Source organism: Rhea pennata, chromosome 3 (genome assembly GCF_028389875.1).
Source record: "Rhea pennata isolate bPtePen1 chromosome 3, bPtePen1.pri, whole genome shotgun sequence".
NCBI classification, from domain to species: Eukaryota; Metazoa; Chordata; class Aves; order Rheiformes; family Rheidae; genus Rhea; species Rhea pennata.
Genome location: NC_084665.1, coordinates 47,284,154 through 47,421,941, shown reverse-complemented (window position 1 = coordinate 47,421,941; position 137,788 = coordinate 47,284,154). Strand labels below are relative to the sequence as shown.

The 137,788-nt window shown below is 41.3% G+C and overlaps 3 protein-coding genes across 6 annotated transcripts; 2 read left to right on the top strand and 1 right to left on the bottom strand.

Annotated features, from left to right (window-relative positions):
- The first annotated feature begins 47,523 nt into the window (after window positions 1-47,523).
- COG2 (component of oligomeric golgi complex 2) lies at window positions 47,524-82,705 on the top strand. Of its 2 annotated transcripts, XM_062573677.1 has the most exons (18): window positions 47,524-47,644; window positions 50,047-50,208; window positions 50,985-51,050; window positions 52,053-52,133; window positions 52,713-52,816; window positions 54,165-54,273; window positions 56,004-56,183; window positions 58,506-58,630; window positions 59,930-60,056; window positions 63,965-64,104; window positions 67,329-67,390; window positions 68,759-68,910; window positions 70,130-70,330; window positions 71,084-71,156; window positions 73,697-73,839; window positions 76,553-76,692; window positions 80,172-80,352; window positions 81,961-82,705. In XM_062573677.1, exons 1-18 carry the CDS (start codon window positions 47,573-47,575, stop codon window positions 82,060-82,062), a joined length of 2,220 nt encoding a protein of 739 aa, XP_062429661.1. In that variant the 5' UTR covers window positions 47,524-47,572; the 3' UTR covers window positions 82,063-82,705. The 2 variants fall into 2 exon arrangements, with proteins under 2 accessions (XP_062429661.1, XP_062429660.1); XM_062573676.1 differs by lacking the exons at window positions 59,930-60,056; window positions 63,965-64,104.
- Window positions 82,706-87,807: 5,102 nt separating this feature from the next.
- Window positions 87,808-95,219, bottom strand: AGT (angiotensinogen). Its single transcript, XM_062573675.1, has 4 exons — window positions 94,403-95,219; window positions 89,691-89,955; window positions 88,867-89,011; window positions 87,808-88,008 (listed from the first exon to the last, which is right to left on the bottom strand). Exons 1-4 carry the CDS (start codon window positions 95,196-95,198, stop codon window positions 87,808-87,810), a joined length of 1,407 nt encoding a protein of 468 aa, XP_062429659.1. The 5' UTR covers window positions 95,199-95,219.
- A 12,293-nt stretch (window positions 95,220-107,512) lies between these two features.
- CAPN9 (calpain 9) lies at window positions 107,513-137,142 on the top strand. 3 transcript variants are annotated; one of them, XM_062573672.1, is made up of 20 exons: window positions 107,513-107,725; window positions 114,604-114,673; window positions 115,127-115,245; window positions 115,675-115,808; window positions 116,385-116,553; window positions 118,192-118,275; window positions 118,712-118,797; window positions 120,614-120,691; window positions 124,814-124,974; window positions 125,676-125,833; window positions 126,403-126,611; window positions 127,339-127,375; window positions 128,820-128,900; window positions 129,424-129,481; window positions 130,091-130,155; window positions 132,341-132,409; window positions 133,786-133,864; window positions 134,825-134,941; window positions 136,165-136,223; window positions 137,010-137,142. In XM_062573672.1, the coding sequence occupies exons 1-20, from the start codon at window positions 107,513-107,515 to the stop codon at window positions 137,034-137,036; spliced, it is 2,073 nt and encodes a 690-aa protein (XP_062429656.1). In that variant the 3' UTR covers window positions 137,037-137,142. The 3 variants fall into 3 exon arrangements, with proteins under 3 accessions (XP_062429656.1, XP_062429657.1, XP_062429658.1); XM_062573673.1 differs by lacking the exon at window positions 120,614-120,691; XM_062573674.1 differs by lacking the exons at window positions 114,604-114,673; window positions 115,127-115,245.
- The last annotated feature ends 646 nt before the right edge of the window (window positions 137,143-137,788 follow it).

Genomic DNA, 137,788 nt, shown 5'->3' with positions numbered 1-137,788 from the left:
TGACACCCGTACTACTAAAGACATACCTGACCCTACTGTCACTAAAGACATACCTGAACTTGAAAATTTTTTTTTGCTGATGAGAATGAGCTTGGCCATCATGTGTCCAGTCTGGGATGGCATATAGAAAACCATAGATTAGTCTTTATAAATGCTGCCTGTTTTATATGCAGTCCACATGAAACAGAAAAGCATGATGCTCTGTCATGACCTTCTCATAGAATGGTTCTAAAGACTGGAAAAATACTTCAAAGATCTTGGCAGGTTCTTTATACTAGAGACTTTGAAAGAAATGTTTGATTTGTGAACGAACAAAACTTTCCATACTAGTAATGTGGAATTCACCCCAGCATCCAGGATCAATCAGAGTGCCCTTGAGACGTAAGGGGATTGAACTGTCTCTAAATCTTCTGTATTTCAGTAAAACAAAACAGCAGGTAAGACTTCTCTGAAGTCCAGGACAGAAAAGAAAGGCTCATCAGAGTGGACACACAGTAAAAATATCAAAGGGAACTAGAGGCCAGAACTTCACAGACTTCCCTGGCTGCTGGTTGCTGGGAAGACCTTCTTCCAGTTCTTGCATGCTTCGTTTCAAAAGCTGGCACCCCTTAGAGCTGGTTGAGCTGTTCTGCCAGGACTTCCACTCCTGGTGGCATGCCAGACCAGAGCTGTGGAGGGGACAGCTACACCAATGGGCAGACCATTGCAGTTACCAATCTAACATGACTCTTTAAAAATAGTGTTCTGCCATACACAAACAGACCCATTTTTTTGGTGGCTACAGCTAAGTTTCCCCTCTTTCAGGCTCTTCCAGCAGCTCTTCTGTATGGAAGGATTATCTCACTTCTCTGAGATAGTGCTATAGAGGCTGTGTGACTAAGGTTTTAGCTTGCCTTATCTGATTTAACACATAGCTCTTCATCTATTCCTCTCAGGTTAGCTGTGCAAACCACTAACTGGGTTACTCTACGCCAAAACAAGGGTTTTGGATTGTGCCATACATGAAGTCATTAGAAGTGATTGTGGAGAGGCAAAGATAAGAATTGCTGTTCTAAAAATGGTCACCATCAGGGTTGCTGAGTTTTTTGTTAACAGTCAGGAAAAAGAGTCACCAGTAGTTGGTTGCAATTGAAAGAGCAAATTATATAAACCTAATGGAACATTATAAACATAGTTGTATTTTCTCCTTAATCAGTTATATTTGTGCTTAGCTGCTAGAAAAGTCAGAGTAAACTGACTTTTGTATCCATGGCAACTTGTGGATCCACTTTTAATTTGCTCACACATAAAATGTTAGGAGTCTTTCTTTTCCTAACATTCTCTATTTTTATTGCAATAGTAATGGTGCCTTCAGTATGTTTCTTCTGATCATTACAACATTCAAGGTTAAGGCTATGATAGGACTGAGCCTCACATCTCCTGCAACAGATCATTGAATTTTTTAACACTTCTCTTGCAGCCCCCAGGACCTTCTGGCAGTGGCCAATCCCTTAAATTATCCTTCAGCTAAGTGCTAATATATTTTGAGGAGAATGCACACATCACATCATCCATAGCAGACCATGCAGAGCAGTTTCAGCACATGCAATCAAATGGTTCTTTGTATTCAGTTTGCACAATTTTGAATCTAATCCTGTTTCCACTTCCATCAAAGGTATAGTAATTCCATTCCTGTGGCCAGTACGATCTCCACTGGGCGTGGGATCAGGCCCTTATTCTGTTATTCAATCAGTTTGCAGAGGAAGACAACTTTGGTTTAATCTTTGACTGCTTTGGTGGCTCTGCAGCAATTATCCATGGACTAGGGACTGTCTGAAGAACTCTTGCTGAGACACTGAACCACTGAAATATGGTGAATCACAGGTTTGTAATTCTCCTCCCCTAGCCACCTCTCTAAGAGTGTTTAAAGATGGCTAGAAATATATCGAGTAGTCCTTGTGCTGCTATTCCATGTGTGTCTCCTTCAACTAACATTAGAACAGTGTACATACAGGAGGTAGTAATCTCTTTCTGAAAATACACGTTACAAGAAAAGGATTGTGAGCCCCAGGGTAACTGAGCTAGTCTATAAAACTTACATGTAATATACTGGATTTAATCAAACTTAGTATGATTAGAAAAGTGAGGCCTTGTGCCTGCAGAAGGAAGTCATGGATTTCTCACTTCTAAGTGAGAATTCTAAACTTAGTATTTAGATATCAAGCTCTTTGAGGAGGGGTCTTTACACTGTCAAATCTTGGTCCAGATCCAACAAAATATTGACATTTTTATCTCCTATTTAAGCTTCTTAACTTCCTATTGATTTAAGAGACTTTGTAGACCTAAGCTCTGGTCCATACTTGGCCCTTCTAGACCTCAAATACATTGAGATAGAATAATGTTTTATCAGTTTACAATCATATTCTTTCTTAATCCCCTGTTTTGCAGCTCCAGCCTAGAATTTGAATATCAGATTGTCTTCCATCTCAGTACCTTCTTTAAAGGAGTCTGTATAGTCAGAGTTGATTTGTTGATGAAGAATGAGGTAAAACAGATCCCAGTTTCCTTCCTCTGTTATTGTACTACCTCAGGTAAATAGGAAAGCTAGAGGAAAAGGTTTCATCAGGTCTGAAAGCAGTGATAATTTCGAGGAACAGAAAGCATAAACTTCGAGTTAGAAAGTGCTGGTTTTATCTGTTCACTTTTCTGACAACAAACATGCTGACAAGAGAGATGGAGCTAGCATGCAATTTCCTCCTAAACCCCAGAGAAGAAGCAGCGAGGGGCTGCCTTGTCCTAGGTGAAGATCATGGATCACGCTGTTTCTCAGCACATCATCACGTGATGTGTGATCTACCTTCAATTGACAGGGAAGACATCTGTAGAGCCACAACTAGTAATCTTACATTCCTCTCCATGCTCTGATACAAAGCATGGAGAATTTCCTGGCTGCATGGCCTGTGGGAAAAAAAGCTCTGTAGGGGTTCATCTGCTACTATACTGCCCTGCATAATATAGTTACTCCATGTAGGGAGTTGTGGACCTCTTTTTCCTCCTCCCTACAACTTTCCTATTTGAAGTAATATTGATAATAGTTGTTTTCCTTTTTTCTTTTAAACTCCTCCAGTAGTTACAGTGTATGAGATGCTGGCAGCCATAACAACGGTTGTTGAGATATTTCCTTTTCAGTCTTCAGTTTCCAGCTTCTTAAGAGTGTCTGAACACTATTTCGTGGATTGATATTTTACATTGCTAAAATATCATCTTAACTCAAAACTCAAGGAAAAGAACAAGTCATTATTTTCATGGGGGAATAGGACGAAAAACACATTTTTTTTTTCCAAAATATAAAAGGTGATTTTTTGGTAGTTCTAACACTGAAACAGCTTTGGGCTGAAACTTAAAATTTATCAAAGAAACTTAGGTCTTTCAGTGATAAATGTTTTTGGTTTTCTTGGCTTAAGAGCCTTTGAAAAATGTTTTGTGCATGCATGGTATATTTTTAGCAAAAACTCTGTTATGAACTGCTCTCACCCAAGCTCCAAAGGAGAAGATAAGATGTGTTGCTCATGCATGCATGGAAGATTAGCTGTTTCATCAATAATTTATGGAGGGTCCATAGAGTATGCTGCAATGGTCTGCAGGAAACCTGCCTCATTCTCCTTGCTCTCAGGTGTATGCGTGGAGCAGAAACTGTATTGAGCAGACCAGGGACACAGAACTGCTGTCTTTTAAAAATCAAACACTGAGTGCTCTAATGCTGCACTTATTTTTCACTGAAAACCACACAGTTTTGAAATGCACTTTTCAAAGGGCTGACCCAAGGCACACGCTTCATGATAATGTCTAGTCCGACAGAGCCAAGCCTCACAGAAGTGCTGTTAAAGGTAGCAGTCATTAAGCCGATGCTCTACCGCAGTCTGTGTCCCTCACAGTGTAAATCATGTTAAGCTTGTGATTAATGCAAGAATAGAACCTAGAAAGTACCTGAAAGTACTAGTTTCTGGGCTCTCTTTATTTAGATAGTTAATTCTATTAAAAACCACTAAAAGGTAGTTAAGTTTGCATGGTATCAGCCCAAAGCTAGTGGTAGAAACTTAGCCCCACGGAAGCTGCAACAGTCAGGTCTTTGATAAAATTATCACTCATTACTATTCAAATAGCACATTAAAACATACATGTATTTCTAACATCTACAACCCTGTATGCAGCAAATAAATGAAAAATTCAGGTCTTGTCCTATTTGTTCTTTTGCGTAGTAGAAATGAAAGAGCTTTTCTAAGGAAAACCATGCTACGGCAAGATATGAAGGTCCTTTTTATATTACAGCATCCTATAAAATAGGATGCTGCTGAAAAGTGACCCCAAACTTACTGTAACACTGTGAATATCTCTTATTGGAGGTTATAAGCATAGCCTGTCAGAAGATGGAAGAGCCGTAATACCCCTCATCAGTTCCTCAGTTTGTTCCTTCTTGCCACCTAGCAGCATTTGTCTACTAAAATGCTTTCTGGTTTTGAGCACTTTTTTTCTAAAATGCATTTTGAAGCCACCAGGGGATCTGCAACTATCCCATTTAGTAGTTGCAAGGATATACTGGTTAGCTTTATCTAAATGGGTTTCAAACGATTATAAATCTATACTAAACCTTCTCATAAGAGTAGGTATCTTTCTGTGCTAGTAACTTACCAGACAATTAAAATCTCATTGAATTGGGTAGACCAGCTAGGTCTTTTTAAAGCAGTACAGGTTAGCAAGGTAAGTTTAGATTGACAGTCTGTTGCATTTTATCAGGTATCAAATAGGTTAAATTATATTTTGATCAAAAGTAGCATTTTTAGGGGATTCAACTTTTCTCTGGAGGAAAGAAAAAGAGTCTGAAAAAGGCAAAAGATCTTATAGGGTGACATGGAATCACTTCCAGGATTTGAAACGGAATCACATCTGCCCCAGAAAAGGAAGAATGTTAGTGGTAACGTAAGGCAGATGGCTGTTCGTCACCATCAAATGTGGTGAGTTTACCTACTATTCAATTGATACAGCCATGGGAGAAGCCAGTTTCCAATCAGTTCCTGCAAAATAAAGTCTTTCAGAAGTCAAAATCTGGTCATAAAAGGGAGCAATATTGAAAATGCAGCAGGCAAGAGGGAAGAAGAGAAATTGAGAATATTTTTGTTAACAAAAATAATTGTTAATTTCAAAAATACCACCTGTTTGACATCTGTTACGCTGTAGGAGCTTTTTTTTTCCCCCAAGCTGAGGCTTAAAGTTCAGCCATCATAAAGTAAGTGGGCTTTGCTCTTGAGATTAATTAAACACCTGCAGCAGTGAAATGTAGAAATACTTCCTCAGCTCTCAGGATCTGGCCCATCAAATGCTTGTTTCAGCGCGTATTGATGACTGTTAACACACTTTGAATCTCTGTTCTGAGATGCACCACTGGAAGCTACCGATATTACTGGAGCTGTAATCTCTAAATAGCTTTCAATGTTGTTAGAAATAGGGTATTTCAAAGAATCTGGAAATAATTATTACGATCTACCATCAGAAATGGTTTATTTACATGCCAGTTTCTCTCGAAATATATACTCAGGATTCAAAACAGGACTGTTTCCAAAAAGCATTGTCAAGATAAAAATCAGACTTCTTGATGTCACAAGATGGAGGAAAAGAACAACAGAAAGGCATTTTTTAGAAATTCCCTGTATGTGATAATAACTTTAAGTTACAAAAATGAAAAAAATAATTCAAACAAGCTTTTATGTCAGATTTACATTCTTCCTTTACTTTTTTGCCTGTGTGTAGCTTAGATAATTTTATTAATGCCTGCTACTTTCATTCAGATATGCATGCCCCAACAAACTGCATTGCTTTTTCAGAGTTTGGTGACTTTGTTGTGTGTTGGGCTGACTGCATTTCTGGGGAAGCTTAACATTCTGTTTAGAAAGACTATTTCCACGGTCTTAAGAAAACACAGGAAAACATTCTTAGGTGCTCAAATCCTACTCAGATCCTTTTTGCAGGGACATCATGTGATCTGGTAGGCATCAAAGCAGCGTAGGGGGACCAGCTGGAGCTGACTCACAAGGCAGAACACAGTTCTTTCATGTATCACATATCACTGGTATTTGGTGGATCACTGAAAGATCCCACCACTGCGGAGAACTGCAGGCAATGCCCTGCTTATTGTATTATTTCCCTCCTAACAATACCAATTAAGTCCACCATATACATTATATAGTCACTCTTCATTATTGCACCTCCTTTTATGGAGTTGCTTGCTGCTCACTAGGAGTTCGTGGTAGCGCAGTCTAGTCCACTGACCTTGGAATATTTCCTAAAGACAATTCACCTGGCTTTGTGGGTGAAAACTTTTCTTAAATCTGGAGAGACTGCTTGTAGGGATCATTTCAGACTTTGTGCTCATTCAATCAGTGGTCCGTTTACTCAGGCACTCAATCTGTAGCTTGTTTGGAGTACCACCACTGTATTTCAGTCAGAGCATTGAGTAGACTATAATACTACAAAGTTAAGGCACGAGCAGCTTGGCCTTGGTTTGAGCAGACATTTTCTCTGACATCAGGGTACAGCCCTTTCTGCTGTCTGATTTCTCCAGAAAGGGACAAAGAAAACACATAATTTTTATGTTTTTTTTTTCCTGCAGGCAGGTGAGTACTACTTTGCTGAGAATGCTTTTTCTTAAAGCTGTGTGTGCTGAAAATAGCATACATGGAATTTTAGCAACTGCAGTAAACCTGACACAGCTTCACATCATGTCCTAGTCTGCTTACTTTCATGAGGCAAATAATAAAACACAGTGGATAAAGGCACTGAATCTTTGCTAAATTCTGGAATGATTGACATTTGCCAGCTACTTAAATATTAGTCCTTCAAGGTTGCTCTGTAATACAGAGATTCTAGTAGAAAGAAAAGATGAAGGAGAGAAACGTTTCTGAATTCCAGTTTAGTTATTGCAGTTTAAAATAGATATTATGTAAGATATCCTACCTTCATGCAGAAAAAACACTCATTTGTGCACTGCAGTGCCCACTTATTTTTCCTGATTTGGGTCACTTGCCTTTTCAAAGCTCCTTATGTGTAAGATTAGTCCTGGAGGAGGTTACACAGATAGCATATGGAAAGAAGGTAGTCTCTCATGGCGTACACCACATCTGCATCTTCCTCCCTAAACAACTGTTACCCTCTCCTCTGGGAAGACTGCTGTCACACATGAGAGCCTCCTTCATGATCTAAAGGCTGTGGACACAACAGTTCCCTGGATTTCCCTTACATGCAGGCCCAAATCAGTTTCCGTGATCTCCTTTGGCCCATCTCCAGTCTCATCAGGACCAGTGGGAGCTTTTGCTACTGATTTAACTCGGAGTAGATTCATGGACTTCATCATCCTTGTATGGATCCCCTGGCTGATTTTTGGTTAGAGGAGTCTTTTCTCATTGTTCCTCGCTGTTCTTTCCAAATGTTATTCCCCTCCATGCTCAAAATACAGAAAGTAAATTGCAAATTAATATCGCTGCCTGCTGTCTATTTGGATAGCAGTAAAGAAACAGCATGTTACATTTAACTGACTTTACTGGCATAAATATTTCATGTGTTTTCTTGATTTATAATCAGTATTCTTAAAAAAAAAAGTTACATGGCTTGATTTTTGTTGTGATCATCCTCATTAGTCAATTGCAATGACTGCAGTCTCTTCTGACTAGAATTCCTTACCCACGAAAGAGAGGAAATCATGCTGCTCATTAGACACAAGCTTCACAAGCTGTAAACCCTTCTCAGAGGTAAGGACTGAATTGCCACAGGGTCACAAATGTTGTGGCCATGCTGTCAGCCTCGTAATGTGGCTGTAGGCCCTTTAACTTCTCTCCCTTTTCCATCCCTGGGTAAATTTGCACCCACTCTTCCTGGAGCTTTATTTTCCTTACATACAACCTATGCCATTGCCTTCCAGACAGAAGGCAAAATCTGTTTTATGATTTCTCCCTCTTCTCAGTTACTGCTACTAAGTGTCTTTTCTGACACTCTATCTTTTCTTTTCCAAGGAAGACTTCTCAACCTCTTTTGCACGCTGGCCATCTACAACAGCAACACCTACTAGCAAAGTGGTACCTCAGGCAAATTCTGCCAGGATTATACACCTCTCCCAAAGACAATTAGTCTTAGCAGTACTTAAAGACTGGTATGTAAATTGCATTTCTCTGAAACCTTGAACTTAGTAAAATAGAAATTTGTTGCAGGCAACTGCAGTACAAGTCAATCCAATTTATTTAGTGTAGATTAATAATTTGATACAATTATTTTTCAAGGACACTTACTAGGGTTATTTTTGAATGTTCTGTCATTTCTCAGCCTTAAATGTACTGTATGATGAATGTAGCTGAACTTACACTTTTAAGTGAGCTTTGTTTCCTTTCAACTCCTTTTTCCAAGCAGGCAGCCTCCAAAGATGAGCAGAGGTCAAATCAGCAGCTGTTGGCTGTAATGCTGTCCCCTTTCTGATAGTTCAGTGAGCTCAAATCCCATAAATCTCCTTGATCTTAAAATTCACACAAAAACAGACCAAAAGCTAAAAGAAAAGCCTGAGCATTTAGCTATCTTGGAAATGTCTTTCCAAATATATATTCTACAACATTTATCTTGCAAAGCTAGTTAAATAGATCTGTTCAGCTCTGGTCACCTTTTGCCTGGTGGTTTAAATAAAGAGACATTGATTTCACTGAGAGAAAATAGTAAGTAAAGGCTACTGGTAAAATAGCTGGCCATATATCTGCACTACTTTAGAAACAAGGGCATTCATCTGAACTGATATAGTTGATGAAAATGTATTCATGTTTTAAGAAAAATCTGGCTATTCAATCCTCTTATAACCATTCTGTATTTATCATTTGCCATGTCAAAGAATGGTTGCTTGGTTGCTTGTTCATGAGGATATTTGTTTATGATAGGTACCAGGTGGGACCAATCAATAGGTTAGACCAGATGATTGGGGCTGTACCTGTCTGATTCAATAATATTTGGCCCTATTAGCTTCCATTTGGCTGTAAGATGTATGTTGATCATGTTTAGGAAGCTCCTTTTTCGTTTGTGCTTGTGTTAGCAGTTTTTCCACTCATCTATCTTGTGCACAGGAGCAGGAGAGGCACAGAAATGCAGACTCACCAGGTCAGGCCTGCACTCTGCTCAGCCACCAGCCCAGATTCAGTGATCGCTGACAAGATGCATCTTATCTGTGCTAATTTTTCTTTTACAAAGACTCTGCCATAGTCTTTCAGAAAGGCACTTCAGATACAGCAGAGAGCAGGCTGCTGGCTGGGTGAACTGCTCCAGAGTGACAGCTGGCTCCAAGGGACTGCATGTATGCCTGTCATGAAATTAAGAGATCGATGTTGTCACTGAGTGACAAGTATATGTCAGGTTGCTTGACTGCAAGTGTGAGATGCCATATGCATGTCCTGTCACACGACAGCAGATGGACCAGAGTTGTGGGCCCTGCATCAGAAGCATCCCACTCTAGCGTGAGCACGAAGCTTCCTTTCCATGAAGGCTCTCCTGGGGAAGATTTTCAGATGTCTTTAGCACTGCCTTAACTTTTTATGCATGGACTCAGATGCAAAAGTCTCGTTCTCTTGAAAAATGCTGAATGCCCATCCATCTCTTCTATTATTTCAGTTTTGCTATTGATCTCTACTTACACAAGACAGTATGAGAGATGTAGGCATGATATGATGAAGCTGAAATATACAGTGACATTTCCTTGTCCTTGAATGCATTCCCAGCAATCTGCAAATGTTAAAAAATGGATGACCCCTTCCAAAATCAATTTATGCGTCAGTTTGGAAGGCTATGACATGTACAGTACATATCATGAGTTTTTAGGATGACTCAATACCTGGGAATTCTTGTGAAATTGATGGAGGGTAGGAGAGGTTTATGGTAGAAAAGATGACCTGCTGGAGAGGGAGACCAAAGGCTCCCAGCAAGAGAGGAAAGAGAAGAAGATAAAAATGATCATGCTAAGACAGATTAATACTCTGTCTTGCCCATATCCCCTCTCTCTTTAAGGCCAGTAGCAGAAGCTTAGAGGAGAAGCCTAACAGGACAGTGCTCTACTGCAACCACTGTTTATCCCCTATCTGGAGCTCACTGAGTCATAGGAACTTCCAGATCTTGATGCTGTAACTCCATCTCTGTCTAACCACCCTGGTAGGCTTTACTTCCAGTCCCCTTTCTAATTGTTTTTTGAACAGACTAATACTTTTGGCTTTCACAACACCCCTCGCAACATGCTGTGGCAATGAATTTCACAGGTTAAGAGCAGTATGTAAAAGAGCATTTCTTTTGTTTTTAACCTGTTATCTGATCATTTCATTTGATGTCTTTCAGTTTTTGCATTATGAGAATTAGTGAATAATAATTCCCTATTCATTTTTCTCTGCATTCATGATTTGATAGTCTTTTGTACCTTTTCTAGCTTTACCATATCCTTTCAAAGACTGATTAACCGTGAGTATTCAACAAGTAAGAACATTGCAGATTTTTAGAATGACCTGTTGTTTTCTATTCTATTTTCTATCCTTTTCTTACTAGTTTTTAACCTGCTATTTTCCTTTTTCACTGATGCTGAATATTGAACTGAGATTTTCAGAAATTATCCTCAAAAAATCCAAGTTCACTTTCAAGAGTAATAATTGCTAATTTCACATAATAAGATGCAGAACTTTAGAGTATTTTTAATCTAATGTAGAAATAGAGACAGAAACATGGGAACAAGAATGCAACTCTATATGAAGATGAATGGTAAGGAATTTTTTTTCTCAGCCTATTTTCAGCAGGAACAGGTAGTTGTATGCAAGGAAATTAGAGAGAAACAAGTGGCAATGTTAGAGGTAAGAAATGACCCAAATGTAGACTATAATAAGCTTGTGTTTTGCATTTGGATGATATAAACATATTATCAATGAGGAATAGCAGCATTTGGTGTAATTCCTGATGAGGAGAGAAAATAATCAAAGATGCTGAAATTATGAGAATTATGGAATTCCAAAGTAGACAAATGAGGATAAAGAATGGGTTTGAGAAGAAGTGATGTAGCTATTCAACATCCAACTGCACTAGAGGCCACTTGTCAGATAGGGCCCATGTTCTGTTGAGAAAGATGAGGGAAGTAAGGGATGGGTGTCAGCAGCTGGCAGGGTAGACAGCCTCATTTCGGTTTTTGTATCGCTGCCTGTACTAAGCCCATTGTAACACTAAAGAAAAATGCAAAGCCAAAAGATTAGTCCCCAGTTCCCTTTCAATTTCTTAAATTGTGAAAAGGTGGCATGAATGAATGAAAAGAATGATTGTGATTAAAATTTTCCATGCTTTTACTGAGATAAGGTTCTTTACATGTAATCTAATGCTCTGTTAATGAATTACATATGAATTTGAAGCCTTTATTGCCTTAAGAGGCTTCCATCAGCTCTATCCTAGAATCTTTCATAGGAAAAATTCATGTGCTCCAAGCACAATTACTCTTTATTGCACCCATGGGATTTTGGTGCACATATGTTAGCCTTATCCTATCTGAACACTTTAATCATTTTAGTCTCTTGCAAGGAGATGACCATCAGTCAAAGTGATTTTTATTCCCTTCTGTTGACCCTATTAATGTCTAAATGGTTAAATTAACCTGTTTTTCTCCAGATTATTCTAGCTCAAAAGGTTACTCACTTGACTAGGAACAGAATGGAGAATAGACAGTTTCTCTGTGTTTACAGTTATAAATATGATTTTTTCCCATTTATTATTTTTTACTAACCAATTAATTTGCCTTCAGATTTGTCAGGGCTACTTTGAAATCTAAGAAAAATATGTTTCTACAAAGAAATCTATTTTTTCAACTATCTTGGCTTTATAAGAATTGTTTATTGTAAAATGTGGCAATTTCCAGAACGATCAGGTCATGTGTATGCAATAAATTACAAAAAAGACCATTGGAATTGTGATAAATTAGGGAATTGTGATAAAATGGGTAATTATAAAAGCAGACTTGACTGGGGGGAAAGAATCTAGTACTGAAGAAATCCAGATAGTAATAGCATCTTTAGAAACTGATTTGTTCCATTCCTTTAAAAACAGGTCAAAATCCAAAGAGGTAGGCTAGCCTCTTCCAGAAAAAAGCAAACACCACATTGTTACTCAGAAATGATCCAGACTTACAGCAGGTTTCATCGCAGTTTCAAGAGTACTTCCTGAAAGTTCTCTTTGTCACTGCTGCTAGTGGTTTGTCCCACTGCTTCACTAGAGGTTTCTTTCACAGCGATACCAAACCTTTCTTAGAAGCTGCTGGACACTAAAGCCAGAAAACTTGGAAGAGGAAAACCCATTGTGCTTTGCTGGCAATTCCCCCTCTTCCTGGCAAGAACAACGAAGATAGTTCAGTGCACCTTGTTCCTAAGCACTAGGGAAAGCTGGCAGTAGCAGTCCACATTGCTGACTGTGCCTGGGAGATTTTCCCCATTCTTCTGCAGTGCTGGGCTGAAAATGCCAACAGGTGGCCTGCGCTGGCATGTGTTCAGTTCTGCCAGTGCTGAAGTCACCCAAACCACATGAAAGAGATGTCCAGGCTAAAGCATCTAACAAGCCTGGGCATTTGTGCTTCCCTTTCACAGTGCCTGATCGCTCTGCCAGAGGTAGCATCTTTAGGCCCACGTACATATCCCTGTGAGCCTAATCTTGAAACCAGACTAGCTTCTGTGTTTAACTGATGTGATAGACAAACTCTTTGATATCTTGGAGCATTACACACATGCATAGTATTACAAATGGCAATGAAACAGCAGAAAAAATCTGCCTCCAACTCCTCCAGTGCCTGGGCATAGACACTATTTGCGTCCAGAAAAAGAAGTTTTCCATTCTGTTTTCCAGAAGTTTTCCATTCTTTCCATTTCATCCATTCTGTGAACTGATAGCCCATTCCTAATCTGAAAAGTCTTACCTGAAAAAAAACAGAAAGAAATGTCTTACAGCAGGAGAGACTCAAACATGCCGCTTAACTGAGACAGCCTACATTTACCACACTGTGTTCAATCTGAAACAAAACTGCTCCCAGAGATTTTGCAAATCCTATCCTAAGGAAAAAAGTGTATTATCCTTGCTCTTTATAAAGAGTTTATCTTTGCGCCTGATTCCTATCACCATCTAACTTTTGTTTACACTCTTAGCTGTTCAGAAATAGCCATAAATAAAGACAGAATACTATGAGGAGAGTCCTATAGGAACTGGGTCTGATCATTAATGTCCACCCCTATTTCCTTCCATGCCACCTTTGTTCTGTCCCTGCTCCTTCTAATTCCTGTCACTGCCAAGCAATGCTCTTCTTCCATAGCTGCTCATAAAGGTGCAAAGCAGGCAGCCAGGAGCTGCTCAGGATGTGTGGGAAGGTAAGAAAAGTATCGTTCCTCAGGCTTGCTAGCAGTGCTGACAGAATGAGTTATTTTTCAGGTAGAGACACACAAGGCAAGAAGTGGTGCCTCAGGAGAGTGATTGCACTTGACAACTCTTCCCAATGTCCTAAATACTGCACAGAGTTGGGCAAAGGCCTCGGCCTCTTTCATTTAAGATATCAGTAAGCAGGCTTGGTTTGTGAAGTGAGGAGGAAGCGGACAGAGGTAATGACGCACCAGCCCCTGCTCCCACCCCAGCCGGGGCAGCATTATACTCCTGTATTGTATGATTTGGTCTACATGTTAATAGGGTTTCAGTGCTCCCTGGAAAGTAGGTCTATTCCTACCTCTGTAACCCTGCCAAGCTGCACTGCCCTCCCTAAGCTACACACGTGGCTTCATGGCACTCACACTGCTCTGGAGACTTTGAGCTAACCCGGGAAAGCTACGTCCCTTCTGCTGATGCATAGCAGAGCTGCTGAGAGCCAATCAGCTGGTAATTAGTATTTGGCGAAAATGCCCCTAAATTGAGCATCCACCATGCTCTCAGTGGATAATTATACCCACAGTACAGTGTACAGCCACAGCTTGGGTGGTTCTTTCTTCACCCTGAGTCCATTTCCCCACTCCCTCTGCCTGCTGTTCTGGTCACAGACCATCACCCTGCCTCAATGTGCTGATCAAGGTGAAGTTTTAGCCAGCCGTGTAGCCGTGTGTGACTCCCATGGGATAAGAGCATGAAGTCAGCTGTTGAGAGTTAGTATGCAGACCCAGCAATTACCAGGTGGGAACCAAGTACTTGATTTAGCCAATATCCAGTATGTTATGCTTACCAGTATTACCCAGTTTTCTTCAGCAGCTCCCTGGTTCAGCCCCCTGCTCAGCTGGGACCCACCAAACCAGAGATGGTGAACAGCATGAGGAGCATGTACAAGAAGTAAATTATGGTGTGATTTGCCTGTTGAGAATATTCTCCTAACCGCTATCAGTCTGCTTCATCAAGCATGAATATTGATGTCCCATATAGGCACGTACATCTGTAAAAGATTGTGCTTAATCTAGGTGTTCCAGCTGTGTTTCTGGTGGGTTTGGTGCAATTCAGGTCACCTTGGTCCTGTAGATTCAATGCATCTTAAGAGAGCAGAGATTTAGCTGCAAAATGCACCTGATGTGTTCATTATTTTTCTTCTTTCACACATCTCTTAATGGTAATTTGATAGACTTTTAAAATTTGCAGAACACATTCTTGTTTCTCTGCTGCACTTAAGAAATGGAGATTTTTGCTCTAAAATTATTTTTTGGAAGAAGTAGAAACAGTTGTCTTTGATCAGAATCTAGCTGCTGTCTTGGGAAGGCACCATTCTGTGTGGAGCTGTGGAGCTGCAAGAGCATCAGGCACATAAGTAAGAATAAATAATGAATAATAATTACTCACAATTATTTTCAGTATTCATTTGTTTGCATGATATAAGTTGACCTCTCAACTATCTGTTATCAGATAGTGAACAGAGTGTTATTTAAAAATGCTTGCTGAAAACATAGCTAGTTAAAAAATGTCAGTATATCCATTTCCCCTGAAAATGCCAGATGTTTCACAGAAATGTGTCAATTTATGTCATGTTTTCAATGGGGAACAGTCAAGAATAGCTTTGTTTTGTTTTTCTTGATAATTTTATTCCAATTGCATTATTTTCATGCATATAATTTTGGCTCATTAAAATACTATTTTTAACACTATGCTACATAGAATGTTATATCTATTAGTACATGTGCTAAATCTGTTCATATTTTATAACATTTCAACATTATTGAAATAAATGTATCAGCAGAATAAGAATAGAGTATTTAAACATCTTAAAATGTTTATGTAGTTCTTAATTTAGAATTTTATTATTTTAATTAAATTTCATTTCAATACAAAATATAATCTCTTTCTCTATTTTTGAATTGTCTACCAACAGAAATTCAAGTTCTGGCTATTTTTTCTTTGTGCATCCTTTCTGTTGGTGTTGAGAAATCTTCGAGTAACTGCTTCCTCTGAATATGTCTCTACATTTAGGATCCTAATCTGCTGAGAAGTCTCTGGCAGACAAGCCCATTTTTAACAGAAGACACTTAGAATGGGAAAAGCTGTTTTATTATTATTTTTTAATTTATTGATTTCCAACCTCTCCAAAATTTGTTAATCCTTTGTTTTGGAGTCTGTCTCAGCCTCATCCCAATAATAATCACTTACACCTACAGTTGTCTCTCTACCTTATCAACATCAGCCATGTTCTCCATATACCAAAAGATGTCATATGCCACACACAAAAATACCAGATTTCTGGTCCCTGGAGTTACTTAGCCTTCTCAAACATTCCAATTTTTTTTATATATATTTCTTTCACTTTTACTGAATCCCCTTTCAGATTTGACTACAACTAGACCCCTTCTTTCCTATTCTTTTTTATGCCTATAGTTAAAAGGGAGAACTCCTTGCTTCTCTGCTCAACTCCAGGAGAGCATGAAGGCTGAAGCCTGCAAGAATGGAAGTTGAACTGCAACAAAATGGCTGTATGTGGTCACCTTACCTAACAGGGGCTCAGCTTTTTAATAATCCATTTTATGATTACAGAATTAAAGAGCAAGGAAAATCTGAAAAAAAAAAACAAATAAAAATGATGGAGACCAATTATCAAAATGAAACAGACTAATGTACTTAAAATGAATGATGCTTACTTTAAAATGATATTTTATTGAATCAAACATATTCTGACCTGTATTGGAAACTGAAGGAATTACAGTGATTATGCTGGGATAATGCCAGAAAGCAGCTTGGCTGCATGATTAAGCTTGAATGAATCAGCTTCAGCTATAAAATGCATGGCTAAATAGACAAGAACAGTAACAAATTATAGAAAGGAAAGCGAGGGAGTAGAGAGGACATTTTATCATTGCATTCTAAACATGCAAATATTGATCATCTGTCTTGCAGAGGACAGTCGAGGGAGGTGGGGAAATACCTGTATTCTCAGGAGACAAAATCAAAGCTTGGCACAAGGCCTCTGTGAAAGGATTGGATTTGATAGCATTTAAACACAGGTGGCAGCAGCCTGTGGATCAATACGTGTAATAAAATACTGGGGATGGACTGAGGTTCTTCAAGAAAACGCAGGTCCAGTTCATGTGTAGGGATGGCCTCATGTTGTGTCTCTTCATCATCTTTCTGTTTCTAACAGGGCAAATAGTTCAATGCAGGCATTGTTTGTTAAAGATGCTGATAATACAAATATACAAACATCTATAACATGAAATATAGAGCATGAGGTGCAAGTGTGAGATGGGCAATTACAAAGGGAAATCAATTCAGTTTTGGTTATGTCTTTCCTTCCTCTGTTATGCTCACAGAATTGCTCAGCTGTGACTAAAATTAGTTGTTAAGCCAAGCAGAAGTGAATACTATCTTGTGGTAGCAGAAAAGTAAGCCCATTCTACGTGTGTCTGTGTTTTAAGGCAAATATTAATCAGTAATCAAAGATGGAAGGCCATACGCTGGCTTCCTTTTGCTTCTATAGGACATATGCGTTTAAACAGGTACAGCCAAATGATGTTAATTAGTTCTTGGGGAAGTAAAATGTGACATTTACCACAGCATGAGCATGAGTGAGTGGAACTGTCCTGATGCTGCCTTGGAGCAGAAGGGGGTTGAATGACAGAAACTGACCTACTAGATGAGAAAGATGAGGGTGCTCTTCATCACAAAAAAAGAACTTGTTATTTATGAGTTAAACAGGTTATGTTTACTAGGAGGTCTTTTGGAGGTACTATGCAATATGACCACAGATACTAAAATTTAATAGTAGAATTTAAGACTGTTCTTGCAGCTTTCAACTGAAAAAATTTCCATGGTGTTAATTTTATTTGCAGGGTTGAGAACAGCCTATAGAATTCACACTGGAATTTCTAGACCTTTATTGTTTTTTTATGAGCTATAAGCCATTCTCTTCTGTTGAAGAATCTCTCAGGGGCTTAATTCACCATCTGTAATTTCCTTATGGTGCTGAACTTTAAGACATCAGTTTCTTTCACAATTTAATCAAGCTCTTTCAAAAAAGGAAAAAGTAGATACATTGCTCAGTGTTTTGAAATTGTTATCTCTGTCCAATTTATGTATTAGTTCTAGGTAGATTATCCCAGACATTTCTTAGGAAGAAAAAAAAATAAAGTTTCATTTTTCTCTGGACAAAGAGGAGAAATCCTGGGATTTGTTGGGCTTTTCCTGAGTAAACTAACAAAATAAGAAATAAATTTAATTCAAGTCAGTTGTTATGTTTCAAAAACTTTGAAATATTTCTATTCAGCTTTGACAATTATCTTACTCTAATTAACTACAAATTTTGTTTTAACATAGGGGAACCCTCCAAATACAATGACAATATGCTGAAATTAGAAAAATGTATGAATTATTCTGCAAAGTATAGAAAAAAAAAAGAAGAGCTGAAGTACTAGATCCATTTGGAAAGGAATTAGATCAGCTTTTTGAAAATACCAACAGTTTTCAGTGAAACCATTGCTATTTGTGAAGGTTTGTTCAGTTTTGTTTTTAAGTTAATCCAGTCTGGAGTGATCATGAATGCAGTAGTATTCTGTGACCATGTCAAATGCTAGACGTTAAGGTGGTTCACTTTTTTGATGCAAAATGCCTCTAGGTCCACAGTGATATGAAGAAAGACTAATCCTAGGAATCTAGTTTCTGAAGAGGAGAAAGGAAGTCAGGAATGACAATTGGAACTGATTCTTCCATTGACTCTGGTGGATCCAGGATTTCATCCTTGTTTTGTAAAACTGGAAAAAATACTTATTTTTTCTCTTCCTCGGGCAATATTTCGTGCAGGTGTGCTGTGGTTAATTTATGAACATTTATTAAATATTTAGAGTTCATTCAGCAGAGGGTTTGCTATAGTTCTCCAAATTAAGGCTACCGCAAGGCAAGATTATCTTCGTCAGGGACAGCGTTTAAAGAAAATAGTTCATTAATACTTTTTACCTCTTTAGCTTAAGACAAATACTTTCATTCTGCTTTCATCATTAAAGTACTGTTTTCATTCAATACTTTAGAAATACTTAGCTGTGGAGTTTTTGTCAAATTATGGGCTTTTAAATGTAAAAGATATAACATCTAAAACTCACTAACCAGAACTTTTCCTGACTCAGCCTTTTTGTTGATCTCTCTGGGAGGTACACTCTGCATACGGTAAGGTATTAAGTCAAAGCTATAATGGAAGTAGTAGTCTGTGTGATATTCTCTAATGCATTGCTCAAGAATGCATAAGCGAATGGAGCAATGCCCTCCTTGGGTTATGATGAAATTAATTGTGTTAGCTGAAGATGTGCCCCACTGTTTTGAAACACATGCTTGAAAACAGTGAGCTCTGCATTTCAGTTCGAATATTTGATTTCTTATCCTTATAATTTGCTATATTTGGCCACTGTCCTGCCTACATGCAAAATATCTATTAAAGCACCAAAGTTTAGAAATCTCCACCTCCCTTTGAGGTTCAACACAGAGAGGCAAAGCTAGTTTCACTTAAGTTTGATATTAGGCATCTGACGTCTCTGTCAAAAGGACCTGTCATATTGAATTATTTTTGACTGTGCTTTGCTCCATCCACCTCTCCCTTAACTCTATGTGTTTAAGGAGAGGAAAAAAGCTAGTTTACCAAGATTTCTAATTTCTTGCTCCCAAGCTATTCTGAGGACTGTAAGTTGGGGAAGAAACCAGTCATGTTGAGTTAAGAGATCTATGTTTTCTCATTTGGAGAGAACCAAGAAAAGATGTTCACATAATAAGCCCCTTTGAAAGAACACCCCCTGCAACAATGTTTAGCATCTGTCTGCAAAGATGCTGATACGGTGAATGGATGAAAGACCTTACAGCAATAGGTGTGTTTGTATTGCATAATTTAAAGCTATTTGTCAATACTTTCCTGCATGACAGAGATAATACTGGAAACAGTTAGGAGCAATGTTACACTTCTCTCCTGCACACACAAGCATCTTTGGCATTTCTGCTCCAAGGAAGTGTTCGGAGATCACTGTTGCAGTGATCAATGTGTTGACCCAATATTAATTACCCTTAGGATCACCGCAAGCACACTAAAAAAACAGTAGCAAAGCCTTACTGAGTACACTTAATGGTGATGCATGGGCAATACAACACTTGCTCTAGCCCTTGGTAGCTTGGAGATTGGCTGGAAATGCGTGTGCTTCCTGGCAGAGCTGTTAGTCCTGATCACCTGTCAGTGGTGATCCCAAAGTCTCTCCAAGCTAATTTGCCATTGAAAACTGGGTCAAAGCACTTCAGAGAAAATTGTCAGTCAGTTGTGTTTGTGGGTACAAAGCGAAATCTGGATCTGACAGTGAAAAGGGGAGAGTTTGCTGGCAGTGGGGGAGTAAGCTGTTTAGGCTGTCACATAAAAGCACTCCCAAAGGTCCCTCTGCCAGGCTCAATGACAGACACAGACTTATTTAGGGTGCTATTGGAGCCTTCTCCTCCTCCTCTATTCTCCATTAGCATGTCCCAGAGTGTCCAACAGAGCAGCAGCCACATTTTCCTCCCTGGAGTCAGATCAAGGTATTTTCCATCCCTCAGTGGCCTCCGTGAGGGTAGGGATATACCTAAGCTTTCAACAGATACCAGGAAAACACGTGACAAAAATCCCACTGAGAATAATTCAGAATTCTCTTAGTTATGTACAAAAGACAGATTATGAATGAGATAATCCCTGAAATCTGGATGCCTTTTTACCTTTGTTATATAGGTAACTTCTGCTCCTAGTTCCTTGTATTCTTAGGAGATGTCACTGAAAAAATCCTGCTATCATGATAAATAGTAAATAATATTGCTGAGTGCAGCAACTGAGGTGGGACCAAAGTGGCTTTTACAACCTTTCTTTCACCTTTCCCGTGTTGCTGATACGCCGTCAGTGAGCTCAGCTCCCAGCACAGTTCACACTAACTCACAGGGTGCCCTAAATTACTCCTCTGCTTCGGATCATCCCAGTTCTCCTGCAGGCGTCACTCCTTCCCAGGCCAGCCCCGGCAGAGGCATCTCTGGCCAACAGCAAACCTCTGGAGAGCACCGGGGGACGGGCACGGCTGCCTCCAGCCCGCTTCCCCCCACGAAAGGCCCCGTTCTGGGTTGTGGTGGCCGCAGCCAGCTCTGCCCAGAAAGTGAATCCAGCCCCCACGATGCCATTACTGGCCCTTTCGTCATGTTGCTATTAGTGTGACTGAGAGGAACAACTCAGATCAGGAAAAGGCATTAGCAAAGGTCGTTAATGAAAGGTTCTGGATATTTTTAGAAAATCACAGTAGTAGTGGAAGCACTTGAAATATTTATTAATGTGTGAAATTATGTATGTTTCTCTCAGTGTCCTATTTTTTTTTTTTTTTTTTTTTTTTTTTGCAAGATGACCAAGCAGGCCTGTGAGGAATCCAGCAGGGATCTCTTCAATCACAGAAAGTGCTTTTAGAAAACATTATGGTAATGCTCAACTGTTTGTCCCTGAAAAAAGGAAAAATCATTGTGAGGATAGCAAGAAACTAACATCGAAATAAGTGTTCTCTGCAGGAAAAGAGCTTCCTCACTCCATCTGCAAATGGTTTTAGAATTGCAAAATCAAGATGGCTTCAAGCAACAAGATTCAGACAGTGAATAGCCCACAGGTGTGGACCCAAGTAAAGTGCTAGTCAGGCAAGAAGCCAAAATGATTGTTTTCATCATCAGATTTCCTTTTGCTTGCCAAGGATGTTTATGACCCAAAAGAAAGCAGGCAAACATAGTTAAGGAATACAGATTTTGGCCAAGTTTTGATTGAGTTTTTGAAATGAAGGTCCAATATTCATTTGGAGGTCCTTTGTAGGTGCTAATGTGTCTGAATGACACAAAATTTGCTTCATACCTTTTAAGATAGCTGAAGCTAACTTTCAAATGTCCACACTGACAGCTCTCTCTGACATCTTTTGGAACCGTGACATGCTTTACAGACACTGCGGATTTCTGCCTACAAGCACAGGCAAGGAAAAATAAAGAAAATTCAGAGAATGAATTTAGAGGAGGGTCTTTCGATATAGAGTCTCAATGTCTATGTGGAATCTGCCTCAAGTAGGAGTGCTGCTACCAGAAAACTTTTGCATGTTCACATCTCCACCCGAGCACAAATGCCCACTTGAAGTGAGTCTGAGCACTGAGGAGGGTGCAGCAGTGGGGAGGTTGTTAGACCTACCCGATGAAAGGAAAAATGATGACAGCTTTCACATTTGTGGGAAAAATTTAGGCGATCAGCATAAATAGGCAAAAGAGCATTTGTCATTTGTGTGGGATGCCAGGCAAAAATTGCTGTGCGGGTGTATAGCCACGCTAATGTTTGTTGTGGTTCACGTCGCTTAAGTCAATAACTCTTCTGAGGATACATACCTGAAATGCCAGAGGCAAATCAGGGAAATAAAAAGCAGGTATCTAAACTTCTCTGGAAGCTAAAAAAAAGATAGCATAGTGCCTGCAAAATTATAATCTAAAAGAAATTGGCAGCCATTTCTGAGCAGAATTTTATTTACTGTGGAAAACCACCAGAATATAAGAATTTACTAGACAGGAAAAATAAGCATAGCATTTTGTTGTTATTGTTGCTTTTAGCAATCAATGTAATGATAAATCACTTACCCTCCCTGTATTAAAGACAAGCAAGGCAGCAAACTGAGACGTACCTATATGAATTATATAAGCGTGGGCTTTAGAAACTTCTTCTCAAACCTGCAGCATCCATTCTTCATGTAAGTAGGGGAACATGATGAGAAATGAAGCACAGTGTGAAATACCTCTTTTTTAAAATGTAAATGAAGGCACACACAGCCTAACGTGTATTGACCATTCGAGTAATTAAGGGAACTCTGAAGGGCTGAAAGTTGGAGGAAAGAAATGGTCTCAGGATTTTACCATGCAAATCTGGGTATTACATGGCAGTTTCCCACAACTGCAAGAGAAAGCATTACTGATAAGCAGAATGCATTCTAGATAAATAGCTGTAGTTTACACAAGCACTAAATGAAAAAGTAAGCTTTCCACGCACTGCCCAGAATCAGGTAGAAACAACAGAAGGTGATTTTGAAAACTTCATTTCAGACATTGTTTCCAAATCTGGATATGTAATTTATAAATGCCTTGTTCTTCTGTCCCCTTCTGTTTGAGAAGGAACAAAGACAGTGTTGATCATATTTCTTCTCAAAGTTACATGCAGTTACCTACAGAGATGCAGAAGTTCCAAGCTACTCTCTCATTCATTTAAGTGGGATTCCTTATGCAACTAAGCCTTCATCAGCATGAATAAAGATTAATAAAGCCTAGCCCAGGAAGATCTTCATGCTATTGTCAGATGGATCTTCTTCCTGTATACTTTATTAAAAATATAAGATATCTGAAATTGGAATGTTGCTGCCTTGATGAAATTAGATATACATGTAACATGGTAAGTGTGTGCCCCCAGACTGGAAGAATACCAATTTCAGAAGCAAATTTCTAGAGCAAATGTTCTTTTGTATGAATGCAAAATTTATTCTCATCTTTTGTTAATGCTTATCTTTTTAAATTATTATCATTATTAATGAAAATCCTTTCCAGAAAGTCACTTGCTGGAGTATTCATGGAAAGGAAACATAAGGAAACTACTACAATTACATCCAATTATTTTTAAAAGATGAAAATTTGCAGTGTTGTCATACCACAAATTTAGATATGTCATAATGCATGACGGAATTAAGGAGCTTTTTTGTGCAAAAGAAATTAGTCAGAAGGTACCTGGCTTTCAGATTAAAAGAGGAAGGGCTGGGAGACAGAACTGTCACACACACAAAGTGACGGTGAAAAGTCACTTTACTGTCACAAAGTGAAAGTAAAGCTCACAATTTCTCTGCAGGAGCTCGGGGAATGGGCTGTTACACTCCGCGGGCAGCGAAAATGTGAGAGGTTGCTCCTTTCTTTGGTTACCACCTTGTTTTTGTTCCTTAAGCCCAAAAGCAATTTCTGAGGTGTTGCTCCCGCTGTCCTTCTGCCCAGCGTGGTCGGGCCTCAGGGAGGCCTTGCCTCCGCGCGACCGCTGGCAGCAGCAGCGTAGCTCACCTGTCGAAATGGAGTTCAGCTGAAATTCATCTTCAAAATGCGTGTAACGTTCACTGAAGAATCACGCCTTCCACAGGATTTTCAAGGGCTGCAGAAGGCACACGCGTTCCTGTGAAAAATAGTACGTACCCGCTTGGATGGTTAATGGTTAATGGTTATGGAAATGATTAGGCAGCAAGAATGAAAAATCTCTCAGATGAATAATATCCCAAGCCCCAGATTATAGTAACGCCTTCTGAGGACCTGCCAGCAGCTGTACACACGAAGCTCTAACCCGACCAGTTTGCCTTTTACAGCGAGGAACGCGCGTGGCTGCTGAAGAAACTCCGCCTAAAAGCAGCTGCCGCGGGCACCGCTTCAGTCGGCGGTGAGGGCCCCTGCGGCTCTGCGCGCGGGTTCAGCAGGGTGCCCGCGGTACGGCAAGGCACGGAGCCGGGGGCTCTCCAGAGAGAGGACCTGCCCCTGCGCCCCCGCGACCAAACCGCAGCCCAGACGGGCGAAGGCAAGCCGTAAGCCTTCGCAAGCTAACGGGCAGCATGGCCACCTTCATTCCCTACAATGAAAAACCGGATTTCTCTCTCGCCCTGATAATACTGAGAATTTTTAGTACCTTTTCTTGTAGGCTTTCATTCCTTTTACTATTTTGCCTCTAGAGTTTTCTTCATTCCTTTTCTCTGAACATTGTTTTTCCTTTCCCCAGTCTCTCTCTTCTAGCATTTTTGCTTCTCTCTGCTCATTTTTTTGAAACACTTCTAAACTCACATCTATTTTTTCCTTTCGATAGTCCATTGGTTAATCAGTGCTTCAAACATTCTTTTTTTTATGCCAGTCTGTCTTTCTCATCCCCCACCTACTATGCACACACACACACACACATGCACACACACACACACGCACATGCAGAGCTGTTAATATTTTTCTATTTGCCTGGGAAGAGCAAATGAGTGGGCCACATGTATTTCCAGAACAGGCATCTTCAAATTGAACCATCTTGGAGCTGAGTTCCCAGGGAAAACTTATCAGCAAAAGCACTGGGGGAAAGGCAGAGAACGTGGTAAGGAGGCTCGTGAAGGTCTTGCTACCAAGAGAGTTTTGGACAAAGATTTTTCCAGACAAAAATGTTGCATGAAAATACAGCATCTTCAGCTGAAAGTATGTTAGGATTGAAAAATCTTGTTTCACTTGAAACCCAGTTTTCAATGACCCTGACTCCCCATGGAGAATTTGGGACTAGAGGCCAACCTCTTCCCTGAGCTTTGAGGATGCTTTGCTCAATCTCCAGTCAGTGACTGGGGCAGTGTCATGCACTGCTCCTCTGGTCCATCCTGCCAAGTCTTTGTTAGACACAGGTGACTTATCTTTGGAATATCTCTGGTTGTGTATGTCCTGCAGGACTGCTGACCACAGCCGCGGGCTGGGGTACCTGGGGGCTATGTCATCTGCATAAGTAAGTAATTTGGGGCAATTGGAGCAGACTAGCTGAGGCTCCTATCTGCAGAATATCTGGATAAGAAGGTTTACTTTGAACTACCTTTACTTGATGGACTCTTGGACTCAATGTTTCTACCTCATCTGTGGTTCAAAGCTTTTCCAAGGACCAATAATTGATGTGGACCTTTATGCTTCCCAGAAAGAGTGGGAGGGCATTTGGGGCATAGCTGGAGCAGAGCTTCCAGGTTAGTCTTCTTTGAAAGAAATCTAGTTTGTGTGCATAGACACTACTTGGTGAACCAAAGCAACAGGTGATAAGTGGCAAAAATCAGAAAATTCTCTTAAAGACCTCACTATTTCCTCAAATCGAAACGTTAAGTTAGAAATAGGCAATAAAGACAACTGCTGAGAGTCATGGCTGTATGTGTGTGTTTAACTTTTCAAGCTAATAACCTGGGACAATTCACAGTACTCTGAAGAGAGACACACATTGTACTATCTCTGACATGGAAATTTTATTTTTTCTTTGTTATCTGAAATTGAAATTAAAATCATCCAGAATGAAAGAGTTTTCAGCTGTGTGCATGGAAATAACAAAGTCACCACTAGCACAGCACAGTAATGTATCATACCGAGCTGAGCCTCTTTATACAGCAAAATCAGTTCTTCGATGGTGAATCAAGTGCATTTCTATGATGAAACATGAAAAGATTCTGCAAAGAAATGCTAGCCAATTTCCCAGTAATTCTATTGGTCACATAAAAACATACATGGAAGGAATTTTCTGTCAACTGAAACCTATATAATTTTATATGGCCCTGTCAGCCATTACTTTGTTACAATTAGACCATGAGGTATTTTTGTTTCCTTGCCATTTTACAATATATATATCAATACTGCAGAAGGAGCAGTTGGTGTGAATGGAAGTCTAGGGAATAACAATACATTTGAGCACAGTTTTATTACTGAGTATCACAGTTTTATTACTGAGTAGGACAATTAGGTGGCAGCAGGTTTCATGTACCCCTACAAAAATGGATGAGGCACAAAGCATATCCAAAAAGCCAAGGCTGAGGAACAAAAAGGCAACTCCAAATAGTTTCCAAAAACATTTTTCGATCTCTTCTCTCTCAAACTAATGAAACCTTTATAAATAACTGGGTCAGAGGGAAGCAATGGCATAAACAGGTAACAGGGTAGGTTGAATGAAAGACATCACCCATCTAGAACTGTATATCTTCAGCCATCACAGAGCTGCAGATGAGATGCAGTAGATGTGACTGTAATGGACTTTGTATGGAATCACAGAATGGTAAGGTTGGAAGTGCCCTCTGGAGATCATCTAGTCCATCCCTCAGCATAGCCCGCACAGCGATTGAACCCGTGACCTTGGCATTAGCAGCACCATGCACTAACCAACTGAGCTAAACCTGCCCCCAGAGTACTAGCCCATTGAAAATGGATTTTCTAGTGGGGTGGAAATGTGGTTTTTTTCCTTCCTAGTCAGTTTTTGGTATCCTACTAACACCCTTCATCACTAATAGGCTGATAAGACAGCCAGCTCTGGGCTCTGACTCCTCAGTATTCACTGTGGGACAAACTAACAAGATACCCACCTCCACTGTCTCTCTGAAGAGCTATACCTCCTCTGATTTTTTTGCCATCCAAAGGAGAACATTTGCAATCAGGCATTTTAATGCAAAGTGCCATCCATACGTACTAATTGTCTTAGTCACGAGAACTAGGCCAGGGGTGGAGCAGATGCCCACAGAAAATTATTATGATGGCCCCATCTGAATGACTAGAGCTTGCAAATAGAGAATTATACTGTACTCAGATGGGCCACAAGATCCTAATAAGTCTTTAGCAATACAGCTCTGATCTGGATTTAAATTGACAGTCAAAGAGCAATGAGACATAGAGCCTCTCCCTCGAGCCATTGAATCCTTTCTCTGTGAAATGATTTTAATATAATTCTTTGCATTCACATAGCAAGGCTTAATCTGAATTAGCTTTCTGAGCAAGATCTAACATGGGCTTATTGTTCAGTCTCTCCAACTTGTTTTCTCTCTGCCAGATCTAATTTTAGTTCTCCTTAATATTTTCTCCAGATGTTTTGTCATGACCTTCAGCAGCTCTAGATTCCCTCCGGCTGACCCAGATGCTTTGCCACTGGTAATCCGAATCCCCAGCTCTCAAAGGTCACCCCTGCTCCAAAGCGCCTTTCTAAGCTTTTAGTAAGCTCTCTCAGAGAAAGCTCTTAAAGGAATATAGTTGTCATGACACAGGAGAGAAGGAGCTCTTGTCATTAAAAACTGCTTATAAGATAGGTAAAAGAGGAGTGGAACAGTCAGTTCTCATAATGAAGGGAAATTACCAGCAAGGATCCCAAGGTTATGTGCTGAGTCTTGTGAAACTGTTACAGATGACAGGAAAAGGAGGTGAATGCCTAGGTAACGAAGTTTGCCGATGATAAAAAAAAGATTTAGTGTAATCAGTTCTACAGCTGACTGCAAAAAATGACTGAAGGATTTCACAATGCTGAATAGCTGCAAGATAAAATGGCAGGTGAAACATAAGGTTGATAAGAACATAATATCACATATAGGAAAAACACTTCTAAGTACACATACAAAAGCATAGGCTTTAAATTAGCTATTAACAATGGAAATAAAAAGGAGCATTGAGAATCACAAATAGAAACTACCATTAGATAAATCTATTGTGTGCCCACATTTTTTTGAGAACTGGGCAAGATATGGAGAAAGGAAACAAGACTTTTCAAAGCAGTGGGAATAGTCTACATCATTTTAATTTGGAAAAGAGATTATCAAGGGAAAATATGATTAAGATCTATAAAATTATAATAGTTTGGAAAAAGACAACAATTCTTCAGTATTTCTCATAATAAAAGAATAAAAGAGATTCAAAACAACATAACAGGCAGCAAATGTAAACAAAACAAAATGAAGTGCTTTTTCACACAGCAGGTGGTTAAGCCATGGAATTCCTCGCAACAGGAAGTATGAACAGTTAAGTATGAATGGGTTAACTGGACACATTCATTAATGCAGAAGTGCCTCAAACATACGGTCCAGTTACAAGTTCTAGTTCAAGAAAACTTCAGATCACCAACTGCCCAAAGCTGAGGCATCACGAAATGGAAGAAAGATTTTTTTAATATTTGCTCTTTTTCTGATGTTCTTCTTCTCAGTATCTACTATTAGCGGATCAGAGACACAATGCTGAGATAGAAGAGTCTTTGGTCTGACTCACCACGAGGTTCTTCTGCAATTATTATTAGGACTGTAGTGAAACCATCTACCAAAAGCACCCTTATGCATTTAGTGACGAGAAGTAAATACAACGACCAACTCAGACACCTTCAATATGCAATCAATGTGGGCTCCGAAGAGATTTATACAGAGGGAAATGATATTTGAAAGTGCAGGCAGTACATTTCCAGTGCAGAACTATCCAAATACAATTCTAGCCGAGGGGCATTCTTGTTCAGATCTTGCATTGCCCAGATCTTTGGACGCAGTGTTAACGTAAGCGCCTTTGTGAGCCGTCACGCTCAGGGGAATTTTATGAATCAATGTTCGCAATCAAATATTCTTCTGCATGAGGGAAGAGCTGATCATCATTTCAAACAAACTATAAATAAACTGAATTACATTAAATAAACAAGACACATGATTATTGTGACTGAGATTAGCTATTATGAGGAACAATAACAACTTCTCCAGGGTAAAAGAAAGAGCACATACATACACTAGTGGTTCTGCTAACAGGCCGGGCTTTGGGTCAGGCAGAGAAAACAGACAGCAATAGAAAGAAATACAAGCTACATACATTCCTTGTCAAGGGCAAGCTCTGAATGTGACAAGCCAGAACTAGCCTAAGAGATAGTTAAAAGCTGCTTACAGAACTATGGAGGTGAAGAAAAAGGAAGTTAGAAATGATCCAACAGGACACTATTTCAGGACAGGAAGTGGGAAGTGTTAGTCACAGCATTAGGCATGGAAGTCTTTCATCCAGTGAGAGCAGCTATCTGTGTATAAGCACTGGCTCTACTTTCCAAAGCTATCTGGTAGCAAATGCAATGAAAGATCCTGAAATGAGCCTTTGAATGGTGGGACATCATGTCAAATAAGAAGACAAACCTTCTCCTTTGCTACCAATTCATGATATGAAGTACTGCAAAGACTGGAAATTTCATCAACTACTGTCTTACTAAAATAATGTTCAATTCAGTTCCATCCGTCCAAACAATAAGAAGCCACAACTTTTCTAGAAGCAATGCCACCAAAAGCTTTTAAGATAGAAATTGCTGAGATTTCTGAGCTCCAATTAATAAAAATGTTTCCTAGAAAATTCAAAAGTAGGTGATATGTACATTCAGATAATCAAAGTAACAGATGAATGTTTTTGTCCTCTGTTTCAAAATTATTGATATCCCAAAGTTCAGAATCAAATCAAGATTTGAAGCCACAAGCTACAAAATTATTCAAAATCTGGTAACTCTTACCACTTCTACCAGTAACAGAAGTTTCAGTTCAGGCTGTATTTATAGAACAGCATTCTGAATCCACCTACGACTGATTTATCAGCTTCACTTAGATGATATTGTAGAATTGGCATTAATTACATATATAAGCAAAGTTTCACTGCTGCATGTCATATTTAAAATGTGGCTTTGACCAGGATATAAGAACTCAACAGAGGAATGTTTTATACATGATAAAAGGACAGAGAGAATGGTTTTTGACTTCCACTTGTTTCAGAAGCATTCCCTGAGAACGCAAAAGGAAAAAGAGAAATGGTTCAGCACCAACTTAGATTTATAAGTCATTGATTTTACTTGTGCTCAGGAGAAGTAATGCTTTGGTGAGTACATTTGCATCATGACTAATTTCCTCATTTTTTAGTAAAATTGACATAAACAAGTTTCTCTTCCAAATGCAGTGTTTCCTTTATACATTTATAATCCATGAACAATTCAGAAGAGTGAAGACCAGTCCCTAAAGCCTCTTTGGATCATTTCTGTTTTGTGTGCCTCAGACCAGTCCACTGGGTACTCACTGTTCCCTGAAAATGAGGTCTAGCTCTGTCATATGCAGCACATCTGAAGATGCTCTGCCAGGACAGGTCACTGACCACAGACTCCTGGGGCAGTAATTTTTGTTGTTTGCTTTCTGCAAAGGGAGCCAAAGCAAAGGGATGTGGGCAGCATTTACAGCAATAGAAAGGATGTAGTCTTTGCAGTGAATTGAGAGTGAATGTGGATGAGCAAGGGATGAATATGACCCTCAATGAAGGTGAGCATATGTGGGGTGGATGTGGAGAAAAGGGGTAGGGAGGCTTGTGGCAGAGTGACAATCTTGACACAATTTGTCTTTCTACATAGGAGAGATGGCATTTGAGCCATCAACAAGTCCAAAAGCAACACTGGAGCACTCAAGGAAGGATAAAGGAAATCTTCACCTTGTCAGGCTAAAGTGCAAAGGTGACTGCTTCCTCAACCAAGGCAGTGGCCTTTGCAGCTCCCAGTGTCAAGTAAAACTGCCTGTTGCAATGGTGAAAATACATACAGAGGTTTATCTTCTCCTTTTCAGTACTTACAGTGCTGCTCATCGTTTTTTTCTTTTTCAGTTTCAGAAAAATAGAGCTGACATACTGCACTTGCAGAGCTGAGAAGCTGTCACATCCCATCACAGAAAGAGAGGTGTCTTGAAATGGGTATGTCACTGAATGAGACTGAGGTTTCCAAGGCTGGGGATTTGCTATTTAGGTTCAAGAAGCAGGAAGCTTTTCTATTTGCTCATGTTAATAGCCACATAAATCATAATTCATTAAGGAGGCTTTTCTGGATAGTCCTGGCTTATGGGATATCATTCTGGAAGCTACTGTTCTGGATGGTGAATATCATGGACAGCCTCCCCAGGGTCTCTTTTCTATCACTGAGTATTTGGCTGGCATTAAAAAAGAAAAAAGAAAAAAAGAAATCTATTGGTGGCAGATACAAGGCAAGTTTCAGCTAAAGAGTTATATAATTAGAGTCAGCAGAAAGCACAGTCTTATCTGGGAAGTGTCAGGCAGCCTTATGTATAGGCAGTGATATGAACTCAGTCCCCCTCAAAGTATGTTCTTCCATATTTCTTATCCTTCCCCCCCCTCCTTTTCTCTCTATGTAACTTTGTTTTACATTGCTTGTATTAGTCTGGTATTAGTTTTCTGTAAAATCAATGGGGACACTAAATTAAAAAATACAGATTAAAAGGAAAAAGAGGGGTTTTGCCAACATAATATTAATGATTTGCCAAGACAGCTAAGCTTAGCATATGAAGACAGCTTTCTTCGGCTATCCAAAATAATTTCTATAGTAATCGGCTTCTTTCTTATACATTTGAAGGATGTATTCCCTACACAGTACTGTACAACTGACAATTTATGCTCCTTGTCAGAGTAAGGAAATTGTAAGAAAAATAGTTCTAAGCCACCCTGGGGAAAAAAATAACTATAATTTAGCTACTAGAACTTTCTTAAGCTATTTTATTAAAAATTAAGGAATGAGGATACTATACTATAACAAATCACTCAAATCAGTCAAACCTAGGGTTCTCCCCCTAGACTTGCAAAGTCATTGTGATTTTCAGTGAATGGAGAAATTATCTCCTCATATGACTGTATAATAACTTTCACAAAAAGATCTCTGGCTTTTGTGGAAGAGGTGCTTCTAGCAGCTGTGGTGTCCTGTAGTGCGATTACAGAGCCATAGCTCTGGATTTTGGCATGCCAGCTTTTGATTTGGTCCTACCTGTGTGCATTTACATGTAAGGCGATGCCCTCTGGCTTTGGGAAGGATGTGGAAATGGTGACGATGAGAATGGGGTTTCACTTCATAAACACTTTTCTCTGGTGGCTTTGTGAGGGATTAATAAAACATATTAATGCTGTGGCTGTGTACATTTTGGTGCAAGCAGAGCTCTCTGTCCAGCTAGTTGCCCATGTTGTCCCCAACCTTCCCACATCATGACTGCGAGGCCCTTGGTATGGGGCAGTCTTGTACAGTAGAGCTACCTGTGCACCTGTGTGCCTTACCATAGTAATGCTCCCACACACCTATTGCCGTGCTCACACCCTAGTGACTTGTCCTCCCTTGCAGATGGTTGGAAAAAAAGGAACTGTAAGGCAAGCAATGTACTCATACCCTTCCCTTTCTGTGAAAAAGAATGAAAGCCAAGCTTTTATCTAGGCCAAGAATATGCCCTGTAAGGACTGACAGTTAATCCCCAAAGTCTGTATCATGGGTTAAGAGACATTTTTTCCATCAGCAACACAGTTTATCACATAAAAGAGAACCAAAAATAGAAGTGGAACTGGGTAATTGCCTTCTGTAATAATAAAATTATTGTAATGCAATAAAAGGTACAGGTGTTAGAAAGTGCTGTCTTAGCAATAAAGGCACAAATAATCCCCACGGCTGTGCTTTCAAGCACTCCACATCCCATTATTTTACACAAGCCTTTATAAGAACACAGGAACTAGTACTGGATGATATATTAATACTAGGATAGTATCACAGCTTGCAACATTCACATGACCAAAAAACACCAGAAAACTGGGCAGTGACACTTCCAGTGTGTTTGTGATATGCCTCTTGTGCCTCACTTTGTGCCAGCTTTGCTGTGGTCCAGCTCTGCTGAACATCTGTCTGCATCCTGCCTCACAACCTTGCTAAGAGCTGCATGTACTTTAAAGTTTAGCTTAATGAGAGAAGTAAAGGTCTGAAGTGGGCCATGGCCTTCATCATCCACAGACTGACAGCGCTCTCGGTGGAGTTGCCTTGTAGTTGGAATCAGTGAGGAGTCTATGGTTTTGGTAGGGAGTGGGTGAAGGAAGAGATTGTGCACATAACAGCAATCCAGTACACATAACAGCAACCCAATCAACCTTTTCTAAGCAAGCAAAATTCTCCTAGTTCCTTTTCCTAAGATCCATTTCCTTTCACCCTTGCAGAAATCCTTGTGCCTTGCATTGACACCGTACAGCAGTATTCTCTAATGCTCTGTTGCTGGCAGAGTCCCTTAGAGTGACTTGAGTTCCTCCTAGCCTGTTGACCAGCTTCCCCATCGTGCTCTGTACAGCTTAATCACACTCGGCCAGATGCTAATGGAGATGCTAATGCACTAATTAACATTTATTGGTAGCTGAGTTTCCTGGGAATGCAATGGGAGCCACTCTTCACATATGTCACTAGGACAGCCTCTGTTCCCAGCTTAATCAGAGATTTCCACCTGTTGTTTTTTTCTCTTCACTTGGCAAAGCTTGATGAAATAGAAGGATAATGTGAATAAAGTTGGGAATAGATATACTGCACAGTCATTCTCACGTCACTGATCCCAAGAACATGCATCCATCAATGGGACAGGCAGTAGTGGGGAAGAGAAATGGAGGATCAGCCACCTGAATAGAGCCATGTATAGCTTGTAAATGATCCTAAGAGGCTAGGCTCAATCTCTGGGGTAGCACAGATTAGAATAATGATATGTTTCTCTTGAACACAGCAAGAATGAGGAATTAAATGTCTGATACATGAGATAAGATAAATTAACTGAGTGAAAAAGGACATCTTCAAAAACTGAGTCCAGGTTTTAGGTAAGACATAGCTTGTCCAAGAAAGCCAAAAATAATTGGATATTATCTTCAAGGATACGTTGATATTGCTGGAAAAAGTTTATTCATAAGTGAGCCTGGGTATTAAAAATAAAAGAGCTTTGGGTAATTTAGAAATGGGGAAACGTGCACAAAGCCAGTCAATGGGTTATACCTCTGCAAAGTGAAGAAACTGGGATCTGCCAAATTCCAATGTGGGATCTGTGCTTCTGAAGAAGATGCCAAATATGCCAAGCCCCAGGTCTTGCTTTGCTATTTTTGTTTACAACTGAAATGGAAAGCTTGCCCTTTTAAAAATATATTTTGTATCTGGTCTGGTATGTACAGAATCCATTTGGCTGTCTAGGCTGCTGTTGCAAGAAGGTAAAGTGAAAAATAGGAAGGGAACAGTGGGGAGAAATGAGAGTGAAAATTGGTGGGAAAAAAGAAAAGCGAAGGGGAAAAAGATAAAATGGAGGAATCTGTATCAGAAAGTATATGTAGGCAAGAGATTTACTATACAAAACAAGCAGGATAAGGCAACATAATGAAAGAAGAGAAGAAAATATTTCTATGGACATTTCACTCTGCTTTCTGATAACATCAGAGGGACAAGACATTAGCATTGCTAAAAATGCCCTTCGTTGTGGGATGGAAGTATGCTGGTGCATTTAGGGGAATAGTCAAAGGATGGCTATTTGGGTTTTGCATGGTTTGAACAAATGACGGTTTGATAAGAAATATGGGAGATACCCATCCAGCTACGTATTAGCTTTCAGGGCAGCGAAGACAGAAATAAAAGTGATAAGTTTTGGTGCAGTTGCTGCTTCTTTTGAGTGTCATGCCATTCTGATCCTGGTACAGGACCGCAATTTGTTAAAAATGTACTGCTGTCTTCTGTGCAGCAGTGTCCTATCAATCATTGCTGCAGGGTGAGAATTTCAAAATGCAGGTACAACAGCCACAAAGTTGCCGCATGACTTTGAAGAAAGGAGAGTCCCAAAGTACAGGTTTCCAAACAAGTGTTTTGTCAGTCTGAGGTGCAGACAACTCACATTTCCATACTTTTAAAGACAGTATGCATGAACTTCAGGTATCATTACTTTCAAATCAAGCCCAGAGAGCAGCAAAATGAGGAGGATCTGCAAAGAAGAAGACTGAATAAAACGAAAATAGTGAATAGTATTCTAAAACTTCAATATTACTAAGTAACACTGTTAAGCTTTTCTCTTTGACTGGGTATTTTCTGAATTCTTTCATTACTGGCATGAAATAGAGATAGTAAAGGAATTGAAAAAGCAGTATGACAGTGGGGATCAGTTCCTCACTCTATCACATATCCTAAGCACAGCCATAGAAAAGTATCATTATTTTTTCTGCGCCTCAGTTTCCCCATGAGTAATATGGGAATTCCAGTCACTAACTTTATGATTCCTCCATGGAAATGTGATGAGGCTTAAATAACATTAAGAGTTTTCAAATCCACTGAAAAAAAAATTAAAGTGTTGTTAAGACAATAACTGTGTTTCTACAGAAAACAGCAAAGATGGAGATAAATGATAAATGATAACACTCCTGAATGACCGGTGTGACTTTCCCAGGTACACTTCCTTCCAAATAGGTTGTGTGATTTTTTTGATTTCCCTTGAGTTAGTGTAGCTTCTCATCTGCACTATCGTAATTTTTTATCCAGACTCTTTTAGCTGAATAGCTAAAAGGATGAGGGGAGTGGGGGGAGCTGCACTGCTTCATCCCATAGCACAGAAGCCAATGATAGTCCAGCTGGTGGTGTCTGGGCAGCTGGTATCCCTTCATCTGCACTGGTAAATCTGTGTTTTCTCTCATTGCATTAAAGCTGCGGAGAGGTAGAAATAACTAGGACAAAGTTCTTAAGGCCAGCGTCTCTTAGCTTTTATTCCCTCGTTGCATAACACATTATGCGAGTGCCTGAAACATCAAGTTAAGACTTATCTTGAATTTAATGATGCAATTGCCCCATTCCATACCAAACTGCAGGAATCACTAATTACATCTCTTAGAGGCCAAGCTATTCAGCATACATCAAAAGAGAGGCTGGAAAAAATAATTATTGTTAACAAGTGAACTGAAACTATTTATGCAGCTTCCCCAGTGTGCAGAAGCTGCAAGCCATAATATGAATGAGATGGAGGATAATAAACAGCAAATGTTGTTAGAGCACGTGGAATTTCTTTGTCCTGTGGTAGAAAGAAATAAAAATAAAAATTTGAGAGGCCAATGCAAAAAATACCAGCACAGATTTCTGCCCTAGAGTCACAAAGACAAATTGGGATGCTGATGGGACACTTGCTCTCTGCCAAGACTTCTGAGCTTAAGGAACAAATTAAATTACTGCCATCAGCCATGCCAGTAAAGACCAGTTCAAAGTCCCTTCTCTGTCCCACTCTCTCCATTTCCAGCTGGTCCTGTCAGTTCAGATGTTGTGAAGAAAACTCTGCTCCTTCTCTGATGAGGAGTGAATATGTGCTGTAAAGATTGGCCTGAAATAAAACTAGGCCACCTCCCAAACCTAGATTCAAGCCTCTAAATTGTTCTAAAATAAACACATTTACCCTCCCCCATGTTGCAGAGCTCATCCTATGGCTGTCTTCATCCTTGCCACCTCTCCAACATCCTCTCTGTTTGCCTTCAGCATATCACCTCCACAGATCCTCCTTCCTCAGCTTCACCAAGGCTGGTGCCTTGCACCACCATAGGTCCCAGCTCAGCTCACTCTAGCTCTGCATAGAGTGCTGCAGAAGAGGTCTGGGGGCTACTGCCCACCGCAAGACACATCTGCTGCTCCAAGGCCATGGTCAGCTTGTGCCACAGTGCACATGAAGCTGTTTTCCCTTCAAGGGGAGAAAATCCTTGAATTACCCCAAAGCAAAAGCTTGCACATGAGCAGGTGTGCAGAGGGATGGCTTGGTGGACACAGGACTGGGCAGTGTGGCACGCACACAGCAGGATCCTCACAAGCACATATCACAGCAGTTGCTTGGAGAATTTATGCCTGGAGCTGTATCTAACTATAAGCTGAAGTGTTGGTCTTCTGTTTCACTAACGGGAACATCGTAATCATTGTTTGGGATAAGAACAGATTTTTTTGACATCTCAGGTTGTTAATTTGCTCTGAGGTATCTGAGTTCTTTTGAGAATCAGCTAGGGAGAGATTTCAGTAGAATATCTTTCATGGATTCAGTAAATACCCTTGTTGTTCTTAGATACAACCAAAGACAGCATGTGGGGCCAGCTGATCTGCCAAGAAGAGTTTCTGTAGCAACTGCTATCGAAAAATAATAATAATAAGAAGAACCCCAAATCTGCATTGGAAACATTTCTAACTTACAGATGGGAATACAGAAAACATAATTTTAGGTGAGTGATGTTTTAGACTGGCAGAGAGTTGGAACAGCAAAGTGGATCTGAAACCTCACCTACCACACTTTCTGAGGCAATGAAAGAAAATAGCAGTGAGTTATACTTGTAGCAAGGTGACGCAAAGCAATTTCACAGCTGAACTCACAACTTGCACAAAAAAAATCATAGTTAGGGCCTGTTAGCCAGATATAAATTTTAAACTCATATTTCCTACACTGCAAGCATTGTTCTTCTTTTGAACTTTCCTGTCCTTTCTGTGTGTGACACCTAGAGCCTGTGATCTGAGGGAATATTAGAGATGGGAAGCAGGTGTGATGATAGTTTCAGGATTTTCTGTCTACTCTAAATGTGCTTGAACCTTGAAAATTCTCCCAGGCTCTTTTCTGTCTTTTCAGATAATGTTGTTGTAGTTTATAAATGGATGGTAACATCCCCAGCTGGGAATCATGGTACTGTAGCCACGTGAAATACACTTATGAAACTTCAGAGGGGTACAACAAGCGATCAGGTGATGGTGATAGATCCAGAAATGCTGTATCTGGCCAAGTGGAATCAAACTGTGAGCAATGAGGTAAAAAGTAATTGAAGAGCACTGCCATGGAAGAGTTCTCTGCACTGTGAAGAATTTTAAAGCCATCAGGTCATAGGTGGGCTTCAAAATGCTTAGGGTATTAGAGCCTTGTTTTCACCACAAGCCTCTCTCGTCATTCAGACCGGAGCTATTCCTTCTCCTGAGTTCAATTCACTTTCTTCAATATTTGCAGATGTCCTGTTACTCTTCCAGGTGTGTCTCCTGTGGCTTCTTTCCTTCAAATCTCTCACACCAGTCTTAGGCATCTTAATGGCACCTTTCAATAGGCTGATTGAGCAGATTCAGAGCACTTTGCCTCCTTCATTCGCTTTCTTCCTCTCTCCCCTTAGCATTTCCTCAGCCAGGACACTGAATCTTCTGAGATGCTAAGCAGCTCTCTGCATGTTCTGGGGCTCCTTCAGTATTACAGTATTTAAAAGATAGTAACCCAGAGAGCACCCTAAAAAACACATCAGCCTGATTGTGTGCTGCGCCCAGTACCTGAGAGGTGTGAGGCTCTGGTTTCTGCATGAGAAGTGATCCTGACTTCTCTAATTGTCATCAAATGGCTATGCCTGGTCCCTAAAAATACCCCCAAGGATTCATCTGCTACTGAAAAACAGCTATTGTCCATTCTGCCATTTGGCCATGCTGAGAAAAAAGTGAAGTGGAATTTGTTATAATCTGCAGTTTCTAGAACTGAAGTGTCAAGGAAACGGTGAGTGTATTGTGAGATTTATAATAAAAATTTCCAGCAAGCAGCATGAGTGGGAGCACTGAGAGAAGCTGACAAAAATGCCTCCCTCACACTGGTGGTTTCCCCACAGTGAGGTGACTGAGCTGCAGCAGGCTCCATTAGCTTATCAGATAGGACCACAGGTAGCGTTTCTGCAGCCCGGCACTCTGCTCTCCACCTTTATGCTGACAGGGTATGTGGGGAGCCTCAGATTCACAGACCAGGATAGTACATATTTGCTCAAGAAGTGGAGAGTGGCCAATTACACAGATCAGTTAAGGGAGGAATGGGAAAAACTCTTCACAGCAAATGAATTTTTAGCACTCCCATTTCTAATCTGTCTCCACAGGGTATCTTTCCCATATCTCAGAGGAACCATATATTCAAAGATAGCAGAAAAGAAGAAACTACAGCTTTTGCTTTTCAGAAACTGTGTCAGGCTAGGCATTGTCTTCTTGGCAAAATGATATTTTCATAACAAATGTTTATCACTCCATTAAGGCCAGTCCTTTTAACCCATATAAATAATCATGTCTTGCCTTCAGCTTCACCATGAGAAATTTAAGCTTGAGTTATTTGTGCTCAGTATTGCATAGCAATAACCCTGCTGTGAAGGGATGGACATGATGACCTAATAGGTAATTTCTATTTCTAATTTCTTTGCTTACATCTCAAGAGGCTGCATGCTAAAAATTCTTTTTAATAAAAAGAGCTTTCTTATCCTAGTGCACATTAATTACAACTGGTAAAGCATGGAAATGTTATACATTTTATAAAAGACTTATAATTTTGCCTGTCCGGCTCTTCAGACGCTGAATGTGATCCATCCCAAGGAGATGCGATTTTTAAGAAGCCTCAAGTCTGGCTTTCAAAAATAGGAGTCCCTCCAAAGTGCTATAAATTAGCTAAAACAAATGCACAGCCATACTAGTCACTTGAAAAATTTAATCTGCAATTACAGATTAATATACTGTAGCTGAGGTCAGGGGAAACTTTTTTTAACAAAGGCACTTCGCTGCACAAGTGTCCTGACAAGAGCCATTCATTAAGTTCAGACTGCAGAGGACAAGCAGGAAATAGTGGAATCAACAGAAAATATGAGCTCATATCTAATCATTTACTGTCACATGTAAATTAATTGGTAGCCTAAGTGAGGACCTGACAAAGCTGGCTTCAGCACAGAAGGAGGACTGCAAATCATAACCTGCTTTTTTTTCCAGCTCCAACTGTACAATATTAGACAACAACAGTGACTCACAGCCTGAGTCTTATGTGCAGCTAGGGTTACCATATGTCTCAGATATGTTCTCCTTCCACTTAAAAATTTTGCCTGGGCAGAATGAGAGGATTTTTCACATTCGCCTAGGATTTCCGGGCAGCTGGTGTTTCTTCTAAGTAGCTTCAACCCAATTATTGTATGTCTGCAAAGCTGGACTATTTCTTCAGAGCGTCAATAGGTCAGATGTACTGTGCTTGACCTGCAGGACCAATGCATAAACACATGGATAGTTTAACACATGTTCCCAAAAAATCTGCACTTCTTGGGAGCATTGGCTGATTAGCACATCTGACTGATGTGTACACACACTCACTAGAGTGTGACACGTCCCAGAAGCACTGGACAGTCAGCACTGCTCATTGCAATTAGATGAGTCTCACAACTTGTGGAGTGTAATGTGAGTTAATTTTAACAAATCCAGAATGGAGTCACTGAAATTTTGTAAGCAGATTAAAAAGCTTGGTTCCCAGTGACTAATCATGCCCAAGGCTCACCCACCAGTTCGTCAGATGGAAATGGTACCATGACAAAAGAGAAAAAGGAATGACACATGATATTTCTATGAGGAGTTCTTGAAATTAAGATATGTGATTTTTTTCCACAAATATTTAAATAAAGCATAGAGATATTTTCCCCCCAGTAGAGAGTCAAATTCAAGTCCTTTATCTAAAAATAGATTTTTGGTGATTTCATGGCAAGGATAACTTCTCTTTATATATCTGCATCGGAAAGATGCATAAATGACTTCTCAAGACTGCGAACTTCTGTTTTCCTTGAGTGCATGCGTCTGTGATCCGTAGCACACTTGAACTAACAGCCATCTGAATCTGGTCAAGACCTTGTGAACATTACCAACAGAGGACTGATCAGGCGCCACAGAAAATAATGGAAAAAAAAATAGACCATTCTCTTTTAAAATCATGTTGTCTCAGCGCAGCAGAGAGAGCTTTGCATGGATAGACACCATGCCAGGTTAATAACAAGCGTCTGCTCAGACACCTGCTGTCCTAAACAACTTGACATGCTGTAATCACTGAGCAATCTCCCAGCGGAGCCGGGGAAGAAAAGGCTGGCGGCTGGCTGGGAAGGGAAACTGCGTGTGGGGCGATGGGCTTTGCCGGGGGAGGTCAGGGGAGGGTGAGGAGCCTCGCTTGGCCTCGCTTGCACCCAGCAACAAAATTGCAGGGCTGGCAGGGTAGTGAGTTAAAAAAGATTTTTCATTCCTCATTTCCACTTTGTTTCCGATCGCTCGCTCTGTTAGAGGCTGAAGTGCCAGGGTATACTTCAGCATGGAAATTGGGAGGCCGAGATGGAGCCTGATCTAACTGGTTGCTAAGAGAGTAACCTAATTTACAGCAGATGGTGTTTATTGTGACTTCCCATCTGCAGGAGGATTAAGAATTCTTTGCCGAAGAAGACGACACAGCCCTACAGCATACTAGTCGGAAGGGGCAAAATGAATTCCAATCAAATATAGCTTTTCTCATAAATAACAGGTTTTTCCAAACCTTTGGGTAAGCTTAACTTAAACAGACTTTAGGATTTTTTTTTAATAAGACCATGCTAAATTTCTGGTTGTGCAGACTTTTTAAAAAGTGGAGAAATTAAGTCAAGTAAACGTTAAGCAGACTGTCTCTGACCAAAAGGAACTTAATGTCAGAGCTGAGATTAAATTTTCAGATACCCAAGGTCCAAGTGGGACTAGGATGCAGTCCCACTAAGGTACTGATAGCATCTTTTGAGCGCTTGTCTTTGGCCCAAGCACTGATAAAACAGAGCTATGGTATGCTGTCTATGAACGATCCGTCCCTCGAAATTTCAGATGTCTTTCTTACATTTGTCTCCTATTTGCTGATGGTGCCCCATTGCTCAGTATGGCTTTCTAGTCAAAAGAAGAAAGTAAAATTTTGTTCTGTTGGTATAATCCATGTGAAATTGTAAGAGTTACACAAAGATAACTAGTATATTGAGCCTCCGATTTGTCTGGTGGAGTTTTACATCCCATGAAATTAACACCGTAAAACTCAGAGCTCACATGTATCAGTGCCACTATCACTTCCCACTTCCAGCTGGGCCTGAGCTTTAATGAATAGGCAAGCATTAAAATGACTACACCTTAGAAATAACAATGGAAGTTTAAAATGAAAACGGGAGGAACTGACAGTGGGCAATTATTAGATAGCAAACCAAGAAAACAGTATTCACCATAGTGATAGGAAAAGAATGAATTGATAGTTTGATCAAATATGTGTACGTGTACAAGGACAACTAACCTTAACATATGGGCCTGTCACCAGACTGCAGTGGCTATACTGTACAGTATACCTTTACATATGTTTGCTTCTAGATAGTCTCTGCTTACAAGCATTACTGTTTCTATATGCTTAGCACTACCTATTTTCAGTTTTGGCCTAGCATGTCCTCTTTTTCATCCTGCAGTTCATGTTCTGGAAGAAAAAGCAGAATCTGGCTATTTTTCTGGGATTTCCAGAAATCAGGCAGCCCCTGGCAGACGGCTGGTGGTGCATGAGCAGCTTAACTGGGTACATCAGGAAATCTATGGTGTTGCAGGCAACAGACAGGGCTAGCTGAAGCCAGAGGTCTGACCAAATCGCCTGCCTGTAGACAGGCTTCCCTTCCACGGCAGCTGCACAGTCAATGCCTACATTCACAGCAAATCTGAAGTTGCTGGGTTACAACTGATAGCTGGCATATGTGCTGCACAAACAGATATCGCTCTCTAGGATTTCTTGAGCAGAAGAAAGATGTATGTCCTACACACATCTGCAGCAGGCATTCTAGTGGATGCTATTTCAATGCAAAAAAACGTAATAGCTAAGTCATTTGGTATGTTAACATCTTGAAATGTAAACTGCAAGCCACCCTAAAAACAGAGCTATCTTGGCACCTATATATTGATGTTGAGCAGAAGATGCTTTGTCTTTTTAAAGTACATTTATTAAGTTCCTCATGTGCACTTCTCTTAACTAGTTTGTATTGTAATGGCATATCTGAAACATTTTCCTTATTTGCTCTCTTGTGGCAATATCGGATAGACTGTGTGTGTGTGTATTCTTCCGTGCAATATGCATTATACCTACACTGCAACTCAATCTTAGACATTCCCATGTGGAGTTTCTCTTCCAGCTTGGTTGAGCTCATGCCTCTTAACTGAGTTGTGCAAGAAACATTTGCAGGCTTAGATTCACAAAGTCAAATAATAGAGGATCCATTTGCTACTTCTAATGTCATCAAGTTCAGAGTAACTTGATGGTCCCAACTGGATGTATGCTTACGGCACACTGATAGAGTCTGCTCCTATTCCACAAAGAAATACTTCACCTTCAGATCTGCTGCTTTTGAAGTCACTTTTTTTTACAACCTGGAAAATGTGCACTGATTTCTAGGTTTCAGTGAAGCATTACTGACATCCAGTGGCTACTGATGCAAATGTTAAAAATGCATAACCCCTATTGCCAAGACGTACCTAAATTTCCTTCTTTTTTTCTAATAGTAGCTACCAGAAAAAGCAGAAAGGCAGAAAAAAAAAATGGGTTTCTCCGTTCATCCGTAAAACATTGTCTCTGCAGTTTTCATTAACTCTCACTGAACCTGCAACATATAGTTGTCTTTCATTTGTGATATCTGTAAGAAACTATGGAATTCCTTTAAAAAAACAGATGAATCCACGATCTCAAAAAAAGACACAGATAGATACAAATTACAATGAAAAGGAAAAAAAAAAAAAAACACAGGACCACTGAGAAATGTAAACTGTACATACACAAGGGTTTCACTAAGTAGTCTTCCATGGACATCATGTGCATGACTAAGTGAGAGAAGCTGATGAAAAACATAGAATGGAATAAAGGCCGATGCCCTCCTGGACAGCATCGAGAATAATATGATCCTGATGAAAAGCTCAACAGGCATTTTTACACAGAGTGCTGGCTGAAGGAGGTTTTGATCTACAAACAAATACACTGTGCTGTTGTTTGAATTCTCTTGTTTTGAAGAAAATGGGCTTTTGTACTCTGTTGTAAATAAGCATGTTATCAAAGGAATAAACAGCTCTACCATCTGGTTTGCCTCCTCATGGAAATAACCTGATAATCCCTGATTTTTTAAGAGTTTGAATCAGACATAGCAAGTATCTCAGTTCCAGTTTTGACACTTTTGTGTTGCCTGGGACATCATTAAACTCCACATGGCCAGCTGACAAGTCAACAAGCCAGAGAAATTTTCAGATGAACTCAAGTTATTAAGTCCCATTTTGAGAGCTTCCCTGTCATAATGAGTTTGTCATAAGGAGAGGAAGGTGGGAATTCAGTCTTTTTTGGTCATTATTTGGGGCACTGAGGCCTATAGCAGGATGTCATAAATTAAGTAGCTCCTTTATGCCGTGATATCTGTTTGAGCAACACAATTCAGGAATGAGAGAGCTGAAGCCTCCTCCTTTCCTCCCTCCCTCCCTCCGCCTATCTCTCTACTGGACATATGTCAGACATAAAGCATTAGTCCATACTTTACACATCAGGGAACGGGGATAATTCTGAAACGATTTAACATGACAAAAACATAAACATGTTCAAAACATGTTTTAACCTGGTTCCATTTTTATACTCCAGTTCTTGGTTCTCTCAGATAGAGGGATAGTATAGTGGTTATCACATCTGCAGAAGGTCCTGGGTTCAAGCCCCAGTGGAACCAACACCAGGAAATCATTGGGAGGCTGGACTAGATGATCTCCAGAGGTCCCTTCCAACCTCACTGATTCTGTGATCCTACATTTTACATACATTTACTATAGGTCTTACAGCCCATATCATACTAAAAGAAAATATTTTTAAGGTAACAACAAAACAATAGCAATATTGTAATTTTATTGGCTTTTAAAATACGTCACTTGGCGCAATATGTAATGACAAATTAGCAAATATTCTTTACTTTGACCATTTAGGACCAAAGCTTTTTTAAGTTACATCCCAATATTAAGCATGATTGCAGCCTCACCGGCTGACTGATGGTTATCACAGAATCAGCAGTATATGCTTATCGGCTTCAGTGCTCAGGACTTGAACTAGGGACACGCGCTTGTCTCCCTTTACTCATGTAACCAATTCCAGTCCGATGTGTCTTATAACTCCCAAAGGAATACAAAATAAAGGCAGTTAGTGAGATATCAGCAACAGGAACATATTTTTCCACCTTCAGTTTACATTTTCTAAACAAAGTTCATTGTTTTTAATGTCTATTGGAAGTAACCAGCATAGAAATTTCTTTCACAGTTCTGTCAGAGAGCCAAGTGATACAGTGATGGAAATGTCATTTTAGGGTGGTAAAGTGCTCAAAATAATGCATCAGCACTGGCATGTTATTTTGTCTAATGTTATCTACATTTCCTGAAGGTCCTTGGTACCTCAGGCATCTAGTACAAATTAACTGTAGTATCTCTATCCGTGCATGTCGCACGCTGTCATACTTCTCTCCTTTATCATAAATTGTATGCAATGCCTTCAGCTTTTTAAAATAAAAATATCAGAGAGAAACCTTAAAAATGGGTCAGGAGGTAAAAACAGATTCTTTCCTTCCAATTTAAGTAATGTACGTTGGAATGAAAGTTTTTCCAAGATAGTGGATTAGTCATTGGCAGCCTTCATGAAAATGATGATACAATTATACTAAACATGATCTGTCATATCATTATGTATGCCTTGAAACATCATTTATTTGAGAATGAGAAGTGATATTGGAATCTTTAAAATTCAGGGCCCACACGCAAGCTAAAAGTAACTCTTCTACTCTCTGGCCCCTACATCATTCCGATTTGGGTAATAGCAACAATACTAAGACATACTTTCAGGTGCTCTCTTCAGTCATCCAGTAGGTTCTAAGAAAGTGAAGTATCCATTAATTGTATGTTATCCTAGAACTAAACAGTGATTTAAGTTTTCATAAGAAGTTATTAAAACAGCATATAGAAAACATGTATGGAACGGCATGTAGAAATAACCCATTAATTCTAACTCTGGTTTTATGGTTAACTTACTGAAATTGTTTAAATGCAGTTTCCATTGGTAAATTATTAAATTCTGCAAACCTGATCTTTGTTTTACAATGACAGCCATAAACATGCAGAGTATCATGACCTCATTAATAAATTAATTCCAGTGGAAGCATATTTTTTCCCTAAAGAACTTTCAGTGGAGCTTTGCAAGAGGAGCTTTGCAAATAGAAACATAAAATGGCAACACAGGGTCTTTTTAGAGCATTTGTCTTTGGTAACACTAAAGACCTTAAAAAAAGTAGGTGCAACTCCTCTGTAAAGCATTAAAAAGCTGTTTAGAATTTTAATTTTCAACATCTGGCTCATTAAATAAAAAAGGTAGATGAATAGTAATGTGGCTCTGTTCCTGCTACAAAATGTAGTCATTCAAATATCACAATGTAAGAAACCCTTTTTGATCCGAAACATATAGTCATAGTTGCTGCCATAAAAATACTAGTGTGGAGCTATGCCGTGGGTGTATCTTTTTCTCTCTTCAACTGACAACATGTGACAGCTATAAACCATGCTTGCCAACATTTGAGATCTTTAGGGAGGCTGGACCTTGAAATACGTCAGCTGCCAAGAATTTTCCAAAGGGACAGTGTGAAAGCAATTATTTCACTGAAAATAAAGTCTATTGCAAGTGGGGACAATTACCATGTACACCACGGCGCAGTGGACGAGCCAGTGCGCGTACATGGTCACGGTCAGTGCTGAGCTGCCCAGCTCTTTTAGTAACTCCTGGAAGATCTAATTAACTCGCACACCGACCAGGAATCATTGGGGTGAGCGGCTGGTGCTCGCAGCCGGGCCGGACTCCAGCGGAAGCGCTCGCTGGGTTAGGGCTTGATGAGCATTTTTGATGCCACTAAAACCCGAGCTCTCCAGCAGACCAGCAGGGCTTCAGCACACCACGCGGGGCGCGTGCTGCAGCGGTATCGTGGAAATATCTGCCCTGTAACTTCCAGGCAGCCTTTTCCACCCTTGTCCACAGTGTTATGGGCAGGGCTGCAACGGACACGCCGCTTCCCAGAGGGGCCCGAGCGTGGTCCTCATTTGACTGGGACAAAATCAAATCCGTTAAGACGTATGTGTGAAGGGTGCGAGATCATTTGCTGCCTTCCATTCTGAGGTGGCAAACAGGAACATAAATGGCAACAGGACATCTTTTTGGAGCAAAATTCATCTTCACCAGTCCGTAAGCAGCCTCAAAGTGAAAATTTTGACAGAAAGAAGACCTTAACAGAAGAGGCTGTAGAGGAGCAGGAGGTCAGAGGAGGAAGACTTCGCTCCGACTTGATCTCCAGTTCTGCGGCTGCAGACAAGTTTGCTGCAGCAGCCCCACAGAGCACCGGCGCTGCCGGAGCGCAGCCCTGAGGGCTCAGACAGCCTCGCTCGTCCCGGGGCGGCGGCGGCGGCAGCGAGCGCGCCGCCCCCGCGTAGACAAACTCCAGGCGCCAGCGCGCGGAGCAGCTTCGTCGCGCGCGGAGCGCGGTGTCGCACCCGGAGCCGGTGCCCACGGCAGCGGCACGGCCCAGCTCTCCCGCTTTTACCGGGCAGCGGGAGGCAGGGGCTTTCCCGGCGGAGGGTCGGGAAGCCTGGCTCGGGGCCGGCTCCCGCTGTGCCCCTCCCCGGCGACCCCCGCCATTTTGAGGGCCGGGTCCGCAGCGCTGCTCGGAGCCCGCCAGGGGGCGCTGCCGCGGGGGCGCTTGGCGCCCGCCCCGCCCCGCCCCGCCCGCGCCTCGTCGGCGGGGGCCGGCCGGCCGGCGCCATGTTGGCGGAGGGGCGGGCGCTGCGGTGCGTGCCGCCGCGTTGGCGCTGGCGCTGGCGAGCGGCGCCGCGCCGCGCCCGGCCGCGGGGCCCGGCATGGAGGGGAAGAAGATGAACCTGCCGCGGGGCCCCGAGAACCTCTGCTTTGACAAGGACGAGTTCATGAAGGTGGGCGGGGGGCGGCCGGGCTGCGGGGGGCGCCGCGGGCCCCGGGGCCTTCCCCGGGGAGGGGTACAGCGGGGCCGGGCCCTTGGCCCTCCCGCCGCAGCCGGGATTCTGCAGCCTGTCCGCGAGTGGTTGTTATTATTTTTTTAAGAAGCCTGTGCCTGAAATACAGACAAGATCCCGAGGGATTCGTCTGTGCTTTGGGTTGCTGCTCTGCGATGGCTTTGCTAGGGTTCTCCTAACACGTAATTTTTTCTTATAGACCTCGAGTAATGGATTTTTGTAAAATACTCTTAAAAAAAAAAAAAAAAAAAAGGCTGGTGGCAGAAGCCTGTGTTAGAATTGTGAAATACGGGCTAGTGTTTTTTAATCTGTTCTCTTTGAAGAGTGTTTCCTTGTGGTTGTCCCGGGAAACTACAAATCCTTGACCACCACTGAATTCCGACAAATAAATTTGAGAAGGTGCAGCCCTGTGTTCTGCTCTGTTCCTTTTGTTGTAGCAGGAGACGTTGATGTTTGAAACTTTAATTTTTGTTTAAATAAACATAAAAGACTGAGTCTTTACAAGTTAAAATAACTGCAAGTTATTAGGACTAATCCCTCTATTTGAGCAAGAGAAGTGAGGCACTTTGTACCCTTTTCAGTGGTTCACGTGAAAAGTTGTGTAGTTTCACTGTAGTTGTCCATAGAGATGACAGAAATGTAGAATTTCAGGTTCCTGGGGCATGGTGAATCAGGACTGTGTGCTTGCTGCTGCAGTCCGAAGCTATGCACACTACCCTGTCATTCATCAGTGGCTGGAGCCCGTGGTCCCACTGGTGTTTTAGTCTGAAAGCTCTGGCAGCATTCGTGGTAGACTGTCCTGAAAACCTGACCCATGCTCTATAAAAGCAAAAGCTGGAAGCACCAGCTGGATGAGTGCTGGCCGTGCCTCTAGTAGGAAGTTTTAAAGCACTGCAGACTGGAAGCAGCTGGTTCAGGAGTCTTTAAGAGTTGCAGGAGTCTGACAGTCTGGAAGCTCTTGAGTATTACAAGGGATATTTGAAGGTAGTTTGTATGGTGAAGCTGCTGCAGAGCTGCAGTCTTGACTGGTAGGTGATTAGCAGGCTGTTTGCTGAAAGGTGTTGTTTGTTGTTCTTTTCCTTCTAACAGAAGATGTGCTGAGAGTCATAGGAGTCTCTAAAATATGACTCCTTTGATAAATCACTGTTTATGGCAGTGGGTTTTTTTTATGTTCTTGCCGTGGTTTCCTGTGTCCACACTGATATTATTTGAACAAAGGTGAGGCATAGATTCCATTTAATTTGAAAGAAACAAAGCTTTAAGTGTGCCCTCGCTATGCCTTCACCTGCCAAGGATACAAAAGCAGTAGATTTCTGTTTTTATTGTTTTGTTTTTATTTTGTTTTGTGCAGCTTCTGTTTTACTAGAAGAGGTCTGCGGTTGTGTTACCTGTCTTTCCGGCAAAAAGTGTGCCACCGATAATAAAGTTGTACTTCTTGCACAAGTATAACTTCTGATTTAAATTGAGACCATGAGTAAAAATGGATTTAAAGATTTGGTAATCTTTATGTGCAGCACAGATTTTTAACAGATATTCAACACCTTCTATGGTAAACATATATTTGTTTTTTGAAGTCTTTTTAATGAAACACCAAACAAGAATCCTCAGTAGTACCAACTTTGCACTCTGATATCAAAGTTTGACTATATTAATTAACAAAATGCTTATTCAGCTTAAGGGACCTCTCTACCAAGCATTTTCTATACAAGTCTTGAATAACTGTATTTATTCAGTTTATATTTATATCACTGTTAAATGTGAATTCTTTGTAGTTGCAATGATGCCTTTCATGTATAACAGACTAGATTTTAATTAGGAAGATTTGATAGTATTGCTTAAGAATTTCTACCTTAAAACTGTGAGAGATCTGTATTTTCTGTTAGAGGTGGTAAAATGCTTACTGTTGGGAAAGAGTACACAAGGGTCTTCCTCAAGCTTATACTGTACAGAGCATTTAAAAACCTACATTCAACCTCAGTAGTCATTGAAAAGTAATCTTCATATTATCAGAAGTAAATCTTCTGCAAGCAAGATAGGTTAGACCTGGGAAAATGCGTAATACTCTAAAATCTCACTGAGGTCTCATAGTAGGCATTTTGCACCTTGCAGGAAAACTGGCGTTTGTTCCTATTAATGTAATACAGTATAAACTGGCAAATGGTATCCTTGCTGGACTAGGAAGCTAATAGGATTTACGTGTTTTATTGGTCTTGGACTTCAAGTTAACTGATCAGTTTACTTACATATGGAACACTTTATTCCAAAGGGGAAGGGGGCATGTGTGTTCTTTGTTTGAACTTTTTTTTATTTGCATCCTTCTTTGTTTCCTGTTTTATTTTCAGCCTGATTTCGATGTTGACCACTTTGTATCTGACTGCAGGAAACGTGTGCAGTTGGAAGAGCTCAGAGAGGATCTGGAGCTCTATTATAAACTCCTTAAAACTGCCATGGTAGAACTCATAAATAAGGATTATGCTGACTTTGTTAATCTCTCAACAAATCTAGTAAGTGTTTTTAAATTGTACTGAGTAGTTCAAACTTCATGTGTTTCGATGTGGTTTTTGTTTTCCATATAAAAAGTACATGACATTTATATTGGCATTGTTAGATTTTAAAATGTTTTAAACTCCAGTACCTTGCACTGAGAGAAAATGAGAGACCATACCTGAAGAGCTTGGTTTTTGTGAAAAGCTACTGTTGTCCCATAATAAATTTTAAATGGATGCTTTTCATCTTAAGAAGATTAAATTCATTTTGAAGGTAGGTTAAAGGCAAACACTCTTTTTCAACTGGTAATAGTTATAAAACTTGAATAAATCATTAAAATTGAATGGCAAAGATAGAAATATGCCTGTTGCAAGGGATTCGTTTAGGAATCTTAAAAGAATGTGTACTCTAGTAAGTTTTTTTTAAAAAAATTGACTCAACTGAGAATTGTAATTCATTTTCAGATGAACATGACTTGTCCACTGTATCTGCTACTCTTTCACTCCAATTTATCACATTATACAGGGCCGAAGACTGAAGTTTATCATTTTTTGTTGGAAGATAAAGTTCATGGGTCTAGATTTTCTTTCATCTTTGGCTTTGTGTGACAAACAGTCTGGTTTCCTTATGCTTCCATTTAAGGCATTAAAAGAACATATTTTTGCTTTGTATGTAAAATTGAAGACTGTATAAAGGGGGATTTCTTACCTCAGTTCTTCTTCAGTATCTGTAAAATGATAGGCTCTGTCAGTAATTCACGTATGAACTTTTTTTTTAATGGTAATTTCTTTAGGTTGGCATGGACAAGGCTCTTAATCAGCTTTCAGTACCCTTGGGACAGTTAAGAGAAGAAGTTATGGTATGTTTAAAATGATCATTATAGACAGTTTGGTAAACTTCAGATCACTTCTATATGATACAGATGCCTTCTTTATTCATGTTAATAATTATTTTAAGGAATTTTTCTTTGAAAATTAAACTCTTAATGAAGGTAATGAGAAGTATTGTGCTTTCAAGCAGATATAGTAGCAGTAAACTCACATTCTCTGTAGTGCCTTCCAATAAAGAGTTAAAGAATTCCTTCAGTATGTACATGAATGGACCCTTGCAAGATGAGTCTATAGTGAAATATTAGAACTATTTTAATACTTGAGTAACTTAAAGATGGTATTAAATAAGCCAGATACAACACACACTTTTTGCTCAGTCATGTGGTTTAACCATTAAAAATCGTCTTCTTGAAGACCTTTCTTATTCTATTCCTTTCTTATTCCACAGTGGCTTGAAAGGCACAGTGAAGGGCAATTCTTGGTGATCTTTGCAACTGGTTAAAAGTGGTGTTTGTTGCATAAATATTCCTTCAAAATGTCTCCACTTTGATGTTTAAAACAAATATTTCTGTACTGTATGCACCTATTTTACTGTGTGAGAAATGCTACTCTAGATCTGATTTATGACTTTAGTTTCAAGACCTAAAATCGTGTATGTTCATTGCCTAGTCTTGTGTGAAAGGTAAATGTACGGTTTGTTCTCTGTAAGTAACTAAAATAACAATTTTGACTGAAATAATGATACTTGTGGTGGCAGTACTTTGGGAACAGGTTATTCTTTCAGTTATTTTGTCTTGTTTCTGATCTGTTCACTTTGAGGGAAGCTGATGTACTGTCTCTTATTTCTTCTTATTGGTCTGTCTTTGATTTTGTTTTGGAGGGAGAAATAATTAAGTAGAAAAATGGCAGTGTGTGAGGACTGGTAAATGTTTTATGTCTTTAAAATTAGAGCTTAGATTTTGTGTTAAGGTTTTTAAAACTCTTCCCCAGAATGGGAAGCCAGCTTTTCATACTGAATTTCTCTCTTATAGAGTCTTAAGTCATGTGTCAGTGAAGGAATTCAAGCAGTAGATGATCGGATGTCTAAACAAGAAGATATTAGAAGGAAAAAGGTACAGCAGACTAATGATTGCCTTGAAAAGGTGCTATTAGAATGACTTATGGTTTTGCCATTAAACCAATAAAAAAGAAATTTTAAAAAATTCTAAGTCGTCTAGATGCATTCTGTGCAGGGATTTTGCACTTATAAAAATAGTTATTGAAGTTTTGAGTGGCGGACTGACTTACAGTGCCTAACTGTAAATCTGTATTTTCTTTTACTGACCAAAAACATGTAGGTTTTTAAATTTTATTTTCTCTTTTCTTCCAACTTGTGGTGCTATGTAAACTTGCACCTTGTGAATATAGTTGAGATAAAAGTTTAGATTGGGTGCAGAGGGGAGCTAGCGTTAGTCTTTCTGCATAACTTGGAATAACTTCAGGATAAAAAAGGCTGTTCTCCAACCATGACAAACATCATTTGTGGGCTTTTAGGGACCTAAATGAACAATGCTTTAACTGAGACGCGATTCAAGTTGGAGCGACAGACTTACGCCAGCAAAATAGAAGTTAACCAAAAAACCCATCAGAGTTATCAGGTAATATAAACTGAGATTGAGGTCAGACATTAAAATATCTTTCTTTAATTACAGATGTGTGTCCTGAGACTTATTCATGTTATTCAGTCAGTTGAGAAAATTGAGAAAATTCTACATTCCCAAAGCACTAAAGAATTCTCCTTATTAGAGGGAAACAGGTAATTTTTAAAAAAATCAATTTTCTTGGTAACTGATAAGATTAAGTTAATTTTGTAGTATTGTTGTAGTGGAATGTACAAACATTAGGTTTCGTCTTTAACTGATGGAATCAGTTTAATACTTTTCTCAGATTTAATCTTCTGCAAGCTGGTTATTCACAGAACTCACAACCTCCAAAGTTCTAAATTATTTGAGGTGCACTCAGTGATAATGTGCACTTTTTGAAGTTAGCTTGCAGTGATCTTTTTCCTGCCTCTATCAAAGTCACTAATTTTGTCAAGTATGGTGTACTTCCTATGGTCCTGCAGATCCACAGTTTATTCCAATGTTGTTGGAATTAAAATGTGAAATAGCTCTTCTTGTTTTCTCTGCTTTGGAGAGAATGGAGATAAATGAAAGGACTGCTGCAAGAATAGTCCAAGGCAGACAGGCCACACAGGCAGTACTTCTGGCAAAAGAAAAATTTGTGACAAACGCTAGTCAGGCTCCAAGTGTTGTTTTAAGAACTTTGTGGAAAGTATCTCTTCCCTCTGCCTTTGGGGAGGAATGGAAGATTTGTGTCTGCTGCTTTTGGAACTGATGCATTAATTATGTGCTTCAAATTGTTCACCTGGATACAAATAAAGTGCAGCTTATGAGAGAGGAAAAAGATGATTTCATGTACTCATTTTAATGTGAAACTGTCTCTGGTGCTCTTTACTTCTCTATACTGGACCACATAGTAATGAACTGAGGAGGTAAGCAAAAGGATAGATGAATATCTAGAGGGACAAAGCCTATGCGAAACATTTTAGGCAGGGTGAGGCACTTCACAGAGTTAAGTTTGGAAGCAAGACTGTACTTGAGTAGCTCAAAATTCAGGGTAATTATTGGTACTATATAGAAGTGAGAAGGGTAGGACTTTCTCTAGAGGTGGCTGTCATTAATTTTTCCCACATGACACGGAAGGGAAATACGACAGAAATCTGGATGGTGAAAAGGTCTTACCACAGTTGCTCAACTTTCTAAAACTGGCTTTTCATATGACAATAAGGAACTCCATCTCTTAGAAAATGGTGCCCTATGCTGCTGAGGCCAGAACTTGCTGCTGAGGCCAGAACTTACAGCTTCTGCTGTATGCATTTCATATCTATCTTGATACAAAGCAGTTGCAGCCATGTAATCTGGAAGAAACATATTATTATTGTATGACTGCAATAGTACCTTTCTGAATAGAATATCAAATATTTAGACTAAACCACAAAAATTTGGGGAGAGCATTTTCTGTCTGTTTCAAAAAAAAAAGGGAGTTGATTTGAAAGGATCTTACTGTGTATTCTCAATTTGCATGCATCATCTCTGTTCCAGCCCACTTTTAACTGGACAAGTTTTAGAGAGAATTGCCACAGAGTTTAATCAACTACAATTTCATGCAGTACAAAGCAAAGGAATGCCTCTTTTGGACAAAGTGAGACCAGTAAGTATTGCATAATAGTCACCTTAATGCTCATGAGATCAAGGAAAACCAGTATAATTAGCAGACAAATGTCTATTTCCACAGAGTTTTATTTAATTACGTTATGAGGAAAATGAGTTTCAAGAAGGTTTTTTGTCGTTTGACTAGAAGCGTTATTTCCTCTGAATGTTTATGCTTTGTTTTCTAACTTTGTTAGGATAACTGAATTAGGATAGGAGTAGGAGATAGAACAGATGTATTTTTGTCAGCCTGATATATCTTGCATTATTACTGGTGAGGCCTGGTTCTAGAGGTTTCTGTTGTGTTTTTGTAGCTGCCCTGTACAGAACAGAAAATAAATAAGGGAGTGAGCCTACCAAGTGACTAATTTGAATTTATTCAAGTTTGTCTTTTGGTGATATTTGCTGCCTAACTCTTGGTATCCAAGTCAAGAGGCTCATCTCTTTTTAATAACTGTCTACTGTGAAAGATGAATCAGAACTAGGGAAGACTAGTGCTTAAAGGTAGCCAGTATCAATATTGTGAAGTAGAGATGGGGTAATACTTTAAACTGATTAGCATGAAAGCTGTCATCCCTCATCCATAGTGAGGTACTTCATCGTTCCAGTTTTTCCTTGTGTGCATATGACTGTTGACCATCTAAATTTGTTTAAATTGAAGACATTGACAGTACCATTTTGATTTATAGACAGTTCACAAGACTGTCCTGACCACTGATCTGTCAAGCATGGATGGTAATAGGACTACATGTGAGCAAAAGAGTAATACTTATGGTGAGAGGACCAGTGTTTCCCCATTACGTTACTATGTGACACTCAACAGGACTTCTGTCCTGTACTTGTTGCTGCTAAGGATCATTAGATCATAATTTTCATGATGAGTAAGTAATTGAGTTACTGGCTTCAGGTGTTCAGAATGGAGTCTGTGATCATTTAAAAGAAAAAAGAAATAAATTACTTTAGGATAGATAAACATAATGCAGTATACAAAAAGACAAGGCAAGATTTGACTGATTAAACTGGTAGCTCAACTGTAACTAAACTAATGTGTGATGCTGAACTTGCTTCAAATACAAAATTTTAATGGAGCGTCAAAGGCCAGGAGTGTATCTGTAGGTAGTGTAGCAGTGAATTGGATTTAGTGGAGGAGATGTTGCAGGAGATCAGGAAAAATGGTTAGCAAACCAGTATATTTGTTGACAGAAGCAATTGTTTGGCAGAAACCAGAAGCAATCTAATGGCATGTCACTTTTTGCCAATGTCTTTATTTGCATAAATGTGACAAGTAGGGCTGGGAACACGCTGTTACTTTAGTCTTTGACCATGAGGGATAAATGCTATAGTTGTTATTTCTGGTAAGCTACTAAAAAGTTTTTGTTTCTTAACATAGAGAGTGGTGAGCAGGGAACAATTACTGACCTATTTTTTCAGTTTAAATGTGACTGTAAGTTACCAGATAACTTTCAACATAGAGAGGAAAATATTTGCATTTTTTATTTAACTTCTTATAATAAATACTATGTTGAATGATACCTGCAACCCCATTAGCTTGTTTTAACGTTAACTTAGTAGTGACCGTTATAACAACTTGTGTACCTTTCAGTTGAAAATTGAAACCTGAAATTATTTCCAAAAGAACTTACTTCAATAGTGATGGCAATGCTGTGTGTGTGCATGGGGCTGTTTTCTTTTTTTTTCTTTTTTTTAACTACATCTTATTTTTCTTCCTAGCGTATTGCTGGAATAACAGCTATGTTGCAGCAGTCTCTGGAAGGGCTGCTCTTGGAAGGCCTGCAGACTTCAAATGTTGATATAATTCGGCACTGTCTTCGCACTTATGCAACTATTGACAAAACACGAGATGCAGAGGCATTGGTTGGTCAAGTACTTGTAAAACCTTATGTAGACGAGGTAAGATAAAATCAAAGATACTGGGAAATTTGACTTGGATACATGTTTATTTCTCCTATTCTCCACCTATGGTTGGAGAATAGTTTCTCCAGAAACATCACTGTTCCAGTCTGTAAAGGTAAACAGATGACTCGCATTACCCAGTCCAATCCAACCTCAAAATGAAGTCAGAGATTTCCTTAAATTTTGAGTTAGTTGGTCTGAATCAAAATGCAAATAAGCTGGCCATGAATCTTCTGTGGAGGCTAAAACTTTCATACAGCTAGCAATGCATTTTGACAGGACAAAGAAAATTCTATATGTGAGAAATTCTGTATGTGTCTGCCACCAGTTCTGGTTATATCCAGTTAGGATTATTGTTACCTACATCATATATTTCTTTGGAGGGAGGGAAAAAAATTAACTGATGCAGGATGTGACTAAAATAAAATAGTTTACTCTGGACTGGTGCATGTCTATGGGAATTGGATCAGATTTGGGATATGCCTTTCTATCTGACTCTGTACTAGCCAGATGCAGAGAAAATAGTGCATAGTGCAATGTCCTGTTCTTCCCATCATATGAAGAAAGGAGTTTCTGCTGTTCCAAGCTGTACCAGGACATTTGCAGGAGGAGGAACCAGTGTGTGTTTGAGAAGCATTTGCAGTTCTATGGATGGGGAAAAGTATGTCAGATGGCCAGAGTCAATTCATAAGAAACTCATTCTAGTAGGCCACTAGTTTCAAGTTAGGTTAATCGCGAAGTATTGATTGAGTTTTCTGAAACTAGGGGACTTTCTGCTAATCTATGGACTGCAAATTTTGCTATACTGCTATGTATAAAATGGTTCCCAGCCTTCTTGTAGCCTTGCTTGTTCTTGGCACTTCTTCTGACCTGAACCATTGGTAAGCTACTTTTCTTCTTGTTGTAGTTGATGATAATGTAATCCTGTGAGATGCGCTAGAATTGCCAATGTAGTGGAAAAACTTTTAACTACCAATGCAGGTTCTATAGTTATGTGTAATATTTTGTCAGAGGTTTTTCTCTACCGTAGGTATAAGAGTATCTTTTCTCAGCCCTATTTTTCTACCCAATACCCCCTTCCTTCCAAAAAAGAAAAGAAGATTCATCAATTAACTGGCTGTCAGTTAACCTGCCACAGTAACAGAGCAGTCAGCAAGTCAGTGTGGCTCAGTTTTCCTGGTCTGCATTGGCTGCAGTTGCCATAGAATATTTTTAAGAACTTATAATTATGTCATGGTAAATCAAGTTTCAAGCTTCTAGTGGAAAAAATAAATAAGCATTTTTAAGAAATTTGATGCTGTTTGAAATAACTACGTAAAACAAGTTTGTTATGGTTTTACTGAATATCCTGAAGTGATATTACCATAATATCAAGACTTTTTTTTTTTTTTTAACTCTATAAGAGGGGATTGGCACTAAATGTTGCAGTGTGTTGAAAATTCTGTCCGGTTCAGATCGTGACACCTGGCCTCCACCAGGGCTGGTAGAGCCCTTTGCTTTGTATGTGCGCACATTTACAAAGCAAAGGCAGCTTCCGCCTTTTAGATGGGAGAGGGAATAGAACTGTCGCCAGCCCCCTTAAGAACAGACTTCCTTTGGGTGCTTGTTAATACTGCAGCAGCTGTTACAGCGGGGAATAGGTCTTCCTCTCATCTTGATTTCTCCAGTACCTATTTGTTCCTGCCTCTACACCATTCTGCTTGTTTATGTAGCTAAGGGCAAAAATGTTCAAACAGATGAAAAATACCAAGAAATTGTCCTTTTCCAGTATTGTCCATCTACTTCTAAATTCTGTTTGTGGCGGAGTCCCTCTCTTTTTCATGGGGCTTGCAGTCCTGTCCTGTCAAAATGCATTGCTAGCTGCATGAAAGTTTTAGCCTCCACAGAAGATTCTTGGCCTGTTTATCTGCATTTTGGATTGGACCAACTAACTCAAAATTTAAGGAAGCTTTTGACTTCATTTTGAGGTTGGATTGGACTGGGTAATGCCCGTCACCTGTTTACCTTTACAGACTGTTTCATATGATAGTGATGTACCCTGTGGGAAGGGGGCAGGTAGAGTGGCTAAAAGGAAAAAGCTCATTCCCATTCTTGTGACCGGTGATGCTGGTTAGTGCTGCATGAAGGAAAATAATAATTAAAGACAGCAAGCTTGATTTCTGTACTACAGTTTGGAAGCTATGATACAGAAAAGTAATATACTGAGTATTGCTGTATTTGTGATTATAGTATTAGGAGTTTTTAGTGAGTAGACTGAATCTTACATTACTATATTTCATATTCACTTTTCTGCAATTAACATTCAATTCTTCCTGGCAGGTGATTGTGGAACAGTATGTTCAATCACATCCTAATGGCCTTCAGGCTATGTACAATAAACTATTGGAGTTTGTTCCGCATCATTGCCGTCTCTTACGTGAAGTAACAGGGGGAGCTATTTCAAGGTAAATATCTTGGGGCTTCTTTTAGTTGCAGTTAAAAGTTATGGTAAATATCATATACTTAGGAAATGACTTGCAAAATTATCTCCCGTACACAGATATTACCTATCTTGAGGTGAAAAGTCAGGCCTTTCCTGATTATTTGTAGTCAAGGTTGATTTCTCATGTCCATAATTTTAAAAACAAAACAGTGAATGGATTTGCTTGATGCTGAGGCCCACAACTTGAGAGGAATGAAAGAAAGAATCCTGTATTTCAGTAGTAAATCTGAGTCAAGGAAATGTGACTGTACACTTCATCCACGGAGAAGGGCATAAGAAAGCTATTGGAAAATAAGTTGAAAATCTACTGGGTTGTCAATATACATTAAATTAAAAAAAAGAAAAAAAAAAAAAAAGGAAAAAAGTGGAGGTGGTCCCCAGAGGTTTGACTGGCTTACTGCAGGTACTGCAGCTTCATGTTTAATTGATTTGTATAGTGCTTCCACTATCTGCTCAAAGTGCTTATTCCTTTTGCAATTAAATTGCGTGTTTTGAAGTTTACATAATTCAGGTCTACTCAGTTGTATCCACTTACTCATCTGTCTACAGGCTAGTTAATTTGGTACACTGCTGTAATTAGCAGAACTATGGATATAGCCCCTAGGGACTGCAGAACTGTTTCTATAATGAGTCATCCATTGCTAAGCTTTTAGTGACTCTAAATTTTACTAACATTTCAATTCTTTTAATCCCTCAACAAATTTTAATCTTCTTGATAATAGAATGATTCTAGTTTGTGCTGTGGTGCACTAAACTGAACTTAGGTGCTTGTGTCTTTTCTGTTTTCAATTTACAAATTTTCAGAGTCAAGGTAATTTTTAATCTTTTGCTTGGAAGCACAAAATCATATATAAATACAACTTAGAATTATGCAAGAATTTCATTTCCTTCCATCACATTACTCCTGCTTGGTATCTTTGAAGTTTGGAGCTGTTAACTCCTGCTTTTATTTGCATATTTTGAAGTTTTAATACCTGAAAATTACTTCTTTCCCAAAACACACTTGCAAAATACATAATACCTGATAAAATTTGAGAACACTTTTGGAATTGTAAAAATATCTGATCCAGGTCTCATGAAAGGCAAGATATGAAACTTCAAAGGAAGAACAGTTTAAGCAAATCAACATACCTATGTAAAAATAAAAAAGCTTAATTACATTTTTTTTTCTAATGCAGTCCTTGTCTTTTAGTTATCACTACCTCCAAATAGAAGCCTAGTAGTGAAATATAACCTTGGAATAATTGCAATTTTATTTCAGTGAAAAAGCAAATATTGTTCCCGGATATGATTTCTTAGTCAATTCAGTGTGGCCAGAAATAGTACACGGTTTAGAAGAGAAATTACCATCACTGTTTAACCCTGGAAACCCAGATGTGTTTCATGAGGTAATTATTTTAATTTGTTTCATTTGTCATTCCTTCAACACAGAGAAGAATTGAATGAATTGTGTTCCTCTGGCTTTTTTTCCTGTGTTGGTTATTTGTAAATTCATGTTGTTGCATGTTTCAGAGGAAATTATCTCACATCACTTGATTTAATTTCCATAGGAGTTGATTTTTCCATCAGATGTGTCCACAAAACTCATACAGAGGTTATCGGAAGTCATTTAGTCATGTGAATTTGGCCTTAATATTTGCTTTGGCAGTAGATGTTCTTTCTTAGTTGTAGAATTGCTACATGAATGAAAGCAGGAGTGGATGAATCCAGCATTTATTTGAGACTAGGACTTCTGTATAGGAAGGGTGGTTGTGTTAGTTAAATATCTGAGTTACAGCTTGTGCTCTGCTGTGGAAAACTTAAGAAATAATCGTCGTCTTGTCTGATTGTTTTAGCCTTTGCGCTCTTTCAGTACTGTGGGTGATGTTGTGACTAGAAATGCAACAGAAGGCAGCCAGAAGAACCAAAATGCTTGGAGGCAATGTGTGACAAGGTTTAGAACTTAAAAGAACGATTTTCTTTAGTATCATCAACTATGTATGAGACAAGCTTTTATTATAAAATGAATTTTAAGTACTTGTCACTCATGTGTTTTTATCTTTGAGAACACAGCTGCTTTACCTATAAAATATGGTCTCTTACTGATGTTGAAACACATCACTTGGTCTAGTATAAAGATTGGCTTTGGCAGTACTTTATTAAAATGTCACAAAGCAGAAAATACAAGCTTCCTGCTTTTCTTCAGGTGTTCTTTGTCTGTATTTAACTATGATCACTGAAGTGCTTGGATTTTTTTTTTCCTTGCAACTTGATTTGTGATTAGTGTGAAATGTTTTCAAGATGAACATGTCAGACAGTGATAAATTGTGTGAAGGAAAACATAGTAGGCAGATCAGGACAAATAGTTTAGGGAAATGTTAAATAGATTGCTAGTGAAGGTTTGTGAGGTAAATGATTTTTCCTGTGTTCATGCAAAACTCACTACTACATATGGAACTTTTGCCTTTGACTTTTAAGATCTCTTCTGTGCAGATAGAGTGAATAATTGAAGGTATTCAAGCATGAGAGAATGTTTGCATGGTTAGGTTTAAATAAGAAGCAAACAGAAAATGTTAAATTTCTAGTAATGTTATGGCAATGACACTGTAGATTTTCTCAATGAGAATACTTCTCAATTTCCCATAAAGTGTGAGTCCTTCTTGAAGCTTTCACCTAGTGCACTGCATACCACAAATTGTGAGCTGCACTGTGCTTTTGTCCTCTGTGCTGCTTGGCTTATATTAAAAAAAAAAGAGAGAGAGAGAGAAAGAAAAGAAAAAAGAAAATCTCTTCGCAGAATTCTTTTTAAAAAAGCTCTCATCTTATAGTAAGCTGATATTGCCCAATGGTGCCACTGTGTTTTTAAAAACCAACCCCCCCCACCACCACCACCCATTGACCTTCAATTACATCATGTAGTCAGTCTGAAGCACCTTCCATACTGTTTTTGACCACTTAAGTGATTCGGAGTCCAAATCATTAAAATATTTTAATCTCAAAAATTCTATAAGTTGAAATGTCAAGTGTCAAAATGCTGTTATGTCCATGTAAAGACTAATAGAAGTAGTTGGGAATTAAGAAAAACAACAGCAGTTTAAAACCGTTTCCTACGTTGCTGATAATCAAAGTAATGCAGTGCAGATTTTAGAAAGTGATCTTGCAGTTCTGTTTTCTAAGTTGATAAAAATGCAGAAAAGTCATCTTCTCCAGGTTTGTTTGGTTATGTTGTATATGCATATCGTATAGATTCAATGCTGGCAAGTTGGAGTATGCAGTGTTACCTGTTAAGGGGTTTTTGCACGTAGAGGGAGAGAAAAAAAACAAGTATTTACATATATTTTTAAACCATCCAGTAAAGCACAGACAGGCAATCATAAGTATGTGAGTAAAAATAGCTCTTTACTTGGATGGAGTTTGTTTTTATTTTATTTTTATTTTTTTGCTGCTTAAAGCACTTCAGGTTATTGTGCCCTTATTTCTGAGTCAGATTCATACCCTTACAAGCGTTCAAAACTAATACTGCTTTTATGCCTATACATCGATTTGAGACTGTAAGTTTAGATTCCTGTGTTTGAAAACTGCTCAATTTCATTTCCCTCTTTAGTTTCTCTTATAACTTTGTAGAATCAACAAGAAAATGCTAAAAACTGAAATGGGAACCAGTCTTGCAGTTTCCTTGGACATAATGTTACATAATGATAACTAGATAAATATCTTTGAGTTACCTTCTATTTTTGAAAGTCATAGGTCTTTTCAGAGTATTTGATTTATATCTCTGACTAATACTTAAGGCAGCAGAACAATAGTGTCGTTTGCCTTTCTGGAGTGCTGGGTTTATTATCTAAGAAAGGAGGCCTGAAAAAGCACTAAGTTGTCGTTCATTCTGCATTTAACTACTGTACCTTTTACAGCTCCATTGTATTGCAAATAAAGCCACACTGGAACGCAAGTAGTTACTTAAAAGCTTTTGTGCAATTTCCAAAGTATCTTCTTCACACACTGAAACTGCCATGTCAAAAAATAGTGGCCGTAGTTATACCCCTAACAGAAGCTCACAGGGTACTGAGGTATGCAGCACCAAAGCTTCTTGTATGTGTCAGTGCAAGTCCTGTGTTACCAAAAGGGGAAAAACAAACTGAGAGCGCCCACTCTGGGCCTGTTCCTGTCAATATTTTACTGCTTCATAAGGGAGTCTCAGTACATCCTTCACATAGTGCTGTAGATTGCGGTAAAAGCCTGTAGTCCTGCTGCTGCCTTTACTGCAGTGGTCAGAAACACTGTGATTCACTCAGGCTTATTTCATAAAGTCAGCAGTGGTTTAATAAGCACATTCTGATTTTAATGAGACGTGTATAGTTTGTTTTAAGTCTGTATTCTCTCCTTGAAACTTACATATAATAAGCTGTATTTTTGACTCCTTGATTTACACAACCTTCAGTTTGTGTTAAGTCTCTCATGTGAAATAGAATTTTTATCTACTATTTGGCCTCTGTTTTTAACTCAAGTGTTTTATGGCTTTCTGCTTCACAAAACACTGCCAGTGATTTGATTTACTTTTTATTTCGTTGCTGCTTAGGTATTTAATAGCTTAGGGTTGAGAATAAGCCCAAAGTACATTTGGGGATTAATGTAATTTCTCTTTGCTTGCAAGTATGCTATTTCTAAGCATCTAGTTAAAAGTGTGAAATTGAAGCTGTTAGCTTATCTAGAGTTGTTCTAAATTCTGTTGCAAATATTTAGGATTTACAAAAGCAGACATCTTTAGAGAAACAGTTGTACACCCTCACAAATATAGATCCCGTATAACAGAAAAAATCATGCTTTCATTCTCTTTTGTGTTTGTTAATGTGTATTTTTGTTGTATTTTATCCCTAATTTATTTCCATCTGTTGTATTCCTTTATCTCAAATTTCATTACTTGTTCCTAGCACTGTGTTGCTGCCTTCTTTCCTCCTTTTCCATTTCTTCAGGCCTTTGTTTCAGTTCAGAAATACTGATGCACTTCTGAGCTGGGGGAGCTGCTCATGTAGACAGTTTTGTGCAGAACATTTCTAAAAATCATAACAGTGAGTTAATGTAACTTAGTCCATAAAGCGATTTTTCCTTACGATAGAATAAGTACCTACTGGATGACTGCTTTTAGTTTCACTGCAGTCCAGGATTTTAGCTTCTTACGATTAGTTGATGGGGCACTGTCTGCCCACTGTAAATCTTAGCTTATCTGTAGTCCAGTACAGCAGTTCTATTGAATAGATTGGGGTCTTCATTGTTTAATGGGATGTTACTAGTGATCAGAGTGCTCATTCTCTTTATACAGAAGTACACTACTAGTATGGATTTTGTACGGAAATTTGAACGACAATGTGGCTCACAGGCCAGTGTGAAAAGATTAAGATCTCATCCTTCCTACCACAGTTTTAACAACAAATGGAATTTGCCTGTTTATTTTCAAATAAGGTTAGTATTTGTTTTTTGTTTCTTCTTTTAGAAGTAGAGTTCAGTCACTGCTAGAAGAGTTATTTGGCTTCGGGTCAGATCTTGTTGTTTCAAGTTCTACTTGTCAACAAAGCCTAGCAGAAGTTTGGCCTAAAGGCTTTTGAGAGTGCCTAGACAGCATCATGCACATGAACGGATTTCTCTGCTCTTGAGAGTAACCCAGCAGTGTTGATCAGGAATGATCATAAGCACAGGCAGCTACAAGTTTCCTTTCTCAGCTTTCTATTCCACATCCCTTTTAGTTGCTATCCACATTACAGCAAGGGTTCCTTGGTTTATGAATTACTGTGGATTACAGTCCTATATATTAAATTAATTTTTAATATGCTGCTTTTAGTTTTGAGAAAGCCAACCCAAGCACTGCTTTGAGTGTCTGTACTGTTTTGTGCCCTGACTATATACCCTTCAGTCTTGTGGTCAGTTGATACATTTTCTCTGCTAGCAAAACCAATTACATGGTTTTCTTGCCCTTGCTTCACGGTGTCCAACCCATTTATTTCTTCCACTGCAGCTGTTTATGGGATTGAACTAGATACTGGATTACTCAAGTTGTCTAGGATTTAAAAAGGAGAGGGAGAGAGGGGGAGAGGGAGAGAGGGGGAGAGGGAGAGAGGGGGAGAGGGAGAGGGGGAGAGGGAGAGAGGGGGAGAGGGAGAGAGGGAGAGGGAGAGAGGGAGAGAGGGAGAGAGGGAGAGAGAGAGAGAGGGAGGGAGAGAGGGAGAGAGAGGGAGAGAGGGAGAGAGAGAGAGAGAGAGAAGATTCCCAGAAAAGGGGAAGTGAAGAAATTAAAGAGTTTGTGAAGAAATTAAAGAGTTTGATTTGTTTGTTTAACCTGGAGCACTTTAGTGACTTAGTTTATTGCATGACTTAATAAATAGTTACAATGGTACAACCCCAGCCACATTTATACTGTATGCTGCTGCTGAGAAGTCCCATCCAGGAATCTCATGAGTGCTGAAGCTAATGCAGGTAGTGACAGGAGCATGAGGCTGGGTGCAGTGTCACTGGTTCAGTGGCTCATTGCATCTTGTAGAGTGGTAGCCCCAAACTTTACCTACATTTGGGTTTTTTGTTGGCACAGCTGTTCTTGCAGCTCTGTAGTGAACCAGTCTGAGGAACTGATATCCCTGGGCAAAAAAAGACTGACTTTGAACTTTAATTGATTTCTCCAAACCGCTTTACTATACAGATATTGGTGTTGGCCTAAGGGGAAAGGCAGCAGTACTTACTACAGTATCGGTGCTGACTATGCATGGACTAAAAGAGTCTGTGGAACTGTAGCAATTATAAACCTTTTAACCACAGATGTGTATCTTTAGTAGGTCTGTGAATCTGCCTCTTTTAAATAAAAGTGCAGCTTTTCTAATAGGTGGCAATTTGATCAAACATTGATACATATGCTCGTAAAATTGAAATAGAGCTTCAGCTTATTCTTTCAATTCAGAAATGTTTTTTTCCTCGTTAGATATTTTGAGCTCTGACTAATTTTTTAAAAAGTATTTAAAACATCTTCCATTAAGATTATTGTAAATCTAAGTAGTGCACTGTTTCTATAAATGGTTAGATAATAGATAACAGCAGCTGGATCAGCTTTTACCCTGTCATTCAATATATCGGAATCATCTGATAACTTCCAGAGTTGCATCTGAATTCTTTAGTGCAGAACTATCTAAATAATCAAACATTCACTTTGTGATATCAGAGAAGATTCTTCCTTGAGGTATATTAATGTCTTCAAATTATACACATTTTTTTATTGAAGTACTAGCTCACTGTGGCACTTACAATTAGAGTTCCTGTCTTTTCAATTACAGAAATTGCCCAGAACAAACAGCCTTCTCATTAAAGCCTGTACAGACAAACAATCCTTTGAGGAACAGATGGATGTACAGGCATTTCTTCTGTAGCAGTGCTGGCACAAACAGCACCAATAACTCATTCCCTTGACATTCCTTTAGCGCAACTGACTGGAGCTATAGAGAACCCCATGTTAGGGCTTTTACGGTTTTTGCCTCTCTTCCCCCAAGAACTGTTCAGAAAATGAGGTAGTTTGTAAATACCTGATGTGCTTCTCTGATCCCTTTTACCATAAGGCCTAAAAATACTCTTATATCTGTGGAAGTGGTGCACAGGCAGGAGTGAGAGTTTGGAGCTGCTTCAGGAATTCTTCTTGAACACCTTTTGTTGCTACCTGCTGGTGATAAGTCAGGTTTCGTGAGTGATTGGGGAGGGAGCGATTGCTTCTGTGTCACTCAGATCACTACTTGCAATACCGTTAACACGCATCTATTCAGAATTGCCAGTAGTTTGAACAAGAAGAACCAGATGGGCCCTAGCTTTGGTCTGGAAATGAGTATTAAGAGGCTCTAAGAAGAGCTGTGCAGGTTCATAATTAGTAAGTTTAATAGGTTTACAGAGTTTCTGTAATGCAGATGAAAGCAAAAAAGGAGGAAAACAAAATGACAAAAGAACTTCTCTTAGGGAAGCTGAAAATGGTAGGTGTATTTCGGTATTGAGGGGGAAATTAGGAAGAGTTTCATAAGGCTCTTAACAATTTTTAGATAAGTAAAATACTGTGTTATTTGTTAGATAATTCTTGAAATACAGAAAATAGTTGGAGGGTTTATTAATAACCTTTGCTCTTATCTCAGAAAATACTTGTTTGTTTTTAAGAGGGATTAAAAAAAATAAAAGGCAAGGCATCCTATGAGGAACTGTTGGTTTTTTTAACTCTGTACAGAATTGTTTGCAGAACCTTGTGCCACTGTGTACTAACAAACATGAAGAAAGCAAAGCCAAGGGCTCCAGTGTTACATGACCTACCTGAAGGACACCTAAAGCAAATATGAGACAATGTGTTGACTTTCAGTGTAAAAACAGTAACACTTGCCCCACAAAAAAGCTTTCTTCCAGCTCTAGAAAAAGCTGAGGACTTGACAGTGTCTGTGAGCTTTTATTCTGATAATGCTTAAGATTATAACTTTCATAATTTCTCAATATGCAACTTTTCTGTCTGTATGATGTCAAAAATTCTCTTTCATGTGTTTTTCAATCCTAGTTCATACGGAGTGAAAAAATGCTTAAAGCTATTTATGTATGTGCATTGACGTAGCATAAGGTCTGAATACTGAAAAACGTTTAAGAAATTCTTGATTTATAATACTTAATGCTTTTCTCTCTCTCAGGTTTAGAGAGGTAGCAGGGGCCTTAGAAGCAGCTCTTTCAGATACACTAGAAGAAGCACCAGGTAAATTTTTATTACAAAATTAGTAATTTCTCTGTCGTGAAGAAATAAATGACTTAAGTTTTGGTGGTTATTTTCTGCCTACTGAGTATTTAGTAGCATGAATCCTGAGGGACCTTGCAGGTTTTCTGGAAAATTGATTAAATGCTGTTCCAGGTTCACTTGACTTTTTACTAATATCAACTCATTCCACAGTAGCCATTGACATATTTGTGGAAATGTTTTCTCAGCACAAGAAGGAACTGATTTGGTATTTGGCATCCTGTGGGTGGCAGCTAAGAGACTATCCTGTGTTGTCAGGATAAATCTCTCTTAACTGATACAGAGCTATGCAGAGCAGAAAATGACTATCTATTGGCAGCATTTAGGCTTGCTGTCCTTTGTAGTATTGGTGTCTGCTCCAAAAATGTAAATTGGTTTATGAGTGAATGAGGAAGCAAGTGCAGGAAGTAGTGAAGGAAAAAGATTAGAATGGAACAGGAAACCTAGTGTATTCCTTAAAAATATATAGCAATCAGAAAAGCTGTTACTTTATTTAATGGAGTGAATGCCTCTGAAGATGGAGGCAACTAAGAACAAAATATATATGAGCAGTATTTATATTTTATTTATATGTGTGTGTGTGTGTGTATGTGTATATGTGTGTGTGTATGTATATACATACATATATATATATATATGCATGTATATGAAAAGTGCATTGGACTTTTTAGTGGCAATTGAGGAGAGGAGAAGAAAATCCTGATGGAGAAGAAATGCATAAATCCTAAAACTTCAAGGTCTTTATCCAGAACTTGCAGACACGTTGCTTAGCTCTCAAATTGTATGCTATAACACGTTAGTGCCTGGACTGCTTAAAAGTACTTGTTTTAAATATGAATATTTCTGCTGTGTTTTTAGTACACATTGCTAATTGGTTCCTCAGATGCAATTGTGACAGACACAGCAGTTTAGTGCTAGAGAGAATTACTGTTCTGATTTGGAAATGCGTGCGGTTAGCCAGCATACTGAAATGATATTTAGCTACCATATTTTTATAAAAACCTTGTTATAAGACAGACAGAAATTATCCTGGAAATGTTAATTCATGAAGTGGATTGTTTGGCTAAGTTATCTGTGTATTTTCTGTAGGCAGATTCTCATTTGTTTTTCCTTGCATAGCTATGGTGTGACTACAGTTTGAAATCCAAAGCAATGTGGAGCTAGTATTTTAAGAGTTTTGTTTCACACAATGCTTAATAAGTCTTCTTTGCTATCTTTGTGATAGTGTCTTTTTGAAAGACGTATTTTAAGATAATGCGGATACATTGTGTAACATCTTTTAAAAAAATATAATTTGGAACTTGACTGTTGTTTCTTGTTTATTTTTAGCTGGGAGCTCCTATTGTCTTTTGGCCACTCACATGGTCTGGATGAGCCTTCAGAAATGCTGGTCAGATCAGATGTTTTTGCCATTATTAGCACACCGTCTGTGGAAACTAAGTCTGCAAATTTTAGCACGCTACTCTGTATTTATTAGTGAGGTAAGAGAACAACATGCTTATACTTTTGATGAATGGTTATGTCCATCAGTAGGAGACTTTTTGAAGGAAAAAAAAAAGTAACCTCTTTTTAAGTACTGTTTTCCAAACTTAAAAGTGCTTAACAAGAAGCACTAACCAATCCATGATGTTTTTATGAAAAGTATCAATATAAAACATGTTATTAACAAAGAATATCAGTGCTGTTATGATATTAAAATACGATGTTTTCCAAGGCAGAACTTCCACATGTATTCAAGACTGGCTACTTTGCGGTGGCAGAGCCAATCTTATGTTTTCCTCTTTCTATAATGAACAAAGCTGCAAAACTAAGCAAAGTTAAAACTAATGTTGAAAAAGAGGATGGCAGTGGGGGTTAATCCAGATCAGTTGCTCTGTGTTCAGACTGTAAAACTGGAAATTTTGTAGGCAGCTGACTCAAAATCATAACTCCCTGTTCCTAAGCAAGAGAGGTTCTGCTTTACTCTTCTATTCCCTGCTCCGAATCAGTCTTGCACTCCTTCCTTTATTCTATCATTTTGTGCCTCTATGATAGTTTGGGTTGAAAGGGACTTTTGGAGGTCATCTGGTCCAAACTCTTGCTCAAAACAGAGTCAGCTTAGATAAGATTGCACAGAGCCTTTTCCATTTGAGTTCTAAGTATATCCAAAGGTGGAGATTTTCTGGTCTCTCTGGGAAACCTAGGGTTTGATCGCGGTCACAATGAAATACCCTTTTACTTAAACCTTATCAGAATTTCCCTTGTTGCTGCTCATGTCCATTGCCTCTCATCCTGTCACTGTACCTCAAAGAAAAGTCTTACTCCATCTTCCCTGTGCTGTATCCCTTAGGTGGTTGAAGGCAGCAGTAAGATTTCCCTTTAGCCCTCTCTCAAGACTGAAAAAATGGATAATAATCAAATTCTTGGTCTTACATATTCTTCCAGTGTAATAGTTTTTTTGAACCCAGCATGAGTAAAAAAGGCTCTAGAACAAGGCCTTATAAGGCCTTATAGCGGTAAAAGCTTTAAAGCCTCCTTAATGTCACCCAAACTATTTTATAACTATTTTTCCTTTTTATGCAAACTAGGAATGTCAATATCTTTTGCAAGTTTTTTTCATTAGAGTGCAACACTTAGGAATCCTTTTTATGCTGTCTCTATGTGTCTGGCTTTATCAGCCTTCACTACTGTTAATATTCACACCTCAATTTGATGTTTCAGGTTTATGTAAGGCCCATTTCCAGTGAGAATATGAAGGAAAGCAAAAAACCTATGACAGCTGGTAGAAAGGAATCTTCTGTAAACCTCAATCCTAGTGAGGACCAAGGGAACGGGTCCTCTCCAGAAATTCAGCCATTGCCTTCTATAACAAGTACTCAGCTGGTATATGTTGCTGCAGATTTGGACAAACTCCAGGATCAGGTTTGTGTTTGTCACCTTACTCACAGAGGGCCTTCCTTGATCTGTAAGCCTATACTATTTGGCATCTTGTTCAGTGCATTAGATTATTTAAGATAATGTATCTTAAATTTATTTTTTGTCTTAAATGCTGAAATGGAGATAGTATGATATAAAAAATATCACGTGAAATAAAGAATCTGTTCTGTGCTTGGATTAAGAGTGACAGAGTACAGAAAAATCAGTTCAGATATTTAAACTCTTTTTCAGTAGCTGCTGGACTTATCCCCATTTGCTAATGAAATCTCTCATGCATCTCAGTGTGATGCAATATTCAGGTTTAATAATAGAGTTATATCCTTTGTATGTTTACTGTTTTTAATATTTGAGTTTCAGAAGTGTTTTATCATCATGATTTTGTTTTATTAATAATCTAGAGTCTCACAAAACTCTATTGCATGTATGTTCTACTTTGATGAGTAAGGCTGACATTTTTGCAACTTCAGTAGTTATAAGTTGCATCTGAGATTATACTCTGTTAGTTCTAAATTATTTCCTCTGAGGGCTATGGTAAGGTAGGAAATAAAACATACAGACCTTTATTCCCATGGGCATTGCATTCTGCTAGTACTGGGCTCTCATATAAAGGGAGTAAAAATTTGGAGAAAGTTAAACACAATAGTCTTATTTTTTGATGCACTGGAAATTTGCAAAATGTAGAAATAATTCAAATGTGTTCATAACATATTTGTATCTGGTTTGTATTTTTTCCCTCAGATTCCAGACATTCTAGAAATGATTAAACCAAGACTTGAAATGATTGGCTTCAAGAACATATCTTGTATTGCAGGTAAAGCTGAGAGGTTGACTTCAGCCTCTTTCCCCTTTATCCCAGGTCCTCACTGCCAACCAAAAGAAATCAGAGGGCTTTCACACAGTTTTATTTACAATAAAAAAAAAATCTGAAATACTAATCATCTTATTACTTAATGGAACTTATGTTAGCATTAAATCATTACCTAGAAAATTCGTTGAAGAGAAATGTCAAATCTGGAAAACTTTTGGCTAGAATTGTATTACAGAGCCTCCACAGCCATGGCTGTCTCTTCTTTCTCTGGAAGTAACTTATATTGTTACACTTGTCATTGTCCAGTAACTTGTCATTGTCTAGTGCTAGGTGGCTGCTGCAGGTAATGGGAGACCTGGTTTCAGTGCCCTCAGGCTGAGAAGCTTCATACAATGTATTTAAGTTCTCACTGTAATGGAAGTGAGGAAGTAAAGAGGTACTTTTCACTATGCAGTTAAAATATTATACCGGAAGGAAAGATCTCTCTCTGGCCCTATGAATCATGCAAGGAGGAGAGTTATTACAAAATCAGAGAATAGTTGGGGTTGGAAGGGACCTCTGGAGGGGTCCCCTGCTCAAACAGGGTCTCCTAGAGCGTGTTAGATAGGATCCTGGCCGGGTGGCTTTTGAATATCTCCAGAGGAAACTTTGCAACCTCTCTGGGCAACCTGAGGGTGCTCTGTCACCCTCTCAGGAAAGAAGTTCTTCCTTATATTCAAATTGAACTTCTTGTGTTTCAGTTTGTGCCTGTTGCCTTTTGTCCTGTTGCTGGGCACCATTGAAAAGAGCCTGGCCCCATCCTTTTGACACCCTCCCTGAAGATGTTTGTAGACATTGATAAGATCCTGTCTCAGTCTTCTGTTCTCCAGGCTGAACACTCCCAGCTCTCATAGCCTTTCCTCATAGGGCAGATGCTCTAGTCCCCCAATCATCTTTGTAGCCCTATATTGGACTCTCTCCAGGAGTGCCATGTCTCTCTTTTATTGGGGAGCCTGGAGTTGGACTCAGTACTCGAGAATACGGCCTCACCAGGGCTGAGTAGAGTGGCAGGATCACCTCCCTTGACCTGCTGGCAACATTTTTCTCAGCATACCCCAGGATACCAATGACCTCCTTGGTTACAAGGGCACCTTGCTGGCTTGTGGTCAGCTTGTGCTCCAGGACTCCCAGGTTCTTCTCTGCTGAGCTGCTTTCCAGAAGGTCAGCTCCCAACCTGTACTGGTGCCTGGGGTTATTCTTCCCTAGGAGCAGGGCTGTGCACTTGCCATTGAACTTAATGAGATTCCTCTCCACTCAGCTGTCACACCTGAGGGCTATGCTGCCTTTCAGAGGGACCCTGACAGGTTGATCAGCCACTCCTCCCAGTTTGGTATCATCAGCAAACTTGCTGAGTAGGCACTCTGTCCCTTCATCCAGGTCATTGATGAAGAAGTTGAAAAGACTAGACCCAGTACTGACCCCTGAGGGGCAGCACTGGCTACAGGACTCCAACTAGACTCCGCACCACTGACAGCAACCCTCTGAACTCTGCCATTCAGCCAGTTCTCAATCCACCTCACTGTCCGCTCATCTAACCCGCACTTCCTGAGCTTACCTAGGAGGATGGTATAGGAGGCAGTGTTGAAAGCCTTGCTGAAGTCAAGGTAGACAACATCCCCTGCTCTCCCCTCATCTACCCAGCCAGTCCTGCCATTATAGAAGGCTATCAGGTTGGTTAGCTTTCTGTGATGGCAGGACTGGCTGGATAGATGAGGGGAGAGCAGGGGATGTTGTCTACCTTAACTTCAGCGAGGTTTGAAGTTTGGTAGTTGAATACTTTAACTTCAGAGGACAAGAGTTCCTGTCTCTCACTTCATATTTTATCTATATATATAATGTGTCTGTGTCTATTATGTATGTACATATATATAACGTGTGTGTGTATATTTGAGGAGATGTGTGTTTGTATGTGTATGTGTGTATATATTTATATACGTACATATATTCTTTTTTTTAAATCTGTTCATGCTTAATGTGAAACACAGAGTCTGGCTTAATTGAGCTGAGCATATAGCTGGGTGAGTGAACTAGTCCCTGTCTCCACGTATAGGCAGAAGCTCTGTGCTGAATTCCACTTAAATCGCTAAATCAGGATTATTGGTAGATAGCTGAGTCCATAAGAGAGCTAGGAGCTTGCACACATCCCCTATTCAGCATGTGGTTTACTCCAGACATTCCGTAGGGAATGTAGATGCTTTAAGAAAGGCTTTTACAACTCTAGCTTTTGTGGTAGATCTGAGTATTTGTACTTTAGACCTCTTGCCTGAATGTTGCCTTACTGACCCCCCCCCCTTCCCTTTTTTTTTGACTGAAGAATGGTTGATAAGAGGACTTATTTTGTAAGTGGTATGTGTATATTTATTAAGCATCCTATATTTGACACTAGCAACCTTCTAGGGTAGTGAGTAAGGTCAGGATGTTGGGGGGGGGGGCTCACAAAATTTGTATATATTGTGATTGGGCAGTTTAACTTCAGTTAAACTTCAGCATTTTTACCTCAATAGGAGCCTTGGAAGACTCAAAGGCTTCTTTATCAGCCTGCATGCCTACCTTGAATAACAGGATTATCCAGGATCTCAGTGAGTCCTCCTTCACTTACCTGAAGAGTGCATTGGAAGTTCCAAGACTGTATAGGAGAACCAATAAGGTCAGTGCTGGTTACAGCTGAAGAGGTAAATCTCAGGCCTATGCTAAGAACGTTAATTGGGCAGTACATTTATGATTTCTTCCAGGCCTGTCTGTATCTGCTTACCAGTCAAGAGGCCTATTATATAATTTGAGATAACTTACTGCTTGACTCTTTGAAAACAAAATACTATATTTTCAAAAATCTTAGTTAGGGTACCAATGGTGATGGCACAGGCTTGGGGTAGAAGGCAGGGCAAGGAGTAGAACTCTTCTTATAGAAGAGAACACAGGTTATTGAGAGAAAATGTCTTCAAGATAACTCTTCTTTCATGTCATATTGATATACCATAAGAAAGATGCATGGCTGCTGAGTGACAGGCATATTTTTTTCCAGATCTTACTTTCTTACCACTTTTTGATTTGGGGAGAGCGGAGGGCAGCAATGGCACACTTCTGCCTGCTGTTTCAAGACATTTCCTCCCAGCTAGCTCATTTGATCTGATTTCTGAAATGTGTTGCACAGAAGCAGCAAGATGAGAAATATTTCTGGAGAAACCAATAAAATGTAGTGATGAAGTAAGGTACAAATGACCATTATATGGTAGCTTAGCTTGTTCTGGTAACTACTGTGGCTTGCCTTTGTCAGTCTGCCCAGCTGTGGTGGTAGTTAGCTTGGTATCATTCAGGCAACATAGGAAAACTTGAGTAATGGGGACCACAGACTATTGCACTGTTGCCTGCTGTGAACACAGAAGGCAGGCTGTTAAAAGGGCAAGGGAATGCTTTTCTCTCATCTATTGTTAAAAGGGCAAGGGAATGCTTTTCTCCCATCTATTGCCTCTCCCTCGCACTCTCTTCCTGGTTTGGTGCTGGTGGGTGGCTGGGGGAGAGTTTGGGTTTTTTTTTTTCTGCCTGCACTCACCACAATCAAACACGTTACTGGGTATCATGAAGAAGCTGCTGCCAACAGTGCTGTACTTGTTGAATGACTAAATAAAAAATTTTGGAAGTCTGTTTCTTTCAAAAGTGTTAAATTTGCTTTGGATGGTTAGCGTCTAGTGTCAGCTGGAAGAGAAACTGCTCGTAAGAATAGTTTATTGCCTCAGTGTATTACAAGTTTTTTACAGTTTATTATTATTGCCACAGTCTTATTTTCAAGGATATACTTAATCAAAAATTGTATTTGAAAAGAAGAAAAAAACATATGGCTAATGATAATCTTTGCAATGTTTAGATTGTTCTGTCTTTAACAGGGAGTATATTTGCTTAAACTCCTATTAAGGAAGGAGAATAAAATACGTAAGTGTAGAGGTGGCTGAGCTATCTCAAAGCAAACTTTGCACAGTGTTTTAGTGGATTGCTATCAGCTCTCCATTTTCCTTAGGTTATTTAACTAGGTGATGGGTTGATGTGCCAAAGAAGAGATACAGGAGCTAGCTGCCTCTGGTTCAGTGGGATTACTACCTTGGGCTCTGAACTCTGTGAACGTGACTGCATCTTGGCCATCAGTCCAGCTGACTCTGCGATAGGAAACCTGAACTAATGAACAGTACCGAGCCAACTCAGATTTCTCAAAAATGTGCTCCAGTACTTAGAGAGCTAATTCACATGAACCTCCACTGTGCAGGATCTGAGAGTAAGCCTTTCCAGTATGCAGAGTGCTGGGGATCACACTGTAAAGGCATCCAAATGGATCTGTATGGAGGAGTCTGGATGCAGCAGAGCTGGTATTTTAAATGAAGTTAGCAGCTAGTATTGCTGACTAGTTATAGTCATAAACTATTAGTTTATGAAAACTAATGCAAAGTAGAGGCCAGAAGTCGAACATTCTTTGTTTCCTGTTGTAAATAAATGATCTCAGATATGTTTGTAATCTTTTGAAATAGGTTATGTCAAAAACGTGCAATTCTATGATTTTACCTGAGTTTGGAAGCACCAGCTGTTTGGATTGCCCAATATTTGCTGTAATAGTTTCTGTGTCATGAATCAGCTGTGCAGAGACTTGTACTTGGCTGAGTTCGGAGATTTAAAACTCGGAGAAGTTAATGAGTTATTTCAGCTGTTAAAGATTCCATGTACCCTGGGTATGTTCTGTTCCTTTGCAATGGATGAGGTTCATCCAAGCTACATATGGGTCATCCGTGGAGAGAGGAAGCATTCTGCATCCCAGAACTAGCTCAGAAGAGGATAGTGGTAGTGAAAAGATACTAGTTATCTCAAGAGCATTCTGACATTCTGGAAAGTATGCTGAAGGAGCAGGATGGTATTACGAGTAAAGAGGACAATATCTGCAATTTAATGAAGTAAAATATGAAATAGTAGGTATTTTAACAAAGATATAATAGGCTGTTGAGGACACAGAGTCTGTTCTTAAACTGTTGAGAGCATCTGCTCTCCCTGAAATCGATATGAGCAGAAAGTGCAAAGTGCACTCAGGGTCCTGCACTAATAATAGGAGTGGCTGGCTGGCACATGCATCTCTTCAAAAGGTTTGGGTGTTTTGAATGTTGTTTTACAGTATATCCCATATTATATCACCATTGAATGACTTTGTAATAGTGTCTTTCCTATGTATGAAGACCTCTTCATTGATTTGTTGTGAGTTAGGGTATGTATTTCTTGGCTTAGGGTACAGGCTTAGTGTTTCAGATACGTGCTACAGTTAGTGTTGATGTTTTTAGTAAGTTATTTACCTGTTCTTTTTCCACTTTTGTTTCCCTTTCATTTGCCAGGATGTGCCAACGAAAGCTTCATCATATGTTGACAGTGCTCTTAAGCCCTTCTACCGACTGCAGAATGAGTACAAAGATATATTGAAGCAGCCTATGATTCATCAGTGGTTGGAAGGTGCTCTCTCTGAAAGCACACAGAAGTAAGAGACCCATACAGAACACTCCTTGCATGAATTGAAATCCCCACCATCCATTGAATAGTCATGGGGAAAAAAAAAAAAAAAAAAAAAAAAAAAAAAAAAAAGAAGTAATGCAGTTGTGAGTTAAAACAAGAACATACCCCTCTTTTAGCATGATACAGTCCTTCAGAGTTACTCTGGTGTAATGTATTTGATAGTAGAAAATCAGGTCTGGGAATCCAGAAATCTTACTCCTACTCAGATCTGTGCAAACTAAGAGATTGCAGATAGGACATTTGAGAATTGCTCAGCATTATGTTGCAACAGTGAACTTAAAAACTTGCAGAAGTGACTGAAGTCCTTAGCCTCATGTTTTTTCTAATGAGTAATGCTCAAATTCTCAAGAAATTTGAGCTCTGCTTTTCTCTGACTCTTTTTGGCACGTGTAATGATTCTTTCTTACTGTTCGGGGTCCTTTTTTCCTTATAAAAAAAGCTTTGGATTTTTTAAAAATGTTGAAGAGCTAACTATTTGTAGTTGAAAATAGAGAAATGTTTAATGTAATAGTTGTAATAAGGCATAACTGAAGTTCTGTATCCAACAGTGTTTTGTAGAAAATACCAAAACAGTTTCAGTAAGAAAAGGCAGTCATAAAGCAATGCTTCCTCTAATATATCTTCTGGTTTCCCAGTCACCATCTTGAGGATTTTTTTGAACATGAATATCTATCTCTGTCAAGTTCCTTAATGGACTTTGTTTCTGTTCATTTGTCTAGCTGTGTTTTAAATTCATAGTGTTCTAGGATATTGTGTTATCTATGTACTGTGAGAGAATACTGCTTTGTTCTGTTTGGAAGTTCTGCCTGCTGATTTTTGTGGATTCACCCTACTTCTTGTACTGTGAAAATTTGTACCAGTTGTACACCCTTCTTTATCAGTTATATACTTCTTTAGGCTTATTTCAGACTAGAGAGTCCTCTTAGCCTATTTTCATATTTCTTTTTATAGAAAAACAGAAAACAACAATTAGAAAGATGGGACTGTTTTTATGTTCTTTCTGGTCATAGGTGCTGTGACCAGAAGATGCCATGGAGCTTAAAGTGAGATGCTGATGACTTCCATCTTCCTTATACTCTTTTCCAAATAATTCTTAGTGTTTTGTCTTGTCTTTTGATGGCCGCTGTGCATTGGATTGATATTTTCAGATAACTAGCTGCATAATGCTGTGGCTTTACGTTGTAGTCAGAATGTGGTCAATGCAGTCAGTCTTTCCTCCCCTTCACCTGCACGTCACTTCTTGCTGCTCTCTAATTATGCCATCTGTTAGGTGTTTACTAAGGCACAATACGTGTACAGCACTTTGCAGTCACGCTTTTGATTATTCTGAATAAACTTAAAATCATAACAGTTTTTTTCAGTCCATCATTCGCTTACTGTTACTAAAATTATTCTTGAGTATTTTGAACAGAACATGGCTTAGCATAGATTGATACGGATTCCACTTATAAATTCCTTTTTTCACAAAAACTGACTGCTTACTCAAACTTAGTGTCTCTTCTAAACAGTTACTAGTTCATGAAAAGGATCTTTACTCTTAAACTGCAATAGCTTTCTTAAGTAAAGAAACATTGTTGAAAGACTCCCAAAATTTCTGGAAATTCATGATGAATTTGTGTATGTGTATATACATATACACACATGTATCTATATACATGTATTTATATGATATGTATATATATAAAAAAAAGGATATATATATATATAAAAATATGTATCACATATATATATTATATGTATACATATGTATCTAAGCCTTGTTTTAAGGCTTCAATAGATCTGGTCACAGCACACAGTAGTTGTTCTGTATTTTCTTGGATCGAGGCTAAGCTGCTCTTCTCAAAGTTATTTGTCACCTTACATGTGAGTGTCACCAAAACTTACCTAAGTACTAGGTTAAACACAGAGGTGTTTGGGCAGATTCATTTGTTAATTCCTTAGGACTCTTGTTTGAATTCTGTTTCCACTTCTGATGGCTTGTTCATTTTTTCATCACTTTTTTTCTAAAATACCTTGTTCTTTCTGAGTGAGAGAAGAGTCAAAGAAATTGAATTACTCTAGAGCAGGAATCTTGTAGAGTTTCTTCACTGAGAATGCAGGTGCAATTAATTTGGATTTAGTGCTATGTCTATATCTTTTTGTATCCAAATGAGAAAAATAGAAAAGAGCATAAACTCTGACCAAAAAACATGAAGAATAAACTTGCTTAATGGCAGATGAACTCTCAGATATAGCAGAATTTGGAAGTCTTCACGAGAGAATGGTACTGGAAGATGATCAAGATGAGAAAAGAGAGCATGATTGACTTTTATTTGTATATTTTTACTTTTTCTAAAATGATGTCTTGAAGTTTCCATGGCACTGGCAAGCACTTTATTTCTTAGCATTTCCTTTCTAGTCTTGTAAAAAGATCCCTTGCTTTCTGTGGCTTTTCTGTTTAAAAGTAAACATCACTAAGAACCAAATTTTCTTCATTCTTACTGTAATATTTAGATCACTGTTGCAGAGATGTTCTTTGACAGTTTCAGACTGAGCTACATTCTGTAATCTGCTAAATTTTGTGACTTCTCATTTGGATCCTCTGACTATTTTTCTCAAGAAGTTCATGATATACTGTATGCTGTCCAGAGTAATACTTTTGAGGATAAATGAAATTCTCTTTATTGCCCTGTTTTTTTTGCTCTTAGCTCCTTTTAGTAACCAACAGATGCCCAGGACAGTGATATAGTTTATATGGTATTATGTCCTTCCTGTTTAAGCCTGAGATTTCAGTCCATAGAGCTTTTCAGTTATTTTTTTATTTGATTTTCGGTTTTTTTGCTTTTGATTTTTGTTTGATGCTAAACTTTGTTTAATGGGGGTCACAGTGTCTGGATGGCGGTGTTTTGTCTATACCACTTTTAATTTGACAGAGTTCTTCTGACTTCCTCTCAACTTCCTGAGGGTCCTCTTTAGATCAGTGTTTTTATTTAACAACAGGCACTTCTGTTTGGTATGCACTTGCATGCTCTCATATGCACATACATTTCTAGAACTCATCTAAAAGCACATATTTTTAGTCTGTCAGGCTGTTGTTGGTATCCTACGTACAAATGAAATTTTACCTGAGACTGTATTGATGCAAACAGGAGCCAAGTCAAACTATTTGGAATTAAGAAACTGCATTACTCAGTCTCTGTTTGAGTTCAAAATCTTTCTGTATGAAAAATGCAGTGAGAAGAAGGCTTCAAGACTGCATTGTAATCTTCAGGTTCATCGCTACCACTGAGGATGGAAGTACTGATTAATTGATAATGACCAAAATATCAGTAGCTTCCTTTCAAGGAAGAGCATTTCTCTCAGCATTCTTCAACATTTTCTCGGGGCCAGTGAGGTACTGATGTGTGAAGTATGCTCTTCTGTAAAAGAATAATTTTTTGTCATCAATTTCCCTTAATTTTTTAGATACTGTGAAACTGTATCTGATGTGCTAAGTTCTGTTAAGAAAATGGAAGAAAGCCTGAAAAGGTTGAAGCAGGCCAGAAAAACTGCATCCCCAAGTCCTGTTGGTACAAATGGGGGCATGAGTGATGATGATAAAATTCGACTGCAGCTGGCACTAGATGTTGAGTACTTTGGAGACCAAGTAAGTTGAAAGAGAAACAAACTTACTATAGTCAGTGGTTTTTGAAAGGGAGCGTAGCATAGGAAGTAAGAGGAACTGGACTTGGTTGTCTGGTCTTGAAAGCTCTGGGGTTTTATTTATTAACTCGTATAATGCAGGTGACCTGAAACCTTGATGATAGTACATACAGCTTAAGCAATACATGCTTTCATGTGTTGTCGTATGTAAATGAAAAGTTTGTGTTTCCCACACAAAATTCAAGTGCTGCTTAGCACTTAGAAGCCCTAAGAGAAAGCATTGTGTGGACAGACCAGAGAGCAGTGAGTTTCCTTAACTTTGATGCAAACACCTTTCTGGCCCCATTTTTATTTGCCTTCTCTCTGGGTATTACCAACCTTGACTTACTTTAAAGCCCCTCAGAATAGACCCTTGACTGTGCAAGTGTCAGCCTAGTTTGTTGTGCTGAATAACTCTTCAAGTTCTTTCGGTGCCAAATAAGAAACCTCATATTACAGAATGAAATAAAAGAGCAGAGTATTCCAGGAGACGTGTGCAGTAGCTCATATCAAATTGTGTAAACATACAGGTTTTTGTAGTCGTTATTTCCATACATAACTTTCAGAAACAAAATAAAATTCTAAGTGCAAATCCATGTCATTTGTTGCCAAGCAATTGCCATCGGTCTTGGTTTTGAACAGATGTTGCTGATGCATTACAGCATGTAGATACATTCTGCTTGTGTATAAGCAGATGTTTCTCCCATATCCAAGACTTACCACAAAAGCAGCAGATTTGTGTGAAGGTAGAGGAATCTTAATAACAAAAGGCAGTTGGCAGATTTAGTTGGGAGTGGGTGGGTTTTTGTTCCCTTACTCGTGTTTGGTGCACTAACACCACTGCAGTGTGAGTTTAAGCTGTACTGGGATCAACTATGAATAATTACTGTTTTGATACATGTGAACATTTTCTGGAGTTCTGTTAGAAGAACACCTTTTTAGAGTCATTTGATGTTTGTTTTATTTAGATGCAGTTTTTTTTTCTTCAGTGCACACTTAGTTTTCTCATTATCTGTTTTTCTGATTATCAAAGCAGTAGATTTCATGAGTAAGAAATGACTCTTAGCAACCTCTGCATTTGTGGAGTTGTTTTCATCCCCTAGGAAGTTCTAGACTGGAACCATAGGCTCTTGCAGCCTATTGAAATGCTTTCATCATCACACTGTTGGCTGTTTTTGGATGGATACTTGTTTATCTTAAAAGCTTTGCCCAGAAACCTCATTTGGGATTCGAAAAAATTTCAGTTGAAATCGGTGCATTAAAAAAATAAAGTTGCAGCCAAGTTTCTCTTTTCTGACTGCTTTGTTGTAACTAAAGCCAACTGGATGTTTTTCAAGCTGCCGAGAGGGTGGTTGAATATTTTCCCATGAGACACTATGTTAACTGGAAAGACTGAGCGAAGTTGGCTAGAAATTTTTTTTTTTTTTTTTTTTTTGTAGTGTGCCCTATATGCAGTGGCCATGTTTTGCTGCACATTGCAAGATGAAACATGTGCTTTGCTAAATGTTTTAAGTAGAACAATTCATGAGCTTGTGGTATTTAAGAAAAGTAATGCTCCTTCTGTGTCTTTCAGATTCAAAAGATGGGACTGCAAACGAGCAACATAAAAGGTTTTTCAGCCCTTACAGAGCTTGTTCTAACTGCCAAGGATCAGACTACATTGGAACAATCTTAAGTATTTTTGAAAGTGTGTGACTGAAGATAAAAGAAAAAGGGAGTATTTAACTTGTCTTTATTTTACCAAATTAGTAGCAATGAAGTGCTTCCTAATGTATCTCAAAAATCAGTGCATCTTATATCAAGATAGACTTTTTTTCACCAAAAGACTGAAAATATATCAGTTTTCCATTATATGGAAAGCAGTCAAAAGTTCTAGACTTTTTACTGTAGAATAGAAATGGAAGAAAATGTTTTATATTTTTGCTGTAAATCTTACATAAAAGAATGAACTTATATGAATAAAATAATGTAATAAATCGTCTTCCTAATTTGATGTCCCATATGTTTTTGAATCAAATATCTAAATAGGACATTCATTGTTGGCTCACTAAAGCTTTCAAAAGTGGAGATCTTTTGGAATAAAGAAACTATTCATTGTAATAGGGATATCCTGTTTCTTGTTACTAATTTGCAGTGACCAGCTTTCCCTCTTTGCAAGACCTAGCTAGCTCTCATTAAGGTTTTTGGTGGTTTTATCTTACTGATTTTTTTTTGATCCTGTCAATGAGAAATGTTAAAGCAGGTTCCTAAAGTACTTTGTTTCAAAAATCATTTCTAGTATTATTAAATAATACACTGACTGTTATTTTCAGGCTCTTTGTTTTCCGTCAAACTAGAACTTAATTTATTAAACTAGAATTTAAACAGAGTTGGCATGATTCTGATTTGTATTATATTATCTATTACAATTCAGGAGACTATATACATGTAGGATCCTTGTGACTTTTAAAATTCTAATGTGTCAGTGGTAGCTGCTTCAATACAAGGTGCATCCTTATATAGCCAGGAAATTGAAAAGTTTTACTGGGTTTTAAGTGATAGACAGATTTATAAAGAGCTGTCTTTATGTAAGGGACAGATAAGTCTAGGGAAGATAATAAATGACTGAGGATTTGAACTGAGAAAATGTGTCCCGTGTGAGTAAAGGGATGAATATATAATTTCTCCTATAAAAATTTCTGGCACTGGAATTCAAGTTCTAATTAATGTTTGTTAATTAGAAAGACACACTTGTTTCTGAAATGTTTAGAGAGCTTAAAGGTGAAAGGCCTTAAAGGTGAAAGTTAGAGATGATCTGTGTTTTCTCAGTAGTTAGTTAGATAATGAGTGGGTAGCACATGGCTGTTATGTAGCATTGAAGTTGTAGTTAGCAAGCCTTTCACAGCATAAAAGCTCACTGTTGGAGATATGCTCTATTTTACTTGAAAAGATGCAATTATGTGATCACTGTGCTTGAAGCAAGTAGGATAGGTGATTATTACAGACTTTTCTAAATTCATTTCTATAAAAGTGGGGCGAGGGGGAAGTATTATCACTACAATTATGTTAACTCTTCTCGGATTCAGTCTGAGTAATAGAGAGCAGGATTTCGCTTGTATGATTTGTTTAGCATGTCTCCATTTATGGCATGATAACACTGCCGAGAGAGCCTCCAAATCTATTGCTGAAGAAACAAACAAGTGAACCAGCTGCTGGATGTCAGATGTATTCTGTTCTGTCTCGTTCAGTGGTGTGGAGATCCACAGTCGGGCAAGGGCGCAGCTGCACAGTAGTGAATGGACATAACTCTTACTGCTAATGCACAAGAAGCTTGTTCTCATGTCCGTGTTGCATTTCTCCAAGCTTCTAATTGAAGAACCTAGAAGGCTTGATTTCTGTATATGTATCATTTGCTTTTATTAAGACTCGAGAAGAGAGCCCTTGTTCCAGTACTAGCTACTATTGTTTTCAGCAGTGAAAACAGTAGCTTTCTTACTTTTGAAAGTGAATGTGTATCTTGTAGGCTGAGATCAAGACTGTAAATGCATTGTTTAACTCTTTACTTCGGAAGGTGTGTATCTATGAATTTAAACTTACGTAACTTGTGAGAGCTGCAGATCAAGAGGTCTCTCCATACTAGTGGTTGAAGAGAGACTAGCTTTGTATCCTTCAAAATCAGGGAAGAACATTCAGTCAGTGTACCAAACCAAAAAAAAGTGTGAGGAGGCTGCTTGCCTTTTGATTTGTTGCACATGGTTTCCTAGATCTTCTTGCAGCTTCCTGCTGGTCATCATCAGCTTGCTAAGTATACAGATTCAGTTCCATTCTTTCACTGAATTTCAGGATAGGAAATTACGGTGTATAGCAAATGGAAAAATTACGTGAGGGGCCATATGAGGGCTGTAAATACTTATATCACTGTTTTTATGTCAGCTCTCCTAAACTGTCTTGTCATTGTTCAATTAAATATCATTTCATTTTCTTTCAGTCAAATAAGATGTTAATAAAGAAAAATGTGCAGTACCTCTGTTGGAGAGCACAGATGTGAATTCACCTTATCTGTGGTAAAATGGATTTTAGAATTTTCAAATAGTATGGATTAACTAGGAAGAGAGGATCAAGCATATAAGTGGGCTCTAACAGAGATGGCTTCTGCTTCTCATCTTTTTTTTTTTCTATCCATTAGAACTATTTTGCAGAAGCAGAAATCACTTAATGAGTCATACAGATCTTGTGCCTTCTCTTCTTTTCTTTTGAGACTTTTAGAAAGTTCACCTTTCTAAATTTGGAAGGGATTAATTTTATTTAGAAATTTTATATTATAACATTGAGTAGTGAAAGAGTGGTGGGATGGTTGTTTCTCTAAAATAGTGATGGAGTTCCCAAGTTTACAAGTGCCACTAGAAGTAGACCAGACCACTTGATTTAAGCTTATTATCTAAATATAAGTAACTAAATGTATATTTAGCTGGATAACTCCATGTAGGGGAATACTCATTCTAATCCTCCATCAATAGTTATTGTGTGCCTTAACTGGGAGAGTTAAGGAAGCAAACTGACTCGATTTTTATTAGCTTATATCAGTATTATTCTTTGCCCAGGTTCAGTGAGTAATTGCTGTGTTTTGCTGAAACTTTAAAAGTTTATCCTTCATATTTTTGTTTTCCTTCTCCAAGTTTCCCATGTGTTAGAGAATGATTTCAGATGCATCATTCAGGAGACAACTGATGAGTCATAGACTGCAGCTGAGAGCTCACCCTGCTTGTTAAGCTTAGGGTGCTTGGGATGCACATGGGACAGGGCATTACTGTGTGCCTGGCTGAGGAATTTGTTGGTACTCAAGGAGACCATAAAATTTCCTTATATTTGAGTAACAGTTTTTTTGCATCCAAATTCTGATGGGCATACAGAAAGCTGGAATGAATATACATGGCAGTAACAGAAAAGTTACTGAGAAGTGGCAGCCCTATAAGTTGATGTTAATTGTACTTCTGTGGTGTTTAATATTCAGTTAAATGCTATAAAGTAATAGTGTGGAAATTGCCAAGGGAGCATCTATACTAATGCATTCCAGTTTATATAAAGAAAATGAGAGCTTTTGTTCAAACTGTCAGCCCAGCAAATCCATTCATGGGTTTGAAAGTTAATCTGAGCACTTCTGGCTTCTTCATTGTCACCTGTACTAAGGTTTCTGCAACTACAACTTGGGCATCAAGAAAATTGGAACCTAAGTGAGAAAAAAAAATGTTTCTGTTACAGCTTCCTAAATTCTAGATTGAATAGTAAAGTGCAGTAAAAAAAGTTAGGCATAAAATTGTGTTAGGAACAAATCTCAGGAGAATATATATTGCTGAGGAGAGGAGGTGATTCAGTGGTTTTGAATATTTGAATATTGGTATATATTGCTTATCCTTTTGATACTACAGTACATGTTCCAGTGGTACTTTCTTCACAGTTCTTGTTCTTCAATATTTGCCTCTCTCCAGGATGTCAATGGGCAGGTGCTTTCCACCACAAAGTTTCTTTTCTGCAAAGTGACTTGGGATTTTTTTGTTCGGTTGGTTGATTGGTTGGATTTTTTTTTCCTCCTGTAATCACTGAGGAGGGAATGAAGTCTAGCAGCATGTAGGGCCGGCCTATAAATAATGCTGTTTTACCCTAGAAGTTACCAGCGGCATGGCTATTATCTGTCTTCATTGTAAAAACGGAATCTTTTTTGGTCTAAAATTTTATTTGTGGCTATTGCCACTGATGCTGCCTTCTGACTCTTACTCATAAACAGGGTAATTTTAATATGACATATATGAACACTTGGGAGCTTTCATACTTAAAGCTGTTTTGTTAGCTGTTTTGTATGATTTGCAACTTAAATTGTTGTATAAAACATGAAACTGGCTTAAAGCAACTTTCAAAAGCTAGAACAAGGAATCTAGTTATACATAAAACTGTGTTAAAGCAATTTTTAAGTAGTTTTATTTATATTTTTCCTGTTCTACACATTTACAGTTAAACTGCTTCTGTGTACAACACAAGCACAATATTTAGATTTTAGAGCATCTGGAATACATGCAGTGTGATCAGGTAAACATATGGATGCTACATCATAGCCTTTGAGATCCTGGTATTCCCAGGAGTGGGTTGTGCTGTTCCATTCTTTTTCATTGTGGTGGGAAGGATCTCTCACGGATCTACAGCTCTGATAGGAGGCTACCAGTATTAGTGGTTTTGAGTTAGAAATTTAGGCCACTATGGATGACAAAGAAGTGCCATACCGTAGAGGTTTGCAATTGCTGTCTGAATACCATCACCACTAAAGTCTATAAAGGCAAGTGTAAGTCCTTGCTTCACGAAAATCAAAGGCAAAGCTCCTGTAGGCTTTCCTGCTACCAAGATTTCACTCCCACTTCTTGTCTTTCTGATTCAAAGTTCGTCTGATAATCTTTTGTACCAGTTGAAAATTTTAAACGTTTATGACTGCTAAGAATAGGATTGGACCTTGGAAACCTTTTTTTACTTGTGTAGTGGCACATCTGCCATTAGTACAGATAACTCCAGTAATACTATTTTTTTAAGAACATATCATTTATATGTGTTAAGGATTTCAGATCCAGGCTCTAGCCAGTAATGTTCTTTTTCATTATAAGGCTGTAACAAACGCTTACAAAGTAATAGTATTGAAATAGTAGGCCTTATTTTTTGTTGAAAAAAAGAAAAACGGGGGAGCCCAGATAATTCAATTTGAGAATTTCTCCCTTGCAGTTCATTAGTGCTGCTGAGCCCTATTTTTAACTTTTCCATAGAGTTAAATAGGCATATCTATTTAGTCTACAGAAAGAAGAAACTTTCTACAAAAGTGTTTTTGCATCCAATGCAAATTTTTTTCTCAGTGGAACAAGTAAAGCCTGCCCATGCTGTTGGCAGCATTTTAAAGGAAAAGTTGCTGAGCAAGCTAGAGGTCTTTGTCGATAACTGTAAAAGTTTCCATGTAGCTTAAAGTGGGGCTGTCTTCTGCAAAATTGACCAAACTGAAAATTAAGTGACCTCTTAAGGAATGAAGAGGTTATTTTCTATACCTTTCTGGAGTAAGTATTGCTTGCCATTTATAAAACTTTATTTTTTAAAGTCAGTGTCTTTCTGACTACTGTTTTGTACTCACTGCCTTAAAAGGAAGTAGGGAGAGAAAGAGAAAATGGGAAAGAGAGGAGGAAGAGAAGATGGAGAAAGTTTTGAGTCATCTCACTTTAAAAAAGGTGAAAAAAGATGGAATGTTGCAGACAATTTTGTAGCTTTTAAGAAGCTGTATTTCAAAAACCATCTGCTTTGTCTCAAAGCTAAGTACTCAACAAGATCATAAAAATAGCTGATGAATGTAAAAAAGATGATGGGAAACAGAATAAGCATCATTTATTTCCCCCTTGCCCACCCTTTTCAGTGCTTGCATTTAAACGCTGTTCAGTGGGTTTGTTACTCTGCCTAGGAAAAGCATTGCCTTGGACTTCTCTTCAAAAACAGCTAAAAGGAATGGCTTGTTCAGCATTACTTCCAGAAGCACCAAGTCTTCCTTTTGTGTTGCAGGGTCTTCTGGTTGATCAGCTCCATCAGCTCCATCACTGCTGAGTTTGAGAAAGGCTTTAGTTATTACCTGTAAAGCAAATGTGTAAGTGAGTCTGGAGTTCTCAGGGCATGATAGTGAAGTCATGAATTAAACTATAAGTAAATGAAAAAACACATGAAATAACTAGTAACGTAGAACAGCTATAACTATACACAGGATAAAATTGGTGGGTGTGTATATAAGACCTTGAGGTACTTGTTCCAGAACGTACGAAAAAGCTTTACAGTTGCTCACACGCTTGGGCTGTGTGAAATCTTGGTATCCTTAAAGCCCCTGACAGAGCTTTCAAGGTAGGTTACCTTCTAAATACAAAAAAATAAAGACACTGAAATTATTCTTTTAGAATATATTTTTCCTTCTTTTTCTGAAACATTCTCCCACTTGAAATTTTCCATTCTTCCTCTTGTGATGGAATGCTTGAGCTTTTTCTCTGGTGAGGTAGTGTGCTGCACGTATTTCTGTATTTTGCAATTTCTGAGATTAGTCTCAAAGTGATTGTGGATTTTACTGAACAGCCTAACAACTGCAGCTTCCACCACTCTCCCCAAGCGTGGTGCTTTGAACTGCTTGCACTGTTTGGTAATGAAGGCGATCTAATTTGTTTGTACAGAACCTAGCACACAGAGACCTCAAACTTCACGGTTGTGTAGCAAGTTACGTTGCGTGTAGTGATGAAATTTGGAGAGTTTAAGGCAAAGCTGTTTCTGCTGACAGGTTAATCTAAAAAGTAGTCGCCACTATTCAGGCATTTTTGAAAGTCTTATACTAATTATGTGTTCTACATGGCTCTTACTATTTTGATTTAGGTAAATTTATACAGCTAAATAGGCTAAAATTAAGCAGGAGGCATCTATTTGTTTTAAATGCTAGTGATAGGTACAGTACCTTTCCAACAGTTAGATTGGCATCACTTATTTTACTGAGATTTGCTTCCTTCCCAAGCAATGCAGGCAGTTTCATATCTGTAAGAAGTTCCTGAAGATCAGAGCTGCCTTCTATTGTTAACTCTGGCAAAGTTAACTTAATGTGTCTGAAGATGAGAAAGAGAGAGAGAAATAAGTGAGTATTCGCTGGTACAAAGTGTGGTGGTTGGGCAATCCTGCTGAGTGAGTGTTTGAAAAGTCTCTGGAAGAGGTGCTCTGTGTGCGAGAACCGAGGCAGCTCCCAGGTGTGTGTGGGCTTTGTGTTTCTCTTTCAAACTGGGAAACCACCCTAAGTCTGCCTGTGGGTACACCATTAAGCCCAAAATGATCCCATTTAAGGGTCCTCAGTTGTCAGCTGTAGAAAAGTACTTGCTTATTACCCTGAAATACCAGCAGTTAAATGCCAGTCCTCCTGAAGTCAAGCTCTGTTGGGGTGAAACTGTATCAAAATCAGAACCGGAGGTTACCATACACTAAGGAAAGGATCAAACAAGGATCCAAGATTGTGACTTGACAACTTGTGCAGTTACCCAGGGTAGACTGAATACAGCTATAAGACCTTTCATCGTCCACCTGAACACGAGCTGGGCTGAGGGAGGGAAAGCTTGTAGAAATTTCTGCTGCTAGTGTTATGGCTCTCCATGCATTTGTGTTTGTGCTAGACGCTACGCCTTCCTTGGGGCAGGATCCGTCTATTGCCAAAGAGCAAGAACCAGACAGGCCTATGCTCTGGATCTCGCCCCTTTTATTCATTCCTAAGGGAGAGTATTTGTGTCTGAACTGTACCTTGGTGACAAATCCTGAAGCCAGGCAGAGGATTGCAAAGGCAGCTCAGCTTCTATCTTGTCCAGGTCATTGCCATCAATGGGCTGCATCAGCACTAGCACAGCGTTCTTGCTGATGGGAGCTTCAATCACAGCAAAGGTCTTGCTGGTGTCAGTTTTGTACTTGAACGTCCCCGTCACTGACATGCCAGGCACCAAGACCTTTGTGTTCGAATCAACCCAGAATTCATGAGGCTCTTTCAGCCGCAAAGCTTTCTTAACGTTGCCTGAGAAACAGATGGAGAAGTAGTAATTGATCCTCCTCTTCCTTCCTTTTTCCTTCCCTGCCCTTAACAACGACATATATTTGTTCGACACACTGTGTGTTAGGCTACCAGAGCTGCTCTGGCCACCAACCTTGTGGCCTTTTCTGGACACAGTATTTCTGCTTGCTCGGTTGCCTACCTCCTCTGAATTTCTAGGACTGCACAGAGGGTCTGTTTGGATTTCCATGGCCAACACCACAGGGACAGCGCTTGCTGCAGGGATGCCCTTAGGCAGGGGGACCAGCTGCAGAGACAGCTGGGGGGTTTGTGCAAGGACAGCTGCAGTGAGCTCTCCTCCGGGCCTTGCCTCAAGGTTCTTGGATCTCAAGAACCGAAGCAATGGGGTAAGCCGTTAGCTTAATACTGAGGTATCAGTTGGGACAAGGAGGTTAAAAGGACATGTCTGAACACTTTCTAAACCTTAGTATAAATTTATGACACAGTTCACAAATACAGGAAGCCTTGCTCTCACCTCCAGCTGCTTCTGCACAGCCTTGCGTTGCAGCAGGTTATGTGCCCATTGCTATAGGTCAGTGCTGCTGCCCAGTTAGGCAGATAATCCTGTTGACATTAAAGAAACTACTGCCATCAGTGAGAAGGGCAGAGATCAGAAATCTTGAAACTGCTCTTTGGTGAAAAGGAATTAGGAAAACAGATTTGTGTGTTGCAGTAAAGAAAGCAGCTCCTTGCATTAAAGTATAATGGTGTAAAAGAGGACTTGGCCTAGGTGTCCTGTTAACCAATCTATTCTCCAACAAATCCAAATAAATTGTGGGCCTTAAAACATTTAATATATAATAAATTGTTGTGTAAAGAAACTCTTGCCCGTTAGGTGACCTTACATAAAAAGAGTGTTTAGGCGCTTTCACTTAGTGTGCTAACTTCAGCAAAAAGGAGCAGCAGGTAGGAATGTGAAAGGTGTAAGCCAGACACCAGGGAACAGTGAGATACAGTTGTTCACTTTTCTCTCATCTTACTAGAACAAGGGATATAAGCTGAAAGCAGAAAGGAGCCATTTTCACAGTGTCTGTATAACCTGCAGAACTTCCCGGTACAGGATAGCAGAAGCAGGGATCGTAACAAAAGTAAATAAAAGGAAAAAAGAATTGGGCATTCAGATAGCTAAACGTACAAGGTTGTGATAGTAACTATTTAGTCTTGGAAAGGATATAAAGAATCTTAACAAGAAATAAATTGGCGTCTGATTACTTAGAAGGCAGCAGGTTAGCTAATACTAATACTACTGATATTTCCTTCCCCTTTTTCTCTGAAGTAGCACTGCCCTCTGTGAACCATGGGTGCTTGAGGACAGGGACCTTGGATTTGCTCCAGGCTGTCCTTATGTTGTTATTAAGGAGAAGGAGCTCTCCAGAAAGAGTTGACTCAAAGGACCAGGAAGCTAATTGCCTCTGGGACGTTAAATGCAAACGTTTGGATGCAGAAAGGCTGCTATCTGAAGCACGAATAGTGTTTGGGAATGTCACAATTTAGTTGTATGTTGTTTTTTTTTAAATGCTGCCAGTGGGAAAAAAATCACTGTTTTGGCAAATAAATGAGCAGAGCAGATAAAACTGTTTCTTCAGCAGTACTGTTTTAATTATTTATTGGTGGTAGTGTACTTGGATCTGATTATGCAAAATTTCAAAGCTCTGCTATTGCTCAGCTAGAAGAGCGTGAGGCTAAAGATCTAAAGGTCCCTGGTTCAAGCCTGGGCTTCAGCAAGAGGGGTCCTTGTTGCTGCAACCCTGTCTAACATGCTCTAGGTGACCCTGCTTGAGCGGGGGGGGGGGGGGGGGGGGACACTCGATGATCTCTGGAGGTCCCTTCCAACCTTACTGATTCTGTGATTCTATGGCTGTGGGACTGAGTTCATTAACATTGGGCCAGTCGTGAACCTCCACAGATCAGTACTGGTGCGTTGAGAGAAATGGCTCCTGTCAGCCTGTTGCCAGGTGAGGATCTGGATGCCTCTGCCCTCAACCATGGTTTTCTCTGCCAGGCGAGTAGAGATGTTATCCACATAATGTTACGATGTGAAGGCAGCGACAGGGAGCTAAGCATGCGCTCTCCGGAAAGTGCTGCAAAAGCAGCCAGTAGTCTTAACATGATGACATGTCCCTGTTCCTTACAGCACTGTTTTTAAGACATTCAACAGACCTATTTATTAGAGAAACCTGCTTTTCCCTCAGACAGCTGCAATGCCAAACAAAGAAATTCAAAGGCGATAAACACTCCTATAAAAAGTGCTAGCTCTCACTGGATGTGTTATTGCACTGAATTCTCTAGGAGAAGGACACAGTCAGTATGGGGCTAAGGAACATCTTGTCAGCCTCAACAGAGTAGGGAAAAATCTTGTATCTGAAAGCGAAAGAAAGATAACAGAAAGGAAATAAAACTCATGGAAGCTGTCAGTCACAGGGTGAAGAGGTGGCCTAAGAGCCTGGGAAAATGCAGGCGTACCTTAGAGTACTGCCTTGGGAGGACAGGAAAGAAACATGGGACCTCTCTGCTTCAGATAATGTTCTCCCTGTTCTGTAATACAGATTTTATGCCAACCTGACAACCTTAATGAGATCTCTACTTTTAGTGTAAAGCTATGGCTTTTTGATTAATAATAATAAAAAGGCAAGAAGTACCCCACCATGTTTCTAGTTAAAACTCAAGTTTTTCAAGGTTAAATTTGTTTGAAAAGCAGCCTAAAGGCAGGTAAGATGATTAAGATCCTGCAGTCTCACTGTGCAATATCATCCATTTCTATTTGCTCATTTTCAATTATTTTGCAACTTTTTTAAAAAAGACTACTACTTTAATAGTAATAGCATTTCACGAACATTAGATTTCTAAATGTAGTCCCTGCTTAGCATCTAGTTTGCAATATGACAATTGTGTGCAAGAGAACAAGTGAGACCATTGCAATATTTAATCTTTGTTTTTATCAATCCTATGACTATCAATAATATCTTATATCTTATGTGCATATGTGATGTGTTTCAGAGCAAAGTAATGCTTTTCCTTCCTGAAATTAAAGGGGCAGGATGTAGGACTTGCAAGCACCAGCTCTTATGGTTGACCCTCCATAACCAAATGAAGTCCGTCTCCAGAATTCATTAGAAAATAGTTATTTATCTATTTCATTCATCTCTGAGCCAATTTTTTCTAGCCCCCACACGGAGACTGTATCTCAGGAGGCATCCTCTGGACAGAGCAGAGGAAACAGCACTTACCCTGTTGACCCTCAAACTTGTGCTTCTAAACTAATAAAATGACAAATTTCCAATACAGAACAAAAGGAATGAATTGCTCTGCTAAAGGAAAAGTCTGCTCTTGCAATGATGCACAGCACTGTACAAGGTTAAAATACAAGAAATACTTTTATGGTGCCCTCTGTATTCTTGGCTATACACTGATGAAGAGAAAGCTGAGGTTATTGGCCCTGGTACTCACACCATTCACCTGAGGCTCTCAGATCAGTTTACAAGCATGATGGATTTTCAGCAGACAGCACCCATCAAAGGCAAAGGAAATCTGATCTCCACTTTACAAGTAGGAAAATGCATTTCATGACCTCCACCTTTAGCAGTAAATGCCCACTTAGACACTTAGATCTCACTTGAAATTTTCTGAAATTTAGTCACTGGGATGTAGGCTGCTGTAACGCTGCAACCTCTGGTCCGGAGCTCAGTTGCTAAGATGTTGAAAAGCAGCTGCGCTCAGCAGTGATCATACGGGAGCATATCTGGGCCAGCAGCATGGAACAGCCCTAGGCAATTAAGGAATTGCCTTAAGTCTTCTCATTTTGTGTATTCTCCCAGCTGGCAGCTTGCTCAGTTGTTTCCTGAGCCTCAAGTTGTCTCTGAACTTCTATGTTTAATAGTCCCAAGAGGAGCCATGTCTGTGATATATATATATATATATTTATATATATATACACAGCCTTTTTTTGAATATGCACATCTGGCCTGCACAATAGCCCATGACACACAGTCGCCTCTTAAACCATATGTTGTGCAGAAAGGTGTTTCCTTTCTGTTTATTTTACCTGATGCCTTTTTCTAGAAGCCCCTCGCAATTTTTTTCCTTTTGTGGTGAGAAATACTGCGTAATCCTCTCATCCTTTGCTTCCTGGCCGAAGCCAATTTCTCTGAGACGCTCTCCGCCTGCCTCCTTTCTCTTGCCCAGGAGAGCAGGCGCGTGGCAGGATGGGCAGCAAGGCAGGCAGCCCATGGGTACATTACACCTCCGGCACTGCGCCTTTTCCTATCGCTGCAGCCTGGCTCGACCTTGCCTCCTCCCCAGGAATAGAGCCCAGCCCAGAGCAGCAGCTCGGGGTTGTTAAACAGGATGAATGGGGAAAACTGGGGTGTTACCTGTGCCCCGCACAGTGAAGCAAACCCTTGCTGTTTCTTACCTGCCAAGTGAACGTCCACTGCGAACAGCAGGTTGGTGGCTGGATCGAGGTCTGTCAGTAAATGCTTGCTTCGGCCCCCGCTCTTGGCCTCCACAAAGGCGTTTATGTGTTTTGTGGCCTCACCTGGGTTTGTAAAATCGATGGCTCGGACGTAGAGCGCGTCAGCAGAGGGGACCAGGTCGTGCACAAATGATTTGGACAAAGGCACCCCCGGGGCGGAGAACAGGTAGAGCATCTTGGAAGAGAGCAGCTCCTCGTCCCTGTTCTTCACCAGGAGGCTCTCGATAGTCCTTAGGGTTGACAGGACTTTGTGTCCATCCACTCTGGAGGTGCAGTCGGGGTCTCCAGAGGGAGTAACAAATCCCAGCAAACCCTGCAAATCAGTTGCTGTCTGGTTTGATGCACCTAGGTAGAAAGACACCAAGGAGCCATACATACTGTTTGGGGACAGAAGGAGGTTTTGACCCCTCTGTGATTCCCTCAGCTCACTGTAAAACCGTGCACCAAGGACATACACCAAGTCTTTCAGGTAGCTCAGTTTCTGCCTCCCACTGATGCTCAAGCTCATGGTTTCCAGCTTGACATTGTTGTTCAGATCATCTTCGTAGGCAGGTGTGGTTTGGGACTCAATTGAGACGGGGAAAAATGTCTTCTTTCCCTCCTGGACCAAGTTTTCCAGCTCCTCACAGGTGCTCTTGTTGAAAGAAAACAAATTGAAGGGATGGACATAGACGCGGTCACAAGCCACTGCTGTGAGGCACGTGAACACACAGACAAGATTTGCTACCAGTTTCATGTTGAAAAAACACCTCCACAGTGTCTGCTTAAAGAAAGGAAGGAAGATTGATTAGTTTGTTACAAATATTGCTTTGTTTACTCATATGGGATAGTATTAATGTTGTGTTGCATTTACAGAGGTGAAAATTGCTGTATTTAATGCTGGTCTGACTCTGCTCCCTGGAATGTCCAGAGTGAAATAACCACCAGTTTCAGTGGCAGCACATGGAAAAATGCTAGGCAGAGATTAGACTGCATTACCCACGAGAGTACCCTAATGATTTGGGCCCTGGAAACATTATAGTCACGTACTTAGACCAGTTAGACTTGCTAACTAGAGTGTACTATTTCTGGTAAAACACAATAATAATCTGGCTCTATTGCCCCCAGGACCCAGTCAGAGCTACCCCTGTGCATTGCTGCAGCAAGTCTTGGTGACTCATGGACGGGCTAAGGGTCCTGCCTGTTGTTACATGGGAAGCAGGTTGGGAAACCAGGTGTCTTAAAGCCCAGCCACTGAGACAGTCTGCTTTGTATGCCTAGGCAACATAACACTTGGCACTAACAAGGTATTTCGTGTTTTCATAGCCTGGTGCAAGCATTCATTCTTACTGCAGTGCTGAAATGGATGCTTCTAGGCAAATACATGCAAGGCTTTTTTATACAAATATACCAACACTAAAATCTCGAGAACGGCTCTAAACCGCTCAGTGTTGTGTCTGTCTCACCAACACTTTCATTTGCATGGGGTGGAAGTGTTCAGGTTTAAATCCAGCGTTCAAGGCCTGACACTTTCCCAGCCTGATTTTCGATGTACTACTATATTCATTACACTGAAGGACCTGCAAGTATTTTATGACCAATAATACTCCAGTTTGTGGCATTACCACTCTTTTGCAAACACAAAACTCAAGATGCATAGATGTTTGGCAATTAGATATACACCTTGCCAAGCACATAGGCATGTCAATGTGCGCGTCTACATTCCCGGATTGTAGGCTCTTATCTAACAGGACTGTATGCAAAACAGGATCGTTAGCTGTTGCGATGGCCCCTCAGGATGTCTGAATTTCTTCCTAGCTAGAGCCTGCAGGTCGGACGCGCAATGATTTACTCCACACAAACCTGGGGTAAGACTTGCTGCAGAGCTCAAGTTCCATGTCTTCACCCAAGTTTTGCTCTTCCCTGTTAACTTCCATCCCATCCTCTAAATTAGCACGTGAGCAGTGGCAGTCGCTGCTGCTGTCCCTTCTGCTCCCTTCCTCTATCTCTCTTTGCCTCACAGCAAGTAGCACACGTAGCACGCTCCCAGCCCGGTCCTGCAGCTGGGGACGTGCAGCACTGCAGGGCTTCCATATTGCTTATGACCGGTTAAAAAATTACCTTAGGAGGTGTCCTTCCAACTTTCTCTCCATACTTAACCCAGTCACTGTGCTAGTACATTTCCACACTTCTCTCCTCTGTGCTTTCCAGATTGGGCCAGGCTCAGGAGAAGAAACAAAAAAGTCAGGAACTGGAGGCTCTGTCCTGCCCTCTCTGTTCTTCTCTATCATGATTCTGTGTCTCTGATGGCCTCCTCAGTCCTTCCTGTAGCAGCAGTTGGAAAGACTCTGTGTCACCTGCTCCAAACCTATGGCTGTGTCACGAGGCTCAGCTGGTGCCTGGAGTTTGCTTTTCTGCCGCAACTGGAGCCGTGGCGTTAACTGCTTTCTCATGAACAGAAGCAGTGAGAGGGACGATTCTCACTGCCAGCACTTACACTAAGCCAGATTTGCGGAGAGCAAACATATCGTATTCCCCAGAGGAGTCGACCCACAACCTTTCACAAAAGCATGAAATCTTGAGTTGAAAAAATGGCATTCAAAGCAAAGCCAATAAGCGCGCTTACTAGCCTCCGTCCTTGTCTGAATCTCCCCCTCCGACGACAGACAGGCTCCTCTCAGCACCTTCTCTGCTCCTGGAGGGCTATGTTGGGCTTGCAGGTGGATTTATGGCCTTTCCAAGGGGAGGTCCCTTCCTGAACGTCTCCAATGACACTGCACGAAGCCGCTTTGCACCACGAGCTGGGAGGCTGCAAGCGGTTAGATCAGGCTAGATAGGATCCGAAGAAACTTAACATTGGATTCATAGAAGAGTCTACAGATCAATATACAACCTTTAACCCGACCCAGTGTGTGTGGGCAGCCTGCAGTTACACATTTACTAAGATGGACACCGACTCGTCATTATGCAGAAAAAACTTACTCTAGGACTGGAAAATAACTCAGCCCACTTTATGTCAGAATCAAGAAAATGCACATTTCCTTGTTTGTACCATCAGATTTTGTTGTACTATCAGACCAGATTTTTCTCTTTTGGATAAATTGCCTTTAATCTCTGACTTGCAGCTTGTGAGCTCATGAGTATGTGGGATATTTGTCTCCCATGTAGAGTGAAATGATTAAGTAAATTCTCAATTTCTAGCCTTTCTTTCCTTCTTAACCTATCCAGAACATCAAAAGTTTGTTTGCTTTTCTCTTAAAAACGAAATGTGCTGAAAAAGAAAGGATTAAAGCTAGGTGGACTAGGTCGCCAGATCCGGGTCCCATCCTCCACAGGGAATTTACCCCTCCCAGCCTCGGTTTCTCAGGTCCTAGGACACCCAAATAATATTGTGCACAAGGGATGGGACTCAGAGGTCCCTCTGCGGCTTTTGAAATGCCCCTCCAGCTTTGCCGTGCCGCTTCTCCTCTTTGGGCGATCAAACAGCAAAACCGGACGGGGGCCGGCGCCGCGGCCTGACGGTGAGTCCGGTTCAGCGCCCGCCTTAGCTGCGGGGAGCTCCGAAAGCGCTTCTGAGGGAGGCCCCGTGTGACAGGCCGCCCCGCGCACGGGGCCTGCACCAACGGCCCAGGGTGCTCCAGGTGGTTTCTCCTCCTCCCGCCCGAGCATCCCCGTGCGAGAAGCACCAGAGCAGCCCCCGGGCCCTCGCGCGTAACCTGCAGCCCGAACCGCTTTCGCCGCCGCCGCTTCGCGCCGCGGGGAGGAAGCTGGCTCGGCCCGGCACCGAGCTGGCGGCTTCGGTTTCGGCTTTACGCCGCCTGCCCCGGCGCGGCCCGGGGGGGCCCGCGCGGCTCCCGCCTTGCCCCAGCCCGAAGAAACACGCACCTCCGGAGCCCGCTCCTCGGGCGCGGCGCTCCCTCCGTCCCGCTCCGCTCCGCCCCGGCCCCGCTCTCCCTTTTGTACCCGCGGTTGCATAAGCGGCGCCCCGGCTCCCCCCCGCCGCCGCCGCCCCCATTCCGGCCCAGAGCCGCTCCTCCGCCTCCCCCCGGCCCGTCCGCCACTCGCGCCGGCGGGGCGGACGGCCGAGGACCCCGCCGGCCGACGGGGCCCGCCGCCGACGGAGCTGCAGAGCTCTGCACCTAGCGACACCCCCGTCCGCTACCGGCCTTGAGGACTGCTTTCTCCCAAGGCTAAGAGCACCTTCGCGGAGAAGCAGGCACGAACGTTTATACAGCCTGCGCGTTTAATCTGGTAACCGTAGGCCTGTATTCCCCGTCGATACGCGCAGCCAATTTCTTTTCTCTCTTATCCAAGACGCAGGCACCACAGGGGTGGTAGCAGGGTCTGAAATCTCCCTCTTCGTCTTCGGCAGCACACGGTGACTTCTTCCAGAGCAAATAAGTAGGGAAGAGGGGGTGCAGAGCTCGTGCAGTGTCGAGAGGTTCCTGCACAGAACTAAGCCCCTTTTGCCCTCTCCCGGTGAGAACTGTGGCAAGCTGCCCTAGGCCTGCTTTTATTTATTTATTTATTTACTTGTGCTATCTTTGGTGGGGAAAGGCTGGGCAAAGTAATTTTTAAAACTATTTTAATGTTACTTTGATAAGAAATGGCTTTGTATGACTTCTGCCCTTGTTGGCTGGAAAGACTTTTCCATAAAAGTAGCTAGTGAAGAGGAGGGAAGTAATCAGTTCTTGCCCAATTTTTGTGTAAAGAGGATTGCAAAAAAGCTTTTAAATGATAGAGTTCAAAGTACAAATGATGAAAGAGAGAGATAATCAGGCACCTCCGCTTCTGCAGCAGGTTCTCACGGTGAGGAGTGATGGAAAAATTTCTAAGGGAACAGGCACAAAACCCAAGGACCACGTGCACCCAGCCAAATTCTAGGGTCAAATGTGCAGAGTAAAAGTGAACCAAAGCTGCACTTGGCTTTTCCCTCAGGTGAAGTTACATGGCACATGTCCTGCTAGGCTGGCAACTGGCCGCCACCAAGGTGGAGGTCCCTCTGCCCTGGCCTGTGCGGAGCTGAGCGCTGGCTGGTCACTGACTTTGGTGTGCACTGAGGCCCCGCTCTCGGCTGTTTTCTGAAAACCCAGAAATGTGCTGCTCCTCACAGGGCAGATCAGGGTGACGTTGGAAGGGGGTACGGTCAGCCTCCCACTCTCCCATGTCTCTGGCACAGCGTGGGCTGTGCTGGCTCTGCCACAGCCAGCAGGGTTGATAGAGGCCAGAGGCTGGACTCCTTTTGTAGAAACGTGGCTGGGCACCCAGGTGCTTACAGCACTGTGACCCCCTCCCTCGTACATGGAGAGACTCCTTCAGGCAGAGCCCACAGCTGAGGTGTCATGGCCATGCCAGTCACTCCTGTAGGCATCACCTCCGGCTTTGCTGTAAATAGTCCATGATGGACCATGCTGGTCCTAGCCTGGCTGCCAGCCTTCTTTGCAGAGAAGACAGCAGCAGGGAGAACACAAAGCAAAACCATTTCTGTTGTTTCTTGTGATGCTGTTATTCCTTTTTCCTTTGATTTACCACAGCGGGTACAGGCCTTAGCCAACACAAATCCCCTTGCATAAGACCTGGTACCATCACAGGCACCATCTTGCAGGGCTCATCCCTGAGGATGTCAGATAGACAAGAAAAAGCTGCTAGGCAGCAAGAAGCACTGATGACTTTTACATAAGTTGGAGTTAGTTCAGCAGACTGAGGGGGAGCCGCACTCAAGCACAGGAAGGCACCTTTGGGCCGTATCTCTCTGGACAATCATTTGCTGAGTGATAATCTGGTTTGGTCTCAACAGGGCAAGCGGCAGTGCTTCCAGTATGCAGAGTGTGGAAAGCTTCTCCATGAAAATTTCCCGTCGAGGGAAGCCTTTGCATTGGTCATAGCCTATCTGTGGAGCACATCGAATGACTTATTACCTGCACATGAGCTTATATTAACACTATCTTACTTTGTTTCAGCTTATAATTATGTTTGGTTTGATAAGACTTCTGTTTGCATGGCCTGGGTATACAGATTTCTTTAAATTTTTATAAACTTTTTTTCTTCTCCCAATGGAAGATGCAATTTTTAATAACATTTTAAGAATGATCCAATGCACAGTGAGCATATGGACAAACATGCATGACTGCACATTTTTTACGTGGGCAAAGGACCTCAAAATACGTTAGGGAGCATAACAGTTATCATGGCACTCTATAATAGATTTTGGGTCCTTCACTGAGGCACATGTGGTACCTTTGCAGAGTTAAGAGGCAGTTCTTGCCTGAACAACTTACAGTGCAAGTAGCCAAGACAGAGTGAGTCTGCTCAAAAAGAGAAAACAGACACAAAGAGGCAAAATGATTTGTGCAGAGTAGATTGGTAACATCTCAAGGACAAGAATACATGTTTCTTGACTCAGCCCAGTGTGAATACCTCAGAATAGTCTTTTCTGACAGCTGCAAGGCAAGGAATGGCTATGCCTGTACAGTCTGGTCTCTGGGTCAAAGCAGTGGGGCAAACTATGCTATGAGAGCTGATACTTTTTTTGTGATATTTTCCTGCTGGATGCTTTTGCACTAGGGAGGCATTTTGCACTTTCTCCACATTTCCCAGCTGGTCAGCTGCTGAAGTCTTCAAGCTGTTCCCCCAAGACGAGTGAGGACAGCAGCCTGGCGACTGCTGTCCATGATAGGCCACAATATTCAGTTCCAAAAGGCTCCATCACCAAACATCCCACTCCCTTGAACACTGCAAGGTCACTGCATTTATGTTTAGTGAAGATTTTCTTGCTGAGGATCATCTAAATAACATCTCAAGAGGCTAAACTTTGCTTGCTCTACTAGGATTTTGACACTCTCCCTACAGTTTTTGGTCTTGAGCCAAATTTTTCCCAGGGGACCATGCAAGGTAGTTGTGGTATTCTAGGCTGGAAAAGGCTGCAATCTAGTGAAATTAAAAGCAGAGCCTTAGAAAGATGTTTTGGAAGCTGGGGTATCCCTATGCCTTTGGCAAGAGCAGGTTCCCCTTCATCTTCTCCTCAGCATCCCTCTAGCCACCTCCATCCCTCCTCCTCTGCCCACAGCTGCTTGCCCTTGATGGGCAAGAAGCAGGACTCATATCTTGGCTGCTACTTAGTGCTCTTTGGAGAAGAGTATCTGTGATGGTTTCCCCTTTCACCCTGCCTCACCTGAGGAGCAGCTTTATGTGTGCATGGCTTGTAAAATTCCTCAGTGAGAAACAGACTGGCTCCTCTGTTGCGGTGGTGAAGAGCTTCTTCCAGTCTGAGATGTGCTAGCTGTTGCAAGGCAGCTCCCATGAGAACAGCCAGCAACAGGGGCAATGCTGCAATTTTTGGGGGCAGGCAGAAATCTTTTTCACTGCTCCAAATATAATCTATGATAGAAAAAAAGACAAAAGGTTTTGGAGATCCAAGACAAGGATGTAGCTTTCAGAGCCACTTTAATTTGAAGGATGCATAACTCCCCAGAGCAAAATCGATAGCCCTCTTGGACTCCCTCCCTCTTTTGGATTCTGCTAGAAAGAGGCAAAGACGATAGAAAACAGCTAGACTGAACCAGGCAGCATTACATTAAGGCTGCCCAGGTTGCTACAGCTTGTTTAGTCTCTCTCCTTGGAGCTGCAATGTGCCATGTAGCTGCATCACAGCTTTTCCAGAACTAGCTTCACTAACTCTGTGTGAAAGTAGGAACCCAACTTCCATATGAATGCCTGTGTAGATCTCTTTGAATGTATGAAAGAAGGAAAACTCATTAAAGCCAAGAGCTGACCCGGCACACTGCAGAACTGCATGGATTTCTGTGTCTTCCTCTTTTCTTAGGCAAAGGTGCCTCCCTGTGGAGGGCCTCCGCATCTCAGCTATGCATGTCGTAGCAGCTGTGTTAGCATCAGTATTTGTGGCTATAGGGCCAATAACATTTGGAAATGCAATTGCTTCACTTTACATTATTGAACCAGTAATTCTGAGAGCAAGGGAAGGCAAAGCTTAAATTTTTACCCACCTGTGTAATTTTTTTTTACAGGAAATAAGGAAAGAAAGATTTTGAGGTTTCAAAGGTAAATAGAAAAAAATACTTCCTCTTACAAATCAGAATTTTGTGCACTTTTGTTTTTAGTTGATCATTTTTAAGCAAATACATAAATGTTTGCTGCAGCTTAGGGTCCATTTTATTTTATCTTACTTTATTTTTCTCCCTTTTCAATATTAAGCATAAAGGCATGAAATAACATTTTAGCTTACTGCTTTAGGGGAATAGTAATTTCAACCCAGGATCTTCTTAGAGAGAAAAGAATAAAAATTGCCTCCTGCTTCCAGTCAGGATGCTGAAACACACACTAACAAAAGCCCCTGGAAATTATGAGGTCCCCAAAGAGCTCAGTGAGTGCTCTCGCAACCATTCGCCCAGGGAAATCTGAGTTCCCATAGCGATTTCCTCTGATTTGAGGTTTGAAGGCATTTTGCAACTTGGCTCTTCCCCCACATCAGCACTCAGTGTTTCATAGTCTGAAAAAAAGAATGAAAATAATCTTAAGAGCACCCTTATGTTTGTAAGGTGACCCCTCTTCTAGGTAAACGAATTAATGCAGAAGGGTATAGGTTACTCTGGCAAGATCCTGCAATAGCAGCTCTGAAAGCAGTTCTTGTTTGTCTTGGTAAAGCGTTCGGTTGACTGTCTAATAACAGTACATCTGCTGCCAGCTCAGAGAGTGTTGTAATTACTTACTGAAGCACACAGGAAAGCATGCTCCGTATTTCTTTTTGGGTGCACAGAACAGCCTGACAGGCAATGCTGGGTGGAAAGGACACACACACACACACACACACACACACACACACGCACACACACGCACACACAGCATCCCAAATCAGGGTGACGACTCAGCAGCTGCCTCCACTTGCCCCGGGAGCACCTGGCCCATGCCAGCATGCCATAGCTCAAGGGTCAGCCGCAGGCAGTGTGAACATGGATTGCTTCTAAGACTGACACCTCTCTGAGATCGACACCTCTTCAGGGCAGGACCTTTTGCTATTATGCAATGCAGTGAAAGCAGGCAGGCTGGCTGCGGCCTCCAGCTGTCACCTCTGTGCAAAATGCTACATGATAATGAGCATTCGCTGTAAATTTGGCTTCCTCCTTTGGATGGAATTTTGATACCTTCTGTTTTCTTCAAGATGTTTCTCTTTTTCTTCAGTCAGCTCATGGGTTTTCAAAGGGCACTTTTAAAATCTTTCCTCTTGATTTCCAGTGCCATCTTTCTCATTGTCCTCCAGCATTTTCACAAAGCTGTCCATGACATTTAGTAGGTCAACCTAGTCCTCAGGCCTGGCTTTCAATCCCAGCACAACCCCTAAAGCCCTACATGGCCTTTCTCACTTCCCCTCCCTCTAGCTCACTTCTGCCTCTAGAAATGAGAAAGAGAAGGATGTTCCAACTCCTTTGTAGAGAAACATCAGAGGAAGTTCAAAGTATTACTCTATTGTTGGAATCCCCAAAAAAGTCCACAAAAAATCCAAAAAAGCATCCCAAGCTGCACTCAATTTCATGTGGTCTCAGCTGTTGTTAGTGTTATAAAATGTCCCCAGTTTGCAAAAAGACATGTGCAGGAGCATGGGCAAACTCTGCCAAGAACAGAGCGGAGGGCTGAAAGCCCCTGGGTAAGGTCCCACCCTCGGCGTTGAGCCAAAGTAATGAAAACTGTAAGAAACAGCACTGCTTCATGTGACTGGAACTACAGCATTTGGATTCAAATCAATGTAAAGTTCAGAAGGTGCCAACCAGTATTAAATGAGACTAATCTTAGGACAAACATATCTTATACCACTTCATACAAATTCAGAGGAGGAATGAAGGACAGAGAGCTGCTGAATTTCATGGGCGGACATGAAACCTGAGTACACATAATAGCATGTATCCATAAATCTTTGCAAATACAGGGAGAGATAGAGAGGGACCAGGACAAAAACTATTGATGTCTCCCAAACTCCTGGAGAAAAGGCACAAAATGAAACCAGCTAACTGAGACGATCACTTAGAGAAGGACAGATCACACTGAAGGGATTAGCTAGAAGGCAACAAGTACTGGGGAACCTGGGATCAGTCGGATCAAAGGCTATGGATAAACCCTCCAACGTTAAATTGATAACAGGGCATGAGCTTTAATGACAGCAGGGTTATGAAAGACTTAATCAGGTCGCTGTCATTTGGGTAACCAACTTTAAATCCTGAATGACCAGGGTCTGCCTGATGTTGGTGGAGGAGGAATTACATAAGCGTGACTAAGAAAATCCATGCCAGATGCTGGCAGGTGCAGCCTGAAAGTCAGAGCTGTAGTACGAATCTGAAGTAGGAGGCCAAGGAAAATGGGAATAATAATTTCCCAGATCAGGTCTTTTGCGTTTCTTTATGGCACCTTGAATTACAACTGGTGAGAGAGAGAATAAAAATCCCCCTCAGATAAAAAGCGGCTAAACCCATAGAAAAACAAATCAAACATTTTTTTGCCTTCTCTACAAAAAGAAGATCCAAAAAAGTCTGACCTGATGACGCTGATGATTGATAGAAAAAGATTTGAAAGAAATAACTCCATATGAGCACCACTTGTGTGTCACAAGAACATACTAAGATGCAATAGAGAGAGAAAAGACTCCTAAAAACTCTGGAGAAAAGGAGCAAATACCACTGGGCAAAGGAGAAAGCAGAATCTCCAGACTGCGTTCCCTGGCTGCGCTCAGTGACTCCCAAGCAGTGTATTTAACAAAGCCGTGGGCTCCCCAAGCTGCCTACACCCGCGGGGCAGGCGCTTATCATCGATAGCCAGTAAATTGCATCATTGCACGTATGGTCCTAACCTGGAAGAGTAGGGCCTGCAGGAGCATAAGGCCCCCAAATCCCTGCTGATCGTAGGCAGAGATAGATGTTCCTCAGCAGAGAAGGCACATCAGGGACAAAATGAGTCAGCTATAAGCATGTTTGAGGCTGTCTGCTCTCAGCAAGTTTCACTCACCCAAAACACCTCAGATAGAGCAACCACTTCTTCAGCGCTATATGCATGTGGTGACCCCTTCGCGAGCGGTCACAAGATAAGCGTTGTAGCTACGTGGAAGGGAAATGTCTAGGGGCAACTACTATTGAGCTGTTGTTCACAGTCTCTGTATGTTTTAGAGCCAGAGTTGACGTTAACAGATAAAACTCAGGGTGTTTCAGGAACAAGCATTTAATAATGGTGTCTGGAGAAAAAAACAGTGTTCAGTTTTAAAGGATGTTGCCAGCCTGTGCATCACTCATGATGCTGCTCTGTAGCCTTGAAATCTTGTTAGGTCATGCAGCTCATACAGTGATGTTCACAGACCACAGGAGCCTAGTGGTTTCCAGAGGTGGCCTGTTGGGAATTAATTGCATTTGTTTGCAAAATATTTGCAATAATCATAGACTGGTGTATTAACAGTGCCTCATTGCAAGTAAGTAAGAGGCCTTTGCTATCTTGTCCTCCAAGCAGGCAGTATTTACTCAGCCAGAAGCTACGACATGACTTGCCCTACCCTTGTTGAACAGGGAGTAACCTCATTTATTAATTATTGCATAGGCAGCCTTTAATCTAGGCATCTGCTAGTTTTGGCACTATGCTTTGCACCTTTTTAGTGTTTTCATGCCACAGATTTTTGTATGTAATTAAACTCTGAAAAGTGGGAATTCCCTCATGTGATATACGATCAGCCTCTCTGGGCTGTTGTAGATATGGAGTCTGCAGGTCCAGAATGCTGAACACCTCCTTTCCCTGTCAACACATCAGTCTGGCATGTGGAAATATCCATTGGCCCACACAGAGCGGTAATGGATATGGTACATTCCTGATTTTGCCACTGACTGAATGTGGGACACTGGGCACCATCATCTCCCTGGGCTTCTATTTGCACTTTTCCCCTTTGCCTGCCTTAGCCCCTTAGCTGGAATCCGTTTCACTTGACTACATACATTTAATCGGTGGACTAGCTGAAGCTAGTTCATGAGCCTCTACAAGCAAATGAAAGTCGTGGGCATCTCTAGAGGGACTTCAGGATGAGGACATGATGGATCACTGTCTGGAAGTGCTGGTCTTCTGCACTGCCTGTAGAAAAAGCCTAGGTGAGTAGCTCAGACCGGATGACTCCCTTCTGGAGACTTAAAGTTGGGTCAGGCGAGCCCCATCTTTGGAGCACAAGGCCTGCCTCACACCACACATTTGGACAGCATCCATACACCGGGGCAGTGGGAACCTGCACTGGGCTGGGAGCCCACAGGCTTCTGCAATGGGCGCAGCCATGGGGAATAAACACGGGACTCTCCGCTCCCAGGAAGAACACTTTCCTCACGCACTGCTGTGAAAAAGAGTCAAACAGAGAGGAATTAATGCTGTTTCACCTAATTGCTCTCCATAATTCATCTCTTGGCAGTAGACTCCACTGGTCCATCACAGGGCTGGTTAAAGCAGAGGAGCACTGAGCGGTGTTGGCAGTCAGGACTGTGCTTTGCATTACAGGAGCTGTAATTTGTACCAACACGGTGACATCTTTTGCCTTTCCAGGCATGGAGGAATATCCATGTCCTCCCCACCAGCTACCACCACCCTTACCCCAGGACCGGACCGCCCTCGGCGCAACATCCCTGCCCATTTACACCTCCCCGCTGCCACCTGCTTTCCAGCCCACCTTCAGCCCTGCTGTCCCCCCACGCATATGCAATGCAACCGGAACAACCTGCGAGCCGGCCCCGCTTCTCTGGGGCGCGGGGACTTGGGCGAAGACGCTGAGGCCGTCTCTGGCTCGGCGTGGTGCGGCTCGGGTTTCCCGGCCGGGCGGTGCTCCCGCCAGCGCAGCGCCCATCCCCATCCCCGGGGGAGGACCGGGTGCCACCCGGCCGCTCCCGGCCCTGGCCACTCCGCTTCCCTGTTTGCTTTCAGGGTGGGTTTTTCTTTTTTTTCCCCTCCGTCTCCCGAAGTGGAGCAGCCGGGCAGGGCTGGCACCGCCACTCCGGCGGCTGCGACGGAGGAGCGATCCCGCACGCCGCTCTCTCCGCACGGGCAAGCCCAGCCATGCCCTACCCATACCGGGAGGCGAAGCCGCGGCGCCCGGCGCTGCCGCGGGACGCGCGGGACACCCACAGCTCGGGGCAAGGCTACGAGGCGCTGCGGCAGGAGTGCCGGCGCCGCGGGGTGCTCTTCGAGGACCCCGACTTCCCCGCCACTGACGCGTCGCTCTTCTTCAGCGAGAAGCCACCCGTCCCCTTCATCTGGAAGAGGCCCGGGGTGAGTACGCCGCTTCCCAAAGGATCTGATACAGGTTTTCTGCTCTTTTCTTGTTACATAGACATGCTTTACGTACATACACGTATGTACCAACAACTTCTCATCAGTTTTCTCTTGGGCCTAAGAGCCGAAAAACAGCAAAGTTAGGATGGAAATAAGCGGACATACAAGGGATTTAGGGTAAAATGTATTATGAATACGTTATAAACATTTAAAACCCAAGTGCCGTTAATGGGGAAAGATTGTAACTAAAGTTAAATGTAAAAAAGCCCAACAAAAACAACAACAAAATATTTGAAGTATGAAAGTCTCATGCTTCCTTGCTTGCCTACATCATGAAATGCGCTGAGAGAGTGCAGACATGCCAAGGTTACTGAGCCGTTCAGCAGCAGCCACGGGCTTGACGAGTGCCTTCTAATGCATCTTGCGTAACAGTCATTAATAACACCATGGCAGCCTGGAGTTTCACTAATCATATGCTCTTTGATCACAAATCCAACATCACTCTAGGTTCCTTCTCCCCATTAACTCCGCATCTAATAGCCACAAAAGATTTGCTGCTAAGTTTCATTTCCTTCTTAATGATTAAGACGTTTATTCTCTTTTTCTTCATGATCTAAAAGCTTCTCCTGCAATAGAAAACTTTTCTTTACCAATAACAATGAGAGGAGAAGAGCAAAAATCAGCTTAAAAATGGCTTTAAAATTTGGCTAAGTCTGTAGGACTTAGGCCTTAGTGTCTGATCATTAACGTAGTGCCATTACAGAGCAGAGCTGAAGTTACTACTGCTGGAGAGATTTCAGCTGAGGAAACAGGAGACAGCCCCACACCGCACGTGCCAGCGGCAGCAAGCCCAGTCCTCAGGGTGCCTGCCCTGGCTTTCCACCTCTTTCCCCTCTCCGCTTCCCCTCTGCAAGGACGGGCCTCTCCACCAGCACTGCCACCGCTGCTTTTGCCTCCCGGGCTGGGATGCTGCCGGCAGGATGTGGCGGTGCAGCCATCCTGCAGCCCAAAGTGCAAGTGCCTGTGCCGCCAGGCCGGGAAGAACGGCTTTCCTGTGGCCAAACGCTAGGCGCTGGTCTGGCATTTTTCCCAGCCGGGGGTTCACGAGTGTTGAACTTGGCTCCAAGATGTGACCGGCAGCAGCTGAGGGCTCCCATGTTACTGCCTGTGGTACCCGGGGCAGTGGTTTGTCTGGTGTACTTGTTGCTTCCTCCTTTGGGACCTTTGTAAGCTGAACTGGGAATATTTCCAGGAAGAAAAATTACCTGAAGTGGGATGTGCCTTTAGGCTCCAATTTCCGCTGTAAAAAGATGAAATTTTGTGAGCAGCACAGCAAGAAATACAGCTCAGGGGAGGCTGGGAGGATGTGTAAGGACAAGGTTTGAGTTACGCTCTCCGCCGGCTCCTCAGCATTTAAGCTGAATCAGCTTCATCTCTAATATCCTTTAGGATCTGCAGTAAAATAGAGGCTCTGTAACACCATTTTGAACTGATAGGTTTTACCTTGCAAGTGGGATATAGGCCTGGAGCGCGTGCTGGATTGGGTGCCATGGCTCAGCTGGCAAAGCCGCGGTAGCTGCAGGTGTGATCACAAGCTCTTCGTGTATGTGTGCGTGTGTTCAAACTGCTTTTCGCAGTGACTGATTTTTGTCACTTCTCCTACCAGTATTTTATGGTAGCCTGGATGAAGAATAGCACAATGAATACAGGTAGTTACGGGACCAAATAATATTTCTCCAAAGATTAAGACCCAGTAAGAGTTTAATCTTTTGTAATGAGGGTAGAGGGGGCTTTCTTGATAGTTTAAAATGTGTATATCTGCATGAATACATGTATGCGTACAGCGTGAACAAGACCCTCAGCTAACACTACTCTCTAGATCTCCCAGTGCAATCAGTGAGCTACACTGACTGGCACCTGGTGAATATCTCTGCATAAATCTGAAGTGCTCTAGGATTCAGGAAGATACTTAGTAATTTTGTTTTGCTGTCCTTTTTTATTATAAATGAAACCTTTAAAATAGATCTTAAAATATAATTTTTGCTTTTTTTTCCCCTCTCCTCTCATCTCCTCTTGTCTCCTCTCTTCTTTCTGCTTAATTTATATCTAAATTAAACTGCTGGGATAGCCAGTATATCTACCACTTATTTCTAATAGTTACAGTGCCTAAGAAAGTCAGAGATATGTCAGCTGAAGAACGAAAAATGAAAAAGAATGAAATGAAAAGAATGAAAAATGGAAAAGAAAGAAAAATAAACAAACAACCAAAAAGAAAGACAGATGTAAGATTAATGTCAAGTGAATCCACAGTGTAAAGAAGGAACTGAGGAGGAGTTTCTCCTGACTAGAACAGCCACTGACAGTCGGTGTGATAGGATCTGTATGCTGCAGTCAGGTAGAGAAATCTAGTCACAAAAAATAATGTCACTTAAACAGCCTCCTCCTCAGCCTTTCTTAGGACTCCATGTACCTCCTCTGCAAATGTGTGTCAGAGATTCAGGAGATGTAATTTGTTTTCCTTTGAGTCAAAAGAAACATAGCTTCAGTGCAGTAGTAGGAGAGTATAGGTCACCTCCTTTCGTCTCTCTCATATTACACCTTCCTGCTCCTAGGCAATTTCTTTGTGCAAGCAGATCCTTGAATTACTGTATTGTATGTGTGAATGCAAAATTTAGTTCTGGGTTTTGTCCCTTAACATACTGAAAATACTGATGCACGTAATTATACCATACAGTCTGAAAATCTCTTTAATATTATTTTTGCCATATACATTCAAAAACCATAGAGCTTGGTCTTCTTTTGCGTATCAGAGAACACGGAACAGGTGTTCAAAACCTTTTAAATTCCTTTTTATTGAATTTTGTTTATTATTGTTTGCTTTAGACATAGGAGATTGAAAGTACTTCTCCATATGTCAGCTGTGGAGCTGTGTAATATGCTCTTTCCCAGATCTCTGGAGGAAGAAGAGGGAGAGGAGATGAGCTATGTTGACCTGAGGCCGTATTCCCAGAGGAAGTCTCGGTGCTCCCGTGTTTCTATGTTCTCTCAGTGAGGAAAACAGAGCCGAGGCTTTAATTTGAATGCAAAACCAGGCTCCAGATGCAGCATCCAAAGGGCAAAGCCATGAACAAATTTGGCATCTTCTGGTGCCTGAATCCTTCATCTCAGCGAGTGAGAGCCACTGCTGTGAACCGCTGCCGCCTGCTTGCAGCTTGCAGCTCGCAGCTGGCTGCTGTTGGCAGCAAGAAGGGTGCTTTTAGTGTGCCACCGCACAGGGAAGAAACCAAAGGCTCCCATTCGATACAATAAATGCTTGAAGCAGCAACGTGACCTTCTTCATCCACCCTGGAGGGGCCACCACTTTTCTGCCTCTCCTTTCCCAGGGATCAGGCTGACTTTTGGGTTTTTACTGGTTTAATGGGCAGTCAGGAATGTTGCTCTGCAAAAAGGGAAATGGGCTCAACTGCCCGTAAAGGTGGTCGGGTATCTAACGCTGAAAGCAGCGGGTGTTAGTGCCCATGCTGCACCGCGGGCCAGGGGCGAGGGCCTTGCTGAAGCCACAAGCGGGGCTAAGGCTGGTCTGGGCTCAGTGAGCCCCATCGGAAGGGCGAGCACAGCTAACTCACAAACCTGCAGGCACGGGGGCATCAACTTCGGCAGGGCGCACGTGGGCAGCAGGTCAGGTTTGGAGAGCAGATATGCACAGGGCTGGCGTAGCCAAAGCAGCTAGCTGCAGGGCACATGCTGCTCCCTAGGAGCCGGCCGGCTGCAAGGACGACGTGGACCTGGCAGCCTGCTAGCAAACCCTCGCCGCGCTGAGTAAGTTACGGTCAAGTCCTTGTTAGTGCAAAGACTTTTCATCTCGTTCCTTGCTAACAAACAGAGCTGTTTGGTCCGATGGAGGGACATTTTTAAAAAGAGAGCATTGGGAGCAGTGGTCCCAGGATAGTGCCAGACTTGGAGGGCTAGTGGATGCTCAAATTGGGCTGCCCTCAGGGCACATAGAAAGTCTGGGTGAATATTACTGAACTGGCTTCAAAAAAATTTACAGTTGATGGGCTTAGCTTTCCTTGGAGCTTCTTGGGAACGGCTATATACAGTGCTTGCCATGAGATTTATGTTCCCCAGGAGCTAAAATAAGGCATGTTATTAAAGCTCGGCTACTTTATCAGCTGCTGTTAGATTTATGTCTGAGAGCAGTGAGCTGTGTTTTTTATTGTTCATGTGCAGTCTACACATAACTGAGTGTATTTACCAAGCAGGCGGGCCAGGTAACGTGGAGGTGCTGTTTGGTTTCCCTTTGCTCAGTGCAGTGGGGACATGGGGTGCTGCAGTGCCTCCCCCTTGGCACGCCTGGGATGATGCGGCTAGGGCACAACCTCACCGCCACTTCCTTTCCACCTCCTTTCCCCTTACACATATGTACATTCACAGGCACACACACACCTACGTAGATAGATAGATGTGTGTGTTGGGGGAGGGATTGCAATGGGGACAACAGGTAGTGAGTTCCTTAGGACTCCTGCCTGTAGGTGATACCTCACTTGTCCCTTTTCTCAATGGGACATGCTCTACAGTTGGGCTAATAGAGAGACGTTTGCCAGATATATCCTATCTGGATAAACTCCTGTGCAAAGTGATATTGCCCAGGTCATTTCCATCCTTGTCACACCACTCTAGCAAAGATGCAATAGAAATTTAGACCTGCTATTGCTACAGGTTTTATAGGAGAGCCCCTAAACAACAGTGTTGACAAGGATCTGCAGATTTTTTTCTAGAAGACCAGGTCGCCTACTGCATGTCTCAAATATATAATTCGGAGAGGATTCAGGGCAGCCTGAGCTCCCCTTTGAGCAGTACTGTGGGCACTGAGTGAAGGACATCCAAAGCAGAGAGCTTAAATTAACATGAGGCTCCTCTGTGAGTCAAGCAGGGAACGGTGCTTCAGGCACCTTCAGCAGTGGTTTGCAAATGTACCCATCTCTCCTTCTGCTTGTCCTGGCCACAAGATGGTCTTTAACTGCTCAGCCCTCCTGAAGACTTTCAGCTGTTTGGAGGAATGCTGCCCCATTCAGCTCAAGCTACCCAGCGGAGGAGTGACTTCCCTGGGACAAGTTCACCCATGAACAGGAAGGAGCAGGTGTGGCAAGTGTGCTCGTGTAAACAGGGAGTGACTGACTTGGCATGGTTTGCTGTGATGCTGGTCATCTCTTCTCATGTATGGCCGCTTCATGGAAGGTGGATGGTTACTACAAAATGTAGTAGGCATGAGGAAAACAAGAAGCTGATGTTTCTTGTCCTGGCTCACTGGAAATTGCTTGTGCTTTATCCCTCCTGGAGTGAGGCACCGCATCATCTATGCGTGCTGCTACTGCTCTAAAGCATCTCTGGTCATCCAAAAAAACCTTTTTGTTTAAAGATTTTAAACAGTCATGGTGACCCTTTGCAAATACTGTGTAGTATGTATTTAGTAGCTTTGCTGCATCCTCAAGCATGACATCTCCAAACAGCCACCCTGTTTGTATGGTGGAGACACTGCCCGCCTTGCTACCAATATTAGCCTATTGCCATCTGCAAAATCGTGGCAAAACAGTGTATGTTCACTCATGCCAAAATTTCAGGCTGCTTCATTTGCTTTGGAGTATGACCAGGCTATGCTGGCCAGCACGAGACTTGAAGCACCTAAAGAGCATTGGTGGATCATGAGGGGAACAAAGTATCCAGGGATAAAACATGATTGAAAACAGTTCTGGTTTATCTGGGACAGTGTCACAGCTTCAACAGAGGACAGTAGCAGGTTTGTCAGGAATCAGCACAGGAAACTAAGTAAGACTATCAATAGCTTACCCCAATGGCCTAATAAAATTAAGTAAAATAAACCAAAAATAATCCAATTTTTTCTAGGCAATCACAGTGGTGGGAAGATGGAATAGGCTCAGGCATTCCTTTTTTCTCTGTTTAATTTCCTTTCTTTTTTTTCCCAAATAAACCTCTAAGAAGCTTCTGCTGCTTACATAAAGCAGCTTTATGCAGTAGCATCTGCCATAGAGTATCAGGGCCGACTGATTAAATAAAGGCATACTCCTCTAGCAACATATTGGATGGCCTTCTCCTCATTTTTCTATTGAGTTCAATCTATTAAATTCAATTTATAGTCCATAGGAAAGGGGAGAAGAGAGCCACATTTAGTGGTTTACCAATGTAATTTTTCTATCTAGCTGTGGTACTTGCAATTGAATCAGAAGTCAGATGAACGCTCATAAAATAGCATTAATGCCACCATGATCATATATCTCAGTCCCTCTGATCTCTGAGCACACAAGGGTGGGTAGTGTCAACTCCTACTAAAAACCAACTTGACCCTGTAAAACAAACAAGGCTGGAGTTGGCCTTTTTTGTTTGCTTGTTTGAGGAGGAAATAGTCTCATGGTTGTCAGCCACTGTATGTTCTATGCATTACACACAGGTAAATAAAAGGTTTAAGACTTTATTTAAAGAAAAATTGCCAGTTTTAGCTTTTACAGGTTGTGCAGAAAAACAAAAATCCATTAGCCAGGGTTGTATCCTAATTTCAAGATTCTGGACCAGGATGTGCTAGGGTATTTTAACAATTTCCTGGAGGTGAATAGAAGGTGTCAGCCTTTCATTAGCAGCCAGCTAATTGGGAAAAAAAAGTGAGGCTGGCTGATTCTTTGGTTGCTCTGCACTCTAATGAGTTGGCAAGGGTTCCCCAGCTCATTTTCATGGTGGCTACACTGCGGTAGGATAATGTATTTCATGTGGCCCACACAGTGCTGCGCATCTGGGCTCAGAGTGACTGCGAAGTGTTCCCTGACATATTTTAAATCATCTCTGTGTCTCTCTTACTCTCCCAGGACATTGTCAAAGATCCCAAGTTTATCCTTGGAGGAGCCACAAGAACTGACATCTGTCAAGGGGATCTCGGTGAGTGAACCTCCTGGCGGAGGCGTTGGTGCCTACCCCGGTGCTGAGCAGCAAGAATATGCTCACAGGCGAGGAGGGGATGCTGTCTCATTTGGGCTGGTAGTAGCGGTGAAGCAGGAGGTACCCTTGAACTCACCTTAACCACATCTTCCCCCTGGGTGACACCTCCCACCTGTGCCAGGGATCATACCGGGGCAGCAGGAGCCAAGGTCGATGAAGGATCCCTGCATGCAGGTGCTGTGAGACCAAGGGAGCCCTACGTCCACCAGGGCCTCCAAACTGCAGTTGGTCTGTCCTGGCCGTGCAGGGCAGGGACATCTCACCTGGGGAGCACAGACCCTCGTTTGGATTTCAACAGGGGTGGCAGCTGACTGAGATAACATTTCTTCTGGCCCTTGAACCACCTTTTTTTCCCCTTGAAGGAAAAAAAACTTCCTTCTTCTCAATTCACAGGTGACTGCTGGCTGTTAGCAGCCATCGCTTCTCTCACACTGAATGAAAAAACATTAGCAAGGGTGGTGCCACCAAATCAAAATTTTGGGCCAGATTATGCTGGAATATTTCACTTTCAGGTAAGATGAACATCTAAAACATTTCACATTTTGAGGGGGCCTCCCAACTCCACTTACGATGTAAGGCCTTAAAGATAAATCAGGAGTTGGACTGGGGTCTGTAATGTGCATGTGCGATGTAAAGATGGCTTGAATCATAAGGTGACCAGCTGTCATCGACCACATGGGTGACATTATCCAAATCAGGACCTACAATACAGCTGTACACTTGTAATCTTAGTCATTTACTTAAAAGTGAAAAATTTTTACAAATTACACTTCCTTCAGAACAGCCTCACACAGTGTAAGGGGAACTGATGGCTGACATATGCCTTCTAAGCAAGCCTGCGACTGTAATTAACTGATAATTAAAAGCACTCAGTCATCAGTGTGCTAGCTTCAGGAAATGACATGCTGTCAGCCAACTCATGCTCCCTCCCTTCTAAATAGTTTTGGCAGCACAATGAGTGGCTGGATGTCGTGGTTGACGATCGATTACCCACCTTCAAAGGCCGCTTGGTTTTCCTGCACTCAGCTGAACACAATGAATTTTGGAGTGCCTTACTAGAGAAAGCCTATGCCAAGTAAGTCTGGTGTACCACCTTGTACATACATTATTCATAATTCAAGTTAGTAGCTTCTATCTAGTGGAATTTTTTGTATTTGCATTTGCGTTTGCATTTGCTGCCTTTCTGATCTTCTCCTGCGAGTTGGTCCAACTTCAGTGTATCACTAGGCACAACTAGTTGACTACAATAGGAGGTGGATCAAAGCCTGAAATTTGGCCTTTATGCCTCCACGGAGACCTCAAATGATGGTTCTGGCTAACTCTTAATTTTTAACTGATTTGGTAAGGTAGCAAGCCAGTGTTACAGTAATGATATCCCATCTTTGCCAGCCTAACAACTGGCATTAATGAAAGAAACCCCCAGGCTTAAGAGTTACAGAGGAATGAATGAATTAAAAATGGAATTAACACGGAAAGCAGAGTGATTCCAGCACTTCTCACATACATCCTGGGTATATTCTGGAGTACTTCTGTTGATTTCAGTGATATTGCTGTGATTTTATGCCCACATGAGAAAGCACTCACTATGCTTGAGCACAGTTATCCTCAAAAGCTTCAGAAGCAAGTCTCACGGCGAGCATGTGTTTTCCAGGCTGAACGGCAGCTACGAGGCCCTGAAAGGAGGCAGCACAATAGAAGCCATGGAAGATTTCACTGGAGGAGTAGGAGAAATGTATGAGGTTAAAAGGGCTCCTGATAATTTCTATGAAATCCTAGAGAAAGCTCTGAAAAGATGTTCAATGGTGGGCTGCTCTATCGATGTAAGTAAGAAATGGGGGCTGCTTTACTCTCAGTCCGGTTTGTGGTTTCTGTGTAAAAGAAAAAATATTTTTTCAAAGGCTGGCTAAATTAATGACAACTAGATGGACATGCACTAAACTATGCAAATAATAGGTGTGAACTGATAGATATATAATACAATTTTTCAAAACAATTCTATGAACAATTTTATAAACAATTGTTTATAAACAATTTTTCAAAAGAAAATAAAATAATCACATCTCAGTATGTGATGGCCACACTATTTAAGGCAATAATGATGCTACTGTGAGCACCTGGGGAAAGTGAACTTTATTTCTTGGCTTACTTGCTTACTCTGAGTCAGCATTAAAGTTGGCCATAACCTTGTGAGGATTTACTAGCTCCAGAGACAACAAAATTAATCTTCTTCTGGCCTGAATTCTCTAACAACACCTATAGGGACTTGGGGGATACAACACATTCTTCAGGATCAGTATGCTCACTTGGAAACAGTGACTGGGGCTTAGGGTGCATCCTATTTATCCTTCCAGAGACTGGTATCTCCCATTTTCCTATAGAAGAGGTTCTTGGTGGGTAGCAGCCGCATAGATGTCTTTACACCATCGTGTCCAGAAGTGTGAGAAACTACTCATGTGCCTTAGACTTTCTGTGAAAGAAGTCATCAGGACATCTGATGTCATCAAGGGAGAAAGTCCCATTATTGTTCCCAATACGGGAAACTGCTGTTTGGAAACAACAATGTGCCAGATTTCTTCACTAGAAAGAGCAACCAGAGAAAAGAAGTTTCAAGGCAAAGAAAAAATCCCATTGAGCACAAAATGTTTCATATCCCTTTTGGGCAAAGGAAGTGTGCCGACTAGGGGAGAAAGAGGGAGGCTTTCATTTGCTCTGGCCAGTAGCCAAATCATTCCATTTGCCTCGGCTGAGGAAGACCTGTTGACTCAAATCTGCTGTCTGCTCGATTGTGAGCAAAGCTTCTCCACAAGCTCTCTCTTTGCTTGAGACTGTACCTTCAGCTCTAGGGTTCAGTGTTTTCTGAAATTAGTTTCCCTCTCTCTCCTGATGGAGCTTTCTGGCTTGCAAGGACTGTTTAAATATTCATTGAGCTAGAGAGGGAGCATGATACTCAGCTGGCTGATAGGACACTTCAGTTCAATCACTGCTCCCTCAAGTGCCTCTTTGCATGAAATGAGACCATATCAACTTCTGACCTCAGTCTGAGAGCACTTTTTCCCATCCCCTACCCAATACAAACTGCATTTGAACAAAAGCTTGGAGTGATGTCCTGGAAACCTGAATGATGTTGATTCAAAACCACAGAGGCAGAGAAGGGATTTGAGCCTGGATCTTCCACCTGATAGGTTAAATTCACACAAGTTTTGCATAAGCTGAAGCCTTACTTTGTCCACGAGTAAAAGATGTGCCAAAAAAAAAAAGTCTTCCCAGCTCTAGGGAATTCAGTTTTGTCAAAGGACACCATTGCACCATCGATGTCTGCAGCAAGCAGACAGAGGGTTTCTCTATTCACAGTACTGGCTAGCCACTGACCTCCTTCCTGGTGCCTTGAAGAGACCAAGTGGCACCATTTGGAGTCTCCTCCCGAAGAAATACATTCATATTTTTCTTTCATATTTTAGACCAGCAGTGCTGCCGAGTCAGAAGCCAAAACCCCCTTTGGGCTTATAAAGGGCCATGCTTACTCCGTGACTGGCATCGACGAGGTACGTCCCCACTGTCCCGTGTCACCAGGAGAGGCCTGGGCAAAGACAAGGGAGAGACCCCCTTATCTCAGGGGGATGGGAGGTGACATCCCAGGGTATCACGTCTCAGCAGGCCACAGCACAGGCCTCAGCTCCCCAGAGGACTGCGTGTGCAGCAGCTCCTCCGGCCTGCGGCCAGAGCTGGGAGCTGGAGCCAGTGTGATGGAGCGTGTATCTGCTTCCCCTTGTGCAGAAGGCACCAGCCCAGCTCCTGCTGAGCGGTTCTCTGTCTTAGGGGGAGTCATCCTGCTCCAAATTGCCTTCCATCCTTCCCTCTCTCATCTCCTCCATATAGCAGCACATCTTTTGCCGAACTGTTATGCAGCCTGTGCACACTGGAGAAGACTTGCTCCTCAGCTAGTGACACTCACGTTTTCCTTATTTCCTCTTTCCGCAGGTGACCTATCGGGGCCGGAAAGTGCAGCTCATAAGAATAAGGAATCCCTGGGGCCAGGTGGAGTGGAACGGCCCATGGAGTGACAAGTACGTGCTGTCTACCATACACGCTTGCCTGGCAGTGAGCTCATACTGCAAAGGCTAAAACCAGGCTGCTGGCCTGCATCTAGTTTTCTGCAGCCAGTGCTATTTTCCAGAAAATTAAATGAAGAGCTTGCACATGCTTAACAGTGTTACTGCCATCCTAACACGTCACCCTCAACATTTTCAAGGCAGCTCAGGAAAAGAGACACTGTCAAGGCGGTTTACTCCCTCAAATGTAGAATTAGCAAAAATCAAGTATTAACATAAACAGGAAAAAAATATTTCCAAGACATCCCTCACTGGGAAAATACACATTTGGAGGGCTTTTTGGTTTATCTTTTGCAACTCTTTCACCACAGTACATGTAATACAACATCCATACATTGTCCTACTGCAGGTAAGCTGGAAATTGATGCTGTATTAGCCCTTCTGAGTAGCTTATGAGCCTCTAGTTGTATTTGCTCTGCTCTGAGTTTCTAGACATATCACTTAGTTCTTGCAGGTTGTAGATGACTATTATATGAGCCCATATCTCTACATGGCACCCTCCAAAGTTGTGGAAAGATGCAAAAATAAAATAGGATTGGTCTGAAAACCGATCTGTTTTTACCACCACAGCTAAATGAAATATAAACAATACCAAAAAAATGTATCTAGTTAAAAGCCATACTATATTTTCCCCTCAAATATTTTTTCTATGTATTTTTTCATATATACATAGCCTTGTCTTCTTTCACTTGCTTCTTATGTGTTTTTCTTGATTAACACAGATGTAGAGGAGAGCAGCTGTAACCTGAATGGCTCTTTGAAACTGCTGAGACATCTGGTCATCCATAGCACTCCTTTGAATGTCCCTTTCCTTGGCATGATTCATAAATAAATATTTCTGAGTCAGCTGTGATACTTAGTTATGTTAAAGAAGAAAAATGAGGATAATTGGCATATATAATTAGTGATGATCTCCAAAAATGGGGAGGTTAAGATCAGAACAGTCATCCAGCAATTTAGGCTGTTCATCTGAAGTACTGTATCTGCAAAGTGGTGCTCTGACTCTGTACGTGGGAGGCTTTCTGGAGCTCAAGGTGCCAGCACAAAGCTCTGTTACAGCAGAGCAGCTTCCAGGTAAATACAGGAATCTGTATTAACATCTTGTGATGATTGCTGGAATTAAAAACTTCACACAAGGTGCCAGGTATTCCATACTTTTTCATATCAGATTGGAAATTCAGTAGCTTCATTTCCCATTTTTTTTCAAAAAGCCATCACAGAGTTTTTGTTTCTTGTCAGCCCAGCTATGGCTGGAGCTGTAAGGATGACTGAAATGGAGGGAAAGGCTTTACTGAGAACCCACATTATCCAGCAGATCTCTCTGTACAGAGCAAGGAGCCTGTTTTGTCCCTATTGACTCCATTTTGAAGAGACCTCTGGCCCTAAATTAATGACGGACCTCAAGGCAGAGATGGTGCTACAGATGGAAAACAGATTTAAGATGGAGCAAGAGTTAACAAAACTTTGAGATTTACCAACAGCAGTATTTCAGCTATTACATGTGAGAGCTCTGAATGCAGAGAACATCAAAGATGTGACGGTCCTGGAACAACATCCAGACCAGTCGCTCAGTCCTGCTCCCAGCTGCATCCATAGGGTTTCTGCCACCATGTGAGGTGTCCAGAGGTCCTCTTAAAGTCATCTGTGTCTGCTGCTCAAACCAAACATATCTGAAAGATGGACAGGCTGTTGATTTGGCCAATCAGCAGTTCTGAGCCAAGGAAAACTAATGCCATATACTCTAGTAAAGCTCAGTTTTGTTTTCCTGCAGTTCTCCAGAGTGGCGCTCGGTTAGCCCATCTGAGCAGAAACGCTTATCGCAGACAGCACTGGATGATGGAGAGTTCTGGTAAGCCAGGGCATTTTTAACTATGTGACTCTCGTCAGAAATTGACTGGCCAAAAGTGGCCAGAAGGGGAGCTCGGGGTGAAATCTGTGAGTGAGGAAATGCTCGGGTTCATCCAAAGAAAGGGCAGACAGAAATCCTTTGGTTTTCTGTGCGTCTTATTTGTGTACATGCTTATTTAACAACAGAAATTGTTTAAAAAGTCAGTTTAGGTAATGGTGTTATCATATTTCAAATACTATGCCTCTCCTATGAACATAACACTCTTTAAATCCTTATCACAAACACAGGCAGGCTCCAGAGCTCAGGGAGAAGTATTGTACTGTATTACATTGCCTATGAAATGCCTTCATCTCTGCTCTACAGTGGGTTGAAAGGGTTGATACTAGTCATATGCCAGTAAGGAAGGGAGTGCTTAGAAGCAACCCTACTTCTTACAGTAAGTAAGAGAAAACCAGGATATGGGTGAAATGATGGAAGGATTTAAGAAAGATCAAATGACATGAAAAAATAACACAGTGAAAATTGCTCTAGAAGTGCAGTGTTCTTCATGCCAAATTTGTGATCTCAGACAGCAGATGGGTGACTTCTACATAATCCCCCTGTACATCAAGCATGCTGTGCAATACAGGCAGTATGTGTGGTCACATTTTCTGGGGCCAGATGCTCATCACTTTTACACAGAGGTAAATTTAGAGAAGTAGGGCTATTCCAGAGCATTGTGCGAATTAAAGCAAAGTTCACCTTTAGCCCTAATATACATTCCTAAAAAGTGATCTGAGATAGATGATGCAGCACATTGGGTCACATAAACAAGTTATCTCAAACTTTCACAGTTCCAGAAGAAAGTAGGTCTGGTGACAGATCTACAACTATAAGTATAGGATATTTTGGATTATTTTGCTATTGATATCCTTAAAGCATGTCCGGATAGTAGAGATACAGATGTGCAAGTAGGCACCACATGAACAATGAAATTCATCTGTCCAACAGAACTAGGCCAATAGCTAAATAAATTCTTAAAGAATCAATAAAAATGAATGAGGTTGGGCGCACACAGGCAAATATTGGCCTTCATACAGCATCTGTCAGTTCTCAAACATTCAGAGCAGAAGCAGAAGTTATCGGACTGAAATTTTTCCTGAAGGGGTTAAGCGGACAAGAATGATGGGCAGAAGATATGAAATGCTTCCAAAACCAGTATGACAAGTTTGCTACCTGTGAAACCCTCCACCAAATCCATCAAATTTATTTTTCCTAATGCCTTTTGACTTGTGTGTATTTCTCTAAGGAGTGTTTGCCCCTTTACCCCTTCTAAGCCACACCTTGATGGTTTCCCCATCAGGTTTTGCATGAACAATAAATGCTGTGTATCCCTAAAGGCATGTAAATGGTCAACTGCGGAAAGAGCAACCCCAACACTTCTCTCCTGCTCTCAGTTTGCTCCTACTGTGGTGCTTGTTGATGCAGTTTAGCTGAGGGGACGGAGAATCAGCTATATTCCTGCTTCTGCAGTGGGGACCTTCAGCCAGTTTGTTCACCACTCTTGGTGGTGGTTTGGCTCGCCTCCCTGGAAAACTGTGGTCATCTCTGTGAGGTGTTTTGAAGCCTGCTGCTAGAAATAGTGAGTAGTAGACGAGTAATTAGCTCCTCAAGAGTTCAGAACGTGTTCTCCATGGCAGACATTAGCTTTTTGCTTTGCAGGAATGTCAGGTACAAGAGGGCTTTTCTCCATGTTGGCCATAACTAGTTCCTACTGAAGTAGTCCTGAAAGTTTTGCAGTCAAGGATCTCAGCAAATATTCTCTTTGCAAGTCATTTTTTAATGATTCTGGAAGCTGAAAGGGAGCCCAGGATACCATGCACTATCTCATATGCAGTTAAAAACCCTGCAGCTGGTCTGTAGGTTTATGACTCCAACTTTTTCTTTTTGCTGAGTGTGCTAAGCAATGACTGTTTCTTCTACACAGGCTCAGTTCTTTAGATAAAAAAGAAGAAAAGGAAGAAGAAATACTCCTGTTTATTCTCATGTATTGTGTTTGGCTTTATCCTAGGCAGAACAAGAAGACTAGGAGGAAGGGTAGTTTAGAGAGGAAAATTTGATCAAAAGCTATGGGACATTTAAAGCAAAACATTAAAACAAAATTTAAAGCGAAGGGTGTTTTGCTGTATGCAGAATATGCATATTCTGATTATATGTATTCATATCATCAGAATGGCTTCAGCTGATGAGAAAAGGCAGCAAAAGCCTTTGCGTTTTTGAAGATTGAACAAAACCTTCATGGCAACATGCTCAGGTCCTGTCTTGACCTCATTAACTACACCAAAGAGAACAGGGTTGTATATTAGCAGTAACTAGGGTCAGTTTTGTCAAGGGCAGACAAGACTATGCTTCCTCCAGATGGGAAGGAGGTATCCTGCTGTTGACTAAAAAGTAAGTTTCTGACTCTCTCTAGTCCCTCCCCTCCTAAAAGCAGAGTCTCAGAGTCTCTTCTTGCCTATACCAGTGCAAATCCCAAAGAGCCTGAGGGAAGTCATAACAGGTGTTTTACATCTCCATCAGCAGTAAGTAGGAGCCAAATCTGATCCATGAATTGCAATTGCTTCATCTGCTAGGCAGTGTGTTGCCAAAGAGCCCAAAATTGCCTCATGTGGCTGGGAAATCGAGCCAGATAGAGAGAGGTTTTGTTAGGCTACCCCTGCTCTAGTGCGCTGAGCATCAGTCACAACCAGCAGTGCCTGTGGCATGCAGAGCTTGCTATATGGGAATAGCTAACAAGAAAGAGGACTGATGCAAGGAAAGCACGTTCTGCTGTTTCTTCCCACACTAAAAACAAGTTGTAAAATGCACCTTAGCACATGTAAATGAAAGCCACTGTAGACATCTATTCTGTCTGCAGCAGCAAATGGAACTTGCTGTGCCTGGTGAGCTACACTGAGGAAAACTGGCTCCTGTCTGCCACTGCGCCACATATACATGTTGTCCTGCTACTCCAGTCTATTGGTTTGCATCAGCCACCGGGGCACAGGCATAGTTACAGAAGTTCGTGTCAGGGAGGAGATCAGTACCTCTACTTTCTTTCTAGAGTCAAAGGACAGAGTGTGAGGCTCTTTTAGGTAGCAAATCAGAGCAGAAGACATATCTGGATGCTAAATTGTCCTGTCAAAGGCCTAATACCTTGCATGGTTTATAGAGGGAGCCTGAACATTTGGCCTCCCTTAATCTTAGTGAATATGGCCTTCTTATCCTTGTGATGGCCACTAAACAAGCTGTTTTCCCTTAGGCAGCTCCCCTGCTCTGCTCCCTTTGCCCCGGGGCTGCACACCACGGCCCAGCTGGGTGCCTGACTCCAGCACTTCCTTCGCTAGCAGGCCTGTTTGTGTCTCTTTGCCCTTTTACTTGCCAGACTAAGGTTGCATAGCATATCTGTTTCTCAGCACACCAATCAACTTGCAGGCTAGGTTCAGTTGGCCCAGCACAGTGACTCAAGAACAGCTGCATTTGGGCATTTCCTTCCTTCTTGCCATTGTCATGTACATGTATCCATCATGAGTATGGTGTACATATACTGCACTCTACATGGCACAGCAGCACATAGAAGTTTCAAAGGTGGGTTGGAGCCTCTACTCAAGCCTGCGCATACCTGCTGTCCCTCTGTTAGATGCATGTTTTTGCTAGGACAAGGTCTCAAGTACCCGTAGAGGAAGATAGGGTAAGCAGCTTCAGCCTAGGCCCCTTAGACCCAAATTTGACTTCACCTACAGTGTGGACAAACCAGTTGTATCACAGCCTGGCTAATCCATCGCCATGTGTCCCCTGAAGTGCTGTCATGTGGCCAGCACTGAGCACACAGTTGATTTATAGGCAGATATGAGCCATGTACAGATGCCTACCACCTTCTGGTCTGCTCTCAGGCAATATAAATGCAACCATTAAGACTGGGATCTGTGACTCTGGAGGATGGTGTTGGTGAAGCATCTCTTCCCACAGCACATTTTACTCCAGCTGTTGAGATCCACAGATGCTGGTGATCTGGCCTGTGAATCCTGGGGACTAAGTGACTTCTGCTGGGGATCCTTTCCTGAAGTGAGAGAGTGCCAGTCTCTTTCCCTGTCTTTCACTCAGGATGAAATTTGAAGACTTCAAAATGCATTTTGATAAAGTTGAGATCTGCAATCTCACTCCAGATGCCCTGGAAGACAGCACTCCCCAAAAGTGGGAGGTGACCATCCACCAGGGGAGCTGGGTCCGGGGATCCACTGCTGGAGGATGCAGAAATTTTCTAGGTAAATAGATACTGTTTAAAAAATAAAAAGCAGGAACAGAAGTCCTTATCCACTCACAGCCTCCTCTACCATTACCCCTTAGCCAGAAGCATGGGCAAAGGACAGGACAACAGAGTCTCACCCATTAGGAACCAGCCAAAGGGACAAATGTTCATACAGTACTGCTTGAGGCATTAGGGAAAAAAAGGTGCTTTCTTTGCCCTCAAGTTCATTGAATCCAATTTGCCTCTCACTTATATTTGCGTGACCAGGAATAACTCCAAATAAACCACTTAAACTACAGCAGTCAGTGTAAAATGAGATAAAAATCAAGCTCAGCCAGCATGCTTATGTGGCTCTGAAGTAGGATCGTGGTTCTGAACTGTGTTACTCCAAGCTGGCAACAACACTATGGAATCATTATAGCTATATACTTTTAAAAAATCCCGTCTGACAACCTTATTTAAACCATGGTAACTTGATAAAATATCAAGCCTAAAATCTTTTCTATACCTAGCTCCATGAAAGACTGGGATTTGGCTTATTTTCTGCAGAGCTGAGTGGAAAAAAAAAGTGTGACAACTAATGGAAAAAATAAATTTGAACAAAACCTCAGTTTCAGCTCTATTGCTCTTTCTTTATTTTTCTTTTCTAGTAACAGTAGTGGCATTATTGTTATTATTCTGAGTCAAGAAACTATCTGGTGTTCTTTACCTTGGCAGAGACTTTCTGGACAAATCCACAAATCAAACTGCATTTGACAGAGAAAGATGATGGGCAAGAAGACTGCACGTTCATAGCAGCCCTGATGCAGAAGGATCGCCGCAAACTCAAAAAGCTCGGCGCTGAAATGCTAACCATCGGCTACTCTATTTATGAGGTATTGCCTGGCTCTCTCAGTGCAGTAGCCACACTGTTGGTATTAGCATCTCCCTCTGGATCTATATCCCAGCCAATTATAATGTATTTTTAGGGACCTTGCTCTTAAAATAATCTCTGTTGTATCCAGGCCCAGGGAGAAGAGTGACTTGGTTTGGTTAGGATGGACTTTTGTCAGAGGAGGATTTGTCCCTGTGGGGACATGGTTTCTTAGGACAAACTCCCCCAGCCCCTTACTCTGTCCTCCCCTGTCTGGCTCCTTGGGAGGGAATTGCTTCTTCTGAGCCTCTCTGGGCCTCTCACATGCAGGGTGCCCGTCCCCCACGCAGCAGGGACGACAAACCTCTGGAAGTCCTTTCTCCATCCAGAGCAGCCCCAGGAAGGGAGAAGACCACCATGTCCTTGCCTGGCAGCAGGAGCTCAGCGGCCAGCAGCGCATGGACAAGGGCTCTGGGGACAGACTTGTGCTGCTCAGAGCTCAGCTCGGTGGCAGGGGAGGGACAGGGAAGGCAGCCACGGGCCACCGCCAGCACCGTGGCCGGCTGTGATGCTGCCTTCAATTCCCTGCAGAGCCCCAGCGGAGACGGACACTTGAACAAAGATTTCTTCAGGTACCACCCCTCCAAGGCAAGGAGCAAAACCTACATTAATCTGAGGGAAGTATCTGACCGCTTCAAGCTGCCTCCTGGTGATTACGTTCTTATTCCTACCACCTTCGAGCCGCACCAGGAAGCCGACTTCTGCCTGAGGATTTTCTCAGAGAAGAAGGCCATCACCAAGTAAGTCAGCCCCAAGCCAAGGCCTCCAGTGCTCGCCCAGAGCCCTGGCGTGGGAAACTCCTGGTGTGTATTTTGTCTCCTCAGGATTTTTATTTGCTTGTTCACAGTTAGGGAGAAACATGTGAAAAACGCTTTTGGCCTGCAGCGTGCTGTCCTAGGTTAGGCTGAGCTGGGTCAAGACTTGCTGCCCTGCTCCCTTCAAAGTGGTTGGAAAAAATCTGTCTGCAGATGCAATTTGCCCATTTTTGCTGAATCCAATCTTTTTCCTTTTTTTTCTATGGAGTGGTGAATCCTCTGGGAGCTTAACAAGGAAGAATTGCTAGCTGCCTGATGTTGTTCAGTGAGCTGCAAATGCAGCAGTGTTCCCTTTTGTTTCCTCTCAAAATTCATCCAAACGATGATTTAATATAAAAAATAGGCTATTGAGAAAAAATTGTGTATATAATGAATAAAGAATGAGATGTAATCCTTACCATACAGTATGCACAGGAGTCATGCCCTCCCTAAGTCCTGCTGAAAGTCTCTTTTAAGAGCTTATACCAGGATTTAAATGATACAAAATCTGACTATTTGCATAAGGGAGAATTTTACCTAAATTTAACTTGTTCAGAAAAGAAGCTAGTAATATCTTTTACCTCTAGAAAATGTAATGTGTAAGCCCGCCCTTTTCCACCCTGAGCAGATATTGAACATCTTCAAATATTGAGTAAGGTTTTGTTTTCCCCAGGGATCTAGATGAAAATGTTGCCATCGATCTCCCTGAGGTAAGTCTACAGAGTTAAAATAGCAAGAGGATAGCTCAGCAGAAGCCAGCACACACTGCTTGTGCTGTGTTTGGCTAAAAAGCATTCATTTCAGAGCAACGTTACACAATTGCCTGCTTTGTGTATGTGACTGAAACATTCAGTTCTGTGGAATACGGTAAAAGAACTGTAACAATCCAAAATCATAACGATAAGATGCTTCTGTGAGCTACTTCAGTGCAGTTAGAATCAGACAGCAGCAAAAGTTGGCAGCAGCCACAGGTCAGCTCAAGGTACATCTGCTAGCGCTAGTGAGGCATATGGCAGTTCATATCTTTTAAAATTCTGCTTACCGTGAAAAAAAAAATAACAAGCAAAGAATTTCCACAGACCTACACTTATTTAGCAAACTTATCCATAGTCACAGAATGCTTGGGAGGGAAAGTTTGATTCATGCACGTGGTGCCTAGTGAAATGATTCAATTATTTTTCCTTCTGAATGGTCTGATCTGCCTGCTGAGCACTAACTACAGCTGACTCTCGGTCAGCTTCTGTTTAACTGTGTCCCTGCAAATAATCCATTGGTTGTGGTGTGATTTCCCATGGAAATAAGCTAAGCCAAGATCTCATGTGCTCCTCTTTATTGAAACTCTTCTCAAAGGACCAGCTATCAAATATACTTATCCGCTTCTAGGATCTCAGGGCCATGTTCAGTAGCGAAGTATATCTCTTCATCTACCCCAGAATCACTAGGGGCTGCATCCAAATGTGAGCAGGAGGAATTGGGGAACATACATATGCCAAAAATACAAATGTAAGTGGCCAAGCAGTGTTTGCATGGCCACCCTAGCTAAAGCAGCAGCCCTGTGCTACTGCATCTCTCTCCTCGTTAGTGTAAGCTGATGCTTTGGCTTTACACCTCTGTGACAGTGCTGAGGATCTCATCTGGCAGCTGCCACTGACCCACGCACTCTCTCCTGAGGCCCCAGCTGGCTGAAGGGTCTTTCAGCTATAGGATGGCGCTGGGCTAATGTGCAGACATGCTGCCACCACCGTTTGCTGACCAGTAGGAGGGGTGAGAGGTCCCTGATGTTGCAGCTGGAAAGAGCTCCAGAGGGCTGAGATTGTCCTCCAGTGGCTGGAAGGACCAGGGAAGCAGCATGGTGCAGGGGCTATGACAGGAAAGGAGGCATTTTTCACAGTGTGCATGCTCCTGTTTCAAGATAGCTAAAGCAATGGCACACTGTGTCATTGCTTAGGCAAAGGGGTGAGGATGAGACTCCCCTAAGGCATCTTAGATGGTTGGGAGGCTTCAGATCTGCACTCAAAGGATGGCAAAGTTCAGGAGTGTGTACTCTTATTTCGAAAGGGACTGTGCTCCCTCTACGCAAGGAGAGGTGGTGTGTGGGAGAAAAGTTTTGTGTTTTGTGATTCTGGTAATATCTTCCCGTGGTTGATACTATAGCCTCCAAACCCAACCCCAAGCCCACAAGAAACAGAAGAAGAGAAGCAGTTCCGGGCGTTGTTTGAACAGATTTCAGGAAAGGTGAGTGCAAACCCTGGAATATCCTCAGGACTCGTGGCTCACAGAAACACATGAAAAGTGGGGACAGACTTGTGCTCCCTCCCAGGGCCAGGCAACATGAAAATGCCGTTTCTTTGGGCAGTATGCTTAGTTGCAGTGTATTGTTTAGGCACCAGATGTCACCATGCCATATGTCTACATGGAGAAGGGCACAGTCCCTGGTTAGCAAAAAAGGAGAACTCGAGCTAGAAGTCAAGCTCTGAGGGAGCCGACCCAGCTCAGTGTGCACCCACGGTCTGTTTTTCTTTGTATCAGTGGTTCTTGCCTGAGAGCTCTTTCCGACACCCTAACTCAGAGCAGCACTATTGTATTTTGCAAGCTTTGGGGGTTTTAGCCTGTCCTGGGGAAGGGGGGGGGGTGATTCTCTTTTCCTGAACTGCACTGAAGTACAGATGCACAATATTTGTGGTTTCTGAGGTTTTTGGTGTGTCTGAGTCCAGAAACACTCAAGTAACTTGATGCTGCTATTTTTTTTTTACTCTAGGACATGGAGATAAATGCAGAAGAACTCGAATATATTCTGAATGTCATATTAAAAAAAAGTAAGTAAGTGCTGATAATATGTACTTTTTCATTGGTGTGTAGCTAAGGGCTGTAAGGAACTTTTTAAAAGCTAGAATCAAATTCACTTACAAATAGGAAAACAAAGGCTCTGTTACCAGCCTCACTTAGTATCCTGCAGCCAGTCAGAGGCAGAGCCAGAAACGGATCTGGGCCTTGATCTACCCGTTAGTTTGCACTGCCTCCAATATGATCCGTGTCAGTTCAGTGAGGCCAGTTCTCCATTGCTCTGCTGCTCTGGTCTGGAGAGACAGACACTGGGCAGGGACTTGCAACACTTGGACTGAATTTCTGACTCTGCTATGGGCCCTTTGTATGACTGGAAGGTCTCTCTGAACTTCTCCTGATTTACAAAACAAGAACAGTGTTTCCTTTCATGACTTCAGCAAATATCTGCCCTATCCGGAATCTGTCTGTAGCCCAAGCTGTCTTCATCCTCCAGGGTACAGGTTCTCACACAATGAAGTCTCAGAGCCAGCTAGACCTGCTAGGCACTATCTCTGCTTAGGAAATCCTATTTTGTACTATGAGTGAGTTTAGAGAAAGCATATTTGCCCAATTACTTCTTTCCTATTATTGTCCTTTTTCAGCAAAGAACATCAAATTCAAGAATTTAAGTCTCATTTCATGCCGAAACATCATTTCTCTTATGGACGTATCCTTTCAAATAAGTGCTTATGAGGGTAAATGTATACTGAATACAATTGTCCATCACAGTATCTGTCATAGATAATAGAGAGGGATGTGGAACACTGTCCACAGGACAAAAATTTTGCCAAAGTTGTATCCTGGTTTTTATTTTAGAAATTTAGGGTTAGGAGTCTTAAGCACAGACAGTCTTCTGCCACAGATTTCAGAGAGAGATGCTTTAATGCTGAATACTTGTAAAAGTTGCATTATTTACATGTAGTACAACATTTGCAAGCTATGGTTTACTTGAGAAGAGTCAGTAGGAGATAATTCAGAAAAGTCTGTTGTCTGGAGGGTTAAATTCAGCAGGCAGAGTTATGCACCTCACTGGAAAAAAAATGTGGGTTAGAAAATGAAGAATCAGAAGAATGTTGAAAATTACTGATATCAAAGTTGTGGATATTTTGACAACGAGACTAAAAGCTGGAAAATCTAGTCTTTCAGCTAGATACTGAAGCTCTAGAAAGTAGACATGTGGGTGAGATATGTCTGTCCAAGCTTAGACATTTGTGGTGTAGGTGTCTACATCTAAGCTAGCTTTCTAGACTCCCTTATTAGATAGAGAAAAGGATGGTGTAATTGTGCTCATTCTGGAAGTGTCTGACTATGAGGAATGCTAAATGACTGCTCAGACATTAGGTGAGGTGAATCATAGCAATGGTATCTCCCTACCAGATTTTTCCTTTGCCTTGTACTGATTTCCACTGAATTCCCTTAGCAGGGCTTCTCCTTTAGGCAGAGTAAATCAGTTACCACATATACATAATGAGAAACAGGGGACTAGTCCTAAATTTCCTACACTAGAAATCAAGCTTCAGGAGGGAACTGGTCCATGCTCACGTCTCATTTCTACACGGTGCTGGCACAGAGCCAGGGTCAGCACTTGACCCAGAAGCATAGCAGCAGTCTTAGGTTCACTCTACAGGATAAAATCAAACAGTTTCCATGGTTTGCAGTGCTTCCAAGCAAATCTCTGTGTAGTTTAGAATAAATATGGGAGACACGGCTTCATCTGCTTTGGAAGCACAAGGAACGCAGACGCAGTCATCCCATGCTGAACACAGCGGCGGAGCAAAATGACATGAATCCAACCCCGCAGCAAAACTGACGGAGTCTCCCCAGTGTCACGGACAGCTAAATTCCCTGGCTGTGGTCACACCGTGCTGGAAGCAGGGCTGAAGTTGAACATGACGCAGAAAGAAAAACATTGCAGAGGCACTTTGACGTCGTTCTCTGGTCAATGTTTTCAAACCTGTCCAGTTAAATAGACAGACTGTTTTGCAGGACTGATAATGTCCCTGGGATCTGGGGAGACCCTCAAGAGTGTCACCAGTGTAGGTGCTTAAATAACGGCAGGCATTAGCTAGGCCCCACTGGCAGCATTTTGGCCTGTGTGAATGCTGGCTGAGCTCACACCCCGCTGAGCAAGGGCTTTGTCCTAAAAAGCAAGATGGAAAGTGAAAAAATGGTCACATTGGGCCCATTGGTTATGTAGCATTTCTGGGTAAGTACCCCATCCTGCGAGTGTCCCCCCTCTGCTTGGGGGACATCAGTAAATCAGTAAAATAGATATTAAGATCTTCACACTTTAGGCAGTGGGAAGTCCAGGCAGATCTAGACTCCACTTCTCAGAACTGCTGCACAGGGCTTTTTTTTCTTTTTCAGATCATAAGGACCAGATTTTATCAACCTCACCCAGCATGTCTCATTAATTTTTGATTGAGCCACTGTGGTAGAGCCTGGTCGCTAGCTAACACTACTGAATAGTGCATTGGTTGACTAATTCCTCTGAGAACAGTAGCAACTTTTTTAAAAAATCAGATAATTTAATTCTCTGAATCATTTATAGCCCATTTACATTCAAAGCTGTTCTTGCCTTAGAACAAGCTGTCTCTTTCTCTCACTCCCCTGCAGCCTGCGCTGCTCAGCTGCGACACTGTGTCACACCACGTCTCACAGCAGCAGCCGTGACTGTAACCGCCTGAGCCTCGCTGCATGAGAAACCCCAGCGGTTTCAGCGGCACCACAGGTTTTCGAGGCAACATCGTGTAGTCTCCTTGAAGAAACAGCGCTGGTAAATGCATCCAGAATTCAGACCTTCATGTAGGACCTTCATGTAACACATCCTTTTCCTTAATGCAGATTACTAGTCCAGTGGCAATGGGAAACTGGAATTTAACGAGTTCAAAGTTTTCTGGGAGAGAATGAAGAAATGGATTGTAGGTGACATTATTCACCATATTTGCTTCTCCATTTTATTAGCTATTTCTTGCATAGTTTAATATGTATGTGCAGACAAAAATAGAGACAGAAGACAAACCACAAATTTTAATTAAAAACAAGTGTTCCAAAAATAGAGGGGCTTCTTTTAGATAGTCAAAGATGTTCTTAGCTTTCTGCGATGCTAAACCATAATGGTTTGCTGGAAATAACAGAGATTTTTGTTTGGGATAAAGAATGCAATGAGCAGTAATAAGGAAGCCAATCAAAATGAAACCTAAGGCTTTTCCATTACTGTTGTTTTACAGAAGAAGAAAGTGATGATTCACGACTAGTAGGAAACAACCATTTCAGAGGACTCTGCGTTTCCATTACTGATCTCTCAAGAGCCAACAATACTGACATCTGGGAAAGTGTTGGTTCTAACTTTAAATACATTTCCCTGCCCCTGTATATGGCAGTAAAGAAAAAGGAGGCTTACAGGATCGGGCCACAGACTGAATATTCAAAAAAAGGACTTTGTAATTGTTTCCTCATGGAGATTAATAGTTATTCTGAATAGTTATTCTGCATAGTTATGCTTCACCCAAGCATTTGAAATATGCAGTTCTCTGCTTCTTGTCTGGCCCTTCAGAAATCGCAAATACTTTTCTAGGTACTAGTTTCATATCCGCCTTATCAAAAGATGTATTGCTTTTTAACAAGGAGCCTTGAGAAATCCTTGTTTCCTACAGGAAGATTTGCAGGTGTATCTGACCAAAATTTTTAAGCTGAATATGACTACGGACCTAATTCACTCATAGTCCAAGGGAGGTTTGTATTTGTTGCCCCATTAAAAAGATGGAATTTAACTGCAGCTTAATAATTACTTAATATTTAGGTCAAAATTCAAACCAGTTCTACCAGTTCTCTTGGTTGTACCATCAATATTTAGATTTGATAACAAGGAGTAATGACAATCTTAACTTCACATTAAGCAATTTGTTTATAGCCTTCAGGACTATAACCTTTGGGAAAAAAGTGAGGAGACTGCTGCTAGAAGGAGAGTTTAGAAGATGAATAAAAATACACCCTTCCCAGATAAAATTATTTTTAAAAAATCGTGGAATTTTTTATGAAGAGCAACTAATACTGAATTCATGGGTTTGGCAGTACTTGTTAAGTTTCACAACAGCCTATTCAAGCGACAAAGAGAACTGGGGCCAAGATGTGCTCATCAGCTACAAAATCAGACTAGATCTAGACCAAAGCCTTGTCAGTGTTCTCAGATGCTTGGACTACATGTTTAAAGATAAATACCTTTCCTCTGTGTGCCATATCTGTGCTCCCTTTCATATGGAAATACCGAAATTTCCTTGTGCTTCTTTCATGACAGAATATCTTTCTTCAGTTTGACTTTGATAAATCTGGCTCCATGTCCTCATATGAGCTTCGTAGCGCTCTAAAAGCTGCAGGTAAGTCAAGCACTACCTTTTATTTGGGAAGTCTGTCGGGCAGATCCACTGTAGGTGGAAGGAGCTGCAGGAAATTACACTGGCTGAGTGCCTCTTGGCAGGGAGGAGGACTAAACCCCAGAAAGGCACCTAGAGTGGAAAGCTCTGGCAGTCTGGAGGTGGGCCATGGCCCGAGGTGCACTCATGGCACCGATGGAGAGCACCAGGGGACAGGGGGCTTTGACTAGGCCACCTCTGAGGAGAAGGAAGATCCTGATTTCTGGTGCTTGGGCTGCCTCATTCAGGAAATAGGATATTTTTAGGAAGTGTTTTTGGGAGCCTGTCTGTGTGGGTTGACACTAACCCTTTCATCTAATTACCTGAAGAGCAGAAGAATGGGATTGGTTGCATTGGGTCTGCCATGAAAATACTTACAATGAGATGTTGCCTTATTTTGCTCTGGAGAGTGCCAGCTTCTCAGGGCAATCAGTCAGAAAAGCAGCCTTTACATTTTTGTTGAGCTCTGTAAAATACAACAGAGCTGCACATGGGCAGGGTTAGACCATAAAACAAGCCACTTCAGAGCCCATCTCCACTCAGTGGCTGGAGGCACTATGAGTAAGCTGTTTGTTATTAAGAGCAATTGGTGGGTTTGCATTGCATCACAAATTATTTTTATTTAAGCACCCAGATTTGCAGAAATCCTTATGAATTTCAAGGAGGCAGAATGGTCCCTCATACATCAAAAATTTGCAGTGACTGCAAAATTTCTTGTTTGAAGTTCGATATTCATTGCCAGCATAAAGGACTTTGCAGTCAGATTGCTTTCTGGATGGATGCATGCCATAGAGTATGAACTGGGAGGATACTCTATGGCATCCTGTAAAATTAATCCCGTCAAGATTAACTAGTAGAGATTTGCAGATTTCTTGTGGCCTCTGAGGTTGCTCACTTTTCCTTTGTGTGCATGTGTTTGCGAAGGATACCAGCTCAACAACTACCTGCTGCAGCTGATTGTTCTCCGATACTCTGATGAACAGTTCCAGATTGAATTTGATGATTTTCTGAATTGCTTAATTCGCTTAGAGAATGCAAGTCGTGAGTATCTTCTTGCTCTGCAATTTCTTCCTATTCAAAAAAAATGTTCCACTTTCAGTTGTTGTGGAGCATATTGCATAGTATTTGAGATAAGTGTGTATACTGAACAGCTAACAAAAAGGAGCTGTGTTTAGGATTTTCTTTAAGGATGATATGCCCATGATACGTCCTTTCTCGTGGCTAACCTATCCGACCAGCAGCTCTCAACCATCCTGTGGCCAAATCTCACATGCAAAAAAGTGGGTGGGTTGTGTGTCTCACTGACCTAGTCCCCCATCCCCTGAGCAGTCCTACCCACAGCACCCTTTCCTGGCCTGGCACTTGCTCAGATTGCCACTCCTATTTCCTCATCCCACCTCCAAGCTCCTGCTACCCCTTCGCTCCGCCGGTGCTGGCCAAGCACATCCTCCCAGACTGCATGCCCAGGCCTTCCCACAGCACATGCTGCTCCCCGGGACCCCACCACGAGGGTAACTCAGCCGAGAGAGCTCTTCCTTTCATGCAAGCGGTGAGAGCTTAGTTTGGGGTCACTGAAGTCCAAGGTTCAAATATTGCTTGTGCCTCGTGCAAAGAGATACCAGCCATGCATTTGTGCAGGGATCTCTTGCATCTATTACGTAACTTACCCTGCTGACGATAGAGCTTGCTCTATATCAAGGCATCCTATACATCAGTTCATTCGCATGCAGGGTCTACTTTCCAGAGCAGAAGCAATAGAGATAGATAGATAAAATGGCTGGATGAACTTTGAAGTGATCTTCAGTGTGGCTCCAAACGCAAATCAGCCTCAGCTCACTCTGCAACTTTCCTGAGAAATATTTTTTAGTTTTGTTCTCTCTACTTCCTGGTTCAATCTGCATTGGAGAAGAATTATTAAATTACTGAAAGAGAGAAGTTAAATAAGATACATAAAGAAAGGCAAATTATGTCGCTTCTTTTCATAGTTTCATCCAAATCTGAGTGTTTAGCACAGCCAGAACATCTACTGCCAGTCAAGTTCTGAAGTGAGACTCACACAAAGACCCAAGTCAATGAGATATTTCCTCTTGTAAGGACTTCATTCTTCAGAGCAGCTACCACCACCAATCAGTCATACGTGATCAGTCCTTGCACCAGGCCTTTCCCTTCTTTGGCACGGCCACCCGTCACTGTGGGATGGAAAGCTCATGTATGAATATGAATGAGGTGTATTTATAGCTCTGGTGTCGTGTTTTTCATTCCAGGAGTATTCCAGGCACTGAGCGTGAAAAACAAGGAGTTCATTAACCTGAATATAAGTGAGGTATGAGCACAGTTTCATAAACAGCAACAAAATTAAGGGGCTTGTCTACAGCTTTGTCCTGTCATAGGAACTGGAATATTTTCACATGACACTTCAGGTGAAAACCGTCTCCATAAAAGTGCAGGGGGAGTTTGTCATAGATTTCAGCAGAGCTGTGTTTTCACAGTACACACACTGATTACATCTTCTCCATGCTATTTCCTTCCTCTCTTGCCCTATTGCATATTCACAGCTTCCCATCCCCCTTTCTGGACTCCCTGCTCTTTATTTCCCTGGGTTCCAGCTCACAACAAGGGAACAAGGAAGAAGCAGACTGGGACTGGGTGTCTTTTGCTGTCCCTGAATAGCCAGCTGAGCACTGGCTGCCTATTTCCTTGTGCTCTCTTTGTCACCTCGTGGCTCGTGGGCTGTCCCTCATTTTGCACTCTAGCTGGAAGTCTCCTGGGGCAAGGCACGCTGAATTCCCTGGCACAACAAACGTGGGAGCCCGTATGGACTGCAGGGATGCAAATGCATCCACTACCTCTGGTGTCATCTGGTGCTAGCAGAGCTCTGTCTCCTTTTTCCAAAATGCAGGACGAAAGGCTGAACGAGTCAGGCTTGCATGCTAGGAGAGGTCTATACCTTCTGAACTCCTCATCCTGACATGACATAAAAGCTTGCAGAGTTCCCCTTCCTTGTGCGGGTCAGCTTGGCGCAAGGCAGTGTTTTTGAACTCCTCTCTTTCATTTCGTTGGAGGTGGCTGAAATTATTTATTCTAAGTTTGTTTTCTCTTCTGGTACTAGTTCATCAACCTGGCCATGAATATCTGAAGAAGTCTGACTGGGACGCCAGAAGTTTCTTGTGACGCTTCTGCTGAAACTTCTACCCAAATAGCTGTGGTCCCCTGGTCACACAGACTTTGCCAGGAGCTTTTGTATGGAGGAACATGGCATGCTGCCCACCCATTCTGGTCTCCAGCCCTGCTGTGTTCATGAGTTAAAAAATCAGATCACATTTAGGGGTTTGGGGGGGGTTGATTGATTGGGGTTTTTTTGGGGGGGAGGGGTGGAGGTCTTGTTGTTGTTGTTGTTTTTGACAAAGCCTGATCCTAGATTTGTAACTCTGAGAGATATTTTGTTGGGGCAGACATGCATCTCAAGTAGACTGAAACTGATGTCCCTGAGTGACCACAGGCTTTTGTGAAATGGGACTGTATTTAGTCTCAGTACAGCAGAGTATAGTGATTAAAAATCTTTATTGCTGCTTGATTGTGAGGATTACTGTAAGGTGCTTTTTAAAATATAATGTTGCATAAAACCTTTTGTTCAATTTAGAGTTTGTTTCCAGATGTGCTGCATAACATATCTCTTGTCATAGCCAGACAAATTGCTGCCTGGTAGACTGCGAACTAAGGAAGACTAAGGATCATATAGATGAAAATTTGTTTTTGAATATTTGTAACAGAGGTCCCTGGTCCAAGCTTCCTCAGAAGGATGCTAAAGATACGGTCCAAAAGTCTTCACAGATTTAATTTAGAGAAAAATGTTGCTTCTCACCTCCCCTCAGTCCTTCCTCTAGTACG

Coding starts and splice junctions, on each gene's coding strand:
- COG2 (XM_062573677.1), top strand. CDS start 47,573: ATGGAGGGGAAGAAGATGAACCTGCCGCGGGGCCCCGAGAACCTCTGC. Junction 56,184..58,505: donor TAAAACCTTATGTAGACGAG/GTAAGATAAAAT, acceptor TCTTCCTGGCAG/GTGATTGTGGAACAGTATGT. Junction 70,331..71,083: donor TGGACAAACTCCAGGATCAG/GTTTGTGTTTGT, acceptor TTTTTCCCTCAG/ATTCCAGACATTCTAGAAAT.
- CAPN9 (XM_062573672.1), top strand. CDS start 107,513: ATGCCCTACCCATACCGGGAGGCGAAGCCGCGGCGCCCGGCGCTGCCG. Junction 127,376..128,819: donor TTGCCATCGATCTCCCTGAG/GTAAGTCTACAG, acceptor TTGATACTATAG/CCTCCAAACCCAACCCCAAG. Junction 133,865..134,824: donor TAGCGCTCTAAAAGCTGCAG/GTAAGTCAAGCA, acceptor GTGTTTGCGAAG/GATACCAGCTCAACAACTAC.
- AGT (XM_062573675.1), bottom strand. CDS start 95,198: ATGAAACTGGTAGCAAATCTTGTCTGTGTGTTCACGTGCCTCACAGCA. Junction 89,012..89,690: donor CTTCAGGATTTGTCACCAAG/GTACAGTTCAGA, acceptor TCTCATCTTCAG/ACACATTAAGTTAACTTTGC. Junction 88,009..88,866: donor CCAATCTAACTGTTGGAAAG/GTACTGTACCTA, acceptor TTTGCTTTACAG/GTAATAACTAAAGCCTTTCT.